The following is a 144,179-nucleotide window of genomic DNA, read 5'->3' on the forward strand; positions in this document are numbered from 1 at the left end:
TATCCATGGTGACATCACAATGCAGTCAATTGGTTAATAGACCAATAACAAAGGAAGTTTTAAACTAGTTTTCACTCAGATCACTCACAACAGTTCTAGCAAAATTCTAGCTTGAGAAATAGTTTTTTGCTACAAAGAAATTCTTGCCCATTTTAATGGAAATCTATTACAATAAGGTACTTAATAGTTACCCAGAATTAATTTGATATTGATATATAAATGGCTGCATTGGCCCTTTAACAATTGTGATCACCATGGACTTTGCAGCGAAACAACGATGTTAAATCAAAAAATCTTTCTCCAACTTAAGTCTTTTCATTCTTACCAAAAACAGATCACAAAGACTAGCCTAAAAAGCAAACATTTCTCACGTAGAATAAAGCGACAGAAACATTGTCAGTGAAATCAAAAGAGGAATGTCATTGATGCCTGCGGGCACAATGACATCACCAGGCCCAGATTTATGTTAACAGCAGAAGTCCTTCCCCCGTGGTAGAGGTTCTGAATGGATGATGAATCCTATTGAGGGGCAGCTGAGCTGGCTCCTGCTATTGTGGCCTTTGTCAAAAACCATTACACAGAACTGCAAACAGGTTTTCTATGTGGAGTTACGGTCAGTATCAAATAACCAGCATAGTATAATGCCAGATCAAAACTTTTAGAAACAAAGGATTGGATTTAGCCTCTTTATTGTGGCGTCCAGTGCTTTCCTTGAACGTTTAAAGGGAAAATAAGAATGTGAAAATGGGCAAATCAAAACAACAAATGACACACTGTATTTGTTCCAGCCAAAATTGGGATGAAATGCAAAGCTGAAGCTCCAGCCTGTAGCCTTTCTGTATTCATAATCACTTGGAGGGAAAAAAATCTATATGTTTCTTCAAAGAAGTCAAATATAGAAATTGAGCCCATCAAAAACTAGTCTGGGAACTCGATTGATTCTAATCAGCGTTCACTTTACAAAGCGAGGGCGAGAGGTCAATAAAGAGTTTCATCTCAAATATGCTATGTAAATACTTTGTAGGCCCGGTCAATAACATCGTTATGAGATCTCAGAGAGAGAGAGAGAGAGAGAGAGAGAGAGAGAGAGAGAGAGAGAGAGAGAGAGAGAGAGAGAGAGAGAGAGAGAGAGAGAGAGAGAGAGAGAGAGAGAGAGAGAGAGAGAGAGAGAGAGAGAGAGAGAGAGAGAGAGAAAGGGGCAATCCTTACCAACCTTTTCACTTGACATTTATGTCTGTTAGAAACAGGAAATTGCAGTCAGGCTCCTGGCAGATTCACTCAATCTATGGTAATGATTTGGACCGATAGGTTGAATTACAATGTGCAGCAAGAATTAGTTCTCAAATGACACTTATATTTTATTCATATAAGGATGGCCAATTCCTTACCAGATTATATGCTTCCTGTGTCCCAGGCAAACAAATCATCCACATCAAAAAGACCAGGCTAAGAAAACCCACCATGCTCTGCCAACTGTTACAGTATTTCATAACTACATGACCTTTATTCTACCATAAAGGTCACAATTATGTCTATCATCAGGAACCACTCCAAACAGGCTAGTTTACAGCCAGTTTGGGTCCCACCCTGAATAGATATGAAAAGTCCTATGTAAGAGAACATAGTCACATCATCAACACATGTACACTATACACATCTGCTCTGAAATTAAAGCTATTCAACCTTTTCAACCTTTTCAAGTGGGTATTTTTCAGAACAACATTTACTGCGCATAGATAAAAAACGAGAAGCACTGACCTTTTCAAAAGGGTCAAAAAAGAAGAGCCTGTCCATTAAATGAGTCTCTCTTTCAGACTCATGGCTGGGTCAGGAAGAGAAGAGTGCCCTCCGGCCTCAACATGTGTGTGTTTGTGTATGCACATCCGTGCGTCGTGTGTGTGTGCATGCACATCCGTGTGTCGTGTGTGTGTGCATGCACATCCGTGTGTTTGTGTGTGTTAGTGTGTGTTGGTCTGTGGAGATCCATCATTCGACCCGCTCTGCTCCGCCTCAGTCCTGTGTATCTGATGTGTGTTATCTGTCCTGGGCAGATCCTGCAGCTCCACCAGGCTGTGTGATGGAGCAGGACAAGCCATTAGTCATAAAACACTGAGGCAGCCCATTATCCACACTTTGATCCACAGCACACTGCCTGTAAATACACACTGGCCTGTCAGACTGACACCTGGCCAGAGGAAAGGAGGAGAGACGACAGCCAGAGCACAGAGCAAGGTTATGTCCCAAATGACACCCCATTCCCTACATAATGCACAAAGGTAGTGGGCTATTTGGGAATAGGGTGCCATTTGGGACACAGCCTAGGTTTCTGGATGGACTCTACCATGCTCTGGTACGTCCACCACTTCCGCGGTTCCCCCTTCACATCACTATAACTGACTGCATTGATGGAGGCAGATTTGGGCATGAATTTGTCTCGGGGGACAGGGAGGAGATTGTATGTATTGGCCCATTAGATGTTGATAATGAGAGATCCAGTTGGTTACTGCATCTGGAGGACTCATCTTTATCCTATACTCTCATGTTACACACACGCACATGCGCACACACACACAAGAAAGAGAGAGAGAATTAGAGTGTGCATTCTTAAATTCACACAGGACACCAGATAACAGACTGACCCTAGCCCCCCGACACATAAACTACTGCAGCATAAATACTGGAGGCTGAGAAAGGGGGAGTCAGGAGACACTGTGGCTCAATCTGATGATACCCCCGGACAGAGCAGGATATAACCCCACCCACTTTGCCAAAGCACAGCCTCCACACCACGAGAGGGATATCTTCAACCACCAATTTACCATCCTGAGGCAGTTAACCCACTGTTCCTAGGCCTTCATTGAAAATAAGAATTTGTTCTTAACTGACTTGCCTAGTTAAATAAAGGTAATTATTTTTATTATCTGATATTATACACAATGTCATATTCTAAATTTAACCATTGCACTGTGCACAGAGACCCAGAATCTTGATGTCTCTACAATCCCACCTGGTAATAACACAAGAGATGTTTCTACAAACTAATCTTCGTAATAACACAAGAGATGCCTCTACAATCTAACCTTCGTAATAACACAAGAGATGCCTCTACAATCTAACCTTGGTAATAACACAAGAGATGCCTCTACAATCTAACCTTCGTAATAACACAAGAGATGCCCCTACAATCTAACCTTTTAATAACACAAGAGATGTTTCTACAATCTAGCCTTGTAATAACACAAGAGATGTCTCTACAATCTAACCTTCGTAATAACACAAGAGATGTTTCTACAATCTAACCTTCGTAATAACACAAGAGATGTCTCTACAATCTAACCTTGTAATAACACAAGAGATGCCTCTACAATCTAACCTTGCAATAACACAAGAGATGTCTCTACAATCTAACCTTGTAATAACACAAGAGATGTCTCTACAATCTAACCTTGTAATAACACAAGAGATGCCTCTACAATCTGTGCACTGTGCACAGAGACCCAGAATCTTGATGTCTCTACAATCCCACCTGGTAATAACACAAGAGATGCCTCTACAATCTAACCTTCGTAGTAACACAAGAGATGCCTCTACAATCTAACCTTCGTAATAACACAAGAGATGCCTCTACAATCTAACCTTCGTAATAACACAAGAGATGTTTCTACAATCTAACCTTCGTAATAACACAAGAGATGTCTCTACAATCTAACCTTGTAATAACACAAGAGATGCCTCTACAATCTAACCTTGCAATAACACAAGTGATGTCTCTACAATCTAACCTTGTAATAACACAAGAGATGTCTCTACAATCTAACCTTGTAATAACACAAGAGATGCCTCTACAATCTGTGCACTGTGCACAGAGACCCAGAATCTTGATGTCTCTACAATCCCACCTGGTAATAACACAAGAGATGCCTCTACAATCTAACCTTCGTAGTAACACAAGAGATGCCTCTACAATCTAACCTTCGTAATAACACAAGAGATGCCTCTACAATCTAACCTTCGTAATAACACAAGAGATGCCCCTACAATCTAACCTTTTAATAACACAAGAGATGTTTCTACAATCTAGCCTTGTAATAACACAAGAGATGTCTCTACAATCTAACCTTCGTAATAACACAAGAGATGTTTCTACAATCTAACCTTCGTAATAACACAAGAGATGTCTCTACAATCTAACCTTGTAATAACACAAGAGATGCCTCTACAATCTAACCTTGCAATAACACAAGAGATGTCTCTACAATCTAACCTTGTAATAACACAAGAGATGTCTCTACAATCTAACCTTGTAATAACACAAGAGATGCCTCTACAATCTGTGCACTGTGCACAGAGACCCAGAATCTTGATGTCTCTACAATCCCACCTGGTAATAACACAAGAGATGTAAATAACACAAGAGATGCCTCTACAATCTAACCTTCGTAATAACACAAGAGATGCCTCTACAATCTAACCTTTGTAATAACACAAGAGATGCCTCTACAATCTAACCTTGTAATAACACAAGAGATGTTTCTACAATCTAACCTCTACAATCTAACCTTGTAATAACACAAGAGATACAATCTAACCTTGCAATAACACAAGAGATGCCTCTACAATCTAACCTTGCAATAACACAAGAGATGTCTCTACAATCTAACCTTGCAATAAGACAAGAGATGTCTCTACAATCTAACCTTGTAATAACACAAGAGATGCCTCTACAATCTAACCTTCGTAATAACACAAGAGATGCCTCTACAATCTAGCCTTGTAATAACACAAGAGATGTCTCTACAATCTAGCCTTTTAATAACACAAGAGATGTCTCTACAATCTAGCCTTTTAATAACACAAGAGATGTTTCTACAATCTAGCCTTGTAATAACACAAGAGATGTCTCTACAATCTAACCTTCGTAATAACACAAGAGATGTTTCTACAATCTAACCTTCGTAATAACACAAGAGATGTCTCTACAATCTAACCTTGTAATAACACAAGAGATGCCTCTACAATCTAACCTTGCAATAACACAAGAGATGTCTCTACAATCTAACCTTGTAATAACACAAGAGATGCCTCTACAATCTGTGCACTGTGCACAGAGACCCAGAATCTTGATGTCTCTACAATCCCACCTGGTAATAACACAAGAGATGTTTCTACAATCTAACCTTGTAATAACACAAGAGATGTCTCTACAATCTAACCTTTGTAATAACACAAGAGTTGTTTGATGTTTTTCCTCCAAACAAACAGTAATAAAAATGCTTTATGGGTCAACTTCATTATAATAATCATAAAACTGTCTCTCACCTAAATGGATGTCTACTCCCCGATGCCCAGGGGAGTCCCTGCCTGCCTCTCTCTGAAACAAACAAACACACACATTAACAACCCAGCCTCTCCTCATGAATTTTGGTCCACTACAGATGTATGCAATATATCCCACTAAATAGAACCACCATAAGGGTTTATGTGATTGGGTTGTGCTGAAAAGGACAAGAATATATTAAATAGCATACGTTGACATTCTGCACTAAACACTTGATTTCCAGATAGGGATGATTGTTTATCCTCAATAACAGTTAGAGTTACTGTAAATGAAATGGGATGGAATCACACCCCACACGTTCGCTTCTAGTGAAACAACAATCAATACAAATACAATTCCAATGTATGTACAAGGTAAATGTATTTGCTGTGTAAGATATAGTGGTATATTCTATTCTCTCCTTCTGACACCTTTCCATAAAATGGACGCCTGGCTAGCAAGAGACAGTGAGGTTTCTGTGAGTCTGTCAGTCTCAGGTGGTGATTTGTAGCCATCAGTCCTGCTGACAGAAGACCTACAGCAGGGTTCCCCAACTGTCAGCCTCAGGTGGTGATTTGTAGCCATCAGTCCTGCTGACAGAAGACCTACAGCAGGGTTCCCCAACTGTCAGTCTCAGGTGGTGATTTGTAGCCATCAGTCCTGCTGACAGAAGACCTACAGCAGGGTTCCCCAACTGTCAGTCTCAGGTGGTGATTTGTAGCCATCAGTCCTGCTGACAGAAGACCTACAGCAGGGTTCCCCAACTGTCAGTCTCAGGTGGTGATTTGCAGCCATCAGTCCTGCTGACAGAAGACCTACAGCAGGGTTCCCCAACTGTCAGTCTCAGGTGGTGATTTGCAGCCATCAGTCCTGCTGACAGAAGACCTACAGCAGGGTTCCCCAACTGTCAGTCTCAGGTGGTGATTTGCAGCCATCAGTCCTGCTGACAGAAGACCTACAGCAGGGTTCCCCAACTGTCAGCCCAAGGGACACATTTGGTTTTATATATAAATATTGTCATTTTCATTGTTGGACATAAAAGACTAAAACACCAGGAAATCAGCTCCAAACCATTTTCATTTTGTAAATCTGTTCCCAAGTATTCCCACGCATAATAGATACGTGATCGTATACACTCCCACGCATAATAGATACGTGATCGTATACACTCCCACGCATAATAGATACGTGATCGTATACACTCCCATGCATAATAGATACGTGATCGTATACACTCCCACACATAATAGATACGTGATCGTATACACTCCCACGCATAATAGATACGTGATCGTATACACTCCCACGCATAATAGATACGTGATCGTATACACTCCCACGCATAATAGATACGTGATCGTATACACTCCCACATAATAGATACGTGATCGTATACACTCCACGCATAATAGATACGTGATCGTATACACTCCCACGCATAATAGATACGTGATCGTATACACTCCCACGCATAATAGATACGTGATCGTATACACTCCCACGCATAATAGATACGTGATCGTATACACTCCCATGCATAATAGATACGTGATCGTATACACTCCCCCATCGTATACATAATAGATACGTGATCGTATACACTCCCACGCATAATAGATACGTGATCGTATACACTCCCACGCATAATAGATACGTGATCGTATACACTCCCACGCATAATAGATACGTGATCGTATACACTCCCACGCATAATAGATACGTGATCGTATACACTCCCACGCATAATAGATACGTGATCGTATACACTCCCACGCATAATAGACGTGATCGTATACACTCCAACGCATAATAGATACGTGATCGTATACACTCCCACGCATAATAGATACGTGATCGTATACACTCCCACACATAATAGATACGTGATCGTATACACTCCCACGCATAATAGATACGTGATCGTATACACTCCCACGCATAGATACGTGATCGTATACACTCCCACGCATAATAGATACGTGATCGTATACACTCCCACACATAATAGATACGTGATCGTATACACTCCCACACATAATAGATACGTGATCGTATACACTCCCACACATAATAGATACGTGATCGTATACACTCCCACACATAATAGATACGTGATCGTATACACTCCCACGCATAATAGATACGTGATCGTATACACTCCCACGCATAATAGATACGTGATCGTATACACTCCCACCCATAATAGATACGTGATCGTATACACTCCCACGCATAATAGATACGTGATCGTATACACTCCCACCCATAATAGATACGTGATCGTATACACTCCCACCCATAATAGATACGTGATCGTATACACTCCCACGCATAATAGATACGTGATCGTATACACTCCCACCCATAATAGATACGTGATCGTATACACTCCCACGCATAATAGATACGTGATCGTATACACTCCCACACATAATAGATACGTGATCGTATACACTCCCACACATAATAGATACGTGATCGTATACACTCCCACGCATAATAGATACGTGATCGTATACACTCCCACGCATAATAGATACGTGATCGTATACACTCCCACGCATAATAGATACGTGATCGTATACACTCCCACCCATAATAGATACGTGATCGTATACACTCCCACGCATAATAGATACGTGATCGTATACACTCCCACGCATAATAGATACGTGATCGTATACAAATGTAAGCAAGGTTTTAAATTATTCTGTTTATATACAAATATTACATGCGTTTGGGCTTCTTGCGGTCAATTTGCAGTCTACAAATGAATGGAGTTGATGATCGCTGGCCTACAGTATGAGGTAGAGATGACCTCGCCCTGCTAAACACATTTGACCACATCTTTACTGTGGCCTGCTGCTGACACATAACTACTGTTTTCTTATTCTTCTCACTTTAATTGATGTGTCTGTATACCAAGCAAGCAGAAGTAGCAGGTACGTTACCATTATCCAGTGAGGATATGTATCGTAAAACCACATTCACAACCTTTTTATTGATGACGTATTCTTAGTAATACATGGCCTGTGTTAGGTGTTAAAAGAGTCAAAAAGGGAATTGTTTCAATTTCAGTTTTATTTATTAAAATATATTTTTTTGTGGTGTTCAAGATGTATTTTATTTTATTTTAATTTTATGTCTTGCAATTATTAGAAAACAATGATATGATGGTTCAACCTGAGCTTTATAATGAACTCTTTATGGACAGCCCACATTGGCTATATTTGGATCCAGTCTGCCTATATTCATTGTCTAACACGGAACATGGACTGTACCATCAAACAGAAGGAGGTGTGAATAAAAAGGCCATATACTGAAATATATTTGTTGTTGTTTTTATGATTTAAATTCAGGGGCCATTTCTCCGGCAGCTCCTCAAATTCATGGGATGCACTCGGTCTAGTTCTTATTCAGCCTGAGCTCCTCGTCTGAGCAGCGTATCGACTGAACCGACAGGAAAAGAGAGAGAGAGAGGGGAAGAGAAAGGAAATAGAGAGAGAGAGGGAGCGGGCTGCTGAAAAATTCATGCCTGTGCCAGCTCACTCCATTCTCAGCTCAGCAGGGGCCTGGCTTTGATACTTCACACTCAGAGAAAAAATGCAAATGATTTTTCCTACATAACACGGAGAGAATATATCCCGTGAAAATGATCAAATTTCTGGCCAAACTATTAATAATATAGCCAGAATAGATTCCAATCTGGGGGGGTTCAGATTCTAGAACAATGTGTTTTATTTAAGGTTTGGACAACGTTGTTCCCACAGTCTATTTTTAAGATAAAGGTGCTAGATTTATGTTTCAATAAATTGTTGCAATTGAATATCTCAAGGTCAACAAAATCTGTAGAAATAGATTATTCCAACATTGTAACAGAAACTAAATGAATTCCCAAGAACTAAAACAATACCTATCTTAATAACTGTAGTAAGTATTTTGGTAAAAATGGATCAAAATCAAAACGATAATCTACCAATGTGGGACCAGAAGCAGAGCCTGAGTCCAATACGCCAATCAGTCAGAAGCAGAGCCTGAGTCCAATACGCCAATCAGTCAGAAGCAGAGCCTGAGTCCAATACGCCAATCAGTCAGAAGCAGAGCCTGAGTCCAATACGCCAATCAGTCAGAAGCAGAGCCTGAGTCCAATACGCCAATCAGTCAGAAGCAGAGCCTGAGTCCAATACGCCAATCAGTCAGAAGCAGAGCCTGAGTCCAATACGCCAATCAGTCAGAAGCAGAGCCTGAGTCCAATACGCCAATCAGTCAGAAGCAGAGCCTGAGTCCAATACGCCAATCAGTCAGAAGCAGAGCCTGAGTCCAATACGCCAATCAGTCAGAAGCAGAGCCTGAGTCCAATACGCCAATCAGTCAGAAGCAGATCCTGAGTCCAATACGCCAATCAGTCAGAAGCAGAGCCTGAGTCCAATACGCCAATCAGTCAGAAGCAGAGCCTGAGTCCAATACGCCAATCAGTCATGAATTAGAAGTAAGGAGAGGAAAGGTGGCTTGAGGAAATATTGGCTTTGACAGGTAGCACAGTAGGGGGCCCTGCGCTGCAGTAAGACTACAGATCTATTTTTTACTCAGACGCTATTTCAAGAATGCTGATGAGATATTTTCCTATGTTTAGAGCTCAGTCCCTCACCAAAGGAAAAGGTTGATTCAACTCTTCAACTCCAATGGACAAAATGAGCAGCGACGTATAAACACCGGTTTCTGTATTGTTATTATTATAGTGTTGTGATATAAAACTGGGTCCGTTCGATGGACAATTCAGATCTGTTCTTTTAGATGTGATGTCAGTGGATTAGGTTAGTGGTGGGAGGGGTGGAGTTTGGCTGGGGTGTTTCTGTGTGTGTGTGTGTGTGTGTGTGTGTGTGTGTGTGTGTGTGTGTGTGTGTGTGTGTGTGTGTGTGTGTGTGTGTGTGTGTGTGTGTGTGTGTGTGTGTGTGTGTGTGTGTGTGTGTGTGTGTGTGTGTGTGTGTGTGTGTGTGTGTGTGTGTGTGTGTAGAATGGTTGGTGGAGGTTGTGGAGGGTTTGTGGTTTGTGGCTGGTAGGGGTGGAGTATGACATATGTGTGGTTGTATGTGTATGTGTGCATGGGCAAATGTGCCTGTGTACGTGTGTACATGCATGCACTGGAGTGTGTGTGCGTATGTGTGTGTGTGTGTGTCTGTATAGGGGGGTTGTGGAGGCTGGGTTGGGGTGAGTTAGGGGAGCTCTGCTCGTAATAATGTCTTCTCCATAGCAGGACAATTATAGCACAGCATCTGGGCTGGCCGACAAGTGACCGTCGTCGCAGGCGGAGAGGATCTGTGCTTTGTTCCGTGGCAGCGGGGCGGCATTTAGGGGAACAGATATGGATTCTGAATGCACAGCAGGATTGGGCAATGGAGAAGTGAAGGGGATGAGAGGTGATGCAGGCGGTGTCACTACACACTCATACACAACATACACATTATAATATAGTACTGTACACATCCATACACAACATACACATTATAATATAGTACTGTACACATCCATACACAACATACACATTATAATATGGTACTGTACACATCCATACACAACATACACATTATAATATGGTACTGTACACATCCATACACAACATACACATTATAATATGGTACTGTACACATCCATACACAATATACACATTATAATATAGTACTGTACACATCCATACACAACATACACATTATAATATGGTACTGTACACATCCATACACAACATACACATTATAATATGGTACTGTACACATCCATACACAATATACACATTATAATATGGTACTGTACACATCCATACACAATATACACATTATAATATGGTACTGTACACATCCATACACAACATACACATTATAATATAGTACTGTACACACTCATACACAACATACACATTATAATATGGTACTGTACACATCCATACACAACATACACATTATAATATGGTACTGTACACATCCATACACAACATACACATTATAATATGGTACTGTACACATCCATACACAACATACACATTATAATATGGTACTGTACACATCCATACACAACATACACATTATAATATGGTACTGTACACATCCATACACAACAGACACATTATAATATGGTACTGTACACATCCATACACAACATACACATTATAATATGGTACTGTACACATCCATACACAATATACACATTATAATATGGTACTGTACACATCCATACACAACAGACACACATTCTAATATGTTACTCAACACAAACACCCATAATTGTAAGGCTAAAACAGTCCAATGAGGGGTGTGGTTAGTGTATCTGTATGACATGGTGGGTTGATAGAAACAGAAACAGCACACCAGGAACTAACAAACCAACTGCACAAGCAGCTTCACTAGTTCCACATTTTCTGTTTGAGACAAAATGAGCCCCCCAGGGCTGAAAAGGGACCGTGTTTCAAAATCGCCTCAGCTGGACACTTTCAAACATCATTGTAGTGTTTCTGCACTTCTCAGTACTCAGTAGAATACTATTATGCTCTGGTTTTGAATTCCTTCTCCTTTTCCACAGAGGAGATGAAGATATATTATAATTAAGCAATAAGGCCTGGGGGGTGTGGCACCACGAGGTGCCTTATTGCTATTATGAACTGATTACCAAAGTAATTAGAGCAGTAGAAATGGTCACGCACTGACCTTAGAGAGCCGTTTTATTTCTCTATTTGGTTAGGGTGTGATGTGGGGTGGGCATTCTATGTTCTATTTTCTATGTTTTGTATTTCTTTGTTTTGGACGGTTATGGTTCTCAATCAGGGACAGCTGTCTAATGTTGTCTCTGATTGGGAACCATACTTAGGCAGCCTTTTTCCCACCTGTGATTGTGGCTAGTTAACTAAATAAAAATAAATGTACGCTCACCACCCTGCACCTTGGTCCAGTTCTTTCGATGGCCGTGACAGAACTACCCACCACAAAAGGACCAAGCAGCGTGGTAAAAAGGAGGACTGGACATGGGATGACATCCTGGACGGCAAGGGATCCTGGACGTGGGAGGAGATCCTGGCTGGAAAGGATCGCCTGCTGTGGGAGCAGGTAGAAGCAGCAAGGAAGGTGGAGGCAGCGAGAAACAGGGCCCAGGATTACACAGGGTCACGGCTGGCACTAAGGACCGGGAGGCCACTCCAAAGTTTTTTGGGGGAAGCACACTGGGAGTGTGGCAGAGTCAGGATTCAGACCTGAGCCAACTCCCCGTGCTTACCGTGGCGAGCGTCGTACTGGTCAGGCACCGTGTTATGCCGTGGAGCGCACGGTGTCTCCAGTGCGCGTTCACAGCCCGGTGCGCTACATCCCAGCTCCCCGCATCTGCCGGGCTAGGGTGAGCATCCAGCCAGGACGGATGGTGCCGGCTCAGCATGCCTGGTCTCCAGTGCATCTCTTCGGCCCAGGATATCCTGCGCCGGCTTTTTGCACTGTGTCTCCGGTACATCTGCACAGCCCAGTGCGTCCTGTGCGCGTTCACAGCCCGGTGCGCTACACCCCAGCTCCCCACATTTGCAGGGTGAAGGTAACCACCCAGCCAGGACAGGTTGTGCAGGCTCTAAGCTCGAGACCTCCAGTGCGCCTCCACAGCCCAGTGTATCTGGTGCCTCTGCCAAGTACAAAGCCTCCTGTATGTCTCCCCAGCCTGGTGAGTCCTGTGCCTGCTCCCAGAGCCAGGCCTCCTGTGTGGCTCTCCACTCCAGTGATGATCCATGACAAGAAGCCTCCAGTGATGATCCATGGCATGAAGCCTCCGGTGATGATCCATGGCAAGAAGCCTCCAGTGATGATCCATAGCATGAAGCCTCCAGTGATGATCCATGGCACAAAGCCTCCAGTGATGATCCATGGCACGAAGCCTCCAGTGATGATCCATGGCAGGAAGCGTCCAGTGATGATCCATGGCAGGAAGCCTCCAGTGATGATCCATGGCAGGAAGCCTCCAGTGATGATCCATGGCAGGAAGCCTCCAGTGATGATCCATGGCAAGAAGCCTCCAGTGATGATCCATGGCACGAAACTTCCAGTGAGGAGTCATGGCACGAAGCCTCCAGCGATTGTCTCCAGTCCGGAGCCTCCAGCGACGGTTTCCAGTCCGGGGCCCGCAATGAGGGTGCCCAGTCCGGGGCCCACAACGAGGGTGCCCAGTCCGGGGCCCGCAGAGAGGGTCCCCACACCAGAGACGCCATCAAAGCGGGGTGAGCCAGAGGTGGAGAGGGGTCTTCGTCCCGCACCAGAGCCGCCATCGTGGATAGATGCCCACCCGGACCCTCCCCTATAGGTTCAGGTTTTGCGGCCGGAGTCTGCACCTTTGCACCTTGTCATGCCCTAACTTTAGAGAGACGTTTTATTTCTCTATTTGGTTAGGTCAGGGTGTGATGTGGGGTGGGCATTCTATGTTCTATGTTTTGTATTTCTTTGTTTTGGCCGGGTATGGTTTTCAATCAGGGACAGCTGTCTATCGTTGTCTCTGATTGGGAACCACACTTAGGCAGCCCTTTTCCCACCTGTGATTGTGGGTAGTTAACTTTGTTTGCGGCACTTAGCCCTGTTGAGCTTCACGGTCATTTTCTTGCTTTCTTGTTTTGTTGGCAACATTTATCTTAAATAAAAAAGTAATGTAAGCTCAACCCACTGTGCACCTTGGTCCAGTTCTTTCGACGGCAGTGACAAAATACATGTTTTTTCTGATATACCACGGCTGTCAGCCAATCAGCATTCAGGGTTTGAACCACCCAGTTTATAACTGGGTCTAACACAATCATACCGCTCAGTAAAAGTCTCCACAAACAATCCATCAGGCTAGAGTACAAGGAGTCCAACTAAGCAGAGCTTCAATGGGACTCTTCTCTCTTTCTCTCACACCAAGGCATGGAGTAGATTGAGGACATGTATCTTCTCCATCTTCTCTATCTGTCTCTCACACCAAGGCATGGAGTAGCTTGAGGACATGTATCTTCTCCATTTTCTCTCTTTCTCTCACACCAAGGCATGGAGTAGCTTGAGGACATGTATCTTCTCCATCTTCTCTATCTGTCTCTCACACCAAGGCATGGAGTAGCTTGAGGACATGTATCTTCTCCATCTTCTCTATCTGTCTCTCACACCAAGGCATGGAGTAGCTTGAGGACATGTATCTTCTCCATCTTATATATCTTTCTCTCACACCAAGGTATGGAGTTGCTTGAGGAAATTTATCTTCGATGCCTTCTATATCTTCATTGCTTGCTGTTTGGGGTTTTAGGCTGGGTTTCTGTATAAGCACTTGTGACATTTGCTGATGTAAAAAGGGATTTATAAATATATTTGATTGATACTATGTATCTAATCATAGGGGCCCGTAAACCAAACTCTACATTAAACACTGCAATCTGTTTATAAAAGCTAATGATTTATGACTGCTTTTAAAAAGCTTTTTGACGTCAATTGGAAGACCGTTATTTGGGTACACACACACACACACACACACACACACACACACACACACACACACACACACACACACACACACACACACACACACACACACACACACACACACACACACACACACACACACACACACACACACACACACACACACACACACACACACACACACGCAAGCACGCAAGCACGTACACACGTACACACCATACACACACACGTACACACACACACACACACACACACACACACACACACACACACACACACACACACACACACACACACACACACACACACACACACACACACACACACACACACACACACACACACACACACACACACACACACACACACACACACGCACGTACACACACACGCACACACATGCACGTACACACACACACACGCACACACACGCACGCACGCACACACACACACACACACACACCCCACATTTGGGGCCAAATAATAATTTTCTGCAGCCCCACAATTTGCCTGCAAGCTCTTCATAGACTTGTTTACTCTTAGAGTAGTGAATGATAACACTGAGGTACAAGGTTGTGTAGGTTGCTATATGCCTGCCAGCTGACTAATTCAGGTAAGTTGAATTATCACATTAAGGTAAAAGTAGAAACCCACGTATAAGATATTCATGTTATATTGTTTCCGACGCAGCATTTTAGAGTTTCTTGAGATCAGGTCAAGGTAGCTACAGTTGAAGTCGAAGTTTACATACACCTTAGCAAAATACATTTAAACTCAGTTTTTCCCAATTCCTGACATGTAATCCTAGAAATTCCCTGTCTTAGTTCAGTTAGGATCACCACTTCATTTTAAGAATGTGAAATGTCAGAATAATAGTAGAGAGAATGATTTATTTAAGCTTTTATTTCTTTCATCACATTCCCAGTGGGTCAGAAGTTTACATACACTCAATTAGTATTTGGTAGCATTGCCTTTAAATGGTTTAACTTGGGTCAAACGTTTTGGGTAGCCTTCCACAAGCTTTCCACAATAAGTTGGGTGAATTTTGGCCCATTCCTCCTGACAGAGCTGGTGTAACTGAGTCAGGTTTTTAGGCCTCCTTGCTCACAAATGCTTTTTCAGTTATGCCCACAAATATTCTAAAGGATTGTGGTCAGGGCTTTGTGATGGCCACTCCAATACCTTGACTTTGTTGTCCTTAAACCATTTTGCCACAACTCTGGATGTATGCTTGGGGTCATTGTCCATTTGGAAGACCCATTTGTGACCAGGCTTTAGCTTCCTGACTGAAGTCTTGAGATGTTTCTTCAATATATCCACATTATTTTCCTACCTCATGTTGCGATCTATTTTGTTAAGTGCACCAGTCCCTCCTGCAGCAAAGCACCCCCACAACATGATAATATAATATATAATATAATAATATATGCCATTTAGCAGACACTTTTATCCAAAGCGACTTACAGTCATGTGTGCATACATTCTACATATGGGTGGTCCCGGGGATCGAACCCACTACCCTGGCATTCCAAGCACCATGCTCTACCAACTGAGCTACAGAAGGACCATGTTGCCACACCCATGCTTCACGGTTGGGATGGTGTTCTTCGGCTTGCAAGCCTCCCCCTTTTTTCTCCAAACATAACAAAGGTCATTATGGTTTCATCAGACCAGAGGACATTTCTCCAAAAAGTATGATCTTTGTCCCCATGTGCAGTTGCAAACCGTAGTCTGTCTTTTTATGTCGGTTTTGGAGCAGTGACTTCTTCCTTGCTAAGCGGCCTTTCAGGTTATGTCGATATAGGACTTGTTTTACTGTGGGTATAGATACTTTTGTACCTGTTTCTTCCAGCATCGTCACAAGATCCTTCACTGTTGTTCTGGGATTGATTTTCACTATTCGCACCAAAGTGCGCTCATATCTAGGAGACAGAACGCGTCTACTTCCTGAGTGGTATGACGGCTGCGTGGTCCCATGGTGTTTATACTTGTGTACTATTTTTCGTACTGATGAATGTGGTACCTTCAAGCGTTTGGAAATTGCTCCCAATGATGAACCAGACTTGTGGAGGTCTATAAATGTTTGGCTGATTTCTTTTGATTTTCCCATAATGTCAAGTGAGTTGACTGAAATGAGCTCAAATAGCCTATCAGAAGCTTCTAAAGCCATGACATCATTTTCTGGATTTTCCCAAGCTGTTTAAAGACACAGTCAACACAGTGTATGTAAACTTCTGACCCACTGGAATTGTGATACAGTGAATTATAAGTGAAATGATAAGAGTGTCTGCTAAATGACTTAAATGTAAATGATCTGTCTGTAAACAATTGATGGAAAAATGACTTGTTTCATGCACTTAGTAGATGTCCAAACTGACTTGCAATAACAATAGTTTGTTATCAAGAAATTTGTGGAGTGGTTGAAAACGAGTTTTAATGACTCCAATCTAAGTGTATGTAAACTTCCGACTTCAACTGTATATTCTGCTATAGTCTTTCATCCTATATTCGTCTGTTGAAATTGACTGAACTGACTGTAAAATGTGTGCATATATTTTTATTTTATACAGGGGTGAGAGGATTTGTCAGGTCTCTGAAGACATTCAGTTAATTACTTCCCTTGGTGTTGGCTGCTTTTTCAGCCCTTCAATGCTTCTTCCAAATGGCTTACTTGTTCTGTTTGAGAACCGGATGTGGAGGAAGGAAGAGGAAATAAAAGTGATTCCAGACCCATCCTTTCTCTCCATCCTCCTCTCTTCTATATCAGCTGCTCCAGAGACCATAAAAGACCTTCTGCTCATGTTAAAAAATATAATTCTGCTAGTTTCATTTTCTTTTCCAATCATGCTCCAAAAACATAATTGTTCCACTCCAAAGACATTACTGTTCCATGATTATAATTTACATGGTTGAGAAGTGCAAGAGGAGCACGTACATGTACTCAGCGACGCCCCTTCCCTCTGTTGACGCAAATCACACGTCACTAAAATGCATGTTCATTGCCTTACATACAAGTATAGCCTTATACCAACACATGTAAAGTAAGATCTAATGCCAACAATGCACGTATCATGAAACATATCATTGTTTAATTGTGGAGAAGGATAATACATTTTTCATATATAGTTATATAGTGAGTGATGGATGTACTGAATAGCTAAACAATTATATTGTTAATAATTAATAACCAATAATGAAACAGGGTTATTGTCTGTACTATAGTGTTGCTATTGTTTTAGTATGATTCCATAAAACACTGTTATTTATCCTGGGCCTTGTACATTACATCTTCTAACTATAACCTATTCTACAATGCACCATTATAATACAGGTTTAGCACGTAATCCAGGCATCATCAAGATGTCTCTTGCTGGACACATAGGAAATCAGGATAATGCTTAAAAAAATGTTTTTAAACCTTCACGTTCCTCTGGACCCCTGTGATTCTACCAAGGCTTTATAGTATTCATCTGAAATATAGAGACTTATAACTACAGCCAGACAATGGAGGTTAGACCAATTAATTATTGTGTTAAATCTAAAATGTGTTCTCAGGCAGGATTAAGTATTGACTAATACAAAGCCTGTTTACTGCAGGTAATTACTATGATCATTCTATTATAATCTCATTAAGATCAATGTGTCTCTGTTGAATTCACAGAATGAATCTCCATACTATGAGTTTATTTATCAGGCTGTTTTCCTGAAGCATCTCTTTACTCTACATCTATAAATCATAATACCTCTTAAAAGGTGAATCACTTGCGATATTGTAACTTCTTGTTTTAACTTAAATATATACCTCAAATGTGTAAGTAATTTAAGGGAATGGGGTAATATCAGTAATTTAAGGGAAAGGGGTAATATCAGTTATTTAGGGAATGGGGTAATATCAGTAATTTAAGGGAATGGGGTAATATCAGTAATTTAAGGGAATGGGGTAATATCAGTAATTTAAGGGAATGGGGATAATATCAGTAATTTAAGGGAATGGGGTAATATCAGTAATTTAAGGGAATGGGGTAATATCAGTAATTTAAGGGAATGGGGTAATATCAGTAATTTAAGGGAATGGGGTAATATCAGTAATTTAAGGGAATGGGGTAATATCAGTAATTTAAGGGAATGGGGTAATATCAGTAATTTAAGGGAATGGGGTAATATCAGTAATTTAAGGGAATGGGGTAATATCAGTAATTTAAGGGAATGGGGTAATATCAGTAATTTAAGGGAATGGGGTAATATCAGTAATTTAAGGGAATGGGGTAATATCAGTAATTTAAGGGAATGGGGTAATATCAGTAATTTAAGGGAATGGGGTAATATCAGTAATTTAAGGGAATGGGGTAATATCAGTAATTTAAGGGAATGGGGTAATATCAGTAATTTAAGGGAAAGGGTAATATCAGTAATTTAAGGGAATGGGGTAATTTAAGGGAATGGGGTAATATCAGTAATTTAAGGGAATGGGGTAATATCAGTAATTTAAGGGAATGGGGTAATATCAGTAATTTAAGGGAATGGGGTAATATCAGTAATTTAAGGGAATGGGGTAATATGCCTTGATGAAGCATTGGATTGCAGACAAATAAATAATTGATGGTCCATTATTTTTATTCACTACCACACTGACTGATAACAATACTCTTCCTGCTAATTGTCTAGAAACCACCATTACAAATGTTAAAAGAGAAAATGTTTGCTCCTCAAATGAATCAGGGAATCTCATGTTGCTGTTTGTCTGAGGACAGATAGATGGACTGTATGTTCCTATCCCACCTCTATGAAAAGATAGGCCTGATAATGGCAACAGAATGCTGTACAACAATAAAATGCATTATTAACATTGTCACCTTTATTTACTTAAATGATAATGCCAGAGAAGCTGGTGTTTGGAGGATATATTGGCATGGGTGTTGTTGGCAAACCATGCCAATATATCCTCCAAACACCAGCTTCTCTGGCATTATCACTTTTATACAACAGGTTACCAACATATTCAAATAATGATTGACATATTTTCAGTTTATTTTGATGAAATAATACTATTTTATCCTTCCACAAGATGTAGGTATAATCCCATTCTTATGCCTTGCTTTCTAGCTAGCCAACTACGGCTAATTTACTGTCACGTCAAACAGTTTAAGCTGTTTTTCTCATGACATGTATTTGGATACATCCATAACAATGAGTTAATAAGCCATAGGAAATGTCAGGACAGTTTTTCAGAGGAGCTAGCCAACAACACAGCCAACACAATCACTCCAAACTGAAGCTGGAAAGACTGCAAACTAGCTGCACTTCGTTTCGTTTCACCTGCTTTCTGTTGACATTTCTTTGTTAATATCCATAACAATGACGCCAACTGATTCATGATTTAGACTGGATGACAAACGCTGCCTGTCTGTCTGTCTCCTACCGACAAATTCGTTACTATGGGGACAGTTGGAGATCGAATTTGAATATTGAAACAATGTTGCAAATGTTGGAGAGACAGACCACAAAGGTTTATACAAATCTCCGCTGTTGAAAACTAAATGTTAGTCTAAAAGAAATGTGAGATAATGTCTAGATGCTTTTCATAGTGGAGATCAAGTTTATACATTGTCTGGCTGAGCTTGAGACAGTCAGATTGAAAATGTTTTTATTTTTTATTAAACCTTTCTATACTATTCTACTGTATCTTCGTCTATGCCGCTCTGACATTGCTCGTCCATATATTTATCTCTTCTTAATTCTATTCCATATTTAGATTTGTGTGTGTTGGATATATGTGAAATTGTTAGATATTGCTGCACTGTCAGAACTAGACACACAATCATTTTTTATTGAACCTTTATTTAACTAGGCAAGTCAGTTAAAAAATCGTATTTACATTGATTGCCTACATTTTAGCGTCATAGATTTAGCCGGTGGTAACTTGTGGAATAGACAGCTGGAATGCGATTTTAACCAATCAGCATTCAGGATTATTAAGTAATAAGGCACGAGGGTTTTTGGTATATAGCCAATATACCACGGCTAAGGTCTGTTCCCCGGTAGGCCATCATTGTAAATAAGAATTTGTTCTTAACTGACTTGCCTAGTTAAATAAAGGTACAACAAAATATATATATGAAATTATGCACAACGCATCGCGGGGTGCCTGGACATTACATCGCCTATTTCGAGTATTGTTATGTTGGTTGTTAAGACAATACACAAATTGTAGTTAAGCCTTGAGCTGTTTTCACATTTTCCTTTGCCTCTCCCCATGATCTTTGTCTGTCTATATGCTGCCATCTGCTGGTACAGTTTAGACACTACCACAGAACACATTTATTACTGTCACACTGAGGACATGGTGATGAATATCGAGTTTCTAACTGGAGAGAGTAGTAACTAATCAATGATTGAAAACTACATCAACAACTGTCTGATTTAGTGAAGGTACATTAGGCCAGGACTCTGGTCCTTATTGGACAAGCCACAGCAGGTCTAGACAGTCGTTAACTGAACACACACTGTTCTGTTTGACCAGAAGGCACACTGTACAGTATCTGTTTGACCAGAAGGCACACTGTACAGTATCTGTTTGACCAGAAGGCACACTGTACAGTATCTGTTTGACCAGAAGGCACACTGTACAGTATCTGTTTGACCAGAAGGTACACTGTACAGTATCTGTTTGACCAGAAGGCACACTGTACAGTATCTGTTTGACCAGAAGGCACACTGTACAGTATCTGTTTGACCAGAAGGCACACTGTACAGTATCTGTTTGACCAGAAGGTACACTGTACAGTATCTGTTTGACCAGAAGGCACACTGTACAGTATCTGTTTGACCAGAAGGCACACTGTACAGTATCTGTTTGACCAGAAGGCACACTGTACAGTATCTGTTTGAGCAAAAGTGCGACTACAGTTTAGTAAATGAATCATCCACAGCTAACCTGCATTATGCACTCCTTTAGAAGTGAGACTCCACCTGCTGTCAGCACTTACGAAAAAAGATTCCATACGGAGCAATTATTGCGTCCAAAATAAGACAGTCGACTGCAGTTACTGCACTTTTGCCTCAGTTTCAAAACTACAATCAGCATTCTACTGGCTAGGTTTCTCTTCAGTCTTTGGCTGTAGATTACTCCTGCCCAGGTCCTCTGAAATACAGCACCCTATGCAAAACATTACCAACCACAGGCAATACTTTCTGGCAGCCTGATTTACCTATCATCAAAAAAAGTTCCTCTTTATGCAACCACTCTCAACTCAGTGACATTTAGGGAATGGTATATGCCTAACTGACCAAATTATGTTGAACATACTTTGTATGTAGGATTTGTTATACGACGACAGAATGACATTCAGACAGGTCATAGATCTTATTATCTAAAATAAAACAAAAACGAGTTGATACACAACACATTTAGAGTTCTGTGGAAGTATTGTCGTCTACTCAGGAAAGACTCGTCATGGCCATCTTTCCCACCTTCCTTTTATTAAGAGTAGCACGATTTTTTTTCATAATTCAGGGGGGCAGGATACAAACGCGGTAGATTAATATTGAAGATGGAAGGAGCAGCAACGCGCACTGTGATAACGTCTACCAGCAGCAGCACGGACAACTTTTCCACCTCTACTCTGGCATGTGATAGGCACTTTTTTCGCACTGCTTCGGGGCTCCTCGTTTTCGCAGAAATAGTAAGTAGTCAAGTTTCAAGGTTCAAGCTGTAGGCTACGGGATACGCATGGTACATCTTCCAAAGACATGCTTATTTGCAGGTTCCTTATAGACCATGCAACAACAATAAGACATAATAAGGGTTAAGAATATGAACATAAATTACATGGTTCAATAGAACAGAATAAACATTTTATAGTAGCATAAGTATAATTCAAGAAGGCACAATATTCTAGACTAATATTTACACCTGTACTGGAGAAGGTTGGGATGGGGGCAGGGTTTCAAATCAAATCAAATCAAATATTATTTGTCACATACACATGGTTATCAGATGTTAATGCGAGTGTAGCGCAATGCTTGTGCTTCTAGTTCCGACAATGCAGTGATAACCAACAAGTAATCTAACTAACAATTCCAAAACTACTGTCTTATACACAGTGTAAGGGGATAAGGAATAAGTACATAAGGATATATGAATGAGTGATGGTACAGAGCAGCATACAGTAGATGGTATCGAGTACAGTATATACATATGAGATGAGTGTGTAGACAAAGTAAACAAAGTGGTATAGTTAAAGTGGCTAGTGATACATGTATTACATAAGGATGCAGTCGATGATGTAGAGTACAGTACATACATATGCATATGAGATGAATAATGTAGGGTAAGTAACATTATATAAGGTAGCATTGTTTAAAGTGGCTAGTGATATATTTACATCATTTCCCATCAATTCCCATTATTAAAGTGGCTGGAGTTGGGTTAGTGTCAATGACAGTGTGTTGGCAGCAGCCACTCAATGTTAGTGGTGGCTGTTTAACAGTCTGATGGCCTTGAGATAGAAGCTGTTTTTCAGTCTCTCGGTCCCAGCTTTGATGCACCTGTACTGACCTCGCCTTCTGGATGATAGCGGGGTGAACAGGCAGTGGTTCGGGTGGTTGATGTCCTTGATGATCTTTATGGCCTTCCTGTAACATCGTGTGGTGTAGGTGTCCTGGAGGGCAGGTAGTTTGCCCCCGGTGATGCGTTGTGCAGTCCTCACTACCCGCTGGAGAGCCTTACGGTTGAGGGCGGAGCAGTTGCCGTACCAGGCGGTGATACAGTTTAAACTGGGCAGTATGACAAGAGTCTGGTAGCAAATCAAAATAAAATCAAATTGTTTGGTCACATACATGTGTTTAGCTGATGTTATTGCGGGTGTAGCAAATTGGGCTCCCGAGTGGCGATGCGATCTAAGGCACTGCATCTCAGTGCAAGAGGCATTATTACAGTCCCTGATTCAAATCCAGGCTGTATCACATCTGGCTGATTTTTGCTCATTCTTCAAGGCAAAACTGCTCCAGCTCCATTAAGTTGGATGGGTTCTGCTGGTGTACAGCAATCTTTAAATCATACCACAGATTATCAATTGGATTGAGGTCTGGGCATTGACTAGGCCATTCCAATACATTTAAATGTTCCCCTTAATAAACCACTCAAGTGTTGTTTTAGCAGTATGCTTAGGGTCATTGTCCTGCTGGAAGGTGAACCTCTGTCCCAGTCTCAAATCTCAGGAAGACTGAAACAGCTTTCCCTCAAGAATTGTCCTGTATTTAGCACCATCCATCAATTCTGACCAGTTTCCCAATCCTTGCCGATGAAAACATCCCCACAGCATGATGCTGCCCCCACAATGCTTCACAGTGGGGATGAGGTTCTCTGGGGTTATGAGATGTGTTGGGTTTATGTCAGACATAGCATTTACCTTGATGGCCAAAAAGCTGAATTTTAGTCTCATCTGACCAGAGTGCCTTCTTCCATATGTTTGGAGAGTCGCCCACATGCCTTTTGGTGAACACCAAATGTGTTTGCTTATTTTTTTCTTTAAACAATGGCTTTTTTCTGGCCACTCTACTTATACTTAAAGTGGTCATATGGACAGATACTCCAATCTCTGTGGAGGTTTGCAGCTCCTTCAGGGTTATCTTTGGTCTCTTTGTTGCAAAACTCACGGACCAAGCAAGGAGGGTATTAATATACCCTCCTTGCTTGGTCCGTGAGTTTTGGTGGGCGGCCCTCTCTTGGCAGGTTTGTTGTGGTGCCATATTCTTTCTCCAAACATAAAGATGGTCATTATGGCCAAACAGTTCTATTTTTGTTTCATCAGACCAGAGGACATTTCTCCAAAAAGTATGATCTTTGTCCCCATGTGCAGTTGCAAACCGTAGTTTGTCTTTTTATGTCGGTTTTGGAGCAGTGGCTTCTTCCTTGCTGAGCGGCCTTTCAGGTTATGTCGATATAGGACTAGTTTTACTGTGGATATAGATACTTTTGTACCTGTTTCCTCCAGCATCTTCACAAGGTCCTTTGCTGTTGTTCTGGGATTGATTTGCACTTTTCGTACCAAAGTATGTTCATCTCTAGGAGACAGAACGCATCTCCTTCCTGAGTGGTATGACGGCTGCGTGGTCCCATGGTGTTTATACTTGCATACTATTGTTTGTACAGATGAAGGTGGTACCTTCAGGTATTTGGAAATTGCTCCCAATGATGAACCAGACTTGTGGAGGTCTCCAATTTTGTTTCTGAGGACTTGGCTGATTTATTTTCATTTTCCGATGATGTCAAGCAAAGAGTCACTGAGTTTGGAGGTAGGTCTTGAAATATATCCACAGGTACACCTCCAATTGACTCAAATCATGTCAATTTACCTATCAGAAGCTTCTAAAGCCATGACATCATTTTCTATAATTTTTCAAGCTGTTTAAAGGCACAGTCAATTTAGTGTATGTAAACTTCTGACCCACTTGAATTGTGATACAGTGAATTATAAGTGAAATAATCTGTCTGTAAATGTTTTGGGAAAAATTACTTGTGTCATGCACAAAGTAGATGTCCTAACCGACTTGCCCAGACTATAGTTTCTTAACAAGACATTTGTGGAGTGGATGAAAAAGCTTCGTAGTAAAGGGAGTGAATACATATACATGCACCACTTTTCCGTTTTTCATTTTTAATTAAAAAAATTCACTTCACCAATTTGGACTATTTTTTGTATGTCCATTACATGAAATCCAAATAAAAATCTATTTAAATTACAGGATGTAATGCAACAAAATAGGAAAAACGCCAGGGGATGAATAGTTTTGCAAGGCACTGTACATATGAGATGAGTAATGCAAGATATGTAAACATTATTAATGTCACATTATTAAAGTGGCTAGTGTTCCATTTATTAAAGTTGCCAATGATTTCAAGTCTGTGTACATAGGCGGCAGCCTCTCTGTGCTAGTGGTGGCTATTTATCAATCTGATGGCCTTGAGATAGAAGCTGTTTTTCAGTCTTTCGGGTCCCAGTTTTGATGCACCTGTACTGACCTCGCATTCTGGATAATAGAGAGGTGAACAGGCAGTGGCTCGGGTGGTTGTTGTCCTTGATGGTCTTTTTGGACTTCCTGTGACATTGGGTACTGTAGGTGTCCTGAAGGCGAGCCCTGCGGTTGTGGGCGGTGCAGTTGCCATACCAGGCGGTGATACATCCTGACAGGATTCTCTCAATTCTGCATCTGTAAAAATATTTGTAAGGGTTTTAGGTGACAAAATATTGCGCCTTCTTCACCACACTGTTTGTGTGGGTGGACCATTTCAGTTTGTCAGTGATGTGTACGCAGAGAAACGTAAAACTTTCCACCTTCTCCACTGCTGTCCCATTGATGTGGATAGGGGGTTTCTCTCTCTGCTGTGTCCTGAAGTCCACGATCATCTCTTTTGTTTTGTTGACATTGAGTGAGAGGTTGTTTTCCTGACACCACACTCCCAGAGCCCTCACCCCCTCCCTGTAGGCTGTCTCGTTGTTGTTGGTAATCAAGCCTACCACTGTAGTGTCGTCTGCAAACTTGATGATTAAGTTGGAGGCGTGCTTGGCCACGCAGTCATGGGTGAACAGGGAGTACAGGAAGGGGCTGAGTACGCAACCTTGAGGGGCCCCAGAGTTGAGGATCAGCGAAGTGGAGGTGTTGTTTCCTACGTTCACCACCTGGGGGTGGCCCATCAGGAAGTCCAGGACCCAGTTGAGCAGTTGTATCAGACCTCATGCTCTGACCGTCTGCCAGATGTTAAGGGAGGGAGAGAACAGATTGTGGCTGGGGTGTGTCGGGTCCTGGACGATGCTGCATGACTTCCTCAGGCACTGTTTCGAGTAGATGTACTGGATGGGTGAGACCACGGTCCCATGATGTACTGGGCCGTCTTTACCACCCGCTGGAGGGCTATGCAGTCGTATACAATTCACGTACCAAATCAAATCAAATCAAATGTATTTATATAGCCCTTCGTACATCAGCTGATATCTCAAAGTGCTGTACAGAAACCCAGCCTAAAATCCCAAACAGCAGGCCGTGATACAAACAGTAAGGACATTCTTGATGGTGCAGGGCTAGTATTTCGAAAGGACTCGGGGCGGCATTCTGTTGTGCCCTCTTGACAACAGGGGTGGTGGTGTTGGTCCATGACACGTCCTAGGTGATGTGGAAACTGAGGAACTTAAAACTAGTGACTCTCTCTACTGCAGTCCGGTTGATGTGGATCGGGACATGTTCACATCCCTGCTTCCTGAAGTTAACAATTAACTCCTTTGTTTTGCTGACTTTGAGGGACAGGTTGTTGTCATGACACCACAATGCCACAATGCCAGTTCACTTACATCCTCCTTATAGGCTGACTCATTGTTGTTGGTTATCAGGCACACAACCATGTTGTCGTCAGCAAAGTTCATGAGGGAGTTGGTGTCGCGCAAAGCCACACAGTTGTGGATGAACAGGGGGGTACAGCAGAGGACTGAGGACACCCCTGGGGGGCCCCTGAGTTAAGAGTCAGTGTAGAGGAGGTGTTGTTGCCAATCCTCAGGATCCAGTTGCAAAGAGTGATGTCCTAACTGCAGCACAAACATATTTGTGTCCAAGTTCAATATAATAATTTTTTAAAATCACTTTGGCAGTGGCTTTTACCATCTTTCTCACAATAACTGCCATCAGAATTCATGGAGGGAATCAATACCGCTTTTTTGATTAAACAAATTAAACACATTATGAAGATCAGACATTTTATATTGTTCATACCTTGTATCACATGGCTAATTGTACCCTTATCATAGGGGCACAATTAGTTCTGATAAAGGGAAGAGTTTGTCATTTGCTTTTATACAGATTTGCATTCTGTTTGACCTGTATATTTTATGTGCATTTTATACACATTTTGCATAGGCTAATGACCTGTATGACGTTTTTTCACAGATGGTGACATGACATTGTATTGAACACTGCACTGAACTGAATATTCAATTACTTCACATTTTTCAAGGAAATATAACTGGAGAAAATGACCATAATGTCAACCTACTTCCTGTAATATAGACTACTTCCTGTAATATAGAATACTTTCTGTAAAATAGAATACTTTCTGTAATATAGAATACTTTCTGTAATATAGAATACTTTCTATAATATAGAATACTTTCTGTAATATAGACTATTTTCTGTAATATAGAATACTTTCTGCAATATAGAATACTTTCTGTAATATAGACTACTTTCTGTAATATAGAATACTTTCTGTAATATAGAATACTTTCTGTAATATAGAATACTTTCTGTAATATAGAATACTTTCTGTAATATAGACTACTTTCTGTAATATAGAAAACTTTCTGTAATATAGAATACTTTCTGTAATATAGAATACTTTCTGTAATATAGACTACTTTCTGTAATATAGACTACTTTCTGTAATATAGAATAATTTCTGTAATATAGAATACTTTCTGTAATATAGAATACTTTCTGTAATATCAGATACTTTCTGTGTAGACAGACATTGGTTCTCGGTACAGTGTTTTATCTTTCTCTGGAAAGGGAAGTTGCTTAAAAAACAAGGTCAGTTTCATTGTCCATTTTCCTTCCAGCATCAGAGGAGAATGTGACCAAAAGAGCCTCCTCTTCCACTTAGGCCAGACATTCTTTTTTCCTGTTTCATGAAGCAACCAATGAAACATTATTTTCTTTTAATAACAGGAAGGGAGGTTTGCAGTGCAACAGAGGACAAAACTTCCATTATTTACAGTAGCACGCAGTGTAACAATCTGCATCTATAGATTTATCATCATCAATGACGGCATTCTGAAAGAATGAGCAGATCAGATAGGTGTCAGTCAGCTGCGGGTTTCATTTCGGTTCCAGAAATACAAACTATGAAAAATCCCTTGGCAATTATGTTATACTTTGTATAGCTGTTGTACTGTTTAAGATGAGAGTTTGCAGGTAAACAGATCACTCTACACTGCACTGGATCCTGTGCATATGATTTGATTCAGGATATTATTTCCTTTCATTGTGATGTCTTTCTACAGTATGTCTTCAAGATAGGCACAGCAAATGCATTTAAATACATGATAAGGTAGACACCACCAGACCACAGCCATCACTGACTATGTGTGCTATTCCCTGTATAGTGCACTACTTTCTACTGGAGCCCTATGGGCACTGTTAAAAAGTAGTGCACTATAAATGGAAAAGGATACCATTTGGAATGCTGGCTCTATGCTTCCCTGTCCCCTCAGGTGTTTGGTCTGCTGGTATGGATGCTGATAGCAGGGACGGAGTACTTCCGTGTGTCTGCCTTTGGGTGGGTCATGTTTGTGGCCATCTTGTACTGGGTTCTGACGGTCATCTTCCTCATCATCTACCTGACCATGGCTTACAACAGGATCCCTCAGGTCCCCTGGACAACTGTGGTACGACACATACTACGACACATAATACAACATTATTTTAAACTTGAGTGATTGAGGTTTTTTATTATACATCTAGTAATTGAATAATTGTGGACTATTTATGTAACAGAAAACCAATGGAGGTAACTTCCTTGATGGTTTTGGGGGAGAGAGCAAATAGATAAATATGAATGTGATCAAATGAAACCATTCTATAATGTGTACTACCCTACAGTATCTGAGCCAGCCAGGAATCCTGTTGTTGTCATTCTACAGGGCCTGTTCTTCAACAGTAGTGCTACAGTGATGTATGTGGTGTTCTACAGGGTCTGTTCTTCAACAGTAGTGCTACAGTGATGTATGTGGTGTTCTACAGGGTCTGTTCTTCAACAGTAGTGCTACAGTGATGTATGTGGTGCAGGGTCTGTTCTTCAACAGTAGTGCTACAGTGATGTATGTGGTGTTCTACAGGGTCTGTTCTTCAACAGTAGTGCTACAGTGATGTATGTGGTGTTCTACAGGGTCTGTTCTTCAACAGTAGTGCTACAGTGATGTATGTGGTGTTCTACAGGGTCTGTTCTTCAACAGTAGTGCTACAGTGATGTATGTGGTGTTCTACAGGGTCTGTTCTTCAACAGTAGTGCTACAGTGATGTATGTGGTGTTCTACAGGGTCTGTTCTTCAACAGTAGTGCTACAGTGATGTATGTGGTGTTCTACAGGGTCTGTTCTTCAACAGTAGTGCTACAGTGATGTATGTGGTGTTCTACAGGGTCTGTTCTTCAACAGTAGTGCTACAGTGATGTATGTGGTGGCAGCAGCAGTAGACGCAGCCTCAATCAGCCATGCTGTTAAGGGACGCCATAACTACAACTGCTGGGTAGCATCCACAGTAAGAAAACCACTTCAGACCTCCCCGACAGACATTTAAATCACGCCAACTTTTAAAATATACCACAAATATGATTTATGATTACAGCGATATTAAAATATACAATATTACAATGCTAAATATATGTCAACAAGACAGATAAGAGATGTATGATTCCACTGTGTACCATCCAGAATGCTATCTATTTGGTCCATTTAAGCCTACTCAAACTCATACCCAGTATTGTACTGAATTTGAATGTTTTCATATGTCTGTTTTTCAGTTCTTTGCCTTCCTGGTGTCACTCTGCTATGCAGGAAGTACATATTTAAGTTTTAAATCGTGGAGATCAAGGGATGAGGAACAATAACCAATCACAAAGGACAGCTAAAGTATATCCGTTATGGAACACAAGAAGAATGCAACAACCACTCCTTCCCTTTGGAATGCATTTCTATATTTAATTTCTGTTATATTTCTGTTATTTTAGAGTTATAGTGTGTTTCATCTGTTGGAATGACAGAGCCTGAACCTCAGTGGTGTTTTTACTTCTTATTCACTCATGAGTTAAAAAAAAAACATTTGGATGAAAATGACTGATGCTAATAAAGTGGCTATTCTGTTTTTCTGAAGCTGGAGATCAAAGCTTTAACTCCAATATTAAAATGGATTGGACAGTAATGTTGTCCCACACTAGATGGTGCTACAGTACAAGGCTAAGAAACAGGGCTGTGTCCAGTTTCAGGACACTTGGCGTACTTCACAGGAGTACATTTTCAATTAGGCATTTTTTTTTTCAAAAGGCGTTTTTGGGCGGAAATGCCTACTCGAACATGTGAACTTTCATGTGCCTTAATAACAAACTTGTATGCCATCTGTAAATACGAATAAAACATTCAAATTGCAAGCCTAGTTGGTTTAGCCACAGAAAAGACAGCAACCTTCTTGCTAGCCATGAATGGCTGAGATAATGAGTGGAAGGGACATACCAAGAGATGAGTTTGGATTGATCTGCCATTTAGCACGCGTCTGTCTATTTGAGCTGGTCAGTATGTGTTGGTAATCGTGTCTAACGCAGCTTTTTCTTTTTAAGTATTGCGTAGTAAAACTGCATATGTGTTGCTCTCCACATTCTGGAGGACTGAGGTAAGTGGAATTCGAGTATGATAGCTAAGGAGATGGAGAAAACACCTGTCTCCGGATTACATCTTCAAATTTAGGGCAACCATGGCATCCATGATAGGAGACGCGTCCATGTATATGGGTAAGAAAGTGTTATAATTTCAAGTTAAAGTGTACTGCTAGCTAGCTAATGTTAGCTGGCTGGCTAGCTAGCTTATGTTACATGTATAATCTTACTATTCGTATCTCAGAGCCATTTGCTTGGCTTGCTAACATTGAACCTGGTTGGTTAGCTACCTGCAGATTCATGCAGGGTAGTAACGTCATGAGTTGGGATTATGGTTCATTGTTTAGCTAGCTATGAGTCAGCTACACCGAACAAAAATATAAATGCAACATGCAACAATTTAGAATATTTTACAAAGTTACAGTTCATATAAGGAATTCAGTCAATTTAAATAAATAAATTAGACCCTAATATATGGATTTAACATGACTGAGAATACAGATATACATCTGTTGGTCACAAATACCTAAAAAAAAAAGTAGGGGTGTGGATCAGAAAACCAGTCCGTATCTGGTGTGACCACCATCTGCCTCATGCAACGCGACACATCTCCTTCCCATAGAGTTGATCAGGCCGTTGATTGTAGACTGTGGAATGTTGTCCCACTCCTCTTCAATGTCTGTGTGAAGTTGCTGGATATTGGCGGGAACTGGAACACGCCGTTGTATACGCCGGTCCAGAGCATTCCAAACATGCTCAATGGGTGACATGTCTGGTGAGTATGCAGACCATGGAAGAACTAGGACATTTTCAGCTTCCAGGAATTGCGTACAGACACTTGCGACATGGGGCTGTGCATTATCATGCTGAAACATGAGGTGAAGGCGGTGGATGAATGGCACAAAAATGGTCCTCAGGATCTCGTCACAGTATATCTGTGCATTCAAATTTCCATTGATAAAAATGGAATTGTGTTCATTGTCTGCTTATGCCTGCCCATACCATAACCCCACTGCCAACATGCGGCACTCTGTTCACAATGTTGACATCAGAAAACCACTCACCCACACACCATCATACGCTGTCTCCATCGGGCCGGTATAGTTGAAACAGAGATTAATCCGTGAAGAGCACACTTCTCCAGCGTGCCTGTGGGCATCGTAGGTGAGCATTTGCCCACTGAAGTCGGTTACGACGCCAAACTGCAGTCAGGTCAAGACCCTGGTGAGAACAACGAGCACGCAGATGAGCTTCCCTGAGACGGTTTCTGACAGTTTGTGCAGAAATTATTTGGTTGTGCAAACCCACAGTTCCTGTCTGGGTGGCTGGTCGAAGACGATCCCGCAGGTGAAGAAGCAAGATGTGGAGGTCCTGGGCTGGCGTGGTTACATGTGGTGTGCGGTTATGGAAGTACTGCCAAATTCTTTAAAACGATGTTGGAGGCGGTTATGGTAGATAAATGAACTTCTCTGGCAACAGCGCTCATGGACATTGATGTAGTCAGCATGCCAATTGCACTCTCCCTCAAAACTTGAGACATCTGTTGCATTGTGTTGTGTGACAAAACTGCACATTTTAGAGTGGCCTTTTATTGTCCCCAGTGCAAGGTGCACCTGTGTAATGATCATGCTGTTTAATCAGCTTCTTGATATGCCACACCTGTCTTCGCAAAGGAGAAATGCTCACTAACCGATGTAAACAAAACAAATGAGAGAAATAAGCTTTTTGTTTGTGTGGAAATTGTTTGGGAAACATGGGACCAACACTTTACATGTTGAGTTTTTTTGTTGTTGTTCAGTATATATACACTGAAAACTTGTCAAAAACACCTACTGTACATCATTTGAAATGTTGCGCAGGTTGTGCTTTGTGATGCCTTGAGGGTCCAATACAGGGGATACATTTACTCAGATTATTTAGTGATTCTGGTCTGAATATACAGTAGGGAAGCAGTAGTCAAGCTAACATTTTAGACTCTATAATAAGCTATAATGTAGCATTGTTCATGGTTTAACAACTATAATTTAAAAAATCACACATCATGTCTTTAAGATTTGCAACCGTCCCATTGCAGTATCATCCACATTACACTAAATGCAAATAGCAAAAATCCATATAATTCTTGCCCCATTTTAAATCGGTGGATGTTCCTCAAATTAGCTCGAATTTACTGGGACTAAGACAATGTTTCAATGAACAACAGACTTATTCTGTATAACAAAGACAATAGAATGAAATTAGAAAAGGTATTTTTATCTCACCAAAACTAGTTAAGCAGCTTTGACTGTTGAACCATGCATATACTGTATAAGCCCCATCTATCAAACTGTCTAATCTAGACCATCCATATACTGTATAAACCCCATCTATCAAACTGTCTAATCTAGACCATCCATATACTGTATAAACCCCATCTATCAAACTGTCTAATCTAGACCAACCACACAGTTAAAGCTACAGTCTGTGATTCACAACAAAGTGGTGTCCCATACCAACACTTGTTTTGGTATACAGCTGAACATTGAACAGCTTCCCAAATCTCAGACTGTAGCTTTAACTAAAACACTATGCAGCTTGTCATGCAATGTCAGGCTAGAAGGAGAGCAGACTTCATAGACAAAATGTTTGATGTTATGAATGGGTATGGCAGATATACATTCCAGACATTATGGGTGTATTATACATTATGTCTATTATTATACATTATGGGTGTGTTGGATAGTAGCGCTTTGAATAGCCAGTGACCTCACGATACGATATTATCACAATACTTAGGTGCTGATATGATGTATTACAATTTTCACGATTCTACATGTATTACGATTCTATACTGTGATTTTATTGTGATGCGATGTTCCAAACATTGCTCACTATATGTCTGTGGCAGAGAGACTAGAAAGCATGAGAAAGTAATGGAAATTGCCCCCCAAAAATATGCTTTCTATTTAAAATGAAAATGGAGAACAGTCTATGAAGGAAAATAAGAGTTTTGGTGTAGAGACAGCCAACTAACACAAAAATAATAGTTTGATATTGTTGATGCGATACGACATGATATATCGTGGAAAATTATATCCAGATATGTAACTATCCATTTTTCCCTTCATTACTATTGGATAGGCGTTTTAACGGTCTTGCTGTTATAAATGTAGTTCCTTATTGACACCATTGAGGTAGGGTTTGTTAAGATGACAGATTAGTTTATTGTAGCTTCTGGTCACTACTGTATGTATATGCTTATCAAAAGGAATACAATGAAATATAATGATTAAAGATATGCTTTTTATTCAAATGTCCAGAAGCAGATGTAGCAGAAAAGGAACAACACATAACAAATGTAGTGTGTATAAAATAGTGAAGGTGAAACACCCTGAAACACTATTATCTCCCCATAATATTAGATTGTTCCATTAATCAAAGATATAATTCATCCTTTAAATCCCATGTGGCGCATGTGGTCTGTGACCCACGCTGACAGGACTGTTTAATATCCCTATCTGATGGGCGCTTAATAAAGAATCATGAACACGTACCACGCTGCACCTTGGTCCACTTCTTCCGACGAGCTTTACATCATGAGAATTTAAACTGAATGAATTTGAATGTTTAGATGTCTTTTTGTACTGCTTCAAGTCAGGGATCACCTCAAAAATTCTTCCAAAATATTCTAAACTTTCAAATTCATTCAGTTTAAATTCTCATGATGTAATGCTCGTCGGAAGAAGTGGACCAAGGTGCAGCATGGTACGTTTTCATGATTCTTTATTAAATCCGAACACCAAACAAAACAACAAAACGTCACGTTCCGTAGGCTACACAGAGCTAACAAAAAACAGCATCCCACAACCTAAGGTGACAAAACAGGCTGCCTAAGTATGATTCCCAATCAGAGACAACGATAGACAGCTGTCCCTGATTGAGAACCATACCCGGCCAAAACATAGAAACCCAAAACATAGAAATGTTGAATGGAGAATCTCCATTGAAAGTAACTAGTCCAGCACTAGGCTTAATCTGTATCTGGGATACCATCCCAAAGAGCAAGACATACTTTTTTTTTCAATGAAGAGGAGGTTCTGTTTCCCGTACTGTTTCCAGAGTACGGTTTCCAGCCCTTTCCATGTCCACCAATCCCCAGTGGGCTCCGATGGAGGTGATTCCAGCACCGTTGTAGCGACCGCTGAGCAGCCTCAGCTCATTGCCCATGTTGGCTGGGTAGAAGTTGAAGGAGACCTGGTTAGGCAGGCCGGCTGACAGAGTGCGCCCCATGTTGGTGCTTAACACCAGGTAGCAGATGTAGTCTGCTGGGTTGTACTTCCCAGACACCTCGACGATGGCCTCATCATTAAACAGCTCCATCTCCTGCTTTTCACCCACTTCATGACCGAATACAGGAGACCAGGTGTTGCCGTATTTCAGCTGGAACCTAAAACAGAGGAAGCTTTTCACGTTGGTTGTGTTTTGATAAGGTACATTGAGACTGGGAGAGCAGGTCGCGTCAGATAATATCACGGAATGATATGTTCCATTGTACTCTGGATTAGATACGATAACACTATTGTTTGGTCATATACTGAATATGTAATAAATACAGAAAGAAAGAAAGAAAGAGTGTTTGTTGGGTAGTGTAGTTCGTCGTGGAAATTTCCTCTATTTACCAAATCATGGGAGCAAACCACACACACACGTCAGAGTTAGTTATAAAAGTCCATCTTTAATTATATAAGCTCTTATCACAATCCTGTGACTCTCAGATAAATTCGGTGTCTCTCAGTGAATTCTCTGAGAGCCCCCTTACAATGCAACTGAGTTCCTTTAATAGCAAAGACACACATAGTCAGACAGCATAGACATAATTCATTGTTCAGCTTTGTCTCCTTTCCCAAACCCCAGAACCATAAACCAAATCCTCCATATCAACAGGCATATATCAAATTGTCTATTTAGATACAACCAACTCAAAATACAACCTCCTGGACAAACTCACGGAGAGGAGAATGAGGCTATAGGTTAATAAATAATAATAATATATGCCATTTAGCAGACGCTTTTATCCAAAGCGACTTACAGTCATGTGTGCATACGTTCTACGTATGGGTGGTCCCAGGGATCGAACCCACTACCCTGGCGTTACAAGCGCCATGCTCTACCAACTGAGCTACAGAAGGACCACTGTGGTAAGAGGCTATAGGTTTCTTTCCCCACTAGAAAAAGGTAGGGAGTAAAAGATATGTTTACACATGATAACACTTTGACCTCTCCCCTCTCAGCGGCCCATGCAACTTAGTTTTGAGATAGAACAGATAACTGCAACCTCGCCGCAGTATTATACAAAAATACCATTCTGATGAGAATTAACTTACACACATTTGATGAATATTAAACATCTTACATATGTTACCAACAAATTCTGAATCTTCCACGACAAGTTGGACTGAGTCAGTGGTGTATGTTGGGTAGTGTAGTTGGACTGAGTCAGTGGTGTCTGTTGGGTAGTGTAGTTGGACTGAGTCAGTGGTGTCTGTTGGGTAGTGTAGTTGGACTGAGTCAGTGGTGTCTGTTGGGTAGTGTAGTTGGACTGAGTCAGTGGTGTCTGTTGGGTAGTAACTAACAACAAACCATTGTTGAATGTGAAATGTTATAAAACTCTAAAAATTGAACTTCATTGTTGGATTAAGTCGTGGTGTCTGTTGGGTAGTGTAGTTGGACTGAGTCAGTGGTGTCTGTTGGGTAGTTTTGTTGGATTAAGTCGTGGTGTCTGTTGGGTAGTGTAGCTGGACTGAGTCAGTGGTGTCTGTTGGGTAGTGTAGTTGGACTGAGTCAGTGGTGTCTGTTGGGTAGTTTTGTTGGATTAAGTCGTGGTGTCTGTTGGGTAGTGTAGTTGGACTGAGTCTGTGGTGTCTGTTCATGGGTCAGGGTCTACTCACCCACTGATGTAGGCATTGTTGTTGTAGTAGTAGTAGTAGTTGTTGTTGGTCTCCCACACTCTGACTCCCGTGATGCGCCCCTCACCGTAGGAAGCAAATGGGGTGCCACCTCCCTGACCCACCGCAGAGGAATACGAGTACGGGTCTTTGATGGCTAAAATAACATGGCCAATATGTTTACTATATTTACTATATTAATAATACATATTTATTTATACAACATTTTATTTTTACCAACACATTTCTGAAAGATCTTTACATTATGAATAAAGTGCAGATGAATTAACTGAAGTACATTCTGCAATGATTTAATACATTAGTTCATGTCTCCAAGAAGAACTCCTAAGTCTAACTGAAAAGACAAATTGGTGAAAGCACAAAAGCTATTATTTTATCATTGTAATTCAGAATTGTATTTTTATAACTCACGCAAAGCCAAGCAGCCAGCCAAGAACATTGTGACAACCAGGATTAAGAACATTCTGCAAAAGTGAGGCATCAACACTTAAGACCTTAAATTTCAGTCAATTTCACTCTCACTCCGTTTCACTTTAAATGGTAAAACTTGAAATAATATAGTTAATAATGTTTTTCATAGAAGTTTGTCAAAACAAATAAGTCATTTTACCTGTCAGGTCAGTGTTTCCTAGGAGGGAGAAGAAAATAACCTTTTAAATTGTGGTGTAACTAACAACAAACCATTGTTGAATGTGAAATGTTATAAAACGTCTCTAAAAAGTTGAACCTCGTCTTGTTTACTACAATCACTCTTGTAGTGTTAAGCTACTGTCACATTAAAATAATGTCAGATCATTGAATTTCAATTTAGAGGCAAAAGGGCCAAAATGTTTGTGCCCAAGTACCAAGAGATAATGAGTATTAACTTCATAACATTTCCCACACCAGTATTTTGCATTAAATACAAGTGCATATTTTCTATTCCGTTAGTTGTGTAGTTACCCACAGTGCTATCTTGAGATGTGTGTGAAAACCTGTGAAAGCTTCTTGTCTCTCTGTCTCTGCCAGGTCCTTCTAGTCTACTGCTTCCTCTAAGAACTGCATTTATACCTGCTGAACATTACATCAGTTCTAGATGGAAGGATCATGACAAAGAACACCTTTAGTCAGTCACTATTGAGAAGTCAGACATTGTTTTCTAATTGGTCGAGGCTACTTTGGGAGGGTGTATCAAGGAAATACTATAAGGAAATAATAATTGTGTTCTTTTGAATTGTAACAAATGAATGACCTGAAATATGGATAAAAAAATATACAATCTAACAGCCGAACAATAAAAAGAATATACAACAATTGTATGAATGTGTATGAAAATCGCTCAAAATCATTCTCCCAATCTTCAGTTGTTTTATTATTAAAGTAGTCACACCCCTTGACTTTTCCCCCATTTTGGTGTGTTACAGACATAAATTAAAATTGATTACATTGAGATTTTTGTCACTGGATAACACACAATACCCCATAATGTCAAAGTGGAATTATGTTTTTTTGAAATGTTTACAAATGAATTAAATCTGAAAATCTGAAATGTATTGAGTTAATAAGTTGTTATGACAAGCCTAAATAAGTTCAGAAGTAAAGATTTGCTTAACAAGTCATATAGTAAGTTGCATGGACCGTGTTAATAGTGTTTAACATGATTTCTGAATGACTACCTCATCTCTGTACCCCACACATACAATTATCTGTAATGTCCCTGAGTCAAGCAGTGAATTGCAAGCACAGATTCAACCACAAAGACTAGGGAGGTTTTCCAATGCCTCGCAAAGAAGGGCACCTATTGGTAGATGGGTAGATGGTTAAAAAAATTGCTGACATAAATCAATGGACCTGTACATTTGTTTTTCAACAGGACAATGACCCACCACACCTCCAGGCTTCGTAAGGAACATTTTACCAAGAAGGAGAGTGATGGACTGCTGCATCAGAAGACCTGGCCTCCTCAAACAAATTGAGATGGTTTGGGATGAGTCAGAATGCAGAGTGAAGGAAAAGCAGCCAACAAGTGCTCAGCATATATGGGAAGTCCTTCAAGACTGTTGGAAAAGGATTCCAGGCGAAGCTGGTTGAGAGAATGCCAAGAGGGTGCAAAGCTGTCATCAAGGCAAAGGGTGGCTATTTGAAGAATCTCAAATATAAAATATATTTTGAAAATATATTTGTTTAACACCTTTTTGGTTACTACATGATTCCATATGTGTTATTTCATAGTTTTGATGTTTTCACTATTATTATAGAAACACATTATTATAGAAAATAGTAAATAGAAAGAAAAACCATTGAATGAGTTGGTGTTCTAAAACTTTAGACTGGTAGTGTATGTGTGCCCTTTGTTCCCCATTGTCCTTGTTGGTTATTATTACCATGTCCGTTGGTCTTGTGAGCACCTGTGCTGTTGTATCGGCTTCCATGCTACGTGTTGTTGTGTACTTGTTTTATGGGTCTCGTCCCATGTATTATTTGGAGGTTTACACATCGCTCTTTTGGGTGGATAAAATAAATCCCCCTATTACGTATTCCTGCGCTTGTCTCCTATCCTTATACAGTGTGACAGAATAACCAACCTACTAAATGGATACTAGCTGTCAACCATCATAGAGACAGTCCAGCATCAAGGACTGTCTCTCCAGACTCAGCAGCGCCATGGACAGGGTGCTGGCAACCATCCTACGTTTGGAGGGGAATGTGTAGTCCCTCCAGTCACCAGCAGCGGTTCCAGCACCGGCCACCACACCACAACCTGCCTCCGTCCCATCTGAGCCAGTCTGCGGAATACCTCTGTCCCTTCTGGAGTGCTTTGACGGCGCTCCAGCAAGATACAAGGGATTCCTTCTGCAATGCGACCTGTACTTCGCTCGCTACAACGAGGCTTTCTCTGGGAGAGACAGGGTTGCCACCGTCATCTCGGCACTGACCGAACGGGCCCTGGACTGGGGTGTCGCGGTCTGTGAAACGGGCACGACCTGAGGTCGAGTCCTATGAGTGCTTCATCCACCTCTTCCACTCGGTGATTGGTCATCCTGTGCAGGGCCGAGAGGTGGATGAGCGCCTACTCCGACTACTCCAGGGATCTAGGACCGCCTCGAAGTTCGCTCTGGAGTTCCGGAATATCGCAGCCTACACCAGATGGAACAAGTCGGCTCTGGACACAGTGTTCAGCAGCGGACTGCGGTAGGAGATACAGGTGGAGTTACCGTGATGCCAACCTGTCACTCGACCAGCTCATCAGCATGGCAATTCATATGGACAACCTCCTGCGGTCCCGACAAAGACCTGCACGGAATCCGGAGCCCATGGCTACACCTGCTCTGTGGCTGGATCCGATGGAGATGGGCTCTGCACGTTTGCCTAAGGCAGAGCGTAGGAGCAGGAGGAATCTAGGCCTCTGCTCCGAGTAAGGGGTCATTTCTCCCCAACCTTTCCTCTATCCACTAATAGGCGAGGAGGTGACAAGCTAGGGAATTTTCCTGCTCCAACCCAGGTAGGATGCAAGTTCTCCCCTCCTTTTCTGTCAATAAATTCCCTGAATACCCTAGCCCCACACTCCCGTTAACTCTGATTGTTAGCTCTGATTCCGGAGCTGCCGGGAATCTTTTAGATTAGTCACCCCTTCTGGTTCGAGCCCTGGATATTCGTCCAATAGGGACAGGGCTTGTACACCACATTACTGTTACCGTTTCTCTGATGACCCATGACACTTATTTAGAACAGTTCACCTTTGTGATTATAGACACCCCCACGCACCCCGTTGTGTTAGGTCTCCCCTGGTTGAGCTGGCATAACCCTGTTACTACCTGGTCTGAGGGGAGACTGCTGGGTTGGTTGCAGGAGTGTCAGTGGAGGTGTCTCGTGGTGTCTGTCAACACCACTACGGTGGAAAGTCTGGACCACACAACTCAAGTGGAGTTACCGGAGGAATACCAGGATCTGCATCGGGTTTTCTCTAAGACCCAGGCTACACGCCTGCCTCCTCATAGCCCCTGGGGACTGTGCCATTGATCTGGTATCTGACGCTGCCCTCCCGAGAGGACACGTCTATCCCCTCCCCTATGCGGAGACCGAGGCCATGGAGACCTACGTACAGGAGAGCCTCCAGCAGGGTTTTATCCGCCCCTCTACATCACCAGCCTGCTCAAGCTTCTTTTTTTTGTTAAAAAGAAAGATGGGGGACTGTGCCCTGCTTTGACTATCGAGCTCTGAAAAAAGCCACTGTTAAGTTCAGCTATCCTTAACCCCTCATCCCAACCATCATCAAACAAATGTACGGGTTGCAGTACTTCATAAAACTCGACTTGAGGAGAGCCTACAATCTGGTGCGCAGCCGTCAAATGGAAAAGCGCCCTTTTCCCACGACCACAGGCTTTTACAAGTATCTTGTAATACCTTTCGGTCTATCTAAAGCTCCTTCAGTCTTCCAGGCCTTTATTAACGAAGGGTTTTGGGACAGGCTGGGACGGGCGTAGTGGTTTATAGAGACAACATTTTGGACCTTGCCCAGCATGGCTTGTTAGTCAGCTCTGTGCTGGGTAGACTGTTGGAGTGTGATCTATATGTTAAACAAGAGAAGTGTTTGTTTTTCCAGCAATCCGTGTCCTTTTTTGGGATACCTCATATCCACGGAGGTAGCGGAGATGGAGGAGCAACGCGTCAGCGCAGTCAGGTCATGGCCAATCCTCAACTCTGTGAAAGCAGATCAGCGATTCCTGGGGTTTGCCAACTATTTCCGGAGGTTCATCCGGGGCTGCAGCACGGTGGTCGGCTCCCTGCTGAGAGGAGGCCCCCAGCAGCTTCTTTGGACGACGGAGGCAGAGAGGGCATTTGAGACACTGAAGGCACGCTTCACCACTGCTCCCGTGCTGGCACATTCTGACCACTCACTTCCCTTCATCGTTGAGGTGGATGCCTCCGAAGTACGAGTCGGGGCTATGCTGTCCCAGCACACCGGAACCCCTCCAAAGCTGCAGCCCTGCGTCTTTTACTCCAAGCAGCTGAGCCCCACCTGGAGGAACTACAAGATAGGGGACCCAGGAACTTTTGGTCGGTCAAGAAGGCTCTGAAGGTGTGGAGGTGTGGTGTGGTGTGGACGAACCACCGCAACCTGGGAAGTGAAGAGGCTAAACCCGAGACAGGCTCAAAGAACGTAAAGGTGGACACCCTGTCTCACCTCTATGATGCAGAGGAGAGAGAGGGAGAGGAGACCCCCATCATCCCTCCGTCTCGTATCATCACGCCAGTGGTGTGGGACATTGATGTCGACATACAGCAGGCGGAACCCTCACCTGCACAGTGCCCGGAGAACCGCATATACGTGCCCACGGGTGTGTGGGATCGCCTCCTTACCTGGGTGCACACGGTGCCTGTATCGGGTCACTCTGGGAGAAGCCGTACCATCTCCTGCCTGACTGAGAAGTACTGGTAGCCCACCTTGGCTAGGGACATCTGGGATTACATCTCTTCCTGATCCATCTGTGCCCAGTCAAAGACACCCAGACAGCTCCCTTATAGAAAGCTTCTTCCACTGCCAGTCCCACATTGACCCTGGTCTCACCCCTCGGTGGACTTATCATCCTCGTCATTGTGAACCAGTTTTCCAAAGCTTGTCGCCTCCTTCCTCTGCCTGGTCTCCCGTTGGCCATGCAAACCGCAGAGGCTCCTTTTGCTCACGTCCTCCGACACGAGGGGATCCCGGAGAACAATGTGTCAGATTGTGGCCCTCAGTTCACCTTACGCGTATGGAAACCGTTCATGGAACGCCTGGGAGTCACGGTCAGTCTCACCTCCGGGTACCATCCTTAAGCTATTGGGCAGGTGGATATGGTCAATCAGGAAGTGGGCAGGTTCCTGAGGTGTTACTGTCAGGATCGGCCGGGGGAGTGGGAAGATTTTCTACCTTGGGCTGAGTACGCGCAGAATTCCCTCCACCACTCTCCCACTAGCCTCACTCCTTTCCAGTGTGTGTTGGGGTATCAGTCGGCTCTGGCACCTTGGCCTCCAAGCCAGACCGAGGACCCTGGGGTTTCGTCGGCACAAGGAACAGGCGACCGCCACCGCAGTGAGGCACCTGTCTTCTCTCCAAGCAACTGGGTCTGGCTCTCCACCCGGAACCTGCCCCTCTGCCTGCCCTGTCGGAAGCTAAGCCCACGGTTTGTGGGGCTGTTTAAAGTCCGGAGGAGGGTTAATGAGGCAACATACCATTTGCAACTCAGGCCAGTGGTGCCTGGTCCACTTGCTGAGGCTGGACCCAGTGACGCCCTGACATCAAGGGAGGTCTAGCGTAGTCGGTCCGTGAAGTCCTGGATTTGAGGCGCCGGGCGGGGTGTCTCCAGTACCTCATTGGCTGGGAGGGGTATGGCCCAAAGGAGCAGTGCTGGGTTCCTGAGGTGGACATCCTGGATGCTTTGCTGACCAGGGATTTTCACAGTCGCCACCCTGACGTCGGCACCACCCCTGTGGTTATCCGCTGCTGGTGCAGTGCATCGGGGGGGTTTGTCACGGATCCTGCTGCTGTTCATTCCATTCACCAGCTCCAGAGGTCTACGTCACCGGCCTTCTATGCTTCACTGAACTGGATTCATTACCACCAACCCTGGACTGTCTTGTCTCATTGCGCACACCTGGTTCCCATTTCCCCTGATTAGTATGTGTAAAGATGTGCCCTCTATTCCCCATTGTATTTGTTGGTTATTGTTACCATGTCCGTTTGGTCTTGTGAGCACCTGTGCTATTGTATCGGCTTCCATGCTACGTGTTACTGTACACTTGTTTTCCGGGTCTCGTCCCGTGTAATATTTAGAGGTACACACCTCGCTCTTTTGTTTGGGTGGAGAAAATGAATCCCCCTCTTACATATTCCTGCGCTTGTCTCCTATCATTATACAGCGTGACAGCTTGTAATAATTTGGCATCAGAAAATTATTATTTTGTACACATCAACAGCCAACACAAGAGTAATGAAACTATCCCTTGTATGTAGTAGGCTGTAATTTTCAGGCAAAATGAATGGTACCTTTTAAATCTCACAAACATGGCTCTCACACATCTATCTAAAATACAAATATTCTCTGGGATTACATACTAGAGTATCCTCACCATCGGCGGATGAATAACTAGCAAATAGTCAGGAAGAAGAGTTTGTTGATGATGCCAATGCTTCTTCTGATTTGTATTGTACAGCTAAAGGCTTAGCAACTATTATTGAGGAAAGATGTTCATCTTCTCCACTGAAATTAGAGCATTTGGTCCATGTGCCAAGCTCAGCTATCGATGAGTTTTTAAGGGAGCTCCATCATTTTATTTTTTCCGCACCTGTCCCTTTATTTAGTGACTTTATTATTGGCAGTTTTCTTCAGCATAACCTCCAAATGGTAGATCGACCATTCAAAAACTTCTTTGAGATCGGTGTCCCTTCCACGGGACGGTTGAGCTAACGTAGGCTAACATGATTAGCATGAGGTTGTAACTAACAAGAACATTTCCCAGGACATAGACATATCTGATATTGGCAGAAAGCTTAAATTTTTGTTAATCTACCTTCACTGTCCAATTTACAGTAGCTATTACAGTGAAAGAATATCATGCTATTGTTTGAGGAGAGTGTACCCTTTTGAACATGAAAACATATTAATAAACAAATAAGGCACATTTGGGCAGTCTTGATAAAGCATTTTGAACAGAAATACAATGGTTCATTGGATCAGTCTAAAACGTTGCTTATACACTACTGCCTTCTAGTGGCCAAAACATGGGTTGGAAAAAAACATGGGTTGGAAAAATCCAACATGAGTTGGAAAAATACATTATGGCCTTTCTCTTGCATTACAAAGATGATGGTTAAAAAATACAAAAGAATGTTTTTTTTTCTTTGTATTATCTTTTACTATTGTGTTATATTTTCCTACATTCCTTTCACATTTCCACAAACTTCAGTGTTTCTTTACAAATGGTACCAAGAATATGCATATCCTTGCTTCAGGGCCTGAGCTGCAGGCAGTTAGATTTGTGTATGTAATTTTAGACGAAAATTGAAAAAAGGGGCGGATCATTAAAAAAATACAAAAAATACAAAATAAAAAAAGAGCACAAAATGATTATATGGAGCAATCACTAATTACGTTACTGCTTACAAAGAAATTGAAGTTAAGAAATTGCTGTTGCAGTCTGTTCTGGTGATCCTGTGCAAAACTCTATTGAAAAAGTGGTCGTCTTAGCACAGCTTATCAGCGTAAGCATTATTACAAGGTGCACTTCAGTGTTGTGGAGCCAATTGAATACATGCTAAATGCTAAAAAGAGATACACTTTCCAGTATGTCCCAATACTGAAGTAATTACAGAAACTTTTAAGTAGAAAGGACATTGTTGATAAAGTAGTTGAGCATTATTGGGGACAGCAGGAGATTAATATTGGACCATCATATCAATACAAGTCCTACAAAGATGGTTCACATTATAAGGAGATGTGTTTTCTCTCTGGAGAAGAGCTAAGGATACTCTTAGATCTTTATATGGATTACTTTGAAATGTGTAATTCCCTTGGAACTACAAAGAAGAAACACAAGCTATGTGCTGTTTATTGGGTGTTGGCTAACTTGCCTCATTCCTCTTTATCATCCATTTATTTAGCAGTTCTGTGCAAAAGCAATGATGTTAAAACCTATGGTTATGGTAAGGTTTTAGAACCTCTTCTAAGAGATCCATGGACTCTGGAGGAACTTGGTGTTTATGCCCCTTTACTAGGTGTATATGTCAAATGTACAGTATAGAGTGTAGTGGTTGACAATCTGGGAGCTCACAGCATATCTGCTTTCATTAAGAGTTTCTCAGGGGAGTACTATTGCATGTTTTGCACAGGAAAGAGTTGTGATATTAAATTACGTGAAGTTGCATCTGGTGCTTTCAGCTTGTGAACAAAAGAACAAAAGACACTTGAACAAAACATTTTGGGGTGAAGAAAGATAGTGTTTTCACAAGCAACTTAACTCATCTTCACGGCATCTTTGGCTATACTCCAGATCTTGTTCACAATATTTTGGGGGGTATTGTCCCAAACGAGCTGTCTCACTGCTTAGCATTACTTGTATCAAGACAACTTTTTACATTGGATTACCTGAATACAGTTATTCTGAATTTCCCCTACAAGTGGTCAGACAAGACAAACAGACCTCATGTGTTACCACACACAAATTTCCCCTGTGCATAGTGATGACTCTATTTCTTATCTAGAAAGCAAAGTAATTGAGCACAGGCATAGACACAAAGAGTTGTTCCCTGGCATTAGGCTTCTGTAACCGGAGGTTGCTGGTACGAATCACAGAGCTGACAAGGTCAACATCTGTCGTTCTATCCCTGAGAAAGGCAGTTAACCCACTGTTCCAGGGGTGCTGAATACGTGGATGTCAATTAAGGCAGCCCCCCGCATCTCTCATTCAGAGGGGTTGGGTTAAATGCGGAAGACACATTTCAGTTGAATACATTCAGTTGGACAACTGACTATGTCTCCCCCTTTCTACCGAAGCATCATTATCTGTAACATTAGCCCCAGTTGATTTGTTGTTTTGATCTGCTTGTAAGGCTATGCTGCCCTACCAAGAAAAAAGTCACTAACTGCTCATAGCGTGGAACTGAGAATGTTTTCCTTTTCATTTTTTTCTTCACCTTGGTTAAACAACAACTTTATGCAGTTACTGCTATCATGACCCCCCATTTTCTCCAAAACACAATACAATATAGGCAGGATACTTGTCCACATGATTAAGCATGTATTTAATGTAGCAAAAAATATATTAAGTCATTTTCGACTAAATGAGCAGTTACTGTCTTTTTGCTTGGTAGGGCAGATTGGACAATGTGGTTTGAGGCCAAACATAACTTGCTTTAAAAAAGCAGTGCTTCAAGGTGCTTCAAAAATGTGCCTCTTTCATTAGCCTCCACACATCAGATGATTGCTTACCAGTTGAGCTCTCCATATACTATCAAGTCTGAACTTGAGGTCTCAACTGTCTCCACTCTCCCAGTGAATTTACTCAAAAATGAAATTGTCATGTTTTGTCATAGATTGTCTTGTCCCTGTGCTTTCTCTTCTATTCGTTTCCCCCTGCTGGTCTTATTAGGTTCTTTCCCTCTCTCTATCTCTCTCCCTCTCTCTCTCTCTCTCTCTCTATTGTTCCGTTCCTGCTCCCAGCTGTTCCTCATTCTCCTAACTACCTCGTTTACTCTTTCACGCCTGTCCCCTATTTTGCCCTCTGATTAGAGTCCCTATTTCTCCCTCTGTTTCTGCTTCTGTCCTTGTCGGATCCTTGTTTGCTGTACTGTGTCCTTGTTCCGTCCTGTCGTGTTTTTGCCTTCTTCAGATGCTGCGTGTGAGCAGGTGTCTCTATCAGCTACGGCCTGCGCCAACCCGAAGCGACCTGCAGTCTGTGGTCGCATCTCCTGTTGTTCCCCTCTACTGACTAGAGGATTTCAGTTATTCCTGTTTGGACATTACCTGTGATAGAATTCAGCATTAATCGTTTTTTGTTAAGACTGGAATAAACCCTGTTTCTGTTAAGTCGCTTTTGGGTCCTCATTCACCTGCATAACAGAAATGGCAGAATCCATTCGACAGAAGTACCTTGACACACCTGAGGGTTGTCTTTTCCAGTGTGTGACAAGTAATTTGCATTTTTCATGAGTGTCTTTTTTTGTTGTCAAGGAACTGTGTGGTTGGTACAGAGAACATTATAGAGCCTTTGAACTTAGTCCGGCTCCCACAAGAGATGTGTCTCTAGTGGCACTAAGTGAACTGGCAGACAGTTATCCACTGGTTGACTCCATCATTGGATCAGTCCGCATGGTGACTTTGTAATGGCACATCCAACAAGAGGTTAAGTATGTTTAGCACATACTGGCACATACTGCTTGAATATCAATTAATATGCATGCCTGCCTAATCAGTAGAAAATAGATATGAAAACTGTATTTCTTACAACTTTCAAATATAATTAGCATTTAAAGGACCATGAAGAATAATCCTTGACTATTGTTCTTGTCTGTTTTCTTTGCAGACTAAGAAGCAAGATGATGCCAACTCCAACAATCATAAAGATCATCCTGATTGATGGCCGCTGCCAGAGACTGACCTTTCCTTGTGGACTACCTGAATCTGTGACTTGACCTTTCCTTGTGGACTACCTGAATCTGTGACTGACCTTTCCTTGTGGACTACCTGAATCTGTGACTGACCTTTCCTTGTGGACTACCTGAATCTGTGACTGACCTTTCCTTGTGGACTACCTGAATCTGTGACTGACCTTTCCTTGTGGACTACCTGAATCTGTGACTGACCTTTCCTTGTGGACTACCTGAATCTGTGACTGACCTTTCCTTGTGGACTACCTGAATCTGTGACTGACCTTTCCTTGTGGACTACCTGAATCTGTGACTGACCTTTCCTTGTGGACTACCTGAATCTGTGACTGACCTTTCCTTGTGGACTACCTGAATCTGTGACTGACCTTTCCTTGTGGACTACCTGAATCTGTGACTGACCTTTCCTTGTGGACTACCTGAATCTGTGACTGACCTTTCCTTGTGGACTACCTGAATCTGTGACTGACCTTTCCTTGTGGACTACCTGAATCTGTGACTGACCTTTTGAACGATGTAAAGAAGCAGTGTGGACTTCAGTCTTCAGTTCATGGACCCTATTTTTGGAAATTCGTTATTTAACCTGACCTCAATGGCAGAAGTAGAGGACAAAGGTACTCTTAAAGTTATTGACATGTCAGAGAGCTAAAACTTCAGCAGGCCAATTCAGCGTACCTTGAAAGTGGCAATCTACTTGTTCCAGAGCCTAAGTTGAAGTCAGACATAATCGACAGCTTATTGCAAGAGATTGTCCAGTTTAACGTTTATACCACTGATGGAGAGATAGAATAGGTTGCCCACAGTCAAGAAGCATCCATGTTGTGCCTGAGAAGTGTCACTTCACTGGATGTGGCGGATGGAAAAGCAGTTAGAAATACAAACTGTCAAACTACCTCACTCGTCTGAGAAGACTGGGATGTCCAGAGGTGATGATAAACTCCCTGAAGCACAAACCTGCAGGGAAGTCATGTACAGCCTATATTGTTAAAAAGACAAAGCGAGCAGAAGTGAATTTTAACCCCCACATATCTCTCAGGAGAAACAGAAGAGAGCCCCGAGGACATTTGGAAAGATCTACTGTCCGATGTGAAGAAATGGAACCATAGAGAGACATTGAGAAGACATTTGCATACGGGAGACTTAACTTTCTGAACATTCGAGACGTGTAGTCCACTTGTCATTCCAATCTCCTTTGCATTAGCGTAGCCTCTTCTGTAGCCTGTCAACTATGTGTCTGTTTATCCCTGTTCTCTCCTCTCTGCACAGACCATACAAACGCTCCACACCGCGTGGCTGCGGCCACCCTAATCTGGTGGTCCCAGCGCGCTCGACCCACGTGGAGTTCCAGGTCTCCGGTAGCCTCTGGAACTGCCGATCTGCGGTCAACAAGGCAGAGTTCATCTCAGCCTATGCCTCCCTCCAGTCCCTCGACTTCTTGGCACTAACGGAAACATGGATCACCACAGACAACACTGCTACTCCTACTGCTCTCTCTTCGTCCGCCCACGTGTTCTCGCACACCCCGAGAGCTTCTGGTCAGCGGGGTGGTGGCACCGGGATCCTCATCTCTCCCAAGTGGTCATTCTCTCTTTCTCCCCTTACCCATCTGTCTATCGCCTCCTTTGAATTCCATGCTGTCACAGTTACCAGCCCTTTCAAGCTTAACATCCTTATCATTTATCGCCCTCCAGGTTCCCTCGGAGAGTTCATCAATGAGCTTGATGCCTTGATAAGCTCCTTTCCTGAGGACGGCTCACCTCTCACAGTTCTGGGCGACTTTAACCTCCCCACGTCTACCTTTGACTCATTCCTCTCTGCCTCCTTCTTTCCACTCCTCTCCTCTTTTGACCTCACCCTCTCACCTTCCCCCCCTACTCACAAGGCAGGCAATACGCTCGATCTCATCTTTACTAGATGCTGTTCTTCCACTAACCTCATTGCAACTCCCCTCCAAGTCTCCGACCACTACCTTGTATCCTTTTCCCTCTCGCTCTCATCCAACACCTCCCACACTGCCCCTACTCGGATGGTATCGCGCCGTCCCAACCTTCGCTCTCTCTCCCCCGCTACTCTCTCCTCTTCCATCCTATCATCTCTTCCCTCCGCACAAACCTTCTCCAACCTATCTCCTGATTCTGCCTCCTCAACCCTCCTCTCCTCCCTCTCTGCATCCTTTGACTCTCTATGTCCCCTATCCTCCAGGCCGGCTCGGTCCTCCCGTCCCGCTCCGTGGCTCGATGACTCATTGCGAGCTCACAGAACAGGCCTCCGGACAGCCGAGCGGAAATGGAGGAAAACTCGCCTCCCTGCGGACCTGGCATCCTTTCACTCCCTCCTCTCTACATTTTCCTCCTCTGTCTCTGCTGCTAAAGCCACTTTCTACCACGCTAAATTCCAAGCATCTGCCTCTAACCCTAGGAAGCTCTTTGCCACCTTCTCCTCCCTCCTGAATCCTCCTCCTCCCCCCCCCTCCTCCCTCTCTGCAGACGACTTTGTCAACCATTTTGAAAAGAAGGTCGACGACATCCGATCCTCGTTTGCTAAGTCAAACGACACCGCTGGTTCTGCTCACACTGCCCTACCCTGTGCTCTGACCTCTTTCTCCCCTCTCTCTCCAGATGAAATCTCGCGTCTTGTGACGGCCGGCCGCCCAACAACCTGCCCGCTTGACCCTATCCCCTCCCCTCTTCTCCAGACCATTTCCGGAGACCTTCTCCCTTACCTTACCTTCTCCGAACATTTCTGAAGGAAAGGTGGGGTGCCAAAATAGACAACTACAGGGATCTACAGTTCAGAACCATCCTATTTGGACTATGAAGAAAAATGAGAGTGGAACTTTGGATATGGAACCAGTGTGCTTGACAGGTGTTGCCCCACCTTGCACAAGACAATATCCCATTAGCAAGAAAGCTATGGCCACTACTAAATTAGTGGAGGCTCCTAACATCATCATACAACGTAGCTACACACCATGTAATCCAGTTACTCTGATGCTTCCTCCAGACACCACATTACTTGAACATGACTGAGTTGGTTTTGGATCAGCTCTCTGATGGGTTTTACTAAGAGTCATCTGTTGGATAACCTTGAGTTTATCTTATACACAGATGGTTCAAGCATTGTGGAGGGGGATGTGAGGTAGGCAGGCTGGGCAGTTACTACGTTGGACAATGTTATAGTAACAGGCACGTTACCTGCAGGAACATCAGCACAGGTGGCAGAATTGGTGGCTTTGACAGAAGCATGTTAACAGGCTGAAGGAAAAACAGCTAATATCTACACTGATTTGAGGTATGTTTTTGGCATTACCCATGATTTTGGAAAAATCTGGAAAAACAGAGGATTCATGACATCACTGGGAGCTCCTGTGAAGAATGGACCAGAGGCAATGGCTCTACTGAATGCTCTCCAGTTACCTGGACAAGTTGCAATTTTGAAAATGAAATCACATGGACAAATCTTTACAGACGAGAGTAAAGGTAATGGTCTGGCTGACAGAACTGCCAAGGCGGCTGCCAAGAGAACACCTCTGTCACCTGAACTGATTCGGAAACGTATGCATTGTTTATGGTATTGTGTAGTATATGGGCAACACATAACAAAACCACATGGTTGAGTGCGTTTGAGGTCGTCACAGGGTAACCCAAGTCACTACCAGGTACGTTAGATTTGAGAAAAGCAGACGTTTACTTTATGAGTGACACAAAGCTTAACTATTGCATACAACTCTCTAATGCAGTAGGGGAAGCAGACAGACAAGTAAGAGAGGCCTGGGGAATAAAACACGAGGGGGGACATGACATGCGGGCCAAAATGGGAAAGTCCTTAGCAAGTTTTGCTCATAATGAGGTCAGCAGTAAAAGTTCAGGGAACATCATGATGGATGCATGTTACTCATTGCAAGGTTGTCCATGTTGATGACAAAGCGGAGCCTGGAGAATAAAGAACAGATTGATTAGCAATCGGGGGCCAATCTCAGGTGAAGAAGCATAGTAAGATGATCAGAACCTGATAAGCTTCTACTGTCTGTTGTACACCGCAGTCATCATATTAGGGATATCTAGGTGAAATGTCCAACTTTTCCCGAAAATCTGTACATGCTTACGTAGGGAGATCTATGTGAAATATCCATTTCTCTTGAAACCAGAACTTGTTACTTTCACTTTTTTGCTTCCTTCGTTAAGGGTTATGAGAATGTATCTTCTGAGGCTGCAGCAATATTCCTTGACCCAAGGCCTGTACCTAAAACAATACAAGATCATCGTTGAAGTGTTCATTAGAGAAGTCCTTATCAACCAGTGGAATGGAAGAAGAATTCCTCACTATGGGCAGACTGTCAGAATATCATTTATAATAGTTATCTATGTGGGACTGATATCAGTGTGGAAGAGCTGGTCACTTTTAAAGGACTTGGCGAATGATTACCTTGCCAATAGGACGATTGAGTTTTATTGTCTTGCAGACAGTCTTATTGTAACATCAAATAAAATATGCCCTTTGTGCTTTCTAGAAATGCAAGGTGTGCTTACTGCTTGTTTTTTATACTGACTATGTTTTCATGTTTTCTAAAAAGACATTTGAAGTATATTTCTTTTTAAAATGTTCTAAGGGGAGTGTAAGAATATTTTAAGATAAATACACAACGCAGAGGACTAAAAGTCAAGAGGACCAAAAGTCAAGACAGGACTAAAGATTAAGAGGACTAAAGGTTAAGAGGACTAAAAGTCAAGAGAGTACTAACAATCAATGGAAATAGGGTTTATTCTGTCATAGGGAATTAATGAACAATGGGTCAGAGACATGGGAGGAATGTGTCTATGTATTGAGCCTGAAATAGGATACTTGTTATTTGGCCATTGGCCCAGTTTTATTGCAAGGAATTCTAATTGGTCAACCACAGGTGGGCGTTATAAAACTACATCATGTCCATTTGTTCTGTGGAGAGAATCACTGAGGACAGGGGAGAATGAACATCTACAGTGGGGCAAAAAAGTATTTAGTCAGCCCCCAATTGTGCAAGTTCTCCCATTTAAAAAGATGAGAGAGGCCTGTAATTTTCATCATAGGTACACTTCAACTATGACAGACAAAATGAGAAAACAAGGGAGAGTGGGAGAACTTGCACAATTGGGGGCTGACTAAATACTTTTTTTGCCCCACTGTACCTCTCAGCATAACATCCATGATTTGTCCTCTTTGAATAAACGTATTTTCCTCCCCCGATCTGCTTTGGGATCTGTGTTATTGAAGAATAACATCAACTGCTAACACACATATATATATACATATATATACATACATATGTGACATAAAAAAATACATTACAGACAAAAAACTTAACATACATTTAAAAACATGAACATGTAGTGTGTGTGCATCTGTCAGTTCCACATACATGTCAGTACATACACAGAACAAGTAGGTCACATGTCAGTACATACACAGAACAAGTAGGACACATGTCAGTACATACACAGAACAAGTAGGTCACATGTCAGTACATACACAGAACAAGTAGTACACATGTCAGTACATACACACAACAAGTAGGTCACATGTCAGTACATACACAGAACAAGTAGGACACATGTCAGTACATACACACAACAAGTAGGTCACATGTCAGTACATACACAGAACAAGTAGGTCACATGTCAGTACATACACAGGACAAGTAGGACACATGTCAGTACATACACAGAACAAGTAGGACACATGTCAGTACATACACAGAACAAGTAGGTCACATGTCAGTACATACACAGAACAAGTAGGTCACATGTCAGTACATACACAGAACAAGTAGGACACATGTCAGTACATACACAGAACAAGTAGGTCACATGTCAGTACATACACAGAACAAGTAGGACACATGTCAGTACATACACACAACAAGTAGGTCACATGTCAGTACATACACAGAACAAGTAGGTCACATGTCAGTACATACACAGGACAAGTAGGACACATGTCAGTACATACACAGAACAAGTAGGACACATGTCAGTACATACACAGATAAAGTAGGACACATGTCAGTACATACACAGAACAAGTAGGACACATGTCAGTACATACACACAACAAGTAGGTCACATGTCAGTACATACACAGAACAAGTAGGACACATGTCAGTACATACACAGAACAAGTAGGTCACATGTCAGTACAAACACACAACAAGTAGGTCACATGTCAGTGCATACACACAACAAGTAGGTCACATGTCAGTACATACACACAACAAGTAGGTCACATGTCAGTACATACACACAACAAGTAGGTCACATGTCAGTACATACACACAACAAGTAGGTCACATGTCAGTACATACACACAACAAGTAGGTCACATGTCAGTACATACACACAACAAGTAGGTCACATGTCAGTACATACACACAACAAGTAGGTCACATGTCAGTACATACACACAACAAGTAGGTCACATGTCAGTACATACACACAACAAGTAGGTCACATGTCAGTACATACACACAACAAGTAGGTCACATGTCAGTACATACACACAACAAGTAGGTCACATGTCAGTACATACACACAACAAGTAGGTCACATGTCAGTACATACACACAACAAGTAGGTCACTGGGGAGAGGCGTTGCTATATTTGCTGTATAAGATGGAAGGGACTTCCATGCACTCATATGGCTCTGTATAATACTTTCCTTGAATTTGTTCTGGACCTGTGACTGTGAAAACACGCCTGGTGGATTGTCTGGTGGGGTAAGTGTGTGTGTCAGTGCTGTGTGTAAGTTGACTATGCAAACAATTTGGAAATTCCAACACATTAGTGTTTCTTATAAAAACAAGAAGTGACGCCAATAGGGACTGGTATGCATATTATTAGTATTATCCCTCCGGTCACAATGAAGAGCAAGATGTGCAGCTCTGTTCTGGACCAGTTGCAGCTTAACTAGGTCTTTCCTTGTAATACTTGACTGGTAGCCTAGCGATATCATAAATGGGACTGGTGGAGTTATGTCACACATACACAGGCATATGGAAATGTCTGCTCTACCCAACATTACAACCAAATAATTGCAGCATTACCACAAAAAAATGGAAGAGGCAAGTAGAAGGGGAAAAATGTAAGGAACTTGTTTGTCTGCCCTGTGTTAAAGAACATAAATGGTTAAAAGAAAGTGTGATAATCAATTATTGGAAGAAGCAATTTCATAAAGTTACCAAGTGCAGCGTCTGGATGCTCTTTATTAATCACATCAGACCAACAAATATTGTTAACATCATCCATATAAGAGTCACAGCAAAATCTTTTGGATGATCTCTTATACACTATTTTGGAACTGTGTCTTTCCTGGATATAGCCACTATATTGTGATCACTGCATCTAATGGGTACGGATTCATCTTTAGAACAAAGTTCTGCAGTTTTAGTAAAAATGTGATCATTACATGTGGATGATATTGTTCCTGTAGTGTTTGTTAACACCCTGGGAGGTTGATTAATAACCTGAAACCAATTATAAGTTTACAGTGAGAAGCTTCCTCTTGAGCGGACTACATGATGAAAACGAGTGAATATTCAGGTCCCCAAGAAAGTAGACCTCTCTGTTTACATCACATACACTATCAAGCATTTCACACATAGTATTTAGATAATAACTGTAAGCACTTGGTAGCCTAATTATTATTCAGAATAGCACTTTTATTACTCACTCATTGCCTAACAGCTGGCCAAGAACACAGTGATAAACAGGATTCAGAACATTCTGCTGGCGGGAGGCATCAATACTTAAGACCTCGGAGATCTTTCATGTCACTCAATTCAACTCTCACTCCATTTCACTTCCAATGGTTAAACTTGAAATCATTTTAACCTGGTGTTTATAGTATTTCACCCAAAAAACTAAGGCATTTTATTTGTCAGGTATTTTAAGGCATTTTATCTGTCAACCATGTTTCCTTGGGGGAATAAAATAAAATAAAGGTTTGAATTGTGAAATGTGACTTTACAAACTACAAACCATTCTTGGACGTGAAATGGCGTAAAACAGCTTTAAAAAGTTGAACCTACCCTTGTTTCCTACAGTCACTCCTGCAGTGCTAAGCTACTACCAAATAGATATCCGATCAACTCATTTACATTTAGAGACAATAGGGCCAACATTTTTATTTCTTTAAGGGTCTAAGACAATGGGTGTGGGGTGTAAGCTGACATATGGAATTGTTTTAAGACGGTCATACTATGGATCATTTAGCTATTTGATTCAGAATTGTAGGACCCCTTTAGGTATTCCCACATGTTGCCAAACAATGAGTTGATAAAATATTGATTTTGGAAAACACATTTACCATAAAAACACATGTACCAGGAACTGCCATTACTTCCTCAATCCTTTCCTGATGAGCAAATGATGTCACACGTTTTCTTCTAAAGACAGGTGTAGAGGAGGCAGACAGAAACAGTCATACACTGTTATAATGATCATAGGTCCACAAGTGACTTGGTTGCAACTGATTGAATGATGGTTAACTGACAGATGGGAGCAATTTTCTGATATCTCTAACATTTAATGTGAATGTTTCACTACTCTAAAACAGACCTGTGTGTGGAGATATATCTCTCTCCTTTCTGGCAAGAGAAACAGATTCTGACAATTAGAACAGTTTCCCCACAACCTGCCTGCCTAATGAATAGAACGGAATGGAGATATATCTGTCTGTCACTGAACTTAATCATCATAATAACAGGAAAGTCCAACCCAGAGCCAGAAAGTATCACCTTCATGATCTCACTGCAGTGTCGAGCCTGTTTGACTACTCCATGGAGCAGAAAAATGCTTGGCATTGCTTTTAGGGGGAATATTTAGATCGTGCCAAAGAAAATGTAATTTTGTCATTGGCAAAAAGTTCAACAACTGCCCCAATAGATGCTGCATATTAGTCCAAATCTAGAAGGGGTAATATACATGCATTATTTATCTCTATTAAATATTAAAGTGTGGTGAGACACACTTAGAAACATTGCCTTACATATATTGATTTAAAAAACAGAACACTCCACACACACACACACACACACACACACACACACACACACACACACACACACACACACACACACACACACACACACACACACACACACACACACACACACACACACACACACACACACACACACACACACACACACACACACACACACGTTCTCACTGCAGTGTCGAGCCTGTTTGACTACTTTATGAAGCAGAAAAATGATTGGCATTGCTTTTAGGGGGAATATTTTGATCAGCCCCCCCAAAAACAATACTTTTGTCATTGACACAAAGTTCAACAAAGGCCGCAATAGATGCTGCATATTAGTCCAAATCTAGGAGGGGTATTAGACATTAATATTTAATAGAGATCAATAATTTAAGTGTGGTGAGACACACTTACAAACCTTGCCTTAAAAATAATGATTTAAAACACAGAACACACACACACCAACATACAGCATTCCACTATATAGGCAAATAATATCAATAACAGTGTTCTGAAGTGTATCCAGTCTAGACCATCAGGCTTCTCTGCCCACTGTGCAGACTAAGAGAGCAGTAGACTGATTCACAACATGTTAACAGATTGCAAAGGAATACCTTACCCATACAAGAACAATACACAACAGAGACAAATGAAAAGAGAATAATGAAAGAGACAAATTAAATTGTTTCAAAAGCACCACATCTTCCCTTCAAAGAAAATTGTTTTTGGCCTTGATGGTGATACACTATCAAAATGATGAAACAAAGAGAGACAAAAGATACATTATTTTATATCTTTCCTTCTTTTTTTATTGATCAATTTCTTGGCCTGACATCCCTGAATAAACACCACTGATAGGATTGTAAAGAAGATATACACTAAACAAAACACCAGTTCCATAAATATACCCAAATCCAGATGATTTCAAAATTCCCATTTGTTTAGGTCAAGGTAGCTATATTCATCTATAGACTTCTATAGTCTTTCATCCTATAATCGTCTGTTCCATGCACTTGGACTTGACTGAACTGACTGTAAAATGTGTGCATATATTTCTCTTGTATACAGGGGTGAGAGGATTTGTCAGGTCTCTGAGAACGGTTTTGAACATCCAGCTTGGTCTGAAGACATTGAGTTAATTACTTCCCTTGGTGTTGGCTGCTTTTTCAGCCCTTCAATGCTTCTTCCTAATGGCTTACTTGTTCTGTTTGAGAACCGGACGTGGAGGAAGGAAGAGGAAATAAAAGTGATTCCAGACCCATCCTTTCTCTCCATCCTCCTCTCTTCTATATCAGCTGCTCCAGAGACCATAAAAGACCTTCTGCTCATGATAAAAAAAAAACACAATTCTTAATTTTCTTGTGCAATTAGGCTCCAAAAACTTTATTGTACCACTTCAAAAGACGTTTTTGTTCTATGATTCTAATTTCCATGGTTGAGAAGTGCAAGAGGAGCACGTACTCTGTGTCGACCTTCACTTCCGGTGACGCAAATCACACGTCACTAAAATCATGTTCATTGCCTTACATACAAGTATAGCCTTATACCAACACATGTAAAGTAAGATCTAATGTCAACAATGCACGTATCATGAAACATATCATTGTTTAATTGTGGAGAAGATTTACATTACATTTAAGTCATTTAGCAGACGCTCTTATCCAGAGCGACTTACAAATTGGTGCATTCACCTTATGACATCCAGTGGGACAGTCACTTAACAATAGTGCATCTAAAACTTAGGGGGGGTGAGAGGGATTACTTATCCTATCCTAGGTATTCCTTAAAGAGGTGGGGTTTCAGGTGTCTCCGGAAGGTGGTGATTGACTCCCTGTCCTCTGTTGTTCCACCATTGGGGGCCAGGGCAGCGAAAGTTTTGACTGGGCTGAGCGGGAGCTCATTCAGTGGTAGGGAGGCGAGCAAATGAACGCAGTGCCCTTGTTTGGGTGTAGGGCCATCAGAGCCTGGAGGTACTGAGGTGCCGTTCCCCTCACAGCTCCGTAGGCAAGCACCAAGCGGATGCGAGCTTCAACTGGAAGCCAGTGGAGAGAACGGAGGAGCGGGGTGACGTGAGAGAACTTGGGAATGAACACCAGACGGGCTGCGGCGTTCTGGATGAGTTGAAGGGGTTTAATGGCACAGGCAGGGAGCCCAGCCAACAGCGAGTTGCAGTAAGTACGGGAGATGACAATGTCAAGAGCATGAATACAGGAACGGGCCACCGCCTTGATGTTGGTTGAGAACGACAGGGTGTTGTCCAGGATCACGCCAGGTTCTTGAAACATATCATTGTTTACGGGCATTCCCGGGAGGAAGAAGGTTCAGCTTGAGGTGGTGATCCGTCATCCACACTGATATGTCTGCCAGACATGCAGAGATTATCGCCACCTGGTCATCAGAAGGGGGAAAGGAGAAGATTAATTGTGTGTCGTCTGCATAGCAATGATAAGAGAGACCATGTGAGGTTATGACAGAGCCAAGTGACTTGGTGTATAGCGAGAATAGGAGAGGGCCAAGAACAGAGCCCTGGGGACACCAGTGGTAGCGCGTGGTGAGGAGACAGATTTATATTGTCAATAATGGGCCGCGCCGGAGATAACTCAAGGGTGGAGAGGAGGATCTGATCAAAACTGAAGATCTAGAAGGAAAGCAGAGGAGGGATATTGTCTGCCTCAGTATACAGAGGAGAGTTGTCTCAGTTGAATGACTAGTCTTGAAACCTGACTGATTTGGATCAAGAAGGTCATTCAGAGAGAGATAGCGGGAGAGCTGGCCAAGGACGGCACGTTCAAGAGTTTTGGAGAGAAAAGAAAGAAGGGATACTGGTCTGTAATTGTTGACATCGGAGGGATCGAGTGTAGGTTTTTTCAGAAGGGGTGCAACTCTCGTCTCTTGAAGACGGAAGGGACGTATTAGCGGTCAGGGATGAGTTGATGAGCGAGGTGAGGTAAGGGAGAAGGTCTCCGGAAATGGTCTGGAGAAGAGAGGAGGGGATAGGGTCAAGCGGGCAGGTTGTAACTATAACCGGCCGTCACAACAGATTTCATCTGGAGAGAGAGGGGAGAAAGAGGTCAGAGCACAGGGTAGGGCATGAGCAGAACCAGCGGTGTCGTTTGACTTAGCAAACGAGGATCGGATGTCTTCGACCTTCTTTTCAAAATGGTTGACGAAGTCATCTGCAGAGAGGGAGGAGGGGGGCGGAGGATTCAGGAGGGAGGAGAAGGTGGCAAAGAGCTTCCTAGGGTTAGAGGCAGATGCTTGGAATTTAGCGTGGTAGAAAGTGGCTTTAGCAGCAGAGACAGAGGAGGAAAATGTAGAGAGGAGGGAGTGAAAGGATGCCAGGTCCGCAGGGAGGCGGGTTTCTCCATTTCCGCTCGGCTGCCCGGAGCCCTGTTCTGTGAGCTCATAGCAAATCATCGAGCCACGGAAGGGGAGGCTTTGGAGGATAATAGAGAGTCAAGGGATGCAGAGAGGGAGGAGAGGAGGGTTGAGGAGGCAGAATCAGGAGATAGGTGGGAGAAGGTTTGAGCGGAGGGAAGAGATGATAGGATGGAAGAGGAGAGAGTAGCGGGGGAGAGAGAGCGAAGGTTGGGACGGCGCGATACCCGAGTAGGGGCAGTGTGGGAGGTGTTGGATGAGAGCGAGAGGGAAAAGGATACAAGGCAGTGGTCGGAGACTTGGAGGGGAGTTGCAATGAGGCTTTGAGTAGGGGGAAGGTGAGAGGGTGAGGTCAAAAGAGGAGAGGAGTGGAAAGAAGGAGGCAGAGAGGAAAGAGTCAAAGGTAGACGTGGGGAGGTTAAAGTCGCCCAGAACTGAGAGGTGAGCCGTCCTCAGGAAAGGAGCTTATCAAGGCATCAAGCTCATTGATGAACTCTCCGAGGGAACCTGGAGGGCGATAAATGATAAGGATGTTAAGCTTGAAAGGGCTAGTAACTGTGACAGCATGGAATTCAAAGGAGGCGATAGACAGATGGGTAAGGGGAGAAAAGAATGACCACTTGGGAGAGATGAGGATCCCGGTGCCACCACCCCGCTGACCAGACGCTCTCGGGGTGTGCGAGAACACGTGGGCGGACGAAGGAGAGCAGTAGGAGTAGCAGTGTTGTCTGTGGTGATCCATGTTTCCGTCAGTGCCAAGAAGTCGAGGGACTGGAGGGAGGCATAGGCTGAGATGAACTCTGCCTTGTTGACCGCAGATTGGCAGTTCCAGAGGCTACCGGAGACCTGGAACTCCACGTGGGTCGTGCGCGCTGGGACCACCAGAGTAGGTTGGCCTGCCACGCGGTGAGGAGCGTTTGTATGGTCTGTGCAGAGAGGAGAGAACAGGGATAAACAGACACATAGTTGACAGGCTACAGAAGAGGCTACGCTAATGCAAAGGAGAGAATGACAAGTGGACTACACGTCTCGAATGTTCAGAAAGTTCTACGTAGCAAGAATCTTATTGACTAAAATGATTAAAATGATACAGTACTGCTGAAGTAGGCCAGCTGGCAGTGGGTGCGTTGTTGACACTACACTAATCAAGTCGTTCCGTTGAGTGTAATAGTTTTGCATCGGGGGCTAGCTGGCTAGCTAGCAGTGTTGTTTGAACGTTGCGTTAAAAGAACGACAATAGCTGGCTAGCGAACCTAGAAAATCATCTAGACTACACAATTATATTTGATACAAAGACGGCTATGTAGCTAGCTAAGTAGCTAGCTACGATCAAACAAATCAAACCATTGTACTGTAATGAAATGAAGTGAAAATGTGATACTACCTGTGAATGCGACCGGGTAGTTGAGTTCTATACAGAAGACGTTGGCTAGCGTTGGCTAGCTAGCAGAGTCACCTACGTTAAGGACGACAAATAGCTGGCTAGCTAACCTCGGTAAATTAAGATAATCACTCTAAGACTACACACTCTAAACCTAAACAACACAATTATCTTGGATAATGATACGAAGACAGCAAAGACAGCTATGTAGCTAGCTAACACTACACTAATTAAGTCGTTCAGTTGAGTGTAATACTTTCTCCAGTGCAGCTAATCAGTGGACGTTAGCTAGCTGGCTAGTGAAGACTACGTTAGGATGGCGAAATACGATAATTACGCAATTATCTTTGATACAAAGACGGCTATGTAGCTAGCTGAGAAGAAATTGCTAAGATTAGACAAATCAAACCGTTGTGATATAATGAAAGATAATGAAAAAGTTATATATCAGTAGATGCGACCACTCGCTCCAACCGGAACCGGAAGCCCGAAGGATAGAAGGATAATACATTTTTGATATATAGTTATATAGTGAGTGATGGATGTACTGAATAGCTAAACAATTATATTGTCAATAATTAATAACCAATAATGATCAAAACTGAAGATCTAGGGAAACAGGGATATTGTCTGCAGTATAGAGTTGCTATTGCTATACTTGCAGTATGATTACATAAAACACTGTTATTTATCATGGGCCTTGTACATTACATATTATAACTATAACCTATTCTACAATGCACCATGATAATACAAGTTTAGCACGTAATCCAGGCATCATCAAGATGTCTCTTGCTGGACACATAGTAAATCATGATAATGCTTTAAAAAATGTTCTACTGGACCTGTGTGATTCTACCAAGGCTTTATAGTATTCATCTGAAATATAGAGACTTATAACTACAGCCAGACAATGGAGGTTATACCAATTAATTATTGTGTTAAATCTAAAATGTGTTCTCAGGCAGGATTAAGTATTGACTAATACAAAGCCTGTTTACTGCAGGTAATTACTATGATCATTCTATTATAATCTCATTGAGATCCATGCGTCTCTGTTGAATTCACAGAATGAATCAACATACTATGAGTTTATTTATCAGGCTGTTTTCCTGAAGCATCTCTTTACTCTACATCTATAAATCATAATACCTCTTAAAAGGTGAATCACTTGCGATATTGTAAAGTCATTTAAGGGAATGGGGTAATATCAGTAATTTAAGGGAATGGGGTAATATCAGTAATTTAAGGGAATCAGTAATTTAAGGGAATGGGGTAATATCAGTAATTTAAGGGAATGGGGTAATATCAGTAATTTAAGGGAATGGGGTAATATCATTTAATTTAAGGGAATGGGGTAATATCATTAATTTAAGGGAATGGGGTAATATCAGTAATTTAAGGGAATGGGGTAATATCAGTAATTTAAGGGAATGGGGTAATATCAGTAATTTAAGGGAATGGGGTAATATCAGTAATTTAAGGGAATGGGGTAATATCAGTAATTTAAGGGAATGGGGTAATATCAGTAATTTAAGGGAATGGGGTAATATCAGTAATTTAAGGGAAAGGGGTAATATCAGTAATTTAAGGGAATGGGGTAATATCAGTAATTTAAGGGAATGGGGTAATATCAGTAATTTAAGGAATGGGGTAATATCAGTAATTTAAGGGAATGGGGTAATATCAGTAATTTAAGGGAATGGGGGTAATATCAGTAATTTAAGGGAATGGGGTAATATCAGTAATTTAAGGGAAAGGGGTAATATCAGTAATTTAAGGGAATGGGGTAATATCAGTAATTTGGGTAATTTAAGGGAAAGGGGTAATATCAGTAATATATCAGTATTTAAGGGAATTTATCAGGAATTTGGGGGTAATATCAGTAATTTAAGGGAATGGGGGGTAATTTAAGGGGGGTAATATCAGTAATTTAAGGGAAAGGGGTAATATCAGTAATTTAAGGGAATGGGGTATTATCAGTAATTTAAGGGAAAGGGGTAATATCAGTAATTTAAGGGAAAGGGGTATTATCAGTAATTTAAGGGAATGGGGTAATATGCCTTGATGAAGCATTGGATTGCAGACAAATAAATAATTGATGGTCCATTATTTTTATTCACTACCACACTGACTGATAACAATACTCTTCCTGCTAATTATTTTTCATTTGTATTTTACCTTTATTTAAACAGGGAGTCACATTGAGATTAAAAATCTATTTTACAAGAGACAATAAAAACAGGATATGAAAACAACATACACATACATGTGTATAAAACAATATAATTCATCACATAATAAACAAAAATAAACATATTTAATAAAAGCAATCACATAGAGGTCCTCAATCAATAATTTAAACTGCCTGAGTGGCACCAGCACATCTATCTGCAATGAACTCTGCATATTGTCTAGAAAACACCATTCAAATGTTAAAAGGGAAATGTATACACCTCAAATGAACCGAAGAATCTCATGTTGCTGTGTGTCTGAGGAGAGATAGATGGACTGTGTTCCTATCCCACCTGTCTGGAAAAGATAGGCATAATAATGGCAACAGAATGCTTGCCAACAATAAAATGCATTATTTGAATTTTCATCTTTATTAAATCAGAAATAAAGAATGCAAACAACAAAGTGGATGTGAGTGGATGAAGGTTACTATGGAGTGTTCCAGTGACCTTTTCCGTAACCTTGCGGGTGTACAGCGGACAAAAAAACAAAACATTTTGAATATTCTAAATGACAATGTCACGAGATGTAGCGCAGTCAAACCAAAGGTCACCTGTAAATTAATTGATTAAGTCCTGTTTTGCATTTATTTATTTGTGATGAGGTTTCTTAGATAGGAGCCTAGTATTTGGGTTTCCCGAGTGACGCAGCGGTCTAAGACTCTGCATCTCAGTGCAAGAAGGGTTGCTAGAGACACCTTGGTTCAAATCTGGGCTGTATCAGAGTGATTGTGTTTGGGAGTCCCATAGGGTGGTGCACAATTGGCCCAGTGTCGTATGGGTTTTTCCTGTGTAGGCTGTCATTGTAAATAAACATTTGTTCTTATATTATCACACAATGCCTCTCTCAACCTGGCCATGCAATCCCCTTCAGTTTGTTACAGGTTGAATTTAAGTGTCCATACTTATATTTCTAGCATTATTAACACGTGTATAATATGTACTTTTGTTATGATGCAATGACATCGCCTATTTGGAGTATTGTTATGTTGGTTGTTAAGACTATGCACAAGTTGTAGTTAAGCCTCGAGCTGTTTTCACATTTTCCTTTGCCTCTCCCCATGATCTTTGTCTGTCTATATGCTGCCATCTGCTGGTACAGTTTAGACACTACCACAGAACACATTTATTGCTGTCACACCGAGGACATCAGAATATCGAGTGTCTAATTGGAGAGAGTAGTAACTAATCATTGATTGAAAACTACATCAACAACTGTCTGATTTAGTGAAGGTACATTAGGCCAGGACTCTGGTCCTTATTGGACAAGCCCCAGCAGGTCTTGACAGTCGTTAACTGAACACACACTGTTCTGTTTGACCAGAAGGCACACTCACTGTACAGTATCTGTTTGAGCAAAGGTGCGACGACAGTTTAGTAAATTAATAATCCACAGCTAACCTGCATTATGCACTCCTTTAGAAGTGAGATTCCACCAGCTCTCATTTCCCTTGTGAAAAAAAGTTTGCAGTCAGTGTCACGAATCCCGTTTCCTGAGTCTGTTTTTTGCCTGTGTTCTGTCCTGGAGTGTTTTTTCCGGCGTCCTGGAACGCACCCTGTCTGGTTGCCGGGCAATGTAGCCAGTTGGGAGTTCTGATTACCCGCACCTGTATCCCATCAGCTATCTGCACACCTGGTCCTGATCATCGTCTCTCCTCTTCATAAGCCCGGACCTGACATCCATTCCCTGCCGGATCGTTAGCCATAGTATCAGCCTCAAGTTGGATAGAATTTGCTTTGTTGTTTTTTAAGTATTGCTTGCCTTAAACTTACCTCCGTTTGTTCTGTCTTCAGTTACTCACCCGGATCATATACCCCATTCCCGCCTGGTCGTCGGAGGATTCCGCTACCCCATTGGATCCACCTATTTACTCCCATCAACTCACCACCGCTGCCCGCTACGCCACCTGGATATATCTACCCATTCACATTCACTTGTAAATAAATACTCACCTTCTTCCTACTCTCCTTGTCCTGGTCTGCTTATGGGTTCGATTTTGAAAGAACGTGACAGTCAGAGTGCAGTATAATTGCAGTATAAGAGCAGTATGCAGCAACTATTGCACCCGAAATCACACAGCCGACTGCAGTTACTGAACTTTTACCTCTGTTTCAAAACTACAATCAGCATTCTACTGGCTAGGTTTCTCTTCAGTCTTTGGCTGTAGATTGTTCCTGCTCGGGTCCTCTGAAATACAGCACCCTATGCAAAACATTACCAACCATACGAGCATGAAAAGGCAATACTTTCTGGCAGCCTGATTTACCTATCATCAAAAATAAGTTCCTCTTTATGCAACCACTCAACTCAGTGACATTTTGGGAATGGTATAGGCCTAACTGACCAAATTCATACAATAGGCTTTGCTATGACGATATGAATAACATTCAGACAGGTCATAGATATTATTATCTAAAATAAACGAGTTGTTTCACAAATGTACAGAGTTCCGCAGAGGTCTTGTTGCCTACTCAGGAAAGACGCGTCATTGCCATCTTTCCCACCTTAGATTTAGTTTTTCTTAATTCAGGGGGGCAGGATATTGAAAATGGAAGGATCAGCGACGCGCACTGTGATAACGTCTACAAGCAGCAGCACGGAAAACTTTTCCACCTCTACTCTGGTTTACGACAGGCAGTTTCTTCGCACTGCTTCGGGGCTCCTCGTTTTCGCAGAAATAGTAAGTAGTCAAGTTTCAAGGTTCAAAATGTAGGCTACGGGATACGCATAGTATACATCGTCCAAATAAATGCTTATTTGCGTGTTCCTTCTCGACGATGCAACAACAATATGACATAAAATATAACAATACGAACATAAATTAAATGGCTCAGCAGAATAAAATAAACATTTTATATGGTAGCATAAGTATAATTCAAGAAAGCACTATTTACAGTATAGTCCAATATTTACACCTATTGGAGAAGGTGGGAATGGGGGGCAGTGTATTTTTTTATTTATTTTAATTTTACCTTTATTTAACCAGGCAAGTCAGTTAAGAACACATTCTTATTTTCAATGACGGCCTGGGAACAGTGGGTTAAGTGCCTGTTCAGGGGCAGAACAACCGATTTGTACCTTGTCAGCTCAGGGGTTTGAACTCGCAACCTTCCGGTTACTAGTCCAACGCTCTAACCACTAGGTTACCCTGGCCCCTAGTGTAAACTGTGGCTGGGGTGTGTGGGGTCCTGGATGATGCTGCGTGACTTCCTCAGGCACAGTTTGGGTGGGAGCATGGTCCCATGATGTACTGGGCTGTCTTCACCACCCGCTGGAGGGCCTTGTGGTCGTAGACGCAGCAATTCCCATACCAGGCCGTGATGCAACCTGTCCGGACATTCTTGATGGTGCAGGGGCATCATGATCTTGTGGGGTCTTGACAAGAGTCGTGGTGGTGTTGGTCCATGACATGTCCTCAGTGATGTGGACGCTGAAGAACTTAAAACTAGTAACTTTCACTACTGCAGTCCGGTTGATGTGGATCAGGGCATGTTCCCACCTCTGCTTCCTGAACTTAACAATCAACTCCTTTGTTTTGCTGACTTTGAGGGAGTGGTTGTTGTCATGACACCACAATGCCAGCTCACTTACCTCCTCCCTATAGGCTGACTCGTTGTCGTTGGTTATCAGGCCTATAACCGTGCTGTCGTCAGCAAAATTCATGAGGGAGTTGGTGTTGTGCAAAGTCACACAGTTGTGGATGAACAAGGAGTACAGCAGAGGACTGAGGACACCCCTGGGGGGGCCCTGAGTTAAGAGTCAGTGTAGAGGAGGTGTTGTTGCCAATCCTCACAGCCTGTGGTCTACCCCTCAGGGAGTTCAGGATCCAGTTGCGGAGAGTGATGTCCTAACTACAACTCAAACATATTTGTGTCCAAGTTTGATGTAATAATTTATTGAAATCACTATGGCAGTGGCTTTTACCATCTTTCTCACAATAACTGCCATCAGAATTCATGGAGGGAATCAATACTGTATGACCTGCATGATGGTTTATCACAGATGGTGGCATGACACTGTCCTGAACACTGCACTGAAGTGAAGGTTTAATTATTTAACATTGTTCAAGGAAATGTAACTGGAGAAAATGAACATAATGTCAACCTACTTTCTATAATATATGCTACTTCCAGTAATATAGGATACTTCCTGTAATATATGCTTCTTCCTGTAATATAGGCTACTTCCTATAATATATGCTTCTTCCTGTAATATATGCTACTTCCTGTAATATAGGCTACTTCCTGCAATATATGCTTCTTCCTGTAATATATGCTACTTCCTGTAATATAGGCTACTTCCTGTAATATATGCTTCTTCCTGTAATATATGCTACTTCCTTTAATATATGCTACTTCCTGTAATATAGGCTACTTCCTGTAATATATGCTTCTCCCTGTAATATAGGCTACTTCCTGTAATATATGCTTCTCCCTGTAATATAGGCTACTTCCTATAATATATGCTTCTTCCTGTAATATATGCTACTTCCTGTAATATAGGCTACTTCCTGTAATATATGCTTATTCCTGTAATATAGGCTACTTCCTGTAATATAGGTTACTTCCTTTAATATATGCTTCTCCCTGTAATATAGGCTACTTCCTGTAATATATGCTTATTCCTCTATTGCACTCAACATTACCCATTCCCACCTGGACAAAAGGAACACCTATGTTAGAATGCTATTCATTGACTACAGCTGAGCGTTCAACACCATAGTGGCCGCAGAGCTCATTACTAAGCTAAGGACCATGGGACTAAACACCTCCCTCTGAAGCTGGATCCTGGACTACCTGACGGCCCAGCACCGGTGGTAAGGGTAGGGAACAACACATCCGCCACGCTGATCCTTAACACGGGGTCTCCTCAGGGGTGCATGCTCAGTCCCCTCCTGTACTCCCTGTTCACTCATGACTGCATGGCCAGGCATGACACCAACACCCTCTTTAAGTTTGCTGATGACACAACAGTGGTAGGCCTGATCACCGACAACGATGAGACCGCCTATAGGGAGAATATCAGAGACCTGGTCATGTGGTGCCAGGACAACAACCTCTCCCTCAACGTGATCAAGACGAAGGAGATGATTGTGGACTACAGGAAAAGGAGGACCGAGCACGTCCCCATTCTCATCGATGGGGCTGTAGTGGAACAGGTTGAGAGCTTCAAGTTCCTTGGTGTCCACATCACCAACAAAATAACATGGTCCAAGCACACCAAGACAGTCGTGAAGAGGGCACGACAAAGCCTATTCCCCCTCAGGAAACTAAAAAGTCCTGAGATCCTCAAAAGGTTCAACAGCTGCACCATCGAGAGCATCCTTACCGTTTGCATCACTGCCTGGTATGGAACCTGCTCGGCCTCAGACCGCAAGGCACTACAGAGGTTAGTGCGTATGGCTCAGTACATCACTGGGGCCAAGCTTCCTGCCACCCAGGACCTCTATATCAGGCGGTGTCAGAGGAAGGCCCTAAAAATTGTCAGAGTCCAGCTACTCTAGTCATAGACTGTTCTCTCTGCTACTGCACGGCAAGCGGTACCGGAGTGCTAAGTCGAGGTCCAAAATGCTTCTTAATAGCCTCTACCCCCCAAGCCATAAGACTCCTGAACAGCTAATCAAATGGCTATAATCTATGCATAGTCACTTTAACTCTTTAAAAAAAATACATATTACCATTATTTAACTAGGCAAGTCAGTTAAGAACAACTTCTTATTTTCAATGTCAGCCTAGGAACAGTGGGTTAACTGCCTGTTCAGTGGTAGAACGACAGAATTGTAGCTTGTCAGTTCAGGGGTTTGAACTTGCAACCTTCCAGTTACTAATCCAATGCTCGAACCACTCGGCTACCCTGCCGCCCACTTTAACTCTACCTACATGTACATACTGCCTCAAATACCTTGACGAACCGTTCCCCCACACATTGACTGTACCGGGACCCCCTGTATAAAGCCTCCACATTGACTCTGTACCGGTACCCCCTGTATATAGTCTCCACATTGACTCTGTACTGATACCCCCTGTATAAAGCCTCCACATTGACTCTGTACCGGTACCCCCTGTATATAGTCTCCACATTGACTCTGTACCGGTACCCCCTGTATATAGTCTCCACATTGACTCTGTACCGGTACCCCCTGTATATAGCCTCCACATTGACTCTGTGCCGGTACACCCTGTATAAAGCCTCCAAATTGACTCTGTACCGGTACCCCCTGTATAAAGCCTCCACATTGACTCTGTACCGGTACCCCCTGTATATAGCCTCCACATTGACTCTGTACCGGTACCCCCTGTATAAAGCCTCCAAATTGACTCTGTACCGGTACCTCCTGTATATAGTTTCCACATTGACTCTGTACCGGTACCTCCTGTATAAAGCATCGCTTGTTATTTTACTGCTGCCGGTTAATTATTTGTAACTTTTATTTTCTAATTTTTACTTAACACTTCTTTTTTTCTTAACTTCTTAAAGGATTGTTGGTTAAGGGCTTGTCAGTAAGCATTTCACTGTAAGGTCTACTACACCTGTTGTATTCAGCATTGCACTGTAAGGTTTACACTGTTGGTTAAGGGCTTGTAAGTAAGCATTTCACTGTAAGGTCTACTACACCTGTTGTATTCAGCATTTCACTGTAAGGTCTACTACACCTGTTGTATTCAGCATTTCACTGTAAGGTCTACTACACCTGATGTATTCAGCATTTCACTGTAAGGTCTACTACACCTGTTGTATTCAGCATTTCACTGTAAGGTCTACTACACCTGATGTATTCAGCATTTCACTGTAAGGTCTACTACACCTGTTGTATTCAGCATTTCACTGTAAGGTCTACTACACCTGATGTATTCAGCATTTCACTGTAAGGTCTACTACACCTGTTGTATTCAGCATTTCACTGTAAGGTCTACTACACCTGATGTATTCAGCATTTCACTGTAAGGTCTACTACACCTGATGTATTCAGCATTTCACTGTAAGGTCTACTACACCTGATGTATTCAGCATTTCACTGTAAGGTCTACTACACCTGATGTATTCAGCATTTCACTGTAAGGTCTACTACACCTGATGTATTCAGCATTTCACTGTAAGGTCTACTACACCTGTTGTATTCAGCATTTCACTGTAAGGTCTACTACACCTGTTGTATTCAGCATTTCACTGTATGGTCTACTACACCTGTTGTATTCAGCATTTCACTGTATGGTCTACTACACCTGTTGTATTCAGCATTTCACTGTAAGGTCTACTACACCTGTTGTATTCAGCATTTCACTGTAAGGTCTACTACACCTGATGTATTCAGCATTTCACTGTATGGTCTACTACACCTGTTGTATTCAGCATTTCACTGTAAGGTCTACTACACCTGTTGTATTCAGCATTTCACTGTAAGGTCTACTACACCTGTTGTATTCAGCATTTCACTGTATGGTCTACTACACCTGTTGTATTCAGCATTTCACTGTATGGTCTACTACACCTGTTGTATTCAGCATTTCACTGTAAGGTCTACTACACCTGTTGTATTCAGCATTTCACTGTAAGGTCTACTACACCTGATGTATTCAGCATTTCACTGTATGGTCTACTACACCTGTTGTATTCAGCATTTCACTGTAAGGTCTACTACACCTGTTGTATTCAGCATTTCACTGTATGGTCTACTACACCTGATGTATTCAGCATTTCACTGTAAGGTCTACTACACCTGTTGTATTCAGCATTTCACTGTAAGGTCTACTACACCTGTTGTATTCAGCATTTCACTGTAAGGTCTACTACACCTGTTGTATTCAGCATTTCACTGTAAGGTCTACTACACCTGTTGTATTCAGCATTTCACTGTAAGGTCTACTACACCTGTTGTATTCAGCATTTCACTGTAAGGTCTACTACACCTGTTGTATTCAGCATTTCACTGTAAGGTCTACTACACCTGTTGTATTCAGCATTTCACTGTAAGGTCTACTACACCTGTTGTATTCAGCATTTCACTGTAAGGTCTACTACACCTGTTGTATTCAGCATTTCACTGTAAGGTCTACTACACCTGTTGTATTCAGCATTTCACTGTATGGTCTACTACACCTGTTGTATTCAGCATTTCACTGTAAGGTCTACTACACCTGTTGTATTCAGCATTTCACTGTATGGTCTACTACACCTGTTGTATTCAGCATTTCACTGTAAGGTCTACTACACCTGTTGTATTCAGCATTTCACTGTAAGGTCTACTACACCTGTTGTATTCAGCATTTCACTGTAAGGTCTACTACACCTGTTGTATTCAGCATTTCACTGTAAGGTCTACTACACCTGTTGTACTCATGTGGCAAATACAAATTTGATTTGAGCAAATGCATTTAAATACACCATAAAGTAGACACCACCAGAGTACAGCCATATCTGACTATGGACTCCTGTGGCACCCTATTCCCTGTATAGTGCACTACTTTCTACTAGAGCCCTATGGGCACTGTTAAAAAGTAGTGCACTATAAATGGAAAAGGATACCATTTGGAATGCTGGCTATATGCTTCCCTGTCCCCTCAGGTGTTTGGTCTGCTGGTATGGATTCTGATAGCAGGGACGGAGTACTTCCGTGTGTCTGCCTTTGGGTGGGTCATGTTTGTGGCCATCTTGTACTGGGTTCTGACGGTCATCTTCCTCATCATCTACCTGACCATGGCTTACAACAGGATCCCTCAGGTCCCCTGGACAACTGTGGTATGACACATACTACAACACATAATACAACAGTGCATTATTTGAAACTTGAGTGATTGAGGTTGTTTATTATACATCTAGTAATTGAATAATTGTGGACTATTTATGTAACAGAAAACAAATGGAGGTAACTTCCTTGATGGTTTTGGGGGAGAGAGCAAATAGATGAACCAAGTCTTTATGAATGTGATCAAATGAAACCATTCTATAATGTGTACTACCCTACCGTATCTGAGCCAGCCAGGAATCCTGTTGTTGTCATTCTACAGGGTCTGTTCTTCAACAGTAGTGCTACAGTGATGTATGTGGTGTTCTACAGGGTCTGTTCTTCAACAGTAGTGCTACAGTGATGTATGTGGTGTTCTACAGGGTCTGTTCTTCAACGGTAGTGCTACAGTGATGTATGTGGTGTTCTACAGGGTCTGTTCTTCAACAGTAGTGCTACAGTGATGTATGTGGTGTTCTACAGGGTCTGTTCTTCAACAGTAGTGCTACAGTGATGTATGTGGTGTTCTACAGGGTCTGTTCTTCAACAGTAGTGCTACAGTGATGTATGTGGTGTTCTACAGGGTCTGTTCTTCAACAGTAGTGCTACAGTGATGTATGTGGTGTTCTACAGGGTCTGTTCTTCAACAGTAGTGCTACAGTGATGTATGTGGTGTTCTACAGGGTCTGTTCTTCAACAGTAGTGCTACAGTGATGTATGTGGTGTTCTACAGGGTCTGTTCTTCAACAGTAGTGCTACAGTGATGTATGTGGTGTTCTACAGGGTCTGTTCTTCAACAGTAGTGCTACAGTGATGTATGTGGTGTTCTACAAGGTCTGTTCTTCAACAGTAGTGCTACAGTGATGTATGTGGTGTTCTACAGGGTCTGTTCTTCAACAGTAGTGCTACAGTGATGTATGTGGTGTTCTACAGGGCCTGTTCTTCAACAGTAGTGCTACAGTGATGTATGTGGTGTTCTACAGGGTCTGTTCTTCAACAGTAGTGCTACAGTGATGTATGTGGTGTTCTACAGGGTCTGTTCTTCAACAGTAGTGCTACAGTGATGTATGTGGTGTTCTACAGGGCCTGTTCTTCAACAGTAGTGCTACAGTGATGTATGTGGTGTTCTACAGGGTCTGTTCTTCAACAGTAGTGCTACAGTGATGTATGTGGTGTTCTACAGGGTCTGTTCTTCAACAGTAGTGCTACAGTGATGTATGTGGTGTTAGCAGCAGTGGATATAGCCTCAATCAGCCATGCTGTTAAGGGACGCCATAACTACAACTGCTGGGTAGCATCCACAGTAAGAAAACCACCATAGAACTCCCAGACAGAAATTTAAATCACGCCAACTTTTAAAATATACCACAAACATGACTGAGTATTTATGATTACAGCGATTTTAAATGATACAATATTAAAATGCTAAATATATGCCTACAAGTCAGATAAGAGATGTATGATTCCACTGTGTACCATTTAGAATGATGTCTATTTGGTCCATTTAAGCCTACTCAAACTCATACCCAGCATTGTACTGAATTTTAATGTTTTCATCCGTCTGTTTTTCAGTTCTTTGCCTTCCTGGTCACACTCTGCTATGCAGGAAGTACATATTTAAGTTTTAAATTCTGCGCTCGAGGGATGAGGAACAATGACCAATCACAAAGGACAGCTAAAGTATATCCGTTATGGAACACAGGAAGGATCTTGAAAAGTACACATGGTTAAGTGTAATAACCACTCCTTCCCTTTGGAACACATTTCTCTTTTATTTGATTCGGTTATATTTCTGTTATATTTCTGTTATATTTCTGTTATATTTCTGTTATATTTCTGTTATATTTCTGTTATATTTCTGTTATATTTATGTTATTTTAGAGTTATAGTGTGTTTCATCTGTTGGAATGACAGAGCCTGAACCTCAGTGGTGTTTTTACTTCTTATTCACTCATGAGTTAAAAAAAATACATTTGGATGAAAATGACTGAAGCTAACAAAGTGGCTATTCTGTTTTTCTGAAGCTGGAGATCAAAGCTTTAACTCCAATATTAAAATGGATTGGACAGTAATGTTGTCCCACACTAGATGGTGCTACAATACAAGGCTAAGAAATAGGGCTGATGAAGAACATTACAGTCAATTCTCTTTTTTATTATTCAAAAAAATTATCATATATGAATAATACATTTCACTAATATGAGTCAGCTACACTGAACAAAAATTTAAATGCAACATGCAACTAATTTAAAAGATTTTACTGAGTTATGGTTCATATAAGGATATCAGTCAATTGAAATAAATTCATTAGGCCCTAATCTATGGATTTCACAAAACTGGAAATACAGATATGCATCTGTTGGTCACAGATACCTTAAAAAAAGTAGGGACGTGGCTCAGAAAACCAGTCAGTATCTGTATGACCACCATTTGCATAAAGTTGATCAGGCTGTTGATTGTGTCCTGTGGAACTTCAATGGAGTGGGACAAAAACCAAGATGGTGTAGCAGTCAGCGTCTTTGTCTTGTCGTGTCCCGTGTATATATATTTTTTCTTTGTATATATTTCTTATATATTTTTAATATTTTTAACCTCAATTTCAGCATACTCACTGCAACCCGCCTCACCCAATGTGGAATGGATCTGCTATTTTCTATACTTTAGAACCGGAACCCCCAACAGAAGCTAGCCAGCTAACTAGCTAGCTAATAGTCAGTTAGCCACTGCTAGCGGTTATCAGCTAACCTCAGCCCGATCAACTCCACCAGTCTGCACAGGGTATTCAACCCAAAGCATATCAGACTGCTTTTTCTCTACCACATCTCCACATCTCTGGATTCCTACCGCAGCTCAGAACCTTTTCACCTGATCATCGCAGTAGCTAGCTGCATCCGAGTGGCTACTCCTGGCTAACGTCTCTGTCCCGAAGCAAGCACCAGTTTGCCTGGAGCTAGCCTCGTGCTAGGCCCATCTCCCGGCTAGCTGAAGAGGTCCATCAGCCACCTCTGGGCTACAATAGATATTTTGCCAATTGGCTTGGACCATTTTACTTTACACAGAGCCCTGCCATGGTCCTTCTGTAGCTCAGTTGGTAGAGCATGGTCTACTACACCTGACCACCCATACGTAGAATGTATGCACACATGACTGTAAGTCGCTTTGGATAAAAGCGTCTGCTAAATGGCATATATTATTATTATTATTATGACTGGTCTGCCTACAACAGACTCTTCCGTATTCAGGCATTTCTGCTAGCTTCTACTACGGCCCCTAGCTGTCTGAATCGCTGTGTTTCAGCTTGGTTAGCTAATCACTGGACCATATGATAATTCACGCATGTCTCTTCCTAATGTCAATATACCTTGTCCATTGCTGTTTTGGTTAGTGATTGTCTTATTTCACTGTAGAGCCTCCAGCCCTGCTCAATATGCCTTAGCTAGCCTGTTGTTTCACCTCCCACACATGTGGTAACCTCACCTGGTTTAAGTGGTGTCTTTAGAGACAAAACCTCTCTCATGTCACTCAGTGCCTAGGTTTACCTCCACTTTATTCACATCCTACCATACCCTTGTCCGTACATTATGCCTTGAATCTATTCTTCTGGTCCAGAAACCTGCTCCTTTTACTCTCTTTTCCAAAAGCACTTTCACCAGTTCTAAGAGCCTTTACCCGCACCCTTATCCTACTCCTCCTCTGTTCCTCTGGTGATGTAAAGGTTAATCCAAGCCCTGCAGCACCTAACTCCACTCCCATTCCCCAGGCGCCTCGTTTGTTGACTTCTGTAACTGTAAAAGCCTTGGTTTCATGCATTTAACATTAAGCCTCCTCACTAAGTTTGTTTTATTCACTGTTTTAGCACACTCTGCCAACCCGGATGTCCTAGCCGTGTCTGAATCCTGGCTTAGGAAGGCCACCAAAAATCCAGAAATTTCCATCCCAAACTATAACATTTTCCGACAAGATAGAACTACCAAAGGGGCGGAGTTGCAATCTACTGCAGAGATAGCCTACAGAGTTCTGTCATACTATCCAGGTCTGTGCCCAAACAATTCGAGCTTCTATTGTTTTTAAATCCACCTTTCCAGAAACAAGTCTCTCACCGTTTTGTGTCATGTTTTGTCATTTATTATCATGTCTTGTCCCTGTGCTTCCCCTTCTAGGTCGTTTCCCTCTGCTGGTCTTATTAGGTTCTTTCCCTCTTTCTATCCCTCTCTCTCCCCCTCCCTCTCTCACTCTCTCGGTCTCTCTTTCTCTATCTTGTTCCTGGTTCCCAGCTGTTCCTATTCCCCTAATCAATCATTTAGTCTTCCCACACCTGTTCCCGATCCTTTTCCCTGATTAGAGTTCCTATTTCTCTCCTTGTTTTCCGTTCCTGCCCCGTCGGATCCTCATCTATAATTCACCGTGCTGTGTCTATGTTTTGCCCTGTTGTGTCGTGTTTCCCTCAGATGCTGCGTGGTGAGCAGGTGTCTGAGTCTGCTAGGTTCAAGTGCCTTCCCGAGGCAACCTGCAGTTCTCGATCAAGTCTCCAGTCTGTTCTCGTCTTTACGAGTAGTATTATGCTTTTTGTTTTGTAAAGTTTCTTACTGGATTAAAAACTCTGTTTTCGCCAAGTCGCTTTTGGGTCCTCATTCACCTGCATAACAGAAGGATCCGACCAAGGAATGGACCCAGCGACTACAGAGGCTCGTAACACTGCCGTCAAGATCCAAGGAGCCATGCTCGGCAGACACGAGCAGGAATTGTCTGCTGCTCGCCATGCCGTGGAGAACCTGGCCGCTCAGGTTTCCGACCTCTCTGGACAGTTCCAGAGTCTTCGTCTAGTGCCACCTGTTACTTCCTGGCCTGCCGAGCCTCCGGAACCTAGGGTTAATAACCCACCTTGCTACTCCGGGCAGCCCACGGAGTGCCGCTCCTTTCTCACCCAGTGTGATATTGTGTTTCTCTCCAACCCAACACATACTCTAGTGAGAGAGTGTTGCTTACGTCATTTCACTCCTTACTGGCCGGGCCCGACAGTGGGGCACAGCTATCTGGGAGGCAAGGGCTGATTGTTCTAACAATTACCAGAACTTTAAAGAGGAGATGATTCGGGTTTTTGACCGTTCAGTTTTTGGTGGGGAGGCTTCTAGGGCCCTGCTTCTTCCTATGCCAAGGTGATCGATCCATAACGGATTACTCTATAGAGTTTCGTACTCTTGCTGCCTCTAGTGACTGGAACAGTGATGCTATGCTCGTTTTCTGGAGGGACTCCACACAGTGGTCAAAGATGAGATTGGTCTCTCGGGAGGTTCTTCCAGTGTGGACTCTTTGATTGCTCTCGCCATCCGCATAGAACGAGGGTAGATCTTTCACCAGGCTTGTGGAAGAGATCGCATCAACGGTGTTTCCCTGGGTCTGCAACCATCTCCCTCCTCTGGCTCTGAGACTGAGCCCATGCAGCTGGGAGGGATTGCATCTCGACTAAGGAGTGGAACGGAGGATCACCAACCGCCTGTGCCTCTATTGCGGATTTGATGGACATTTTGTTAATTCATGTCCAGTAAGAGGCCAGAGCCCATCAGTAAGCGGAGGGCTACTGGTGAGCGCTACTACTCAGGTCTCTTCATCTAGATCCTGTACAGTGACTATGTCGGTCCATCTACGCTGGACCGGTTCGGGTGCTACATGCAGTGCCTTGATTGACTCTGGGGCTGATGGGTTGTTTCATGGACGAAGCATGGGTTCGGAAACATAACATTCCTTTCAGACAGTTAGACAAGCCTACGCCCATGTTTGCCTTAGATGGTAGTCATCTTCCCAGTATCAGATTTGAGACACTACCTTTAACTCTCACAGTATCTAGTAACCACAGTGAGACTATTTCTTTTTTGATTTTTGTTCACCTTTTACACCAGTTGTTTTGGGTCATCCCTGGCTAGTATGTCATAATCCTTCTATTAATTGGTCTTGTAATTCTATCCTATCCTGGAACGTATCTTGTCATGTGAAGTGCTTAATGTCTGCCATCCCTCCCATTTCTTCTGTCCCCACTTCTCAGGAGGAACCTGGCGATTTGACAGGAGTGCCGGAGGAATATCATGATCTGCGCACGGTCTTCAGTCGGTCCCGATTAAACTCTCTTCCTCCTCACCGGTCAGTATGATTGTAGTATTGATTCCTTCCGGGGACCACTCCTCCTCGGGGTAGACTATACTATCTGTCGGCTCCGAACGTAAGGCTCTCGAGGATTATTTATCTGTGTCTCTTGACGCCGGTACCATAGTGCCTTCTTCCTCTCCGGCCGGGGCGGGGTTCTGTTTTTGTTAAGAAGAAGGACGGTACTCTGCGCCCCTGCGTCATTATCGAGGGCTGAATGACATAACGGTTAAGAATCGTTATCCGCTTCCCCTTTGTCATCAGCCTTCGAGATTCTGCAGGAGCCAGGTGCTTTACTAAGTTGGACCTTCGTAACGCTTACCATCTCGTGCGCATCAGAGAGGGGGACGAGTGGAAAACGGCGTTTAACACTCCGTTAGGGCATTTTGAGTACCGGGTTCTGCCGTTTGGTCTCGCCAATGCGCCAGCTGTTTTTCAGGCATTAGTTAATGATGTTCTGAGAGACATGCTGAACATCTTTGTTTTTGTCTATCTTGACGATATCCTGATTTTTTCACCGTCACTCGAGATTCATGTTCAGCATTCACGTGTTCTACAGCGCCTTTTAGAGAATTGTCTTTGGCTGAGAAGTGCTCTTTTCATGTCTCCTCCGTTACTTTTCTCGGTTGTTATTTCTGAAGGCATTCAGATGGATTCCGCTTTAAGGTCCAAGCTTAAAATGATTGGCCCGTTCCAAGGTCACGTTGTTGCAGCGCTTTTTGGTTTGCTAATTTCAAGGCGTTTCAAGAAATAGGTCAAGTTGCTGAACATTCACAGCTCTTACTTCTGTCAAGACGTGTTTTAAGTGGTCCGGTTCCGCCCAGGGAGCTTTTGATCTTCTAAAAGAATTTTACATTCCGCTCCTATCCTCGTTACTCCTGACGTCACTAGACAATTCATTGCGAGGTTGAATTTCAGATTTTAGGCGTGGTTAGCCATTCTATCCCAGCGATTCCAGTCTGAAATAAGGTTCATCCTTGCCTTATTTTTCTCATCGCCTGTCGCCATCTGAGCGCAAATGATGTGGGTAAATGAACTGATATCGCCATCCGTTAGCCCTAGGCGAATGGCGACAGTGGTTGGAGGGGGGACGTTCCTTTTGTCGTTTGGACAGACCATAAGAACCTTGAGTACATCCGTTCTGCCAAACGACTTAATGCCCATAAAGCTTGATCAGGCGTTGTTTTTGCTCGTTTCGAGTTTGTGATTTCTTACCGTCCGGGAGCAAAACACCAAGCCTGATGCCTTATCCCGTCTGTTTAGTTCTTCTGTCTTCTACTGATCCCGAGGGGATTCTTTTATGGGCGTGTTGTCGGGTTGACAGTCTGGGGAATTGAAAGACAGGTTAAGCAAGCACTCACGCACACTGCGTCTCCGCGCGCTTGTCCTAGTAACCTCCTTTTCGTTCCTGTTTCCATCTGGCTGTTCTTCAGTGGGCTCACTCTGCCAAGTTAGCTGGTCATCCCGGTGTTCGAGGCACTCTTGCGTCTATTCGCCAGCTAATTTTTTGGTGGCCGACTCAGGAGCGTGACACGCGCCGTTTCGTGGCTGCCGGACTGCGCGCAGACTAAGTCGGGTAACTCTCCTCCTGCCGGTCGTCTCAGACCGCTCCCCCAGTCTCTCGACCATGGTCTCACATCGCCAAGACTTCATTACCGGTCTGCCTTTGTCTGCGGGGAAGACTGTGATTCTTACGGTTGTCGATAGGTTCTCTAAGGAACACATTTCATTCCCTGCTAAACTTCCTTCCGCTAAGGAGACGGCACAAATCATTATCGAGAATGTGTTCAGAATTCATGGCCTCCCGTTAGACGCCGTTTCAGACAGAGGCCCGCAATTCACGTCACAGTTTTGGAGGGAGTTCTGTCGTTTGATTGGTGCGTCCGTCAGTCTCTCTTCCGGGTTTCATCCCCAGTCTAACGGTCAAGCAGAGAGGGCCAATCAGACGATTGGTCGCATACTACGCAGCCTTTCTTTCAGAAACCCTGGTCTTGGGCAGAACAGCTCCCCTGGGCAGAATACGCTCATGACTCCTTCGTCTGCTACCGGGTTATCTCCGTTTCAGAGTAGTCTGGGTTACCAGCCTCCTCTGTTCTCATCCCAGCTTGCCGAGTCCAGCGTTCCCTTTCTGCGTTTGTCCAACGTTGTGAGCGCACCTGGAGGAGGGTGAGGTCTGCACTTTGCCGCTACAGGGCACAGACTGTGAGCCGCCAATAAACGCAGGATTAAGAGTCCAAGGTATTGTTGCGGCCAGAGAGTGTGGCTTTCCAATGTCAACCTTCCTCTTACGACAGCTTCTCGTAAGTTGACTCCGCCGGTTCATTGGTCCGTTCCGTGTCTGATTGTCGTCAAATCTGTCGCTGTGCGAGTGCTTCTTCCGCGACATCTTCGTCACGCTCCATCCTGTCTTCCATGTCTCCTGTGTCAAGCCCTTTCTTCGCACCCCCTGTATCGTCTTCCTCCCCCCTCCCGTCCTTGTCGAGCGCACCTATTTACAATCTAAGATCATGGACATGCGTTCTCAGGGACGGGGTCACCAATACTTAGTGGATTGGGAGGGTTACGGTCCTGAGGAGAGGAGTTGGGTTCCGTCTCGGGACGTGCTGGACCGTTCTATTGATGATTTCCTCCGTTATCCCAGGGTTCCTCCTCTGAGGCCTCTGGTGGGGGACTGTCATGTTTTGTCATTTATTATCATGTCTTGTCCCTGTGCTTCCCCTTCTATTCGTTTCCCTCTGCTGGTCTTATTAGGTTCTTTCCCTCTTTCTATCCCTCTCTCTCCCCCTCCCTCTCTCACTCTCTCGCTCTCTTCTCTCTATCGTTCCGTTCCTGCTCCCAGCTGTTCCTATTCCCCTAATCAATCATTTAGTCTTCCCACACCTGTTTGATTTTTTCCCTGATTAGAGTTCCTATTTCTCTCCTTGTTTTCCGTTCCTGCCGTGTCGGATCCTCATCTATAATTCACCGTGCTGTGTCTATGTTTTGCCCAAACGTGTAACGTGTTTCCCTCAGATGCTGCGTGGTGAGCAGGTGTCTGAGTCTGCTAGGTTCAAGTGCCTTCCCGAGGCAACCTGCAGTTCTCGATCAAGTCTCCAGTCTGTTCTCGTCCCAAAGTAGTATTATGCTTTTTGTTTTGTAAAGTTTCTTACTGGATTAAAAACTCTGTTTTCGCCAAGTCGCTTTTGGGTCCTCATTCACCTGCATAACAGCTTGTTATAGACCACCTTCAGCCCCTAGCTGTGCCCTGGACACCATATGTGAACTGTTTGCCCCCCATCTATCTTCAGAACTCGTACTGTTAGGTGACCTAAACTGGGACATGCTTAACACCCCAGCTGTCTTACAATCTAAGCTAGATGCCCTCAATCTCACACAAATTATCAATGAACCTATCAGGTACAACCCCAAATCCATAAACACGGGCCCCCTCACAGATGTCATTCTAACCAACCTGCCCTCTAAATACACCTCTGCTGTCTTCAACCGTTGCCGTTCTTCACTGCCTCATTGCCTGTGTTCGTAATAGGTCTGCGGTCAAACAACCACCCCTCATCACTGTCAAACGCTCCCTAAAACACTTCAGCAAGCAGGCCTTTCTAATCGACCTGGCCCGGGTATCCTGGAAGGATATTGACCTCATTCCGTCAGTAGAGGATGCCTGGTTATTCTTTAAAAGGGCTTTCCTCACCATCTTAAATAAGCATGCCTCATTCAAATAAATTTAAACCAGGAACAGATATAGCCCATGGTTCACTGCCCTTGACCAGCACAAAAACATCCTGTGACATACTGCATTAGCATCGAATAGCCCCTGGGATATGCAACTTTTCAGGGAAGTTAGGAACCAATATACGCAGGCAGTTAGGAAAGCTAAGGCTAGCTTTTTCAAACAGAAATGTGCATCCTGTAGCACAAACTCCAAAAAGTTCTGTGACACTGTACAGTCCATGGAGAATAAGAGAACCTCCTCTCAGCTGCCCACTGCACTGAGGCTAGGAAACACTGTCACCACCAATAAATCCACGGTAATTGAGAATTTCAATAAGCATTTTTCTACGTCTGGCTATGCTTTACACCTGGCTACCCCGGTCAACAGCTCTGCACCCCCCACAGTAACTTGCCTAAGCCTCCTCATTTCTCCATCAACCAAATCCAGATAGCTGACGATAGCTGCAAAATCTGGACCCCTACATATCAGTTGGGCTAGACAATCTGGACCCTCTCTTTCTAAAATGATCTGCCGCAATTGTTGCAACCCATATCACTAGCCTGTTCAACCTCTATTTCATATCGTCTGAGATCCCCAAAGATTGGAGAGCTGCCGCGGTCATCCCCCTCTTCAAAGGTGAAGACACTCTTGACCCAAACTGTTATAGACCTAAATCTATCCTACCCTGTCTTTTAAGGTCTTTGAAATCCAAGTTAACAAACAGATCACCGACCATTTCGAATCCCACCATACCTTCTCCGCTTTGCAGTCTGGTTTCCGAGCTGGTCATGGGTGCACCTCAGCCACGCTTAAGGTCTTAATTAAACGATATCATAACTGCCATCGATAAAAGACAATACTGTTCAGCCGTATTCATCGACCTGGCCAAGGCTTTCGACTCTGTCAATCACCACATTCTTATCGGCAGACTCAACAGCCTTGGTTTCACAAATGACTGCTTTGCCTGGTTCACCAACTACTTCTCAGACAGAGTTCAGTGTCTCAAATCGGAGGGCCTGTTGTCCGGACCTCTGGCTGTCTCTATACATCAATGATGTCACTCTTGCAGCTGGTGATTCTCTGATCCACCTCTATGCAGATGACACCATTCTGTATACGTCTGTCCCTTTTTTTGGACACTCTGTTAACTATCTTCCAGACAAGCTTCAATGTCATACAACTCTCCTTCCGTGGCCTCCAACTGCTCTTAAATGCAAGTAAACTAAATGCATGCTCTTCAACCGATCGCTGCCCGGACCTGCCCGCCTGTCTAGCATCACTAATCTGGACGGTTCGGACTTAGAATATGTGGACAACTACAAATACCTAGGTGTCTGGTTAGACTGTAAATTCTCCTTCCAGACTCACATTAAGCACCTCCAATCCAAAATTAAACCTAGAATCGGCTTCCTATTTCGTAAACAAAGCATCCTTCACTCATGCTGGCAAAAATACCCTCGTAAAACTGACTATCCTACCGATCCTTGACTTCGGCGATGTCATTTACAAATAGCTTCCAACCCTCTACTCAGCAAGTTGGATGCAGTCTATCACAGTGCCATCCGTTTTGTCACCAAAGCCCATATACAACCCACCACTGCGACCTGTATGATCTCGTTGGCTTGCCCTCGCTTCATATTCGTCTCTAAACCCACTGGCTCCAGATCATCTATAAGTCTTTGCTAGGTAAAGCCCCCCCTTATCTCAGCTCACTGTTCACCATAGCAGCACCCACCCATAGCACGCACTCCAGCAGGTGTATTTCACTGGTCACCCCCAAAGCCAATTTCTCCTTTGGCTGCCTTTCCTTCCAGTTCTCTGCTGCAAATGACTGGAACGAATTGCAAAAGTCACTGAAGCTGGAGACTCATATCTCCCTCTCTAACTTTAACCATCAGCTGTCAGAGCAGCTTGCAGATCATTGCACCTGTACATAGCCCATCTGTAAAAAGCCCATCCAACTATCTCATCCCCATATTTTTATTTATTTATTTGTGCTCCTTTGCACCCCAGTATCTCTACTTGCACATTCATCTTCTGCAAATCTATCACTCCAGTGTTTAATTGCTAAATTGTAATTACTTCGCCACTACGGCCTATTTATTGCCTTACCACCCTAATCTTACCTCATTTGCACACACTGTAGACTTTTCTATTGTGTTATTGACTGTATGTTTGTTTATTCCATGTGTAACTCTGTGTTGTTGTTTGTGTTGCACTGCTCTGCTTTATCTTGGCCAGGTCGCAGTTGTAAATGAGAATTTGTTCTCAACTGGCCTACCTGGTTAAATAAAGGTGAAATAAAAATAAAAACTAATAATAAAAATGGCTGTGTGGAGTTGCTGGTTATTGGCAGGAACTGGAACACACTGTCGTACATGTCGGTGCAGAGCATTCAAACCTGCTCAATGACTGACATGTCTGGTGTGTATGCAGGCCATGGAAGAACTGGGATATTCTCAGCTTCTTGGAATTGTGTACAGATCCTTGCCACATGGGGCAGTGGGTTATCATGCTGAAGCATGAGATGAAGGCAGCGGATGAAGGGCACGACAATGGGCCTCAGGATCTCGCCACGGTATCTCTGTGCATTCTAATCACCATCAATAAAAATAGAATTGTATTCGTTGTCCGCTTATGCCTGGCCATACTATAAACCCACCGCCACCATGGGGCACTATGTTCACAACATTGACATCAGCAAACCGCTCACCCACATGACTCCATACACACGGCCTCCATCTGCCCTGTATATTTGAAACTGGGATTCATCTGTTTCTCCAGTGTGCCAGTGGCCATTGAAGGTCAGAATTTGCCCACCGAAGTCAGTTAAAATGTCAATCTGCAGTCTGGTCAAGACAGTGGTGTAAAGTACTTTAGTAAAAATACTTTAAAGTACTACTTATGTCATTTTTTTGAGTATCTGTACTTTACTATTTATATTTTTGACAACTTTTACTTCACTACATTCCTGTACTTTTGATACTTAAGTATATTTTAGCAATTTGCATTTCGTTTTGATACCCTATCAAAAAGGTTATAAAAAATAATTTTAGAGTTTTACTCAAGTAATATTTTACTGGGTGACTTTCACTTTTACTTGAGTCATTTTCTATTAAGTTAACTTTTATTTTACTCAAGTATGACAATTGGGTACTTTTTCCACCACTGGGTGAGAAAGACGAGCACACAGATGAGCTTCACTGAGACGATTTCTGACAGCTTGTGCAGAAAGTTTTTGGTTGTGCAAACCCACAGTTACATCAGCTGTCCCTCTTACCGGGCTCAGACAATCCCGCAGGTGGTGGAGGTCCTGGGCTGGCATGGTTACATGTGGTCTGTGCTTATGGGGCTGGTTGGACGTACTGCCAAATTCTCTAAAATGACGGAGGCGGCTTTTGGTAGAGAAATTAACATTAACCTCTGGCAACAGCGCTGGTGGACATTCCTGCAGTCAGCGTGCCAATTGCTCCCTCAAAACTTGAGACATCTGTGGCATTGTATTGTGTGACAAAACTGCACATTTTAGAGTGGCATTTTATTGTTCCCAGTGCAAGGTGCACCTGTGTAATGATTAGGGATGCACCGGTACACAGTATGTTGTCGAACCATTCGGAATGCCCCCTACGGTTCAATACGCACACGTGAACCTCGGAATTACGATATGCCTGTCATTTTCCTATAATTTCCAAAACTTGCTTATTGCGCTGCAGATTACACACACGTTGTACATTGAGATCCACAGAACCAGACACACAGTTTGTGAACAGCCTCAGCATGCAACTGCTTGGGGTTCCAGGATGTTAAGGGTCTCCTGAGGGCTGACAAACTTTACTCCACATGTCTCAAAATGTGGCAACTGCAATGACCGCAATGACATCTCAGTAGGTAACCTCCTTAAAAGGGCCCCATGAAGAGATGGGAAACTAAAAACAAATTTTATCTCAGCTCCACCGTGACAATTGCGAGCAGAGGCACTGCCGTCTTTCAAATCCGCTGTGTGGGAACATTTTGGATTCAGCATTCAATACGATGATGAGGGTAAGAGGACCGTAAACAAACACAGTACAGTCAGCAAGCATTGCTTTGCCACTGTCAGCTACTCGAGTGAAAATACTTCTAACATAATGTGTCATTTACGTGGCCATCACCTGGCCGTATCCCTTGCAGGTGGAGCTGGAGCAAGGAGAGTCCACTCGTTAGTGAAAACACAACAATCTCTCGATGCTGGCTTCCAACAATTTGCGACAAATTCATAAAAACATAAAGAAATAATGAAAGCAGTGGGAGTATTCATAGCCAAAGATTTGCATCCCTTTTCAGTGTTTTTTTTTACCGCGCTACAATGTCCCCTCGCTCACACATTTCAGCAGCAAAGTAATTGCCAAACTCTATGAAACATCACAGAGATAAATTGAAAACGAATTGACACAGACACCCTATCTAGCTCCACTGATAGTTGGAGAGCAAATCAAAGATACCTCACTGTGAAGTTTACTATGTACTGGAAGATACCTCACTGTGATGGTTTACTATGTACTGGAAGATACCTCACTGTGATGGTTTACTATGTACTGGAAGCTACCTCACTGTGATGGTTTACTATGTACTGGAAGATACCTCACTGTGATGGTTTACTATGTACTGGAAGATACCTCACTGTGATGGTTTACTATGTACTGGAAGATACCTCACTGTGATGGTTTACTATGTACTGGAAGATACCTCACTATGATGGTTTACTATGTACTGGATTGGGAGATAAAGAGCAACATGTTGCAAACTCGTCCCCTGTATGAGAGTCATACAAGCGCACACTTTTCTTAAATATAAACATACCGAAACCGTACCTTGGCCCTCAAACCGTGAGACATACCAAACCATGGGCCAGCTGTACCGCTGCATCCCTAATAATGATCATGCTGTTTAATGAGCTTCTTGATATGCCACACCTGTCTTGGCAAAGGAGAAATGTTCACTAACCAATGTAAACAAAAGAAATGAGAGAAATAAGCTTTTTGTTTGTTTGGAACATTTTTTGGGATATTTTATTTCAGCTCATGAAACATGGGCCCAACACTTTACATGTTGTGTTTTAAATGTTATATTTTTTGTTCAGTGAAGATAGTGTAGTGTTTTTGACAAGTTTTCATTCTACTGTACATCATTTGAAATGTTGCCCAGGTTGTGCTTTGTGATGCTTTGAGGGTCCAATACAGGGGATACATTTACTCAGATTATTTAGTGATTCTGGTCTGAATATACAGTAGGGAAGCAGTAGTCAAGCTAACATTTTAGACTCTATAATAAGCTATAATGTAGCATTGTAGTTTAACAACTATATATTTTTTAAATCACATAATTTCTTTAAGATTTGCAGGCATCCCATTGCAGTATCATCCACATTACACTAAATGCAAATCCAGCAAAATCCATATAATTTTTGCCCCATTTAAATCGGTGGCTCTTCCTCAAATTAGCTCGGATTTACTGGGACTAAGACAATGTTTTAAGGATGTTTCAATTTATTCCGTAAAACAAAGACAATATATATTTTTTCATTCTATCTCACCAAAACTAGTTAAGCAGCTTTGACTGTTGAACCATCCATATATTGTATAAACACCATCTATCAAACTGTCTAATCTAGACCATCCATATACTGTATAAACCCCATCTATCAAACTGTCTAATCTAGACCATCCATATACTGTATAAACCCCATCTATCAAACTGTCTAATCTAGACCATCCATATACTGTATAAACCCCATCTATCAAACTGTCTAATCTAGACCATCCATATACTGTATAAACCCCATCTATCAAACTGTCTAATCTAGACCATCCATATACTGTATAAACCCCATCTATCAAACTGTCTAATCTAGACCATCCATATACTGTATAAACCCCATCTATCAAACTGTCTAATCTAGACCATCCATATACTGTATAAACCCCATCTATCAAACTGTCTAATCTAGACCATCCATATACTGTATAAACCCCATCTATCAAACTGTCTAATCTTGACCATCCACACAGTCTGTGATTTGTAACAAAGTGGTGTCCCTCCCCACCACTTGTTTTGGTATACAGCTGTACATTGAACAGCTTCCCAAATCTCAGACTTTAGCTTTAACTAAAACACTATGCAGCCCCATAGTATAACAATGATATGGTGTTGATATGATATGTATTATGATTCTCATGATTCTACACTTATTGTGGTTATATACTGTTATTTATTGTGATTCGATGTTCCAAACATTGCTCACTATATGTCTGTGGCAGAGAGACTAGAATGAGAAAATAATGGAAATAACATTTCCTCCAAATATGTGCTTCCTATTTCAAATGAAAATGGAGAACAGTCTATGAAGGAAAATAAGAGTTTTGGTGCAGGGACAGCCAAGTAGCACAAAAACAATAGTTTGATATTGTTGATGTGATACGACATGATATATCGTGGAAAATAATATCCCGATATGTAACTATCCATTTTTTCCCTTCATTACTATTGGATGGGCGTTGCTGTTATAAATGTAGTTCCTTATTGACACCATTGAGGTAAGGTTTGTTAAGATGACAGATTAGTTTATCGTAGCTTCTGGTCACTACTGTATGTATATGCTTATCAAAAGGAAGACAATGAAATATAATGATTAAAGATATGCTTTTTATTCTAATGTCCAGAAGCAGATGTAGCAGAAAAGGAACAACACATAACAAATGTAGTGTGTATAAAATAGTGAAGGTGAAACACCCTGAAACACTATTATCTCCCCATAATATTAGATTGTTCCATTAATCAAAGATATAATTCATCCTTTAAATCCAATATGATTCTTTCCTTTATTGTGATAAAATGTGAAAACAACGCATGTTGACCCAAGCTGACAGGACTGTTTTAATATTCCTATCTAATGGATGCTTCATGAGAATTTGAACTGAATGAATTTTGAATACATTAAGAAATATTTTATTACTGCTTCAAGTGAGGAATCACCTCAAAAATACTTCCAAAGTACTCAAAACATTCAAATTCATTCAGTGAAATAAAAGTGAAATAAAAAACATATAGTGAAATAAAAACTGTTCTGTCAGCGTCTATCAAACATCCGTCCAACATATAGGGTCAGTTTCCTAGACCAAGAGTAAGTTTACTCCTGGACTAAAAAGCATTTTCCCCCTAATAAATAGGAGTTACTGTTTCCAGTGCTGTTTGCAGTGTACTGTTTCCAGCCCCTTCCATGTCCACCAATCCCCAGTGGGCTCCGATGGAGGTGATCCCGGCACCGTTGAAGCGACCGCTGAGGATCCTCAGCTCATTGCCCATGTTGGTTGGGTAGAAGTTGAAGGAGACCTGGTTGGGCAGGCCGGCTGACAGAGTGCGCCCCATGTTGGTGGTTAACACCAGGTAGCAGATGTAGTCTGCTGGGTTGTACTTCCCAGACACCTCAACGATGGCCTCATCATTAAACAGCTCCATCACCTGCTTTACACTCCCTTCGTTACCGAACACAGGAGACCAGGTGTTGCCGTATTTCAGCTGGAACCTAAAACAGAGGAAGCTTTTCACGTTGGTTGTGTTTTGATAAGGCACATTCAGACCGAGACAGCAGGTAGCATCAGAGAATATCAAGGAATTACATTTTACATTGTCCTCTGGGTTAGATACGATAACAATATTGTTTGGTCATAAACTGAATATGTAATAAACACAACAAAGAAAGAAAGAAAGTCTGTTGTGCAGTGTAGTTGGACTGAGTCAGTGGTGTTTGTTGGATAGTGTAGTTGGACTGAGTCAGTGGTGTTTGTTGGGTAGTGTAGTTGGACTGAGTCAGTGGTGTTTGTTGGGTAGTGTAGTTGGACTGAGTCAGTGGTGTTTGTTGGATAGTGTAGTTGGACTGAGTCAGTGGTGTTTGTTGGATAGTGTAGTTGGACTGAGTCAGTGGTGTTTGTTGGATAGTGTAGTTGGACTGAGTCAGTGGTGTTTGTTGGATAGTGTAGTTGGACTGAGTCAGTGGTGTTTGTTGGATAGTGTAGTTGGACTGAGTCAGTGGTGTTTGTTGGATAGTGTAGTTGGACTGAGTCAGTGGTGTTTGTTGGATAGTGTAGTTGGACTGAGTCAGTGGTGTTTGTTGGATAGTGTAGTTGGACTGAGTCAGTGGTGTTTGTTGGATAGTGTAGTTGGACTGAGTCAGTGGTGTTTGTTGGATAGTGTAGTTGGACTGAGTCAGTGGTGTTTGTTGGATAGTGTAGTTGGACTGAGTCAGTGGTGTTTGTTGGGTAGTGTAGTTGGCCCCCAATGGTGGAACAAACTCCCTCGCCAGGACAGCGGAGTCAATCACCACCTTCCGGAGACACCTGAAACCCCACCTCTTTAACTCACCTAACCTTCCATAAGGTGAATGCACACCTAAGAGCGACAGTGGTGTTTGTTGGATAGTGTAGTTGGACTGAGTCAGTGGTGTTTGTTGGATAGTGTAGTTGGACTGAGTCAGTGGTGTTTGTTGGATAGTGTAGTTGGACTGAGTCAGTGGTGTTTGTTGGATAGTGTAGTTGGACTGAGTCAGTGGTGTTTGTTGGATAGTGTAGTTGGACTGAGTCAGTGGTGTTTGTTGGATAGTGTAGTTGGACTGAGTCAGTGGTGTTTGTTGGATAGTGTAGTTGGACAGAGTCAGTGGTGTTTGTTGGGTAGTGTAGTTGGACTGAGTCAGTGATGTCAGAGTCTGCTCACCCGCTGATGTAGTTGTTGCTGTTGTAGTTGTAGTAGTAGTAGTAGTAGTAGTTGTTGTTGTTGGTCTCCCACACTCTGACTCCCGTGATGCGTCCCTCACCGTAGGAAGCAAATGGAGTGCCAAGTCCTTGACCCACAGCAGAGGAATACGAGTAGGGGTCTTTGATGGCTAAAATAACATGGCCAATATGTTTACTATATTTACTATATTAATAATACATATTTATATATACATCATTTTATTTTTACCAACACATTTCTGAAAGATCTTTACATTATGAATAAAGTGCAGATGAATTAACTGAAGTACATTCTGCAATGATTTAATACATTAGTTCATGTCTCCAAGAAGAACTCCTAAGTCTAACTGAAAAAGACAAATTGGTGAAAGCACAAAAGCTATTATGTTATCATTGTAATTCAGAATTGTATTTTTATAACTCACGCAAAGCCAAGCAGCCAGCCAAGAACATTGTGACAACCAGGATTAAGAACATTCTGCAAAAGTGAGGCATCATCACTTAAGACCTTTAATTTCAGTCAATTTCACTCTCACTCCGTTTCACTTTAAATGGTAAAACTTTAAATAATATAGTTAATAATGTTTTTCATAGTAGTTTGTCAAAACAAATAAGTCATTTTACCTGTCAGGTCAGTGTTTCCTAGGAGGGAAAAGAAAATAACCTTTTAAATTGTGATGTAACTAACAACAAACCATTGTTGAATGTGAAATGTTATAAAACGTCTCTAAAAAGTTGAACCTCGTCTTGTTTACTACAATCACTCTTGCAGTGTTAAGCTACTGTCACATTAAAAATAATGTCAGATCATTGAATTTCAATTTAGAGGCAAAAGGGCCAAAATGTTTGTGCCCAAGTACCAAGAGATAATGAGTATTAACTTCATAACATTTCCCACACCAGTATTATGCATTAAATACAAGTGCACATTTTCAATTTAGTTAGTTGTGTAGTTACCCACAGTGCTATCTTGAGATGTGTGTGAAAACCTGTGAAAGCTTCTTGTCTCTCTGTCTCTGCCAGGTCCTTCTAGTCTACTGCTTCCTCTAAGAACTGCATTTATACCTGCTGAACATTACATCAGCTCTAGATGGAAGGATCATGACAAAGAACACGTTTAGTCAGTCACTATTGAGAAGTCAGACATTGTTTACTAATTGGTCGAGCTACTTTGGGAGGGAGTATCAAGGAAATACTATAAGGAAATAATAATTGTGTTCTTTTGAATTTGTAACAAATTAATGATCTGAAATAGGGATTAAAAAAATATACAATCTAGCAACCGAAGAATTAAAAGAATATACCAAAATTGTATGAATGTGTACGAAAATCGCTCAAAATCAGTCTCTCAATCTTCAGTTGTTTTATTACACCAAGAGGAACTCCTTCCCTTCAAACATTAACATGCTGAAAAATACATGTGGATCTGATCATTAACAGGATGGTTAGTTCATTGGTTTGCTCAAATACCTACAGTATTTTATTGTAGAACATTTGTTTCAGTACACGTATTTCAATTTAATTCTAGATGTACAGACGAGATTCTCAATTTTTCGTCTCCATTATTGTCCAATGTTTTCGTTAGTCTGTTACAATATTCACATCTTCATTAAATCACTGGCAACCTGTTCATGTTACTACAGGATAACAATCTGATTTATTTTTCTGCAAACTAACCAGAAAAATATCAGTAGAAGCTACAAAGTGATAAAATAAAAGTTTGTATACAAATGACAAGATGAAATACCCCGAGGAACTTGTTACTACCTATCCATAATATTTGATGGTTCAATTAACACATTAATAGAAATATATAATGTAGGACTTAAGTGCTAAAAAGTAAAAATACATTTAAAAAAAGATAAATTAAAAGGTCAATATAAATCAAAATTGCAATTTTAACAACTTTACTGGATGTAAGTTGAGTTATCTATTTTCTTTTAGTTGGGATAAAATGTGCATTTATCTCAATAACTACCCATTGGGCACAAACTGGTTGAATAAATGTTGTTTCCACATCATTTTAATGAAATTATGTTGAACCAATGTGGAGTAGACTTTGAATTGTCGTCTGTGCCCAGCTGGTAGCTTCCCTTACTATAAGGGCACAAGGCGAGACCCAAATGCAGACACAGGACGCAGATGGTTGAGCTCTGATATTTATTATAACAAAGAGAGTAGGCAAAGCCAGGTCGGGGTCAGGCGAGAGTTCATAAACCAGGTCAGAGACCAAACAGTACCAGGCCATAGGCAGTCTCGAAGTCAGGCCAGGCAGGGGTCAGGAACTAGATCTGAGTCCAAAACAGTATACAAGGGGATAGGCAGGCTGGTAGTCAGAACAGGCAGAGAGGTCAGGCAGGCGGGTTCGGAGTCAGGACAGGCAAGAGTTGAATCCAGGAGGAATAGAAATGAACAGAGGTTGGTAAAAATAGGGGCAAGGAAAACCGCTGGTTGACTGGCACAGAGAGACAGGAAACACAGGGATAAATACACTAGGGATAATTAGCGACACCTGGAGGGGGTGGAGACAATCACAAGGACAGGTGAGCCAGATCAGGGTGTGACACATACAAAACATTTGTTTGCAGTACAACGCTAAGATAACAAGCTGAACTAACGTATATTAAATGTATTTTGATAAACTCAAACATACTCATCTTTTAATTTGTTGTGGTAAATACAACCTCAAATGTGACCCGTACATAACCCTCCTCCTTCATTGGGGTAACCTCAAATGTGACCCGTACATAACCCTCCTCCTTCATTGGGGTAACCTCAAATGTGACCCGTACATAACCCTCCTCCTTCATTGGGGTAACCTCAAATGTGACCCGTACATAACCCTCCTCCTTCATTGGGGTAACCTCAAATGTGACCCGTACATAACCCTCCTCCTTCATTGGGGTAACCTCAAATGTGACCCGTACATAACCCTCCTCCTTCATTGGGGTAACCTCAAATGTGACCCGTACATAACCCTCCTCCTTCATTGGGGTAACCTCAAATGTGACCCGTACATAACCCTCCTCCTTCATTGGGGTAACCTCAAATGTGACCCGTACATAACCCTCCTCCTTCATTGGGGTAACCTCAAATGTGACCCGTACATAACCCTCCTCCTTCATTGGGGTAACCTCAAATGTGACCCGTACATAACCCTCCTCCTTCATTGGGGTAACCTCAAATGTGACCTCTCCTCCTTCATTGGGGTAACCTCAAATGTGACCCGTACATAACCCTCCTCCTTCATTGGGGTAACCTCAAATGTGACCCGTACATAACCCTCCTCCTTCATTGGGGTAACCTCAAATGTGACCCGTACATAACCCTCCTCCTTCATTGGGGTAACCTCAAATGTGACCCGTACATAACCCTCCTCCTTCATTGGGGTAACCTCAAAAATGACCCGTGCATATTTAGAAAATAATCAATGATACCCTAAACCTCCTCCTTCATTGGGGTAACCTCAAATGGCTCACCCTCCTCCTTAAACCTCAAATACCGTACATAAAAACAGTCCTCCTTCATTGGGGTAACCTCAAATGTCAAACCTCTTCAAATCAAATGGGTCAGTTCCTCCCATTGGGGTAATCCAGATACATAACCCTCCTCCTTTTGGGGTAACTCTTTGACTAAAAATCATGCTCAATGGAGAATCTCCACTAAAAGGAACTAACTCAAAGGTTTAATCTCCTTCACCTCAAATGGGAACCAACCTAAAGATTGAGACATACTTTTCCCCTCAAATTATTTCCAGCCTTTTTCCAATTGGGGTACACCAATACCCTCCTCCTTCATTGGGGTAGGCTCAAATGGACCCTCCTCCTTCATTGGGTAACCTCAAATGTGACCCGTACATAACCCTCCATGTCGGCATAACCCTCCTCCTTCATTGGGGTAACCTCAAATGTGACAGCTAAGCCTCCTTCAGCTCATTCATGGGTAAAAGTTGAAGGAGACATGGTAGGGCTCCTCCTTCATTGGGGTAACCTCGGTAAGCGCCCCCTGTTGGGGTAACACCAAAGATGTGAGTTTCCTTCAGGGTTGTACTTCCCAGACACCTGGGCATAACGGCTCCATCTCCTGCTCTTCACCAGCATCGTGACCAAACTTCAGGAGACCGGTTGTAGCCGTATCTCAGCAGGAACCACCTCCTCAGGGGGAAATAACATACACGTTTTACCTGTCAGGTCAACCACCCCTAGGGGGAAATAACATAACGTTTTACCTGTCAGGTCAACCACCCCTCTAAACAGGGGGAAATAACATACACGTTTTACCCTGTCAGGTCAACCACCCCTATTGGGGGGAAATAACATACACTTTTTACCTGTCAGGTCAACCACCCCTTCATTTACCTGTCAGGTCAACCACCCCTAGGGGGAACCCTAGGGGGAAAAAAATAGTCAGGTTATTTCCCGGGAACCATAACATACACGTTTTACCTGTCACGTTTTTACCTGTCAGGTCAACCACCCCTCCGTTTTACCTGTCAGGTCAACCACCCCTATTGGGGGGGGAATAACAACACGTTTTACCTGTCAGGTCAACCACCCCTAGGGGGGAAATAACATACACGTTTTACCTGTCAGGTCAACCACCCCTAGGGGGAAATAACATACACGTTTTACCTGTCAGGTCAACCACCCCTAGGGGGGGAAATAACATACACGTTTTACCTGTCAGGTCAACCACCCCTGGGGAAATAACATACACGTTTTACCTGTCAGGTCAACAACCCCCTAGGGGGAAATAACATACACGTTTTCCTTCATCAACCTGTCAGGTCAACCCCTAGGGGGGGTAACATACAAATGTCAACCACCCCTAGGAGGAAATAACATACCCTGTCAGGTCAACCACCCCTAGGGGGAAATAACATACACGTTTTACCTGTCAGGTCAACCACCCCTAGGGAGGAAATAACATACACGTTTTACCTGTCAGGTCAACCACCCCTAGGGGGAAATAACATACACGTTTTACCTGTCAGGTCAACCACCCCTAGGGGGAAATAACATACACGTTTTACCTGTCACCCCTAGGGTCACCCCTGTCAGGTCAACATAACATACACGTTTTTTCAGGTCAACCACCCCTAGGGGGAAATAACATACACGTTTTACCTGTCAGGTCAACCACCCCTAGGGAGGAAATAACATACACGTTTTACCTGTCAGGTCAACCACCCCTAGAGGGCAAATAACATACACGTTTTACCTGTCAGGTCAACCACCCCTAGGGGGAAATAACATACACGTTTTACCTGTCAGGTCAACCACCCTAGGGGGAAATAACATCCATTTTACCTGTCAGGTCAACCACCCCTAGGGAATACACGTTTTACCTGTCAGGTCAACCACCCCTAGGGGGAAATAACATACACGTTTTACCTGTCAGGTCAACCACCCCTAGGGAGGAAATAACATACACGTTTTACCTGTCAGGTCAACCACCCCTAGGGGGAAATAACATACACGTTTTACCTGTCAGGTCAACCACCCCTAGGGGGAAATAACATACACGTTTACCTTCAGGTCAGGAAATCACACGTTTTACCTGTCAGGTCAACCCCCTAGGGGGAAATAACATACGTTTTACCTGTCAGGTCAACCACCCCTAGGGGGAATAAATAACCACGTTTTACCTGTCAGGTCAACCACCCCTAGGGGGAATAACATACACGTTTTACCTGTCAGGTCAACCACCCCTAGGGGGAAATAACATACACGTTTTACCTGTCAGGTCAACCACCCCTAGGGGGAAATAACATACACGTTTTACCTGTCAGGTCAACCACCCCCTCACGTTTTACCTTCAGGTCAACCACCCCTAGGGGGGAAATAACATACACGTTTTACCTGTCAGGTCAACCATGATAACATACACGTTTTACCTGTCAGGTCAACCACCCCTAGGGGGAAATAACATACACGTTTTACCTGTCAGGTCAACCACCCCTAGGGAGGAAATAACATACACGTTTTACCTGTCAGGTCAACCACCCCTAGAGGGCAAATAACATACACGTTTTACCTGTCAGGTCAACCACCCCTAGGGGGGGGAAATAACATACACATTTTACCTGTCAGGTCAACCACCCCTAGGGGGGGAAATAACATACACATTTTACCTGTCAGGTCAACCACCCCTAGGGAGGAAATAACATCACGTTTTACCTGTCAGGTCAACCACCCCTCACACGTTTTACCTGTCAGGTCAACCACCCCTAGGGAGGAAATAACATACACGTTTTACCTGTCAGGTCAACCACCCCTTGGGGGAAATAACATACACGTTTTACCTGTCAGGTCAACCACCCCTAGGGGGAAATAACATACAACCTGTCAGGTCAACCACCCCTAGGGGGGGAATAACATACACGTTTTACCTGTCAGGTCAACCACCCCTAGGGGGGGGGGATAACATACACGTTTTACCAGTCAGGTCAACCACCCCTAGGGGGGGGAATAACATACACATTTTACCTGTCACGTTTTACCTGTCAGGTCAACCACCCCTAGGGGGAGAAATAACATACACGTTTTACCTGTCAGGTCAACCACCCCTAGGGGGGGAAATAACATACACGTTTTACCTGTCAGGTCAACCACCCCTAGGGGGAAATAACATACACGTTTTACCTGTCAGGTCAACCACCCCTAGGGGGAATAACATACACGTTTTACCTGTCAGGTCAACCACCCCTAGGGGGACATAACATACACGTTTTGTCAACCACCCCTAGGGGGACCACGTTTTACCTGTCAGGTCAACCACCCCTCCTACACGTTTTACCTGTCAGGTCAACCACCCCAGGGAGGAAATAACATACACGTTTTACCTGTCAGGTCAACCACCCCTAGGGGGAAATAACATACACGTTTTACCTGTCAGGTCAACCACCCCTAGAGGGGGAATAACATACACGTTTTACCTGTCAGGGTCAACCACCCCTAGGGGGAATATCATACATGTTTTACCTGTCAGGTCAACCACCCCTAGGGAGGAAATAACATACACGTTTTACCTGTCAGGTCAACCACCCCTAGGGGGAAATAACATACACGTTTTACCTTCAGGTTGGGGAAATAACATCAAATGTGTCAACCACCCTAGAGGGGAAATAACATAACACCTGTCAGGTCAACCACCCCTAGGGAGGAAAATCATTTTACCTGTCAGGTAAACCACCCCTAGGGGGAAATAACAAATGTTTTACCTGTCAGGTCAACCACCCTAGGGGGAAATAACATCCTTCTGTGGGGTCAACCACCCCAGGGAGGAGATAACATAAACGACTTGTCAGGTCAACCACCCCTAGGGAGGAAAATAACCTACACGTTTTACCAGTCAGGTCAACCACCCCTAGGGGGGAATAACATACACGTTTTACCTGTCAGGTCAACCACCCCTAGGGGGAAATAACATCACGTTTTACCTGTCAGGTCAACCACCCCAGGGAGGAGATAACATAAAAATGTGTCAACCACCCTAGGGAGGAAAATAACATACACGTTTTACCAGTCAGGTCAACCACACCTAGGGGGAATAACATACACGTTTTACCTGTCAGGTCAACCACCCCTAGGGGGAAATAACATACACACCTGTCAGGTCAACCACCCTAGGGGGAAATAACATAACCCTCCGTTTTTCCTTCAACCATGGGGGGGGGGATAACATCAACGTTTTACCTGTCAGGTCAACCACCCCTAGGGGGGGAAATAACATAGGGGGAAATAACATACACGTTTTACCTGTCAGGTCAACCACCCCTAGGGGGAAATAACATACACGTTTTACCTGTCAGGTCAACCACCCCTAGAGGGGGGAATAACATACACGTTTTACCTGTCAGGTCAAACCCATAGGGGGAAATAACATCCGTTTTACCTGTCAGTTTGGGGAAATAACATACGTTTTACCTGTCAGGTCAACCACCCCTAGGGGGAAATAACATACACGTTTTACCTGTCAGGTCAACCACCCCTAGGGAGGAAATAACATACACGTTTTACCTGTCAGGTCAACCACCCCTAGGGGGAAATAACATACACGTTTTACCTGTCAGGTCAACCACCCCTAGTGAGGAAATAACCCTCCTCCTTCAGGTCAACCACCCCTAGGGGAAATAACCTCACGTTTTACCTGTCAGGTCAACCACCCCTAGAGGGGAAATAACATAACGTTTCACCTTCAGGTTAGGGGGTAACCTCAACCTGTCAGGTCAACCACCCCTAGTGGGGGAATAACATACACGTTTTACCTGTCAGGTCAACCACCCCTAGTAGGGGGAATAACATACCCACGTTTTACCTGTCAGGTCAACCATAGGGGGAAATAACATACACGTTTTACCTGTCAGGTCAACCACCCCTAGGGGGAAATAACATACACGTTTTACCTGTCAGGTCCTTCATTGGTTTTACTTGTCAGGTCAACCAACCTAGGGAGGAAAAATGTTTGACCTGTCAGGTCAACCACCTCCTTCATTGTCAGGTAACCACCCCTAGGGGGAAATAAATACACGTTTTACCTGTCAGGTCAACCACCCCAGGGAGGAGATAACATAACTTGTCAGGTCAACCACACCTAGGGAGGAAAATAACTTTTGGGGTCAACCACCCCTAGTAGGGGGAATAACATACACGTTTTACCTGTCAGGTCAACCACCCCTAGGGGGGAAATAACATACACGTTTTACCTGTCAGGTCAACCACCCCTAGGGGGGGAAATAACATACACGTTTTACCTGTCAGGTCAACCACCCCAGGGAGGAGATAATATACACGTTTTACTTGTCAGGTCAACCACACCTAGGGGGGAATAACATACACGTTTTACCTGTCAGGTCAACTACCCCTAGGGGGAAATAACATACACACCTGTCAGGTCAACCACCCCTAGAGGGCAAATAACATCACGTTTTACCTTCAGGTCAACCATTGGGGGAAATAACTCAAATGTTTGACCTGTCAGGTCAACCACCCCAGGGAGGAGATAATAACCCTCCTCCTTCAGGTTAGGGAGGAAAATAAATGTTTTACCTGTCAGGTCAACCACCCCTAGGGGGGAAATAACATACACGTTTTACTTGTCAGGTCAACCACCCCTAGGGGGGGAAATAACATACACGTTTTACCTGTCAGGTCAACCACCCCAGGGAGGAGATAACATACACGTTTTACTTGTCAGGTCAACCACACCTAGGGAGGAAAATAACATACACGTTTTACCTGTCAGGTCAACCACCCCTAGTAGGGGGGAATAACATACACGTTTTACCTGTCAGGTTGGGGAAATAACATACACGTTTTACCTGTCAACCACCCCTAGGGGGAAATAACATACACGTTTTACCTGTCAGGTCAACCACCCAGGGAGGAGATAATATACACGTTTTACTTGTCAGGTCAACCACACCTAGGGGGAATCCACGTTTTACCTGTCAGGTCAACCACCCCAAGGGGGGAAATAACATACATGTTTTACCTGTCAGGTCAACCACCCCTAGGGGGGGAAATAACATACACGTTTTACCTGTCAGGTCAACCACCCCAGGGAGGAGATAACATAAACGTTTTACTTGTCAGGTCAACCACCCCTAGGGGGGGAAATAACATACACGTTTTACCTGTCAGGTCAACCACCCCTAGGGGGGAAATAACATACACGTTTTACCTGTCAGGTCAACCACCCCTAGGGAGGAAATAACATACACGTTTTACCTGTCAGGTCAACCACCCCTAGGGAGGAAATAACATACACGTTTTACCTGTCAGGTCAACCACCCCTAGGGGGAGAAATAACATACACGTTTTACCTGTCAGGTCAACCACCCCTAGGGGGAGAAATAACATACACGTTTTACCTGTCAGGTCAACCACCCCTAGGGGGGGAAATAACATACACGTTTTACCTGTCAGCTCAACCACCCCTAGGGAGGAAATAACATACACGTTTTACCTGTCAGGTCAACCACCCCTAGGGGGGGGGGGGGAATAACATACACGTTTTACCTGTCAGGTCAACAACCCCTAGGGGGAGAAATAACATACACATTTTACCTGTCAGGTCAACCACCCCTAGGGGGGGAAATAACATACACGTTTTACCTGTCAGGTCAACCACCCCAGGGAGGAGATAACATAAACGTTTTACTTGTCAGGTCAACCACCCCTAGGGAGGAAAATAACATACACGTTTTACCAGTCAGGTCAACCACCCCTAGGGGGGGAATAACATACACGTTTTACCTGTCAGGTCAACCACCCCTAGGGGGGAAATAACATACACGTTTTACCTGTCAGGTCAACCACCCCTAGGGGGGGAAATAACATACACGTTTTACCTGTCACGTTTTTACCTGTCAGGTCAACCACCCCTAGGGGGGGATAACATACACGTTTTACCTGTCAGGTCAACCACCCCTAGGGGGAAATAACATACACGTTTTACCTGTCAGGTCAACAACCCCTAGGGGGAAATAACATACATGTTTTACCTGTGGGTCAACCACCCCTAGGGGGAAATAACATACACGTTTTACCTGTCAGGTCAACCACCCCTAGAGGGGGGGAATAACCACGTTTTACCTGTCAGGTCAACCACCCATAGGGGGGGGGAAATAACATACACGTTTTACCTGTCAGTTCAACAACCCCTAGGGGGGGAAATAACATACACGTTTTACCTGTCAGGTCAACCACCCCTAGGGGGGAAATAACATACACGTTTTACCTGTCAGGTCAACCACCCCTAGAGGGGAAATAACATACACGTTTCACCTGTCAGGTCAACCACCCCTAGGGGAGAAAATAACATACACGTTTTACCTGTCAGGTCAACCACCCCTAGGGGGGAAATAACATACATGTTTTACCTGTCAGGTCAACCACCCCTAGGGGGGGAAATAACATACACGTTTTACCTGTCAGGTCAACCACCCCAGGGAGGAGATAACATAAACGTTTTACTTGTCAGGTCAACCACCCCTAGGGAGGAAAATAACATACACGTTTTACCAGTCAGGTCAACCACCCCTAGGGGGGGAATAACATACACGTTTTACCTGTCAGGTCAACCACCCCTAGGGGGGGAAATAACATACACGTTTTACCTGTCAGGTCAACCACCCCAGGGAGGAGATAACATAAACGTTTTACTTGTCAGGTCAACCACCCCTAGGGAGGAAAATAACATACACGTTTTACCAGTCAGGTCAACCACACCTAGGGGGAATAACCACGTTTTACCTGTCAGGTCAACCACCCCTAGGGGGGAAATAACATACACGTTTTACCTGTCAGGTCAACCACCCCTAGGGGGGGAAATAACATACACGTTTTACCTGTCACGTTTTTACCTGTCAGGTCAACCACCCCTAGGGGGGGGGAAATAACATACACGTTTTACCTGTCAGGTCAACCACCCCTAGGGGGGAAATAACATACACGTTTTACCTGTCAGGTCAACCACCCCTAGGGGGAAATAACATACACGTTTTACCTGTCAGGTCAACCACCCCTAGGGGGGAAATAACATACACGTTTTACCTGTCAGGTCAACCACCCCTAGAGGGGGGAATAACATACACGTTTTACCTGTCAGGTCAACCACCCATAGGGGGAAATAACATACACGTTTTACCTTTCAACAACCCCTAGGGGGAAATAACATACACGTTTTACCTGTCAGGTCAACCACCCCTAGGGGGAAATAACATACACGTTTTACCTGTCAGGTCAACCACCCCTAGGGAGGAAATAACATACACGTTTTACCTGTCAGGTCAACCACCCCTAGGGGGGAAATAACATACACGTTTTACCTGTCAGGTCAACCACCCCTAGTGAGGAAATAACATACACGTTGTACCTGTCAGGTCAACCACCCCTAGAGGGGAAATAACATACACGTTTTACCTGTCAGGTCAACCACCCCTAGAGGGGAAATAACATACACGTTTTACCTGTCAGGTCAACCACCCCTAGGGGGGAATAACATACACGTTTTACCTGTCAGGTCAACCACCCCTAGTGGGGGAATAACATACACGTTTTACCTGTCAGGTCAACCACCCCTAGTAGGGGGGAATAACATACACGTTTTACCTGTCAGGTCAACCACCCCTAGGGGGGAAATAACATACACGTTTTACCTGTCAGGTCAACCACCCCTAGGGGGGGAAATAACATACACGTTTTACCTGTCAGGTCAACCACCCCAGGGAGGAGATAACATACACGTTTTACTTGTCAGGTCAACCACACCTAGGGAGGAAAATAACATACACGTTTTACCTGTCAGGTCAACCACCCCTAGGGGGGAAATAACATACACGTTTTACTTGTCAGGTCAACCACCCCTAGGGGGGGAAATAACATACACGTTTTACCTGTCAGGTCAACCACCCCAGGGAGGAGATAACATACACGTTTTACTTGTCAGGTCAACCACACCTAGGGAGGAAAATAACATACACGTTTTACCTGTCAGGTCAACCACCCCTAGGGGGGAAATAACATACACGTTTTACCTGTCAGGTCAACCACCCCTAGGGGGGAAATAACATACACGTTTTACCTGTCAGGTCAACCACCCCTAGGGGGGGAAATAACATACACGTTTTACCTGTCAGGTCAACCACCCCAGGGAGGAGATAATATACACGTTTTACTTGTCAGGTCAACCACACCTAGGGGGGAATAACATACACGTTTTACCTGTCAGGTCAACCACCCCTAGGGGGAAATAACATACACGTTTTTGTACCTGTCAGGTCAACCACCCCTAGAGGGCAAATAACATACACGTTTTACCTGTCAGGTCAACCACCCCTAGGGGGAAATAACATACACGTTTTACCTGTCAGGTCAACCACCCCTAGGGGGGAAATAACATACACGTTTTACCTGTCAGGTCAACCACCCCTAGGGAGGAAATAACATACACGTTTTACCTGTCAGGTCAACCACCCCTAGGGGGAAATAACATACACGTTTTACCTGTCAGGTCAACCACCCCCTGTCAGGTCAACCACCCCTAGGGGAAATAACATACACGTTTTACCTGTCAGGTCAACCACCCCTAGGGGGGAAATAACATACACGTTTTACCTGTCAGGTCAACCACCCCTAGGGGGAAATAACATACACGTTTTACCTGTCAGGTCAACCACCCCTAGGGGGGAAATAACATACACGTTTTACCTGTCAGGTCAACCACCCCTAGGGGGGGAAATAACATACACGTTTTACCTGTCAGGTCAACCACCCCTAGGGAGGAAATAACATACACGTTTTACCTGTCAGGTCAACCACCCCTAGGGGGAAATAACATACACGTTTTACCTGTCAGGTCAACCACCCCTAGGGGGGGAAATAACATACACGTTTTACCTGTCAGGTCAACCACCCCTAGGGGGAAATAACATACACGTTTTACCTGTCAGGTCAACCACCCCTAACGTTTTACCTGTCAGGTCAACCATAGGGGGGAAATAACATACACGTTTTACCTGTCAGGTCAACCACCCCTAGGGGGAAATAACATACACGTTTTACCTGTCAGGTCAACCACCCCTAGGGGGAAAGAAATAACGTTTTACCTGTCAGGTCAACCACCCCTAGGGGGAAATAACATTTTACCTGTCAGGTCAACCACCCCTAGGGGGAAATAACATACACGTTTTACCTGTCAGGTCAACCACCCCAGGGAGGAAATAACATACACGTTTTACCTGTCAGGTCAACCACCCCTAGGGGGAAAATAACATACACGTTTTACCTGTCAGGTCAACCACCCCTAGGGGGGAATAACATACACGTTTTACCTGTCAGGTCAACCACCCCTAGGGGGAAATAACATACACGTTTTACCTGTCAGGTCAACCACCCCTAGGGGGAAATAACATACGTTTTACGTTTTACCTGTCAGGTCAACCACCCCTAGGGGGGGGGGATAACATACCTGTCAGGTCAACCACCCCTAGGGGGAAATAACATACACGTTTTACCTGTCAGGTCAACCACCCCTAGGGGGAAATAACATACACGTTTTACCTGTCAGGTCAACCACCCCTAGGGGGAAATAACATACACGTTTTACCTGTCAGGTCAACCACCCCTAGGGGGAAATAACATACACGTTTTACCTGTCAGGTCAACCACCCCTCAGAGGGGGGAAATAACATACACGTTTTACCTGTCAGGTCAACCACCCCTAGGGGGAATAACATACACGGTCAGGTCAAATAGGGGGAAATAACATACACGTTTTACCTGTCAGGTCAACCACCCCTAGGGGGAAATAACATACACGTTTTACCTGTCAGGTCAACCACCCCTAGGGGGAAATAACATACACGTTTTACCTGTCAGGTCAACCACCCCTAGGGGGAAATAACATACACGTTTTACCTGTCAGGTCAACCACCCCTAGGAAATAACATACACGTTTTACCTGTCAGGTCAACCACCCCTAGGGGGAAATAACATACACGTTTTACCTGTCAGGTCAACCACCCCTAGGGGGAAATAACATACACGTTTTACCTGTCAGGTCAACCACCCCTAGGGAGGAAATAACATACACGTTTTACCTGTCAGGTCAACCACCCCTAGGGGGAAATAACATACACGTTTTACCTGTCAGGTCAACCACCCCTAGGGGGGAAATAACATACACGTTTTACCTGTCAGGTCAACCACCCCTAGGGGGAAATAACAAATAACATACACGTTTTACCTGTCAGGTCAACCACCCCTAGGGGGAAATAACATACACGTTTTACCTGTCAGGTCAACCACCCCTAGGGGGAAATAACATACACGTTTTACCTGTCAGGTCAACCACCCCTAGGGGGAAATAACATACACGTTTTACCTGTCAGGTCAACCACCCCTAGGGGGAAATAACATACACGTTTTACCTGTCAGGTCAACCACCCCTAGGGGGGAAATAACATACACGTTTTACCTGTCAGGTCAACCACCCCTAGGGGGGAAATAACATACACGTTTTACCTGTCAGGTCAACCACCCCTAGGGGGGAAATAACATACACGTTTTACCTGTCAGGTCAACCACCCCTAGGGAGGAAATAACATACACGTTTTACCTGTCAGGTCAACCACCCCTAGAGGGGAAATAACATACACGTTTTACCTGTCAGGTCAACCACCCCTAGGGGGAAATAACATACACGTTTTACCTGTCAGGTCAACCACCCCTAGGGGGAAATAACATACACGTTTTACCTGTCAGGTCAACCACCCCTAGGGGGAAATAACATACACGTTTTACCTGTCAGGTCAACCACCCCTAGGGGGAAATAACATACACGTTTTACCTGTCAGGTCAACCACCCCTAGGGGGGGTCAAATAACATACACGTTTTACCTGTCAGGTCAACCACCCCTAGGGGGAATAACATACACGTTTTACCTGTCAGGTCAACCACCCCTAGGGGGAAATAACATACACGTTTTACCTGTCAGGTCAACCACCCCTAGGGGGAAATAACATACACGTTTTACCTGTCAGGTCAACCACCCCTAGGGGGGAAATAACATACACGTTTTACCTGTCAGGTCAACCACCCCTAGGGGGAAATAACATACACGTTTTACCTGTCAGGTCAACCACCCCTAGGGGGAAATAAATAACATACACGTTTTACCTGTCAGGTCAACCACCCCTAGGGGGAAAAATAACATACACGTTTCACCTGTCAGGTCAACCACCCCTAGGGGGAATAACATACACGTTTTACCTGTCAGGTCAACCACCCCTAGGGGGAAATAAATACACACCTGTCAGGTACCCCTAGGGGGAAATAACATACACGTTTTACCTGTCAGGTCAACCACCCCTAGAGGGGAAATAACATACACGTTTTACCTGTCAGGTCAACCACCCCTAGGGGGAATAACATACACGTTTTACCTGTCAGGTCAACCACCCCTAGGGGGAAATAACATACACGTTTTACCTGTTTTACCTGTCAGGTCAACCACCCCTAGGGGGAATAACATACACGTTTTACCTGTCAGGTCAACCACCCCTAGGGGGAAATAACATACACGTTTTACCTGTCAGGTCAACCACCCCTAGGGGGAAATAACATACACGTTTTACCTGTCAGGTCAACCACCCCTAGGGGGAATAACATACACGTTTTACCTGTCAGGTCAACCACCCCTAGGGGGAAATAACATACACGTTTTACCTGTCAGGTCAACCACCCCTAGGGGGAAATAACATACACGTTTTACCTGTCAGGTCAACCACCCCTAGGGGGGAAATAACATACACGTTTTACCTGTCAGGTCAACCACCCCTAGGGGGAATAACATACACGTTTTACCTGTCAGGTCAACCACCCCTAGGGGGAATAACATACACGTTTTACCTGTCAGGTCAACCACCCCTAGGGGGGAAATAACATACACACGTTTTACCTGTCAGGTCAACCACCCCTAGGGGGAATAACATACACGTTTTACCTGTCAGGTCAACCACCCCTAGGGGGAAATAACATACACGTTTTACCTGTCAGGTCAACCACCCCTAGTCAGGTCAACCACCCCTAGGGGGGGGGAAATAACATACACGTTTTACTTGTCAGGTCAACCACCCCTAGGGGGGAATAACATACACGTTTTACCTGTCAGGTCAACCACCCCTAGTAGGGGGGAATAACATACACATTTTACCTGTCAGGTCAACCACCCCTAGGGGGGAAATAGCATACACGTTTTACCTGTCAGGTCAACCACCCCTAGGGGGGGGGAATAACATACACGTTTTACCTGTCAGGTCAACCACCCCTAGGGGGGGGAATAACATACACGTTTTACCTGTCAGGTCAACCACCCCAGGGGGGGGGGAATAACATACACGTTTTACCTGTCAGGTCAACCACCCCTAGGGGGGGAATAACATACACGTTTTACCTGTCAGGTCAACCACCCCTAGGGGGGAATAACATACACGTTTTACCTGTCAGGTCAACCACCCCTGGGGGGGGGGGAATAACATACACGTTTTACCTGTCAGGTCAACCACCCCTAGGGGGAATAACATACACGTTTTACCTGTCAGGTCAACCACCCCTAGGGGGAATAACATACACGTTTTACCTGTCAGGTCAACCACCCCTAGGGGGGGAATAACATACACGTTTTACCTGTCAGGTCAACCACCCCTAGGGGGGGGATATAACATACACGTTTTGAATGGTGAAATGTGACCTAACAAACAACATGTACACCTGTTGAACATCCCATCAGCTCTCGGTGGAAGGAGCATGATGGAGAACAGCTTTATTCACTTACTATAAAATAAATCATGTAACAATTACGAAGACTTTACTGAGTTACTGTTCATTTAAGGAAAAGAGTCAATTGAAATAAATAAATGAGGCCCTAATCTATGGATTTCACATGACTGGGAATACAGATACAGTATGCATCTGTTGGTCACAGATACCTTTAAAACAAAGTAGGGGCGTGGCTCAGAAAATCATTCAGTATCTGGTGTGACAGGGTTGATCAGTGTAATGTGTGTTGTGGAATGTTGTCCCACTCCTTTTGAATGGCTGTGCAGAGTTCCTGGATATTGCTGTCATACACATTGATCCGGAGCATTCCAAACATGCTCAGTGGGTGACATGTCTGGTAAGTATGCAGGTCATGGAAGAACTGGGCCATTTTCTGCTTCCAGCTATTGTGTACAGATCCTTGCAACATGGGACTGTGCATTATCATGCTGGAACATGAGGTGAAGGCGGTGGATGAATGGCACGACAATGGGCCTCAAGATCTTGTCACGGTATCTCTGTGCATTAAAATTGCCAATGGTAAAATGCAAATGTGTTCACTGTCCATGGCTTATGCCTGCCCATACCATAACCCCACCGCCACCATGGGGCACTCTGATCACAATCAGCAAAGCGCTCGCCCACACGACGCCATGCACGTTGTCTGTGGTTGTGAGGCCGGTTGGACGCACTGCCAAATTAACATAAAATTATCTGGCAACATCTCTGGTGGACATTCCTGCATTTAGCATGCCAATTGCACGGTCCCTCAAAACTTGAGACATCAGTGATGTGTGACAAAATTGCATATTTTAGAGGGGCCTTTTATTGTCCCCAGCACAAGGTGTATCTGTAAAATAATCATGCTGTTGAATCAGCTTCTTGATATGTGATACGTGTCGCATGGGTGGATTGTCTTGGTAAAGGAGAAATTATCACTAACAGGGAAGTAAACACATTTGTGCACAACATGTTAGAGAAATACGCTTTTTGTGCGTATGGAACATTTCTGGGATCTTTCATTTCAGCTCATGAAACACGGGACCAACATTTTATATGTTGCATTTTTATTTTTTATTTAGTGTACAGTAGTTAGTTCACATGAAGATGTATGTAATTCATCTCTATTGAATAAAACATCTAAATCTAGACATTCTGGAGTCCTACTATGACAGTAAAATGGTCCTTCTGTAGCTCAGTTGGTAGAGCATGGCGCTTGTAACGCCAGGGTAGTGGGTTCGATTCCCGGGACCACCCATACGTAGAATGTATGCACACATGACTGTAAGTCGCTTTGGATAAAAGCGTCTGCTAAATGGCATATATTATATTATTATTATTATTATTATAAAATATAAGAACTGTAGTCTGTTGTCTACCCAAAGTTCATGACAATCACTGGATTATGTTGCATCATGCATTCCTGCTTGGACATGTTAGATGAAACAACTTGAATACCTCAGTAGTTTATTATTTATACTTCTTAATAAAGCAATAAGAATGACTTTATACGATGATTAATCAGGGCTGGTGTCCCCAACTGTAAAATGTTGTGACATCAGAGGGAAATGTTAGTCTGGAGCTCTGTAGTAGTAACACTTAGGGTAGATGTTCAGTCAGGGGGACACATGATTTAAAATATAGCCCAAGTTGTTAGATTTATTTTTATAAAGTATAAGGCTTAAGCAGAGAGACAGGTAGACAGAGAACAAGAAGAAGCACAGAGTGACAGCAGAGAAGATGCTGAGACAGATAGACATCACAACAGGGAGGCAAACCAAATGTGACTCACCACCTGGATTCGGTCTTATGTAGCAACATTTGAAAATGGTATTTTTACATTGGTAAAAAGTAGAGACTCAGAGATACAAAATGGTATATCATACACTGCATTTTTGAGGAACAATGGGAAAGTAATTCTGCTTTGAAAGTTGATAAACTTGTAAACTCACTTTTGAGAAAAAGGCCTTTGAATGTTTTGGTACCTACTGGAGAACTCTCCTTTGTCTACACCCATTCAGCATTGTTCACACACTCTTAAGCCAGCACCACCCATCTATTTAAGGATTCACATGTGAGGTCATGTGCTAAACAGTGAGTAGTGTAGTAAATATTTAAAGTGGTAGTAGCCAACAATATGGAAAAATTCCAGGTAAACAGAAAGTGTCCAGATTAAAAATACTTAATAAATATTAGATGGCGATTACCCAGACACACTTGTCTAAATTGATGGGCCATGTGAAAGAAATGCTATAACCCCCAGCCACGTCCAGTGGTGGAAAAGGTATTATGGTCATACTAGAGTAAATGTAATGATACCTTAATAGATAATGACAGAAGTAAAAGTAAAAGTCACCCAGTAAAATACTACTTGAGTAAAAGTCTAAAAGTATTTGGTTTTAAAAATACTTAAGTATCAAAAGTCAAAGTATAAATCATTTCAAATTCCATATATGTAACCTGACGGCCCAATTTTCTTATTTTATTGACGGATATCCAGGGTCACACTCCAACACTAATTTACAAATGAAGCATTTGTGTTAAGTGAGTCTGCCAGATCAAATGCAGTATGGATGACCAGGGATGTTCTCTTGTTACATTTCCTGTCATAATGTAACGAGTACTTTTGGCTGTCAGGGAAAATGTATGGAGTAAAAAGTACATTGTTTTTTTTCAGAATGTAGTGAAGTAGAAGAATTCCAGGTAAACAGAAAGATGGGAAAAATATGTAATAGTAAAGTAATGTAGATACCCCCAAAATACTTAAGTAGTACTTTAGACTGTGGTGGAGCTTGTGCATTTGTCCGCCAGGCACAATACCAAAGCACAAACTTGTTCTTGTTTTGGCCACTATAGTTATCACAATTCAGGTCCAACTGTGTTTCCCCAACTCTGTAGTTGGTGAAGAAATGGTGCATGTAGTTGATGACTGCGCTGCTGCCTTTGCTGGATGACATGCCTTCATCAATCAATAGTTTACTTGTTGGGGTATTCAGCAGACACCAAACAAGCCACACTTGTGAAGAGTTAAAAAGTAGATGGAACCTGGCTGCATAGGGTCAGAAGGATAGTGCGCCTGCAAACAACAAAATAACATTATGATAAATTACAATTCATTTTCTCACCCCTGTCAATCTGTCTTTCCACAGCTCAGTGAAAGGCATTTGCCTGCCTCCCATATACATATATGCTTTTCTTCTGTTGTGTGTGTATATCTATCTAGCCATCTATGTCCTTAATCAGTATAAAGGAGGAAATGTTGCTTACATGCAAAATCAAAGCTTGAAGTACTCCAAAGTGTTTTATCATCATTCTTTATATCATTAATCTTGGCTTCATAATACAGTTTCTTCTTCTTCCTCTCCTGTTGAGTTTAGTCACATAATTTCTACATTTTCTGTAAGTCAGCCAGTCAGATGAGCAGCCTCTCCTTTGGCACCATCTCTTTCAGTTATACAGTTTTTCAGTTCCTCATCAATCCATGGAGCCTTAACAGTTCGAAAAATAGGTTTCTTAACAGTTGCATGTTGATCAATAATTGGATAATTGGAAGAAGCAATTTTGTAAATGTATCAAGGGCAGCTTCTGGATGCTCTTTATTAATCACATCAGACCAACAAATATTTTTAACATCATCCACATAAGAGTCGCAGCAAAATATTTTTTAAAATCTTAAATAATCTTTTATACACTATTTTAGGCCCAGCTTTTGGAACTGTGTCTTTCCTGGATATAGCCACTATATTGTGATCACTGCATCTAATGGGTACGGATTCATCTTTAGAACAAAGTTCTACAGTTTTAGTAAAAATGTGATCAATACATGTGGATGATCTTGTTCCTGTAGTGTTTGTTAACACCCTGGTAGGTTGATTAATAACCTGAACCAGATTACAGTTTACAGTGAGAAGCTCCTCTTGAGCGGACTACATGATGAAAACGAGTCAATATTCAGGTCCCCAAGAAAGTAGACCTCTCTGTTTACATCACATACACTATCAAGCATTTCATACTGTACATATTATTTGGAAACGGACTGTTAGCACTTGGTGGCCTATAGCAACACCCCAAAAGAAAGGGCTTTAGATGTGCCAGGTGAACCTGTAACCACAACACTTCAATAACACTTGACATAGGATCTTCTCTAAGCATTACAGGGATATGGCTCCTCCTCTATAGCATTCCTGTCTCTTCTATAGATGTTATATCCTTGTATTGCTATTGCTGTATCATCAAAGAAATTATCCAAGTGAGTCTCAGAAATGGCTAATATATTCATCTTATCTGATGTTAGCAAGTTATTGATTTCATGAACCTTATTTCTAAGGCTACATACAGCACAGTATATTAAAATGGGCTATTTTCAGCCCTTTCCTGGGTAGCTTATCAGAGATAGACATAATATAGAAAAGATCAAACAAAGCAAGAGAACAAATACATTCAGCAGCCCATATGTGCTGCGGGGTTGTAGATCATTTCCTATTGAGCTGACATATGCAGTTTTCCCCTTGAATGCAGTCTCCACCAATGCAGGACATTGCCTTTACAGTTCAATCGCGCTATAAAGGGGAACTTCCGCGATACAGATTGAATTGAGCCCTGACTGAAAAAGACAATTTGAAGTGAAAACATAAAACTTATTAATTAATTATTATAATTCAGAATTGTATTGTTATTACTCATGCATTGCCAAACAGCTGGCCAAGAACACTGACAAACAGGTTTGAGAACATTCTGCTATCAGGTATGACCCAGAAACGATCAAAAGGTGATAGGCCCGTGGCAAAGCAGGGAAGGGTGTTGCAGGCGTTTTCCACCAACATGTGTTGTTGGGTGGAGCAGGAGAAGATGAGGATGTCATCAAGGTAGATGAAGACAAACCGGTTCTACATGTCGCAGAGAACATCATTAACCAGAGCCTGGAACACAGCAGGGGGCATTGCTGTTGCTGAGGCCAAATGGCATGACCAGATACTCGCAGTGACCGCTGGTCATATTGAAGGCTGTTTTCCACTCGTCCCCTTCCAGGATCCACACTAAGTGGTAGGCATTCCATATGGGGAGGCAGAAGGACAGAACATTTAGAGGCAATAGGGCCAAAATGTTTATTTCTTTAGAGTCTAAAACAATGGGTGGGTGGTTTAAACTGACATATGGAATTGTTTTAAAATGGTCATACTATGGATCATTTAGCTATTTGATTTAGAATTGTAGGACCCATTTTGGTATCCCCACATTTTTTAAACAATTATTTGATAAAATTATACAAAAATGTACCAAAATCAGATTAATTTGAAATAAATTGTCTATGTGTACATTTATTGACCTTAATTTGACCAATTTATTCTTATCAAGATGAAAAAGAAATCACGAGAGACCTGGCCAAAATAGCAGCACATAACGTTTCATATAAAGACACGTTGACAGCATAAAGACACCAACCACAACAACATAAAATCATCAATATACACATTGAGCAGATACAATGTTTGGAGGTGTATGGTGCATCTACAGGTATAACCGGGACAACACAGGGATTCATAACACCTTTATGAAACCAGCCATCACATAATGTAGGTATATTGTAGTACTCCTGTCCCTCAGACCAGTAATGGTTTCTTCTCTCCTGGTCAATAGCAGCCAATTAGGAGTTGGACTGGCTTTGGTCTGTGAAGACAATACAAACATGTCATTATTTCTTACTATCATCATTATAAGTGATATACTCCCGTAAGTGCTTTGTGATACTACAATGTTCAAATGTCACTATGTTTTACATATTCTAATGCAGGGATCTCCAACCCTGTTCCTGGAAGGCAAACCTCCTGTAGGTTTTCGTGCCTTCCCGGTTCCTGGAGAGCTACCCTCCTGTAGGTTTTCACTTCAACACTGTTCCTGGAGAGCTACCCTCCTGTAGGTTTTCACTTTAACACTGTTCCTGGAGAGCTACCCTCCTGTAGGTTTTCACTCCACATCTGTTCTGAAGGCTACCCTTTTCACTCTAACCCTGTTCCTGGCAAGAGCTCCATCCCTTTTCCTGGAGAGCTACCCTCCTGTAGGTTTTCACTCTAACCCTGTTCATGGAGAGCTACCCTCCTATAGGTTCATACCAGGACTCTACAACCCTTTTCCAGGTGAGCAACCCTCCTGTACTGTAGGTTTACACCAATACTATCCATCCCTGTTCCTGGAGAGCTACACTCCTGTAGGTTTTCACTCCAACCCTGTTCCTGGAGAGCTACCCTCCTGTAGGTTTTCACTCCAACCCTGTTCCTGGAGAGCTAACCTCCTGTAGGTTTTCAATCCAACTCTGTCCCTGGAGAGCTACACTCCTGCAGGTTTTCACTCCAACCCTGTTCCTGGAGAGCTACCTTCCTGTAGGTTTTCACTCCATCCCTGTATGTGGAGAGTTACCCTCCTGTAGGTTTTCAATCCAACCCCAGTTGTAACTAACCTGATTTATCTTATAAACCAGTGAATGATTAGAATCAGGTGTGCTAGATTAAGGTTGGAATGAAAAGCTACAGGATGGTAGTTCTCTAGGAACAGGGTTGGAGAGTCCTCTTCTAATGAGACTATGGTGCATTGTTTTATGGAGAATAGCTGTGTGTTGATAGGTTTGATGAATCAGCTCTGTTAGCTAATTGAGCCCATAATGTGGCCAACTGCATGCTGTCACTGGATGCTTTACTCTGGAAAAGAAAGTGAAACAAGTTAATGTGTTAAAATATATATTCTGCATTCCAATATTGGAGAGATATGTTGTCATAACAAGAAAAAGCATCAATGCACACCGTTATGTATATTATTAACTCATTGGCCAGTTTATTAGGCGCCCCCATCTAGTTCCGGGCTGGATCCCCCCTTTGCCCCACAACAGCCTGAATTCTTTGGGGCATGGATTCTACAAGTCGGAGACATTCCACAGGGATGTTGGTCCATGCTGACGCAACAGTATCATACAGTTGCTGCAGATTGGACAGCGGTACTCCACCACCACCAGCCTGTACCGTTGACACCAGGCAAGATGGGTCCATAGACTCATGTTGCTTACGATAGTGTAATGTTAGAATATGAAAAATAAAATAGTCACCTTTAGTCTTGTGAGTCAACTCTGATGATGAGTCTGTAGCTGCTCTTCCATTTGAGATGAGAATGAGTTATGATTATACCTCCACGTATGTATACTCTTAAAGTAATCCTACGTACTATTGCACCCTGCCTCGTAAGCCCTCCTATCTGTAGAAGTACAGTACCTACAAGATTCCCAAAACAATATTTTTAACTGTCTTACATGAACCATTTACTGGTTTGACATCTTTTGGCAGGATCATCTAAGCCAAACTCAGTCTCAAGAAAAACCTGACAATCAGCATCTGACAACACATTATCTAGCCATCATTCAAAGAAGAAGACAGATGATTATAAGTCTTTCAACTTCACCTAGCTGGTGGCTATAAAAACACATGTGCCAGGAATTGCCATTACTTCCTCAAGCATTTCCTGATGAGCAAATGATGTCACGAGGGTTGCACATTTCTGGGAATATTCAGAGGTGGAAACTCTGTGGGAATATATGGGAATTAACAGAAATATATGCAATGTAATATGCATTGGATATATTTACCATATCATATGACAGAAACATAAACCTTTTACCTTATCATAAGTAGACATCATTGCAAATTATTAAATCTTTCCAATAGAAATAAAAAACTATTTAGTTACGAATTGAACTTGAGTTGACTCTTCACATGGGATGATTTCACTGAACAACAAAAGAAAGGGAATATCTAATGATCCCCAATGATCCATTGCATCTCCCAAAAATGTTCTCAACATACATCTGTAAAATGATAGTCTAGAAACTAAAGCTTTGGTTATCTTCCTCTCAGGCTTCCATGTCTTCTCTCTGGACCTCCTCAATGTCCAACTCTTGAACATCAGACTCTGAGGCCTCCTCTTCACTGTCACTTTCCAACCTTGTTGAGCATGGCTCGTTGTCAGGCTCAAAAATCCTCAAATTTGCCCGGATGGCCACCAATTTTTCAACCCTTGTATTAATCAGCCTGTTGTGTGCTTTGGTGTGTGTGTTCCCAAACAAGGACCAATTGCACTCTGAGGTGGCTGATGTTGGTGGGATTTGGAGGAGGATGGAGGCAACAGGGGAAAGAGCCTGAGATCCTAATGTCCCTTCCATCAGGTGGGTGATGAGATAAGCTGGCACGACTGCCATATTGCATCCCAAAGCCCTTGCACTTCATCAGACTGTCAAGAACCTTGCCCTCATCCAGGCCAAGGTGGCGAGACACGGTAGTGATGACACCATAGGCCTTGTTGATCTCTGCACCAGACAGGATGCTCTTGCCAGCATACTTGTGGTCCAACATGTACGCTGCGGAGTGTATGGGCTTCAGGCAGAAGTCTTCATGCTTTTTGATGTATTTCAGAACTGCAGTTTCCTCTGCTTGGAGCACCAGTGAAGTGGGCAGGACAGAACAGATGTCTTCTCTTACATCTGCAAGCAGAGTCTGAACATCAGACAGGATGGCATTGTCTCCATCAATCTGTGCAATTGCTACTGCTATAGTTTTCAGGAGTTTCACGCTGCTTACCCCTCTCACACAAAATACATCATCCAGGAGGATCCTCTTGATGGGGCTGTCCATATCGGTAGACTGTGATATTGCAATTTCTTGAGACTCCTTCCCCCCCCAGGAGATTGTCAAACATGATGACAACACCACCTCAATGTATGTTGCTGGGCAGCTTCTATGTGGTGCTCTTATTCTTCTCATTTTACTTAGTGAGGTATACAGTGCCTTGCGAAAGTATTCAGCCCCCTTGAACTTTGCAAACTTTTGCCACATTTCAGGCTTTTGCCACATTTCAGGCTTGTTGTGAAAAATCAACAACAAGTGGGACACAATCATGAAGTGGAATGACATTTATTGGATATTTCAAACTTATTTAACAAATCAAAAACTGAAAAATTGGGCGTGCAAAATTATTCAGCCCCTTTACTTTCAGTGCAGCAAACTCTCTCCAGAAGTTCAGTGAGGATCTCTGAATGATCCAATATTGACCTAAATGACTAATGATGATAAATACAATCCACCTGTGTGTAATCAAGTCTAAATGCACCTGCACCTGCACTGTGATAGTCTCAGAGGTCCGTTAAAAGCGCAGAGCGCATCATGAAGAACAAGGAACACACCAGGCAGGTCCGAGATACTGTAAAGCCGGATTTGGATACAAAAATATTTCCCAAGCTTTAAACATCTCAAGGAGCACTGTGCAAGCGATAATATTGAAATGGAAGGAGTATCAGACCACTGCAAATCTACCAAGACCTGGCCGTCCCTCTAAACTTTCAGCTCATACAAGGAGAAGACTGATCAGAGATGCAGCCAAGAGGCCCATGATCACTCTGGATGAACTGCAGAGATCTACAGCTGAGGTGGGAGACTCTGTCCATAGGACAACAATCAGTCGTATATTGCACAAATCTGGCCTTTATGGAAGAGTGGCAAGAAGAAAGCCATTTCTTAAAGATATCCATAAAAAGGGAGACACACCAAACATGTGGAAAAAGGTGCTCTGGTCAGATGAAACCAAAATTGAACTTTTTGAAACAATGCAAAACGTTATGTTTGGCGTAAAAGCAACACAGCTCATCACCCTGAACACACCATCCCCACTGTCAAACATGGTGGTGGCAGCATCATGGTTTGGGCCTACTTTTCTTCAGCAGGGACAGGGAAGATGGTTCAAATTGATGGGAAGATGGATGGAGCCAAATACAGGACCATTCTGGAAGAAAACCTGATGGAGTCTGCAAAAGACCTGAGACTGGGACGGAGATTTGTCTTCCAACAAGACAATGATCCAAAACATAAAGCAAAATCTACAATGGAATGGTTCAAAAATAAACATATCCAGGTGTTAGAATGGCCAAGTCCAAGTCCAGACCTGAATCCAATCGAGAATCTGTGGAAAGAACTGAAAACTGCTGTTCACAAATGCTCTCCATCCAACATCACTGAGCTCGAGCTGTTTTGCAAGGAGGAATGGGAAAAAATTTCGGTCTCTCGATGTGCAAAACTGATAGAGACATACATATATATATATATATATATATATATATATATATATATATATATATATATGTATATATATGCCATTTAGCAGACGCTTTTATCCAAAGCGACTTACAGTCATGTGTGCATACATTCTACGTATGGGTGGTCCCGGGAATCAAACCCACTACCCTGGCGTTACAAGCGCCATGCTCTACCAACTGAGCTACAGAAGGACCACCCCAAGTGACTTACAGCTGTAATCGCAGCAAAAGGTGGCGCTACATAAGGGGGCTGAATAATTTTGCACGCCCAATTTTTCAGTTTTTGATTTGTTAAAAAGGTTTGAAATATCCAATAAATGTCGTTCCACTTCATGATTGTGTCCCACTTGTTGTTGATATCTTTATGTTTGAAGCCTGAAATGTGGCAAAAGGTTGCAAAGTTCAAGGGGGCCGAATACTTTCGCAAGGCACTGTATTGCTGCTACAACTTGACGCTTCACTTACCTAACCAATTCCTTGGCTCTCTTGTAGAGTGTATCCATTGTTTTCAGTGCCATGATGTCCTTGAGGAGCAGATTCAATGCATGAGCACCACACCCAATGGGTGTCATGTGAGGGTAGGACTCCTCCACTTTAGACCAAGCAGCCTTCATGTTCGCAGCATTTTCTATCTCTACTGCAAATACCTTTTGTGGTCCAAGGTCATTGATGACTGCTTTCAGCTCATCTGCAACGTAGAGACCGTTGTGTCTGTTGTCCCTTGTGTCTGTGCTCTTGTAGAATACTGGTTGAGGGGTGGAGACGATGTAGTTAATTATTCCTTGCCCACAAACATTCAACCACCCATCAAAGCTGATTGCAATAGTCTGCTTTCTCTATGATTTGCTTGACCTTCACTTGAACTCTGTTGAACTCCGCATCCAGCAAATGAGTAGATACAGCATGTCTGGTTGGAGGGGTGTATGCTGGTTGAAGAACATTCAGAAATGCCTTTTCCAATACACATTGCATGTGCGCATCAGAGATGAACCAGTTGCAAACATAGCTCATTCATCAGCATTTCTCTGACTACGTTCCTCCTTTGAGTCAAAAAAACTTCTGATTCCAAGGAGGAACATGAGCTGTTGCTATCGATAAGGTGTCTGATTCATCATTTTCACCTCGAATAGAAGTAGAGGGACTTTTGTCAGAGTTTGCTTGTTATGAGCGCTGAGGGAAGTTTATGCACTTGGCCAGATGATTCTGCATTTTTGTTGCATTCTTCACATATGATTTGGCACAGTATTTGCAAATGTACACAGCTTTTCCTTCTACATTAACTGCCGTGAATGTCTCCATACATCAGATAGTGCCTGTGGCATTTAACTGTAAAGAATAGGAAAAATGAGTAAAAAAAACAACAAATACATTTCAATGTACAGATAAATAGTTAAGCAGTTAGATTAAACAACTGCTTTGTAAGATAAATGTTTTAAAATAAAACATGTCTGGAAACAGGTGAATTAACACTCAGTTAGCAGGCTCAAGCAAGCTAAAACCCACATGGTAAATTATTTAAACACACTTTGCTGTAGGCAACTATTTACTAGTTAACAAAAAATCATGTGTCATAAACAATATATTCACCCGACCCAGTATTGTAATCAAAATTGACCAGAAAGCATGTAGTCCTTGGCTCAGACAGTTCAGTAGTGTAGGCTCAATAGCATCTCATTAGTGTGCAAGATTTTGAAAATCAGCTGTACATGTGATGGAAGAGTGCACTGCAAATGTGATGGAAGAATGCACTGTGCATGCAGAGGGTTGGAATTTGATTGAATTTGGGATAGTTTCACCAAAATATGCCAGAAGACCTAGAATTGCCTTATGTGTGCCCCACAAAAACGTTCACTGTTGTAAGCTCATCTTTTTGATGAATTTAAGCAAAATTCCCCAAATTCCCAGGCTTAACTTCCCATGGACAATTTTCTGAAAATGTACGGAAATTTACCAGAAAGTTTCTGATCCTTTGCAACCCTAGATGTCATGCATGTCTTCTTCTAAAGACAGGTGTAGGAGAGGCAGACAGAAACAATCATACACTGTTATTGACTGATGGTTAACTGACAGATGGCAGCACTTTCTGCTATCTCTAACATTTAATGTGAATGTTTCATAACTCTAAAACACACCTGTGTGTGGAGATATATCTCTCTCCTGTCTGGCTAGAGAAACAGATACTTGTCATGCCCTGACCTGAGAGAGCTGATGGGGAGATTGGAGGAGAGAGCTATGAGAGAGCTGCTGTGTTGGTGCATGAGGCACAACATTCGCCCTACGGAGCGTGTCCTCGGTGTCACCTGAGTCAGCTCTCCATACTCGTCCTGAGGTGCGTGCTAGCCATCTGGTGAAGACTGTGCCATCCACACGCACCAGGCCTCCTGTGTGCCTTCCCAGCCCTGCACATCTTGTGCCAGCTCGGTGCTCCAGATCTCCAGTGCGCCTCCACAGCCCAATGAGTCCTGCGCCGGTTCTACGCACGGTTTCCCCAGTTCGCAAGGAGAACCCAGTGCAGCCTGTTCCAGCTCCCCACACGTGCCGGGCTAAAGTGGGCATGCAGCCAAGCGAAGCGGTGCAAGTGCTAAGCACCAGAGCTCCAGTGCTCCCCCACAGCCCGGTTCGACCTGTGCCTGCGCTCTAGAGGTGCCGGGCTAGAGTGGGCATTCAGCCTAGAGGAGTGGTGCCAAGGCTACGTACCAGATCTCCAGTGCTCCCCCACAGCCCAGTTCATCCTGTGCCTCCTCCAAGGACCAGGCCTCCAGTAGGTCTCCCCAGCCTGGTTCATCCTGTGCCTCCTCCACGGACCAGGCCTCCAGTAGGTCTCCCCAGCCTGGTTCATCCTGTGCATTCTCCACGGACCAGGCCTCCAGTAGGTCTCCCCAGCCTGGTTCATCCTGTGCCACCTCCAAGGACCAGGCCTCCAGTAGTTCTCCCCAGCCTGGTTCATTCCGTGCCTCCTCCACGGACCAGGCCTCCAGTAGGTCTCCCCAGCCTGGTGAGTCTGGTGTCTGCTCCACGGGCCAGTCCGGGGCCCGCAGCGAGGGTGCCCAGTCCGGGGCCCGCAGCGAGGGTACCCAGTCCGGGGCCTGCAACGAGGGTGCCCAGTCTGGGGCCCGCAGCGAGGGTGCCCAGTCCGGGGCCTGCAGCGAGGGTACCCAGTCCGGGGCCTGCAACGAGGGTGCCCAGTCTGGGGCCCGCAGCGAGGGTCCCCACACCAGAGGCGCCACCAAAGTGGGGTGAGCCAGAGAGGGAGCGGGGTCTGTCTACGTCCTAAACAGAGCCGCCACCATGGATAGATGCCCACCCGGACACTACCCTATAAGTTCAGGTTTTGCGGCCGGAAGCCAAAACCTTGGGGGGGGGGGGGGTACTGGCACGCCCTGACCTGAGAGAGCCTTTTTATGTCTCTATTTTGGTTTGGTCAGGGTGTGATTTTGGTGGGTATTCTAGGTTTTGTTTTCTAGGTTTTTGTGCTTCTATGTTTTGGCCGGGTATGGTTCTCAATCAGGGACCGCTGTCTCTCGTTGTCTCTGAATGGGAATCATACTTAGGCAGCGTTCTTTCCCTGTTGTATTTGTGGGTAGTTGACTTTGTTCGTGACACTACAGCCCTCTTACGCTTCACGGTCGTTGTGTATTGTTTATTGTTTTGTTGGCGACATTAGAAATAAAGTAACGTACGCCCACCACGCAGCACTTTGGTCCACTTATTCCTTCCAGGAAGACGGCCGTGACAATTAGAACAGTTTCCCACAACCTGCCTGCCTGCTGAATAGAATGGAATGGAGATATATCTGTCTGTCACTGAGCTTTACCATCATAACAATAGGAAAGTCCAACCCAGATCCAGAAAGTATCACCTAAGTTCATGTTCTCACTAGGTATTGAGCCTGTTTGACTACTTTATGTAGCAGAAAAATGATTGGTATTGCTTTTAGGGGGTAATATTTCGATCGGACCAAAAAAACAGTACTTTTGTCTCAGACACAAAGTTCAACAAAGGCCCCAATAGGTGCTGCATATTGGTCAAAATCTAGGAAGGGAATAAGACATACATTATTTATCTCTAGTCAAATAGTCAAATGTGAGGAGACACACTTAGAAACCTTGCCTTAAAAATAATGATTTAAAACACAGTACACTACACACACACACACACACACACACACACACACACACACACACACACACACACACACACACACACACACACACACACACACACACACACACACACACACACACACACACACACACACACACACACACACACACACACACACACACACAGGAATGAGGATATGCTAAAAAGTCTGTCACACAAAACTTTTAACCCCAATCCACTTTAAAGGCCAATAATATGCGTAACATTATCTAACGTTGTACAGGAAGAAAAGAACAACAGGTGTTCTGAAGTTTATCCAGTCACGGCCATCAGGCTTCTCTGCCCACTGTGCAGACTAAGAGAGCAGTACACTGATTCACAACATGTTAGCAGATTGCAAAGGAATACCTTACCCATACAAGAACAATACACAACAGAGACAAATGAAAAGAGAATAATGAAAGAGACAAATTAAAGTATTTCAAAAGCACCACGTCTTCCTTTCAAAGAAAATAGTTTTTAGGCTTGATGGTGATACACTATCAGCAAAACTATCAAAATTAGGGAACACAGACAGACAAAAGATTCATTATTTTCTATCTTTCTTTCTTGGATTTTTTTTTGATAGGAATTTTAAAAAGATATACACTAAACAAAACACCAATAACATGATATGCCAAAATCCAGATGAATTCAAAATTCCCATTTGTTTATATTTTTTATTTTACCAAATTATTCTCATTGAGAGAAAAAAATGATTAAGAGAAAGACTTGGCTATCATGGGGTTTACTTGATAGCTACCTACACAAATAGCTAGCTAGAACAAAGTGTTAATAAGATAAATTCATTTAAAAAGATTAAAAGCAATACAAATAAGTTCTCCAGTAGGCATCTACTGAGGGAGCTAAGAGCTGTGTTGTCAGTCATATATATATGTATGTTCTCCAGTAGGCATCTACTGAGGGAGCTAAGAGCTGTGTTGTCAGTCATATATATATGTATGTTCTCCAGTAGGCATCTACTGAGGGAGCTAAGAGCTGTGTTGTCAGCAGCACATAACGTTTTATACAAAGACACATTGACAACATAAAACACCAATCACAACAATATAAAAACATCAATATACACATTGAGCAGACAAGATGCTTTGGTTGGGGTGTAGTGCATCTACAGGTAGGGCCGGGACAACACATTGACAGTCCCCTCACATTGACTGTCATGCAGGTGAATGAGGACCCAAAAGCGACTTGGCGAAAACAGAGTCTTTAATCCAGTAAAGTAATTCTACAAACATAAGACATAATTCCACTCGTAATGACGAGAACAGACTGGAGACTCGATCAAGAACTGCAGGTTGCCTCGGGAAGGCACTTGAACCTAGCAGACTCAGACACCTGCTCTCCACGCAGCATCTGAGGGAAACACGACACGACAGGGCGATACACAGACACAGCACGGTGAACAATAGACAAGGATCCGACAGGGCAGGAACGGAAAACAAGGAGAGAAATAGGGACTCTAATCAGGGAAAAGAATAGGGAACAGGTGTGGGAAGACTAAATGATTGATTAGGGGAATAGGAACAGCTGGGAGCAGGAACGGAACGATAGAGAGAAGAGAGAGAGGAAGGGAGAGAGAAAAAGGGGAACGAACCTAAAAAAGACCAGCAGGGGGAAAATGAACAGAGGGAAAAGCCAAAATGACAAGACAATCTAAGACAAAACATGACAGTACCCCCCACTCACCGAGCGCCTCCTGGCGCACTCGAGGAGGAATCCTGGCGGCAACGGAGGAAATCATCAATGAGTGAACGGTCCAGCACGTCCCGAGACGGAACCCAACTCCTCTCCTCAGGACCGTAACCCTCCCAATCCACTAAGTATTGGTGACCCCGTCCCCGAGAACGCATGTCCATGATCCTACGTACCTTGTAAATAGGTGCGCTCTCGACAAGGACGGGGAGGGGGAGGGAAGACGAACGGGGTGCGAAGAAAGGGCTTGACACAGGAGACATGGAAGACAGGATGGACGCGACGAAGATGTCGCGGAAGAAGCAGTCGCACAGCGACAGGATTGACGACCTGGGAGACACGGAACGGACCAATGAACCGCGGAGTCAACTTACGAGAAGCTGTCGTAAGAGGAAGGTTGCGAGTGGAAAGCCACACTCTCTGGCCGCAACAATACCTTGGACTCTTAATCCTGCGTTTATTGGCAGCTCTCACAGTCTGTGCCCTGTAACGGCAAAGTGCAGACCTCACCCTCCTCCAGGTGCGCTCACAACGTTGGACAAACGCTTGAGCGGAGAGGGAACGCTGGACTCGGCAAGCTGGGAAGAGAACAGAGGAGGCTGGTAACCCAGACTACTCTGAAACGGAGATAACCCGGTAGCAGACGAAGGAAGCGAGTTGTGAGCGTATTCTGCCCAGGGAGCTGTTCTGCCCAAGACGCAGGGTTTCTGAAAGAAAGGCTGCGTAGTATGCGACCAATCGTCTGATTGGCCCTCTCTGCTTGACCGTTAGACTGGGGATGAAACCCGGAAGAGAGACTGACGGACGCACCAATCAAACGACAGAACTCCCTCCAAAACTGTGACGTGAATTGCGGGCCTCTGTCTGAAACGGCGTCTAACGGGAGGCCATGAATTCTGAACACATTCTCGATGATGATTTGTGCCGTCTGCTTAGCGGAAGGAAGTTTAGCGAGGGGAATGAAATGTGCCGCCTTAGAGAACCTATCGACAACCGTAAGAATCACAGTCTTCCCCGCAGACAAAGGCAGACCGGTAATGAAGTCTAGGGCGATGTGAGACCATGGTCGAGAAGGAATGGGGAGCGGTCTGAGACGACCGGCAGGAGGAGAGTTACCCGACTTAGTCTGCGCGCAGTCCGAACAAGCAGCCACGAAACGGCGCGTGTCACGCTCCTGAGTCGGCCACCAAAAGCGCTGGCGAATAGACGCAGGAGTGCCTCGAACACCGGGATGACCAGCTAACTTGGCAGAGTGAGCCCACTGAAGAACAGCCAGACGAGTGGAAACAGGAACGAAAAGGAGGTTACTAGGACAAGCGCGCGGCGACGCAGTGTGCGTGAGTGCTTGCTTAACCTGTCTTTCAATTCCCCAGACTGTCAACCCGACAACACGCCCATAAGGAAGAATCCCCTCGGGATCAGTAGAAGCCACAGAAGAACTAAACAGACGGGATAAGGCATCAGGCTTGGTGTTTTTGCTACCCGGACGGTAAGAAATCACAAACTCGAAACGAGCGAAAAACAACGCCCAACGAGCTTGACGGGCATTAAGTAGTTTGGCAGAACGGATGTACTCAAGGTTCTTATGGTCTGTCCAAACGACAAAGGAACGGTCGCCCCCTCCAACCACTGTCGCCATTCGCCTAGGGCTAAGCGGATGGCGAGCAGTTCGCGGTTACCCACATCATAGTTGCGTTCAGATGGCGACAGGCGATGAGAAAAATAAGCGCAAGGATGAACCTTATCGTCAGACTGGAAGCGCTGGGATAGAATGGCTCCCACGCCTACCTCTGAAGCGTCAACCTCGACAATGAATTGTCTAGTGACGTCAGGAGTAACGAGGATAGGAGCGGACGTAAAACGTTCTTTTAGAAGATCAAAAGCTCCCTGGGCGGAACCGGACCACTTAAAACACGTCTTGACAGAAGTAAGAGCTGTGAGAGGGGCAGCAACTTGACCGAAATTACGAATGAAACGCCGATAGAAATTAGCGAAACCTAAAAAGCGCTGCAACTCGACACGTGACCTTGGAACGGGCCAATCACTGACAGCTTGGACCTTAGCGGAATCCATCTGAATGCCTTCAGCGGAAATAACGGAACCGAGAAAAGTAACGGAGGAGACATGAAAAGAGCACTTCTCAGCCTTCACGTAGAGACAATTCTCTAAAAGGCGCTGTAGAACACGTCGAACGTGCTGAACATGAATCTCGAGTGACGGTGAAAAAATCAGGATATCGTCAAGATAGACAAAAACAAAGATGTTCAGCATGTCTCTCAGAACATCATTAACTAATGCCTGAAAAACAGCTGGCGCATTGGCGAGACCAAACGGCAGAACCCGGTACTCAAAATGCCCTAACGGAGTGTTAAACGCCGTTTTCCACTCGTCCCCCTCTCTGATGCGCACGAGATGGTAAGCGTTACGAAGGTCCAACTTAGTAAAGCACCTGGCTCCCTGCAGAATCTCGAAGGCTGATGACATAAGGGGAAGCGGATAACGATTCCTAACCGTTATGTCATTCAGCCCTCGATAATCCACGCAGGGGCGCAGAGTACCGTCCTTTTTCTTAACAAAAAAGAACCCCGCCCCGGCCGGAGAGGAAGAAGGCACTATGGTACCGGCGTCAAGAGACACAGATAAATAATCCTCGAGAGCCTTACGTTCGGGAGCCGACAGAGAGTATAGTCTACCCCGAGGAGGAGTGGTCCCCGGAAGGAGATCAATACTACAATCATACGACCGGTGAGGAGGAAGGGAGTTGGCTCGGGACCGACTGAAGACCGTGCGCAGATCATGATATTCCTCCGGCACTCCTGTCAAATCGCCAGGTTCCTCCTGAGAAGTGGGGACAGAAGAAATGGGAGGGATGGCAGACATTAAACACTTCACATGACAAGAAACGTTCCAGGATAGGATAGAATTACTAGACCAATTAATAGAAGGATTATGACATACTAGCCAGGGATGACCCAAAACAACAGGTGTAAAAGGTGAACGAAAAATCAAAAAGAAATAGTCTCACTGTGGTTACCAGATACTGTGAGAGTTAAAGGTAGTGTCTCAAATCTGATACTGGGAAGATGACTACCATCTAAGGCAAACATGGGCGTAGGCTTGTCTAACTGTCTGAAAGGAATGTCATGTTTCCGAGCCCATGCTTCGTCCATGAAACAACCCTCAGCCCCCGAGTCAATCAAGGCACTGCATGTAGCACCCGAACCGGTCCAGCGTAGATGGACCGACATAGTAGTACAGGATCTAGATGAAGAGACCTGAGTAGTAGCGCTCACCAGTAGCCCTCCGCTTACTGATGAGCTCTGGCCTTTTACTGGACATGAATTGACAAAATGTCCATCAAATCCGCAATAGAGGCACAGGCGGTTGGTGATCCTCCGTTCCCTCTCCTTAGTCGAGATGCGAATACCTCCCAGCTGCATGGGCTCAGTCTCTGAGCCAGAGGAGGGAGATGGTTGCGATGCGGAGCAGGGAAACACCGTTGACGCGAGCTCTCTTCCACGAGCTTGGTGACGAAGATCTACCCGTCGTTCTATGCGGATGGCGAGAGCAATCAAAGAGTCCACACTGGAAGGAACCTCCCGAGAGAGAATCTCATCTTTGACCACTGCGTGGAGTCCCTCCAGAAAACGAGCGAGCAGCGCCGGCTCGTTCCAGTCACTAGAGGCAGCAAGAGTGCGAAACTCTATAGAGTAATCCGTTATGGATCGATCACCTTGGCATAGGGAAGCCAGGGCCCTAGAAGCCTCCCTACCAAAAACTGAACGGTCAAAAACCCGAATCATCTCCTCTTTAAAGTTCTGGTAATTGTTTGAACAATCAGCCCTTGCCTCCCAGATAGCTGTGCCCCACTCTCGAGCCCGGCCAGTAAGGAGTGAAATGACGTAAGCAACCCGAGCTCTCTCGCTAGAGTATGTGTTGGGTTGGAGAGAGAACACAATATCACACTGAGTGAGAAAGGAGCGGCACTCCGTGGGCTGCCCGGAGTAGCAAGGTGGGTTATTAACCCTAGGTTCCGGAGGCTCGGCAGGCCAGGAAGTAACAGGTGGCACGAGACGAAGACTCTGGAACTGTCCAGAGAGGTCGGAAACCTGAGCGGCCAGGTTCTCCACGGCATGGCGAGCAGCAGACAATTCCTGCTCGTGTCTGCCGAGCATGGCTCCTTGGATCTCGACGGCAGTGTTACGAACGTCTGTAGTCGCTGGGTCCATTCTTTGGTCGGATCCTTCTGTCATGCAGGTGAATGAGGACCCAAAAGCGACTTGGCGAAAACAGAGTCTTTAATCCAGTAAAGTAATTCTACAAACATAAGACATAATTCCACTCGTAATGACGAGAACAGACTGGAGACTCGATCAAGAACTGCAGGTTGCCTCGGGAAGGCACTTGAACCTAGCAGACTCAGACACCTGCTCTCCACGCAGCATCTGAGGGAAACACGACACGACAGGGCGATACACAGACACAGCACGGTGAACAATAGACAAGGATCCGACAGGGCAGGAATGGAAAACAAGGAGAGAAATAGGGACTCTAATCAGGGAAAAGAATAGGGAACAGGTGTGGGAAGACTAAATGATTGATTAGGGGAATAGGAACAGCTGGGAGCAGGAACGGAACGATAGAGAGAAGAGAGAGAGGAAGGGAGAGAGAAAAAGGGGAACGAACCTAAAAAGACCAGCAGGGGGAAAATGAACAGAGGGAAAAGCCAAAATGACAAGACAATCTAAGACAAAACATGACATTGACAGTCGGTGATCAGGTTTACCACTGTTGTGGCCTCAGCAAACTTAATGATGGTGTTGGAGTCATGTTTTGCCACACAGTCGTGGGTGAACAGGGAGTACAGGAGGGGACTAAGTACACACCCCTGAGGGGCCCCAGTGTTAAGGATCAGCGTGGCAGACATATTATTGCCTACTCTTACCACCTATAAGTTTGTGTTAAATCTAAAATGTATTCTCAGGCAGGATTAAGTATTGACTAATACAAAGCGTGTTTACTGCAGGTAATTACTATGATCATTCTATTATAATCTCACTAAGATCAATGTGTCTCTGTTGAATTCACAAAATGAATCTCCATACTATGAGTTTATTTATCAGGCTGTTTTCCTGAAGCATCTCTTTACTCTACATCTATACATCATAATACCTCTTAAAAGGTGAATCACTTGCGATATTGTAACTTCTTGTTTTAACTTAAATATATATGTGTAAGTCATTTAAGGGAATGGGGTAATATCAGTAATTTAAGGGAAAGGGAGACATATCAGTAATTTAAGGGAATGGGGGTAATATCAGTAATTTAAGGGAATGGGGTAATATCAGTAATCAGTAATTGAAGGGAATGGGGTAATATCAGTCATTTGAGGGAATGGGGTAATATCATTCATTTAAGGGAATGGGGTAATATCAGTAATTTAAGGGAATGGGGTAATATCAGTAATTTTAAGGGAATGGGGTAATATCAGTAATTTAAGGGAATGGGGTAATATCAGTAATTTAAGGGAATGGGGTAATATCAGTAATTTAAGGGAATGGGGTAATATCAGTAATTTAAGGGAATGGGGTAATATCAGTAATTTAAGGGAATGGGGTAATATCAGTAATTTAAGGGAATGGGGTAATATCAGTAATTTTAAGGGAATTGTCATGCAGGTGAAAGAGGACCCAAAAGCGACTTGGCGAAAACAGAGTCTTTAATCCAGTAAAGTAAATACAAACAAAAAACACAACTTTCACTCGAAATGACGAGGACAAACTGGAGACTCGATCTTGAACAGCAGGTGAACAGCAGGTTGCCTCGGGAAGGCACTTGAACCAGACAGACTCAGACACCTGCTCACCACGCAGCATCTGAGGAAAACACGACACGACAGGGCGATACACAAACACAGCACGGTGAATTCTAGACAAGGAACCGACAGGACAGGAACGGAACACAAAGGAAGAAATAGGGACTCTAATCAGGGAAAGGATCGGGAACAGGTGTGGGAAGACTAAATGATTGATTAGGGGAATAGGAACAGCTGGGAGCAGGAACGGAACGATAGAGAGAAGAGAGAGCGAGAGAGTGAGAGAGGGAGGGGGGAGAGAGAGGGATAGAAAGAGGGAAAGAACCTAATAAGACCAGCAGAGGGAAACGAATAGAATGGGAAGCACAGGGACAAGACAAGATAATAAATGACAAAACATGACAGTACCCCCCACTCACCGAGCGCCTCCTGGCGCACTCGAGGAGGAATCCTGGCGGCAACGGAGGAAATCATCAATGAGTGAACGGTCCAGCACGTCCCGAGACGGAACCCAACTCCTCTCCTCAGGACCGTAACCCTCCCAATCCACTAAGTATTGGTGACCCCGTCCCCGAGAACGCATGTCCATGATCTTATGTACCTTGTAAATAGGTGCGCTCGACAAGGACGGGAGGGGGGAGGGAAGACGAACGGGGTGCGAAGAAAGGGCTTAACACAGGAGACATGGAAGACAGGATGGACGCGACGAAGATGTCGCGGAAGAAGCAGTCGCACAGCGACAGGATTGACGACCTGGGAGACACGGAACGGACCAATGAACCGCGGAGTCAACTTACGAGAAGCTGTCGTAAGAGGAAGGTTGCGAGTGGAAAGCCACACTCTCTGGCCGCAACAATACCTTGGACTCTTAATCCTGCGTTTATTGGCGGCTCTCACAGTCTGTGCCCTGTAACGGCAAAGTGCAGACCTCACCCTCCTCCAGGTGCGCTCACAACGTTGGACAAACGCTGAGCGGAGGGAACGCTGGACTCGGCAAGCTGGGATGAGAACAGAGGAGGCTGGTAACCCAGACTACTCTGAAACGGAGATAACCCGGTAGCAGACGAAGGAAGCGAATTGTGAGCGTATTCTGCCCAGGGGAGCTGTTCTGCCCAAGACGCAGGGTTTCTGAAAGAAAGGCTGCGTAGTATGCGACCAATCGTCTGATTGGCCCTCTCTGCTTGACCGTTAGACTGGGGATGAAACCCGGAAGAGAGACTGACGGACGCACCAATCAAACGACAGAACTCCCTCCAAAACTGTGACGTGAATTGCGGGCCTCTGTCTGAAACGGCGTCTAACGGGAGGCCATGAATTCTGAATACATTCTCGATAATGATTTGTGCCGTCTCCTTAGCGGAAGGAAGTTTAGCGAGGGGAATGAAATGTGCCGCCTTAGAGAACCTATCGACAACCGTAAGAATCACAGTCTTCCCCGCAGACAAAGGCAGACCGGTAATGAAGTCTAGGGCGATGTGAGACCATGGTCGAGAAGGAATGGGGAGCGGTCTGAGACGACCGGCAGGAGGAGAGTTACCCGACTTAGTCTGCGCGCAGTCCGAACAAGCAGCCACGAAACGGCGCGTGTCACGCTCCTGAGTCGGCCACCAAAAGCGCTGGCGAATAGACGCAAGAGTGCCTCGAACACCGGGATGACCAGCTAACTTGGCAGAGTGAGCCCACTGAAGAACAGCCAGACGAGTGGAAACAGGAACGAAAAGGAGGTTACTAGGACAAGCGCGCGGCGACGCAGTGTGCGTGAGTGCTTGCTTAACCTGTCTTTCAATTCCCCAGACTGTTAACCCGACAACACGCCCATAAGGAAGAATCCCCTCGGGATCAGTAGAAGCCACAGAAGAACTAAACAGACGGGATAAGGCATCAGGCTTGGTGTTCTTGCTACCCGGACGGTAAGAAATCACAAACTCGAAACGAGCGAAAAACAACGCCCAACGAGCTTGACGGGCATTAAGTAGTTTGGCAGAACGGATGTACTCAAGGTTCTTATGGTCTGTCCAAACGACAAAAGGAACGGTCGCCCCCTCCAACCACTGTCGCCATTCGCCTAGGGCTAAGCGGATGGCGAGCAATTCACGGTTACCCACATCATAGTTGCGCTCAGATGGCGACAGGCGATGAGAAAAATAAGCGCAAGGATGAACCTTATCGTCAGACTGGAAGCGCTGGGATAGAATGGCTCCCACGCCTACCTCTGAAGCGTCAACCTCGACAATGAATTGTCTAGTGACGTCAGGAGTAACGAGGATAGGAGCGGACGTAAAACGTTCTTTTAGAAGATCAAAAGCTCCCTGGGCGGAACCGGACCACTTAAAACACGTCTTGACAGAAGTAAGAGCTGTGAGAGGGGCAGCAACTTGACCGAAATTACGAATGAAACGCCGATAGAAATTAGCGAAACCTAAAAAGCGCTGCAACTCGACACGTGACCTTGGAACGGGCCAATCACTGACAGCTTGGACCTTAGCGGAATCCATCTGAATGCCTTCAGCGGAAATAACGGAACCGAGAAAAGTAACGGAGGAGACATGAAAAGAGCACTTCTCAGACTTTACGTAGAGACAATTCTCTAAAAGGCGCTGTAGAACACGTCGAACGTGCTGAACATGAATCTCGAGTGACGGAGAAAAAAATCAGGATATCGTCAAGATAGACAAAAACAAAGATGTTCAGCATGTCTCTCAGAACATCATTAACTAATGCCTGAAAAACAGCTGGCGCATTGGCGAGACCAAACGGCAGAACCCGGTACTCAAAATGCCCTAACGGAGTGTTAAACGCCGTTTTCCACTCGTCCCCCTCTCTGATGCGCACGAGATGGTAAGCGTTACGAAGGTCCAACTTAGTAAAGCACCTGGCTCCCTGCAGAATCTCGAAGGCTGATGACATAAGGGGAAGCGGATAACGATTCTTAACCGTTATGTCATTCAGCCCTCGATAATCCACGCAGGGGCGCAGAGTACCGTCCTTCTTCTTAACAAAAAGAACCCCGCCCCGGCCGGAGAGGAAGAAGGCACTATGGTACCGGCGTCAAGAGACACAGACAAATAATCCTCGAGAGCCTTACGTTCGGGAGCCGACAGAGAGTATAGTCTACCCCGAGGAGGAGTGGTCCCCGGAAGGAGATCAATACTACAATCATACGACCGGTGAGGAGGAAGGGAGTTGGCTCGGGACCGACTGAAGACCGTGCGCAGATCATGATATTCCTCCGGCACTCCTGTCAAATCGCCAGGTTCCTCCTGAGAAGTAGGGACAGAAGAAACGGGAGGGATGGCAGACATTAAACACTTCACATGACAAGAAACGTTCCAGGATAGGATAGAATTACTAGACCAATTAATAGAAGGATTATGACATACTAGCCAGGGATGACCCAAAACAACAGGTGTAAACGGTGAACGAAAAATCAAAAAAGAAATAGTCTCACTGTGGTTACCAGATACTGTGAGGGTTAAAGGTAGTGTCTCAAATCTGATACTGGGAAGATGACTACCATCTAAGGCGAACATGGGCGTAGGCTTCTCTAACTCTCTGAAAGGAATGTCATGTTTCCGAACCCATGCTTCGTCCATGAAACAACCCTCAGCCCCAGAGTCTATCAAGGCACTACATGTAGCACCCGAACCGGTCCAGCGTAGATGGACCGACAAAGTAGTACAGGATCTTGATGGAGAGACTTGAGTAGTTGCGCTCACCTGTAGCCCTCCGCTTACAGATGAGCTCTGGCTTTTACTGGACATGAATTAACAAAATGTCCAGCAACTCCGCAATAGAGGCACAGGCGGTTGGTGATCCTCCGTTCCCTCTCCTTAGTCGAGATGCGAATCCCTCCCAGCTGCATGGGCTCAGACTCTGAGCCAGAGGAGGGAGATGGTTGCGATGCGGAGCAGGGAAACACCGTTGATGCGAGCTCTCTTCCACGAGCCCGGTGACGAAGATCTACCCGTCGTTCTATGCGGATGGCGAGAGCAATCAAAGAGTCCACATCTGAAGGAACCTCCCGGGAGAGAATCTCATCCTTAACCACTGCGTGGAGTCCCTCCAGAAAACGAGCGAGCAGCGCCGGCTCGTTCCACTCACTAGAGGCAGCAAGAGTGCGAAACTCAATAGAATAATCCGTTATGGACCGTTCACCTTGGCATAAGGAAGCCAGGGCCCTAGAAGCCTCCCTACCAAAAACTGAACGGTCAAAAACCCGAATCATCTCCTCTTTAAAGTTCTGGAACTTGTTAGAGCAATCAGCCCTTGCCTCCCAGATAGCTGTGCCCCATTCTCGAGCCCGGCCAGTAAGGAGTGAAATGACGTAAGCAACCCGAGCTCTCTCTCTAGAGTATGTGTTGGGTTGGAGAGAGAACACAATCTCACACTGCGTGAGAAAGGAGCGGCACTCAGTGGGCTGCCCGGAGTAGCAAGGTGGGTTATTAACCCTAGGTTCTGGAGGCTCGGCAGGCCAGGAAGTAACAGGTGGCACGAGACGTAGACTCTGGAACTGTCCAGAGAGGTCGGAAACCTGAGCGGCCAGGTTCTCCACGGCATGGCGAGCAGCAGACAATTCCTGCTCGTGTCTGCCGAGCATGGCTCCTTGGATCTCGACGGCAGTGTAACGAGCGTCTGAAGTCGCTGGGTCCATTCCTTGGTCGGTTCCTTCTGTCATGCAGGTGAAAGAGGACCCAAAAGCGACTTGGCGAAAACAGAGTCTTTAATCCAGTAAAGTAAATACAAACAAAAAACACAACTTTCACTCGAAATGACGAGGACAAACTGGAGACTCGATCTTGAACAGCAGGTGAACAGCAGGTTGCCTCGGGAAGGCACTTGAACCAGACAGACTCAGACACCTGCTCACCACGCAGCATCTGAGGAAAACACGACACGACAGGGCGATACACAAACACAGCACGGTGAATTCTAGACAAGGAACCGACAGGACAGGAACGGAACACAAAGGAAGAAATAGGGACTCTAATCAGGGGAAAGGATCGGGAACAGGTGTGGGAAGACTAAATGATTGATTAGGGGAATAGGAACAGCTGGGAGCAGGAACGGAACGATAGAGAGAAGAGAGAGCGAGAGAGTGAGAGAGGGAGGGGGAGAGAGAGGGATAGAAAGAGGGAAAGAACCTAATAAGACCAGCAGAGGGAAACGAATAGAATGGGAAGCACAGGGACAAGACAAGATAATAAATGACAAAACATGACAGGAATGGGGTAATATCAGTAATTTAGGGAATGGGGGTAATATCAGTAATTTAAGGGAATGGGGTATTATCAGTAATTTAAGGGAATGGGGTATTATCAGTAATTTATGGGAATGGGGTAATATCAGTAATTTAAGGGAATGGGGTATTATCAGTAATTTAAGGGAATGGGGTAATATCAGTAATTTAAGGGAATGGGGTAATATCAGTAATTTAAGGGAATGGGGTAATATCAGTAATTTAAGGGAAAGGGGTAATATGCCTTGATGAAGCATTGGATTGCAGACAAATAAATAATTGATGGTCCATTATTTTTATTCACTACCACACTGACTGATAACAATACTCATTTACATTTTACATTTAAGTCATGCTTCCTGCTAATTGTCTAGAAACCACCATTACAAATGTTAAAAGAGAATGTGTTCACTCCTCAATTGAATCAGGGAATCTCATGTTGCTGTTTGTCTGAGGACAGATAGATGGACTGTATGTTCCTATCCCACCTCTATGAAAAGATAGGCCTGATAATGGCAATTGAATGTGTGCCCCAAAAGAAATGCATTATTAATGTTGTCACCTTTATTTAGTTAAGTGATAATGCCAGAGGAGCCATATTTGGAGGATATATTGGCCAGTGCCAATCAAATCAAATTTCAAATCATATCAAATTGTCTTTGTCACATGCGTCGAACACAACAGTGAAATGCTTACTTAGGGCCTTCCTCTGACACCGCCTGGTATAGAGGTCCTGGTTGGCAGGAAGCTTGGCCCCAGTGATGTACTGGGCCGTAAGCAATACCCTCTGCAGTGCCTTGCGGTCAGAGTCCGAGCAGTTGCCATACCAGGCAGTGATGCAACCAGTCAGGAGGATGCTCTCGATGGTGCAGCTGTAGAATCTTTTGAGGGTATGAGGACCCATGCCAAATCTTTCTGAGGGGGAATAGGTTTTGTGGTGCCCTTTTCACGACTGTCTTGGTGTGCTTGGACCGTTCTAGTTTGTTGGTGATGTGGACACCAAGGAACTTGAAGCGCTCAACCTGTTCCACTACAGCCTCGTTGATGAGAATGGGGGCGTGCTCTGTCCTCCTTTTCCTGTAGTCCACAATCATCTCTTTTGTCTTGATCACATTGAGGGAGAGGTTGTTGTCCTGGCACCACACGGCCGGGTCTCTGACCTCCTCCCTATAGGCTGTCCCGTCGTGGTTGGTGATCAGGCTTACCACTATTGTGTCATCGGCTAACTTAATGACGGTGTTGGAGTCGTGCCTGGTCATGCAGTCATGAATGAACAGGGAGTACAGGAGGGGACTGAGTGCGCACCCCTGCGGGGCCCCCATGTTGTGGATCAGCTCGTTGAATGTGTTGTTACCTACCCTTACCACATGGGGGCAATATATCCTCCAAACACCAGCTTCTCTGGCATTATCACTTTTATAGAATGGGTTACCAACATATTCAAATAATGATTGACATATATTTTTTTTAAATGTTATTTTGATTAATTTATTCATACTATTTTATCCTTCCACAAGATATAGTCCCAACACAAATCTAGGGTTTCTACCCATGCCAGCTGGTCATTCGTTCTATCGGTTCAGTCTTTTTGTTCTGTATCTAAGGACACGACCCAGTCTTTCGATCTAAATGTTCTATTGCCATACTGGCTGGCAACGTTCACATCCCTTGCTTGCTAGCTAGCCAACTATGGCTAACTTTCAGTCACATCAAACAGTGCAGCCGGAAAACAACAAAGTACCTGAATTTGCATTTGATAACGCAGTTTTCTAGAGACATTTGGATACATCCATAACAATGAGCTAATAAGCCGCAATTTCACCTGGCATAGGAAATGTGCTCTCTTGTCAGGACATTGTTGTTCAGAGGAGCTAGCCAACAACACAGCTAACACAATCACATCAAACTGAAGCTAGAAAAACTACATACTAGCTGCACTATGTTTCGTTTTACCTGCTTTCTATTGACATTTCTTTGTATATATCCATAAAAATTATGCCAACTGATTCATGATTTCGACTGGCTGAGAAATGCGGCCTGCCTGTCTCCTCCCGACACTTTCATTACTATGGGACAGCATGAATATTGAAACAATGTTGCAAATGTTGGAGAAACAGACCCCAAGGTTTTTTGCAAATCTCCGCTGTTGAAAACAAAATGTTAGTCTAAAAGAAACTTGAGATAATGTCTAGATGCTTTTTATAGTGGTGATCAAGTTTATAAATTGCCTGGCTGGGCTGATGAGACAGTGGATTGCGCAGGCAAATGGAACAGAGGAAATAGGCAGTTTAACGTTATAGATTTAGCCGGTGGTAACTTGTGGAAAAGACACTGGCTTTAATGGGATTTTAAGGCTGGAATGCAGTTTTAACCAATCAGCATTCAGAAATAGACCCACCCATTGTATAATCATAAATAAACAATGAAAATCTTGTGCAATACACCGACGCATGTCTTGTATTCAAGATCCTTAATGGCCTGGCTCCCCCTCCACTCAATATTTTTGTTAAACAGAAAACCCAGACATATGGCAGCAGATCCACAAGGTCTGCCATGAGAGGTGACTGTATAGTTCCCCTAAGGAAAAGCACCTTTAGTAAATCTGCATTCTCTGTGAGAGCTTCCCATGTCTGGAATACACTGCCATCAGACACACATAACTGCACCACATATCACACTTTCACAGAATGCTTGAAGACATGGCTAAAGGTCAATCAGATTTGTGAACATGGTCCCTAGCTGTGTGTTGCCGCTTTCCATGTTGTCTGTAGCTTGTGAGGTATGGAAACACTTTGTTGCTTTTATGAATTTTGTCTTGCTGCTTTTTGTTCTATGTTGCTCTGTCTGTATGCTATGTCTTGCTTGTCCTATGTTGCTATGTTGCTATGTCTATGGTGCTATTGTCTATATTGTGATTGTTTTTAATAACCTGCCCAGGGACTGCGGTTGAAAATTAGCCGGCTGGCTAAAACCGGCACTTTTACTGAAACGTTGATTAATGTGCACTGTCCCTGTAAAAATAAAATGAACTAAACTAAAAACAACAAAGTGGATGTGCTTTTGATGAAGGTTACTATGGAGTGTCCCAGTGATATTTTGGCCTCCATACCATTTGGATTTATGGCGGATTTAAAACAAAAAAATATCTCTATGAATATTCTTAATGACAATGTCACAAGATGTAGCACAGTCAAACACAAGTCACTTATGAATTAATTGATTAAGTCCTGTTTTGCATTTATTTATTCGTGATGAGGAGGGTTCCCAGATAGGAGCCTAGTATTAACACAGAATGCCTCTCCCCATTGCTCTCTTAAGCCAATCCCCTTCAGTTTGTTACAAAGTGAACTTAAGTGTCCATACTTACATTTCTTAACAGTATTAACACGTGTATAATATTCTGTTTTGATGTAATTACATCGTCTGTTATGTTGGTTGTTAAGACTATATAAAAGTTGTAGTTAAGCCTTCAGCTGTTTTCACATTTTCCTTTGCCTTTCCCCATAATCTTTGTCTGTCTATATGCTGCCATCTGCTGGTTCAGTTTAGACACTACCACAGAACACATTTATTATTGTCACACTGAGGACATGGTGTTGAATATTGAGTGTCTAACTGGAGAGAGTAGTAACTAATCAATGATTGAAAACTACATCAACAACTGTCTGATTTAGTGAAGGTACATTAGGCCAGGACTCTGGTCCTTATTGGACAAGCCCCAGCAGGTCTTGACTGTGTTTAACTGAACTAGAAAGTGTTTATTTTTATTTTTTTGCATTTTCCAATTAAGAACATTCAAAACAAAAGTGAAAAGATATTAGACAACGATAGGACAAAGTGACAGTAACAGACGAGCGTAAAATTTAAAATAAAAAATGATAATTATATAAACAAACATACAATAAGAAAAAAAGAAAAAATAACGAGACATTGGATCACCTGCCGTAGGCTACATATTATACGTTACGTGTGAAACAATATGTGACGATTATATATAGATTCAATCAATGAGATGTGGGGCTAGATTCTCCATATCGTCAATAAAAGGTTGCCAAATTATGTAAAATGTCTTTAACTTATTCCTCAAGCAGTAAGTGATTTTCTCCAAAGGGATACAACTATTAACGTCCGATAGCCACATTGCAACTGGCAGGGAGGAATCCAATTTACATTTCAAGGCAATACATTTCTCGGCAATCGCTAGCAATATTTCTGTTAGCTTTATAGTATGGCTTTGCCTAAGATTGGTGTTAGTAAAGTTACCCAGTAGACAGACCTCCGGGTCTAAAGGGAATGCAACCCCGTGAATTGAGGATATGGTATCGCATACCCCCTGCCAGAAACCGTGTAGTTTTGAACACTGCCAAGTGGAATGGAGGAATGTTCCTTCATCTGAGCCACATCTAAAACATAGGGAGGAGATAGCTGGGTTGAACTTGTGCAGTCTAGATGGGGTGATATAGAGCTGATGGAGGAAATTAAACTGGATCAGTCTGTATCTGGAGTTCAATGTGGATGTAACCCCATCCCTGCATAGGTCACTCCATAGATCCTCATCAAGATCAATACCCAGATCTTTCTCCCATCTAAGTCGGGGTTTATCTAGCCCAGGCAGTGTTAGACCTGACATAAGAGCATTGTAAACACGGGAAATGGTCTTGAACAGTGGTTGGTCTGCGTGGCAGAGTTGTTCAATAGGTGACATCTTAGGTAGGTTCCATTGTCGCTTGAGAGTCACCATAATAAAGTTTCGTAGTTGTAGGTAGCTAAAGAAGTCCCTGTTAGGCAAGTGGTATTTCTGTTTCAGCTGATCAAAAGACATAAGAACTCCCTCCCCGTAACAATGTTCCAGAAGAGTGATCCCCTTATCAGACCATGGTCTAAAGTTACTATTCTGGAAAAACATAGGGATCAATCTATTGTTCCATAAAGGGGTTTTAGGGGAAAGGAATCCCCCTAGTCTGAACAGCTCATGCAGTTTGCACCATGCCAGGACAGAATGTATGATTAAAGGGTTGTCTGTGATGGTTTTTATAGATTTTCTGTCCCATTTGTAAAACAAATCTGCCCCAGTGTCATCATTTACCTCAAGCTTTTCAATGTTCAACCATGAGGGAGAGGGACCATTGTCAAACCTCTGAGCCAGAAACCTAGACTGTGCAGCCCAGTAGTACATTCTAAAATTGGCGAGGTTTAAGCCCCTTGACTGTAATCAAGGGTCAGTTTATCCAGTCAACCCTAGGGGTTTTGCCGTGCCAGATAAACCGTCTGGTCATCTTGTCGAGAGAGGAAAAAAATGCTGCGGGAACAGGGATAGGGAGAGATTGAAACAGATATAGAAACCTGGGAAGGACATTCATTTTAATTACATTGATTCTACCCAGTAGAGTGAGAGGTAAGTCCATCCATTTACAAAGGTCAACCTCCACCTTTTGAAACAAACTGGCCAGATTGAGTTTATAGAGGTTGTTCAGATTACCATCCACCATTATGCCCAAATATGTGAAGCCCTGGTATGATGGTATGATGGTCAAAGACAGACAACGGTAAGATTTCGCTTTTATCAAAATTGACCTTATATCCAGAGAAAGAGGGAAAGAGGAGGAAGTCATCCCATTGGTAGCAATCCTAGCTTTAGGAGAGTGATTTTATCAAATTTACAAACACGGTACCTAAACCAAACTTTTCCAAGACGTGAAAGAAGTATGGCCATTCAACCCTATCAAAGGCCTTTTCAGCGTCGAGGGAGACTGCGACACCAGGTATTTTGTTAGCAAGGTGAATTATATCAAAGAATCTTCTGAGATTATTGGAGGACAATCTATTAATTATGAAGCCAGTCTGATCTGGGTTGACCAACAGGGGAAGACATGACTCCAGTCTCTTAGATAGCATCTGGGTGACCAGTTTACAATCTGTGTTAAGGAGAGAGATTGGTCTATAGGAGGCGCACTTTAGCGGTTTTTCCCTTTCTTGTGGATTACAGTAATCACTGCTTGAGAGAAGGACTCTGGAAAGCAGTTGTCTTCTCTGGCTTTTTTAAGTACCTCCATAAGGTAGGGGACCAACAGCTCCCTAAATTCTTTATAGAACTCTGGAGGGAAGCCATCCTCCCCAGGAGATTTATTAGAAGGTAAGGATTTAATGGCCTCCAACAATTCAGGGACTGAGAAGTGTTCACTCAGGCGCTCGCTGTCTTCCCCTGACAGGCATGGGAGGTTGAGAGAGGAGAGAAAGGAGTCGATCTCTGATAGATCATCGCTTGAATGGGAAGTGTAGAGGTCTTCATAGTATTTCTTAAAAGTATTACTAATTTCAGTAGGCTCGAAAGATATCTCATTAGTAAGAGTTTCTATGGCATTAATTGTCCTCTTACTTTCCTCTGCTTTCAGTTGCCATGTCAATACTTTGTGAGCTTTCTCTCCAAGCTCGTAATAACACTGTTTTGATTTAGTGATGGCCCTCTCAGCTTGATATGTGTTCAGAATATTATATTTAAGTTTTTTATTTACCAAAAGCCTGTATAGATCTTTAGTCGGGCCTCTTTGGTAGGTTCTCTCTAGCTCGGAGATTTCAGATTCAAGGGCACTCAGTTCCGCACCGTGTTTTTTCTTCAGCCCTTTAGTATAGGAAATAATCTGTCCCCTCAGATAGGCCTTCAATGTGTCCCAAAGAATGAAGCTGTCAGGAGGTTTGTTTGTCAAAGTAAAAATATTGATCTGCTCTTTGATGAATGCACAAAATTCAGGTTGCTTTAGGAGTGTAGAATTTAGTCTCCATCTATATACTCCATTTACCTTGGTAGGAATGGAGATTGATAATACCAGAGGAGAATGATCACTAAGCAATCTGGGGAGATACTCGACATCTAACACTCTATGAAACAGTTGTGTCGAAAGTAAAAGGTTATCTATGCGTGTGTGTGTCTTGTGTGGGTGTGAATAAAAAGAGTAGTCCCTATCCTGTGGGTGCAACTGTCTCCAGATGTCTAGTAAATTGAGATATTTCATGAATGACATGGTGAGCTTGCCGGCTTTGGTAAGAAGTGAGGGTTTATCAGAAGACCTATCAAGAACTGTATCTAAGCAAAAATTAAAATCTCCTCTAACCAGTAGCCATCCTGGTGGTGCTTGAGCAACCTGAAGGAAGACATTCTGAATAAACATATGGTCATCGAAGTTAGGAGCATAAATATTCAATAGGGTCCAAGAGTCTGAAAACATATGCCCCTGCACCAAAACAAACCTGCCAGAGGGATCAGAGATGGTGTTGTTGACGCAGAAGGGGATGTGTTTACTTATCAAAATTGCAGTTCCTCTTGCTTTGGAGTTAAAAGAGGATGCAAAAACTTGTCCTACCCATTCCCTGTAAGATGTGTTTCTTCAATTTCTTAAGGTATGTATAGACTCTTTTCCTTTTAATCGGGCTGTTAAGACCTTTTACGTTGAATGTGACATATTTTAGTGGATTAAGCATAGGTTGGGTTTCAAATATGTAACTGAATAGAAATCTATCATATGCAGATAATTCGGAAATGTTTCAACTTTGGTTTGAGCACAAAAGTGACCTGTGTGTCTCTTTAGGAGGGAAACAATAAACATAGAATAAAGGAAGAAAAAAATAAATAAAATCCCACCCACCCCGATTGTCAGAGTAGAACAACAGTCCCAACAATCAAACATGAATACACTTGTAGAGATACGTTGCTGCTCGCTTTCCATCTTGCTCTTACTAGATAAACCTTGGCGTAAACTAAAACCTGCGAGCTCTCTAAGTTGAAAACAAACGTTGTGAATAGATATTTATGGCTGAATATTTACTGCCCACGGTAAGGGATGCTTGAGTCTCTTTTCGAAAGATGAACATAAATGAGGGGGAAAGCAGTGGGCCTAAACCCACGTATTGCTTCGCCCAGTAGATATGGACTAAACCAAAATACACTCTCCTGTAAATGTATTAGAACTCACCCCGGGAAGATACGGTTAGTTGAAAATGTACAAATCAATTATAGTGACCGGGAGATACCAGCAGTTCAATCCGGATAAGAGAAAACAAACGAACTGCATTTTATCCCCCAGAGAGACCGTCCTGGCTCAGACTCAGACGTTGCTCAGTTCTTTGAGAAAAGTGTGCACTTCTCCCGTTGTGTTGAAGAGACGGCTTCGGCCTTTGTACTGAACTTTCATCCGCGCAAGGTGGATGAGGCAGCCGGTGATGTTCTTCTCCTTCAGTGCT

The 144,179-nt window shown here is 43.4% G+C and overlaps 4 protein-coding genes across 6 annotated transcripts; 2 read left to right on the top strand and 2 right to left on the bottom strand.

Annotated features, from left to right (window-relative positions):
* The first annotated feature begins 22,049 nt into the window (after positions 1–22,049).
* On the top strand, positions 22,050–30,677 carry cmtm8b (CKLF-like MARVEL transmembrane domain containing 8b). Its single transcript, XM_046337070.1, has 4 exons — positions 22,050–22,454; positions 29,031–29,204; positions 29,955–30,074; positions 30,337–30,677. The coding sequence occupies exons 1-4, from the start codon at positions 22,323–22,325 to the stop codon at positions 30,421–30,423; spliced, it is 513 nt and encodes a 170-aa protein (XP_046193026.1). The 5' UTR covers positions 22,050–22,322; the 3' UTR covers positions 30,424–30,677.
* A 3,767-nt stretch (positions 30,678–34,444) lies between these two features.
* Positions 34,445–38,167, bottom strand: LOC124022013 (zymogen granule membrane protein 16-like). The gene is made up of 5 exons (XM_046337068.1): positions 38,074–38,167; positions 37,738–37,755; positions 37,539–37,591; positions 37,110–37,263; positions 34,445–35,608 (listed from the first exon to the last, which is right to left on the bottom strand). Exons 3-5 carry the CDS (start codon positions 37,588–37,590, stop codon positions 35,242–35,244), a joined length of 573 nt encoding a protein of 190 aa, XP_046193024.1. The 5' UTR covers position 37,591; positions 37,738–37,755; positions 38,074–38,167; the 3' UTR covers positions 34,445–35,241.
* Positions 38,168–42,761: 4,594 nt separating this feature from the next.
* Positions 42,762–74,708, top strand: LOC124022009 (CKLF-like MARVEL transmembrane domain-containing protein 8). The gene is made up of 6 exons (XM_046337064.1): positions 42,762–42,893; positions 43,098–43,289; positions 66,786–66,935; positions 72,818–72,991; positions 74,161–74,280; positions 74,550–74,708. The coding sequence occupies exons 1-6, from the start codon at positions 42,762–42,764 to the stop codon at positions 74,706–74,708; spliced, it is 927 nt and encodes a 308-aa protein (XP_046193020.1).
* A 14,775-nt stretch (positions 74,709–89,483) lies between these two features.
* Positions 89,484–92,641, bottom strand: LOC124022012 (zymogen granule membrane protein 16-like). Of its 3 annotated transcripts, none has more exons than XM_046337067.1 (5): positions 92,551–92,641; positions 92,214–92,231; positions 92,015–92,067; positions 91,570–91,738; positions 89,484–90,385 (listed from the first exon to the last, which is right to left on the bottom strand). In XM_046337067.1, exons 3-5 carry the CDS (start codon positions 92,064–92,066, stop codon positions 90,019–90,021), a joined length of 588 nt encoding a protein of 195 aa, XP_046193023.1. In that variant the 5' UTR covers position 92,067; positions 92,214–92,231; positions 92,551–92,641; the 3' UTR covers positions 89,484–90,018. The 3 variants fall into 3 exon arrangements, with proteins under 3 accessions (XP_046193023.1, XP_046193022.1, XP_046193021.1); XM_046337066.1 differs by having other exon boundaries at positions 92,547–92,637; XM_046337065.1 differs by having other exon boundaries at positions 92,015–92,231; positions 92,551–92,597.
* Positions 92,642–144,179: the final 51,538 nt, after the last annotated feature.

The sequence above is a fragment of the Oncorhynchus gorbuscha genome, unplaced genomic scaffold (assembly GCF_021184085.1).
Source record: "Oncorhynchus gorbuscha isolate QuinsamMale2020 ecotype Even-year unplaced genomic scaffold, OgorEven_v1.0 Un_scaffold_1259, whole genome shotgun sequence".
NCBI lineage: Eukaryota > Metazoa > Chordata > Actinopteri > Salmoniformes > Salmonidae > Oncorhynchus > Oncorhynchus gorbuscha.

Bases quoted from the DNA above. Each gene is read 5' to 3' on its own strand.
- cmtm8b (XM_046337070.1), top strand. From the start codon at position 22,323: ATGGAAGGAGCAGCAACGCGCACTGTGATAACGTCTACCAGCAGCAGC. The intron at 22,455-29,030 runs GTAAGTAGTCAA...CTGTCCCCTCAG, and splicing joins TCCTCGTTTTCGCAGAAATA to GTGTTTGGTCTGCTGGTATG. The intron at 30,075-30,336 runs GTAAGAAAACCA...TCTGTTTTTCAG, and splicing joins ACTGCTGGGTAGCATCCACA to TTCTTTGCCTTCCTGGTGTC.
- LOC124022013 (XM_046337068.1), bottom strand. From the start codon at position 37,590: ATGTTCTTAATCCTGGTTGTCACAATGTTCTTGGCTGGCTGCTTGGCT. The intron at 37,264-37,538 runs GTGAGTTATAAA...ATGTTATTTTAG, and splicing joins GGCTGGCTGCTTGGCTTTGC to CCATCAAAGACCCGTACTCG. The intron at 35,609-37,109 runs GTGAGTAGACCC...CCTCTGTTTTAG, and splicing joins AACAATGCCTACATCAGTGG to GTTCCAGCTGAAATACGGCA.
- LOC124022009 (XM_046337064.1), top strand. From the start codon at position 42,762: ATGCAAACCGCAGAGGCTCCTTTTGCTCACGTCCTCCGACACGAGGGG. The intron at 42,894-43,097 runs GTCAGTCTCACC...TTGGGGTATCAG, and splicing joins TGGAACGCCTGGGAGTCACG to TCGGCTCTGGCACCTTGGCC. The intron at 66,936-72,817 runs GTAAGTAGTCAA...CTGTCCCCTCAG, and splicing joins TCCTCGTTTTCGCAGAAATA to GTGTTTGGTCTGCTGGTATG.
- LOC124022012 (XM_046337065.1), bottom strand. From the start codon at position 92,087: ATGATGCCTCACTTTTGCAGAATGTTCTTAATCCTGGTTGTCACAATG. The intron at 91,739-92,014 runs GTGAGTTATAAA...ATGTTATTTTAG, and splicing joins GGCTGGCTGCTTGGCTTTGC to CCATCAAAGACCCCTACTCG. The intron at 90,386-91,569 runs GTGAGCAGACTC...CCTCTGTTTTAG, and splicing joins AGCAACAACTACATCAGCGG to GTTCCAGCTGAAATACGGCA.